Source organism: Vanacampus margaritifer, chromosome 7 (genome assembly GCF_051991255.1).
Source record: "Vanacampus margaritifer isolate UIUO_Vmar chromosome 7, RoL_Vmar_1.0, whole genome shotgun sequence".
Lineage (NCBI taxonomy): Eukaryota > Metazoa > Chordata > Actinopteri > Syngnathiformes > Syngnathidae > Vanacampus > Vanacampus margaritifer.
The window spans coordinates 15,682,093-15,826,271 of NC_135438.1; the positions used below are offsets into that span (position 1 = coordinate 15,682,093).

Below are 144,179 nucleotides of genomic sequence, written 5' to 3' on the forward strand. Positions count from 1 at the left end.
TAGCGTCTCTCTTACATAGTATCTTCTTGAAGGACCTGCGAAAGTCATTGTTGAAGATGGTGTAGATGATCGGATTCAGTGCGCTGTTGCAATACCCGAACCAGAAGAAGAACTTGAAGAGGGTGTCGGGGACGGGGCACGACTTGCACAGCGTCATTAGCATGTACGTAAAGAAGAAGGGGAACCAGCAGATGACGAAGACGCCGATGACCACCGCCAGGACGAAGGTGAAGCGTTTCTCTCGGTTCTGCCGGCCCTTCCAGCGGCTTCCTTTGGAGCTCTTCTTCTGCATCTCTCCATCTCCCGGCTTGATTTTACATCTGCCCTTGGCGGCTTTCTTCTTCATCGAGCAGGGGTTGTTGACTTTGTGGTCGGAAGAGGACGACTCCTCAATGTCCACACCGTTGACCTCGCCTTCTTTGCCCGCGACTCCTTCCTTCAGCTCGATGTCCTCGTGCTCCTTCAGCTTCTCGGCCTCGCCTGCGGCCGACCCGTTCTCCTTCTGGTTGGAGGTTGCCACGGCGTTGGACTTGTCTTTCCGCCTCCGGTCCCCAGGGGGCGCCCGTGTCCTCTTTTTGGCGATCTGGTAGATCCTGACGTAGACCAGCACCATGATGACGCAGGGGAGGAAGAAGGAGCCGATGCAGGAGGAGATGACGTACCACTTTTCGGTGTTGATCTTGCAAACGGGGTCCACCTCGCTGTTTTCCTTCTCCATGGTGATTAGCGGCGGGAAGGAGATAACGGCCGCGATGATCCAAACGATGAAAATGATGCACTTGATGCGGCGCGGCGTCCTCTTCAGGTTGTACTCGATGGCCTGCGTGATGGACCAGTAGCGGTCCAGACTGATGGCACACAGGTGTGCGATGGAGGCGGTGCAGAAAAGAACATCCAAAGCCAGATAGATCTCGCACCAAACCTCCCCAAAGTACCAATATCCCATGATCTCATTGGCCAAGGAGAAGGGCATCACCAGGGTGGCCACTAAAATGTCCGCCGACGCCAGAGACACCAGGAAGAGGTTCTGCGGTGCCCTCAGAGCTCGGCTTGTAAACACGGCGATGACCACCAGTACATTTCCAAACACGGTGAGCAGGATGATGACGCTCACCAGCGCCGACAGCGGCAGGGAGATGGGCAGGGTCAAGGGGCTCACCCCGGGGAGCGTCTGGTTGGTGTCGTTGTCGAACCCCATGGAGGCAGATTGTCCCGCTTCTGGTGCGATTAATGCCGGCTTGGCAAATATCATCCGCAAGGAAGCACGCAGCTAGACGCTCGACATGGGACCGACGGGAAATGAGTCAGTCCTTTGAGGACATGGTGCGCTGAGAAGGAGTTTTGTCCATCTGAAAATGTGAAACAAGGTGAACACGATCAGTTTTTATTGATATTAACTGGCATGTCATCATCATTAGATTTTGTTATGCACATGCTCGGAGAATTGTTGAGGCAAAGGCACCCCCCCCCCCCCCCCCTTCCTATTTCCAATAATGAAAAGAAGTGTGCCTAATTGAATTGTGAGGGAGTCAATGCCTTGGTCAAGGGAATCTCGACAGCACTCAGGAAGCAGCATTCAATTGTTTTTATAGTAACATTACTCTCTTGATTAATTAATACATTACATTAATGGTCTATTTAAAAAAAAAAAAAGAAGCTATTTATTGTCTCATGTCTTTGTTATAAAGCACTCTTCGATATTAGGTTCTGGAAATTTGCAATTTTGATTCACAATGTTCACTCTATATGACAGAAATGACAAATGAAAACTAGAAACTAAAAACATTTACATAAGGATAAAGACACACGGGGCAAAAAATATTTAAAAAAAAGAAGACGTCAGCGCCGAAACTGAAAAGCGCATACAAAGTGCAAACGATGTTACCTGAGGCAGCAGTGACCCTCCCGGTGGTCGAGTGACATTAACAACTGCCGGCGTGAAACTTCTTGAAGCGGATCATCAGGAAGCAAAGAAGATCCATCCACGAGGCGGATACCAAGTCCTCCCTGCCCGGACCGCTTTCCACGGGCGTGCGGCATGTACTCGTGCCCAGCATCGATCGAACTGATAAAGCGCTAATCATGTTCTCACTGAGCTGCCGCTGCCGAGTTGCGGTGTGCGTGCTGGGGTCTTGTTGTTCTCCAAGTGCGCTTAGCCCAGCGCCACTCCCTCGCTTTATAGCCCGCACGCTGTAAGAAGTGACCCGCTGACCGCCGTGCGCCACGCAGCTCCAAGCAACATGCGGGCGCGTCGACGCGTGCCAACGACAATAATAATCATCATTTTTATTATTATACTAATACTAATAATACTAATAATACTAATAATACTAATAATACTAATAATACTAATAATACTAATAATACTAATAATAAAGAGCAGCTGCGAATGTGGAGAGGTGTTTGTTGTTGTTGTTTAGTTTTTCCAGCGTGGCCACGAAGAAGAAAATAAGCGCAATTGGAAGTTTAATGGCGCCTCAACTAGTTGAGCGCAATCCAGCGGTGCTTTTCCCTATGGGCCACATTGTCGTTATGGTTTGAGTCAGAGTACTGTTATGACAGTGAAAACAAATACAGTCAAGGAATAAATGCATCATTATTTTTATTATTAGACCTTTTATAAACAAATTGATAGACGTAATCTATTGAAGTGAGCATTTGTGGTCATTTTGTTTAATTTAAGAACAGCCGGTTCCCAAATGTGATGTTGGGAACCAAATTTGGTCACGGCTGTAGTAAAATGTGGCGAGTTTTGGATTGATCATCTTGTTAGCAGGAATGTGTAGGGGTTATGGGTACAATATACTGTACACTCTAAAAACAGTTGGGTAAAAATAACCCAATTATTGGTCAAAATTGGACCGAACCTCTACTTGGGTCTATTTGACCAAACTTTGAGTCAAGAAATGGGTCTTTTTGTGTTTTAAAAAAAAAACAACTCATAAATATTGGTCATGCACACCTTTACGAGTCATTTTGTATAAAATTTGACCCATAAAATGGATCAGTCCATTTTTTATCCCTATTTGGGTTACTTTTGACCCAACTGTTATAGAATGTATGTATGAGCAGGGCTGGACTGGCACAAAAACATCAGAACTGGCATTTTGACTGAAACCCACCGGCCCGGCCGACTCCTGAAGACCCCTGCCTAACACATAGTTCTGCTACTGATATTGACTGATGTTCGTTCAGTTTGTTGTCTATATTTGAAATGGATTAATGGACTTGTCTCTCCAAATTGTGAGCCAGTCTCTTGATGTAAAATTGAGGAAAATAAGCATTTAGCAGTATCGTATGTGCAATATGGCACAGGGCGTCATTTATGGTGGGATGTTGTGGGTTGGACCACCCGGGTGCCCCGCCTTTCCCAGTCAATTATATATGTGCTTCACAACATGGCAATTGTGCTATTTCTAAATCACACTAAATAATGTAAATCTCAAAACCAAGTCTTCATAACATTTACTTGTGATATTATTGACCGACAGATAGATCCTAATGAATACTTTCCCATCATGTTAATTTAGACGGCATGCAAATATGCTCCTTCGGGGCTGTGAATAACACAGAGATGACACTGTAGTGATTTTCAGGAAATTGTGATGGTTGAGCAATGTCATTATATCTTCACATCATTGCATTTCTGTCAACGATTTTGGTCTTTGGATTCTCGTTGAGGAAGCAAATCAGGTGACATTTTGTTCTTTGTGTTCTGACATATAGCAAGGCTACAATATAACATTTGGCATATAGTGCCGTTTAATTGGCAATAAATAAGATTATTGTGAACAGCATGGGCAGTATTTAGTAAAGCAGATGACACAACAAAAAGTCAAACAATCAAATCAATAAGCCATTATGTTTGCCACAACTCAGGAAGTCCAAAGAAGCAATAAAAAGACAGATGTATTCTCATACAACATGAAGTGATAACATCATGCTTTCAAGTAATCCATTTAGAGCTGCAATAAACAGTGCAAGTTTCTGTGATTGTTGTAGAAATAGGCTGCATTGCGCATGATTTTCCGCACATTTTGTGAATGTGATGACTCAAGACGTCCGAGATAAACTCCAGCTCACCTGTGACCAAAAATAAAATGAATGGCTGGATGTAAGGACTTCTTAAAGTACGCTGCACAGCTCCTTGGTTTTGCCATTTTTTGCAGTGTGCAACTGGTTGCCTAGCAGCAGTTAGGGCCTGCTACACCATGTGCATGCGTGGATGCATCACCTCCAGCATTTTGTCATTAGACTTGAGAATTACACCTTCCATTTGTGACAAGTGTAACATAAACGCTGAGCTCATCTCACTGGTGTCATTTTGGAAGAAACTTGAGCGATACTCACTTCACCTGGCAAGTGTTACAAACACGCGGAAGCCGTCAATGTAAACAGGAATTGTGCTGCCTTGACACGAAAGACTTCTGCCCATCAGGTTTTTATTATCGCGGATCTTCTGGAGACGAGAGATACACTAAGCGAGCCGTGACGAGACAAATATTCAAACCTTAAAGTATTTGCCTTTGCCAGTCAACCTTATCACAATTTGTGTAATGTGTCAAAACCATAACCCCAAAAAAAGCAGCAAAATATACGAGCGACAATATTGACTTTTAGGGTTATAAAACATCCAATTAAAACTCTATTAAATCAAAAATGTATTGCTATAATATCAAAGACAGACATACAGACAACAAACATGAATATAAAATCAAGCATGAGCCTGATTGACGATCAATAACATTTTAGGCCAGGGATCACCAACATTTTTAAAACTGAGCTACTTCTTGATTATTGCTAATGCAAACATTTACCAGTTTCATACACACTCTTGAAATAGCAAATTTGCTGAAATTATTTGGGGGTAAATCTTCTTATCGTCATTAGCTAGCTAGCTAGCTAGCTAGCCAACAACAGTAAGATTTATATTCGAGGAGACAATTAATCTAGCTAGCTTAGCAGATAGCTTGTCGCTATGGTTTGGTTGTGTACTACAGTACTGACTATTTGAGCTTCACACTGCAGTTACAAAATATATCCATCTGTCCATTGTCCGTGTTGTTGTTTTTAAATGGCAACTATCAGTTGGATGCAGCTCAGATGTAAGAGCTATTATTTTATTTTTATTTTTTGTCCAGAATAGAAAAACAAGCTGTCCTTAGTCCTGTTTATTATTGGCCTGCAAATACAGTAAAAACTGATCTGTGAGGGATTTTGTGAGCGACACATCTTCCCTCCTCACCTAGCTGATATGACAGCCAGATGGAGACGACCATTATTTCCACAAGCTCCCACACATGGAAGTGGAGCGCTTATTGCCACCAAGTTCCACACTTAAAATCCCCCCAGGGTCATAAGATGGGAAATGAAACTTTTTGAAACACTGAGGGAGAACTACATTACTCATTAATGTGGTCAGCTTCTCTCCAACAGTTAACTCCTCTGCACTAAACTGCATCCAATATTTGACAGACGATAAAGTGAAGTTGGCTTTATGTGGCTGAGTCCAGACAGTGAAACGTGGAGGATCGAACACAATCATTTCACAGGTCTTGTGCTGGATATTATTTGGAAAGTGGGAGTGTTTATTTACAAAATTGCCACAGAACTGAAACATATTGCCATTGCAACATGTTCTTTCAGGACACATATAAATACTCACTAATACATCTTTAATATATTTCCAGTTAGTTTTCTCGTCCTTCATGATAGCCCGCTGTTATCTCTTTCAATGAGGAAATGTTTCATTCCAAATCCAGCCTTTATGCGCTCACTGAGAAAATTAAAGTCACATCATTTGACTTGGGTGGGGCAAATAGTCACACACTGTAGTGTGTGCATAAGTGTGTGCCCAAGATATACTGTACGCACCTGACCATGACAGTTCAGTGACAGGCGGCATGATGGGCTGTAAAGCACTCAATGACATGCAGGGAATATTGTTTTACATACTGTAGCTGTATTTAGTTAGTTTCGCATGGGTTCGTAATGCTTAGCATATCTGTCTCACAGGTTCAAATCTCATACCCAAAGACAGCTGCGATAGACAGCAGCAGCTGTGTGTTTGTGTGTGTGTATATATACAATTTATTCTATTCTGTTCTACACTTGCAGTTAATTTAGTGTGTGTGCTATTGACATTTGAGCTTAATTGCGGCGTCTTCGAACAGCTGAAGTGCACTCACTATATTTTGGGTTAAACATTGGTGTGCTGTGACGCTGCTCGATGCACGAAGGTACAGATGAAGTGATACAGTGACATCTGTCGTCTCCTCCAAGAGCCTTCCAGGCAGCGTCATTCTCCACCAGCAATCTGTGGGACATGTATTTTTATTTATTTTTTAATCATTTAATGAGTTCTAAAATTGACCAGCAGGGGGTAGCGTTGTACAGGGGCACGCAGAGCATGAATTCACCTCACAGGGCACGTGAATATATTGTATAAACCTTAGATTGTAAATTACCTAAATAATTGTAAATCATGTGTCATTTTTAAAAAACGTTTTAATTTATTTATTACTGAATATAGATATATAGGTGGTACACGTAATATTTATTTTTATAGCATTTCTGAGTATGATTCAACTTTGCAGCATGATTACCTCATTTACAATTATGTCTATGTGTAGTCTAAGTCTTTTCGATGAAATTTACGGATGAACCTTTTTTAAAGGTCTATTGTTGTAGTCAGGCATTCAAGGTTTGTTTTATTGATTGATTGATTGATTGTAGGTCTATGCTAAATATGCAATGGTTGTTTCTCTTTTCGTGTCCTGCGATTGGCTGGTGACCAGTTCAGGGTGTATCCCCGCCTACTGCCCGTTGACAACCGGGATAGGCTCCAGCATGCCCGCGACCCTCGTGAGGATAAGCAGTTCGGAAAACGGATGGATGGTTGTTTCTCTTTACGTGGCGTATGCCCAGATATTTTCCTTCAAGCATCAATACATCAATTTGCTGTCTTATATTATCTTCATGGTTAAAATATTGTATGATGTTTTGCGATTTCCACTAACTTAGCACATAATAATAATAATAATAATAATAATAATAATAATAATAATAATAATAATAATAATAATAATAATAATAATAATAATAATAATAATATCAGCTAAACAGCTTCCAACTTGTTTTTTATTTTTTTACTTTTACAGAAAACTGTCAATGTGTCAAATTGTTACTGAAAAAGGGCACTTTAACAAGACATGTCCTGTATGTGGTAATCTATAAAGCTCTAACCACACATTTTCAAATTAGGAGACACAGAGGGCCCATGCCGTGTTACCAACAGGCTTGGGATCATTATCATGTGGTACGAAACTGAAACTGGATTTTGTGGAGGAGTTATTTTCCCCTCTACTGACCTCTAGGCGTGTTGGAAAAAGTGCATCTGAGCACAAGACTTGTGAGGCCAGTATTTCTTCTTGTGCTTCTAAAATGCAATCAAACGGCAGTTTTGTCCCCACTCTGTAATGCCTGCTGACACATGCTGGTTATGAGCTAAGGCCTCGTAGTAAAGAACACTACGCTGCTCCCCTGCCATCTATAATGATAAATTACATATTGAGGAGGGACCATTGGTCAGTATAAAGAGGAGGGACAGTTTCAGCAAATTCATCATTACACATATGAGCGAGCCTCATCAAAGTCCTTTAAATGAATGCCACATAAAAAATAAAGTGCATTGGAAATTAAATTTGCCACTTTTTCCTCTCTGGGATTATGATCAAGTCTGAGCGAGTCACTCTAGTCACTTTCGACTTTTTGATTTAGTCTTAATTGTGGACTAGTGGTAAGCAAGTCTACCTCAACTGAGGTTCGGGTTCGAATCTTGGCTAGTCTTCCTGCGTGGAGTTTGTATGTTCTGCTCTCACGTGGGATTTCTCTGCATACTCACATTCTCATTCTCCTAAATTCCAAAAACATGCAGGTTCCTTTAACTCATCTACTGTCAATGACGGCTATAAACGTCAAAAACTTATTTAAACTATTTCTATTAGTTTAACATTTTTTTCCACTTTTGTTAACAACAATATAGAAACCTAGAATTTTTTTATTACACATTTAGAACAGATATGAAATTTGTGATTAATCGCGAGTTAACTAGTGAAGTCATGAGATTGATTACGCTTAAAAACTTTAGTCGCCTGATGCCCCAAATGTATAATATTGTCTTTCCTTTTTTTTTTTTTATTCATTCACTGCCGTTGACGGCTATAAACGTCCCAAATTAATTTGAACTATTTCTATTAGTTTAACATTTTCCCACTTTTGTTAACAAGAGTATGAAAACCTCGATTTTTTTTTATTGTACATTTAGAACAGATATAAAATTTGTGTTTAATCGTGAGTTAACTAGGGAAATCATACGATTAATTACAATGGGGGGGGGGGAAACGCCTCTTGCCCCTAATTTTTAATAATTATAAAAATAAAATGAATTTATGGTAGTGAATGAGTTAAGATTTTAGATTTCCCAAAGTGAGAATGTGAGTGTAAATTTCCGTGAGGCGAAGAATTTGGAACCAAACGCAAGATAAATCTTTACAAAAATACAAAGTAACAACAGAGAGCAAGGCTGGCTAAATCTTGAGCTGACAACTAAAATCATGAGCTGGCTCGATGCAGAGAAAACCTCGACTAATAGACCTGACAAAAGTGTCATACAGTAACCGTAGTTAGGCCAGTGCAATTCTATCTGGCATAACAAAGGCCTGTATGCTAAAGTTACAGTGGCTAGGCAAAATAAGAGTGACTCAACTGACAACCTCCATCAGAAGGTACATTTGCATATGATGAGACAAAACTAAGAACGGATGTCAATGTACGTATACACTGTAACAAGGATTAGCATTATGATTACACAATGCTTTGACATAGAAAAGTGGAACATTTGCAGACATATCAAATAGCCATTAAAACTAAAGTGATACATGTGCGAGAACCCTGCTTCATATGTACACACACAAAAAAAAAAAAAAAAATCTGTCAACTCTCCAGCATGCCTGCATTCTGAAATAGCAGGGCACGAACAAATCGTCTGCAATGCTCTCCGCTATTATTCATCATCCTCAACAGTGCAGTCCTCCAAGTGAATTATATAAACCACTAATTAGGAAATGTGATGAACACGCAGTGGTCCAAAAGTCCTTTTGTTTGTCTTCACACTTCACACATTCTCTCTGCACGTTCACACTCATCCAGCAACCAGAGATGGAATGTAAAATTGGTCCACGTACAAATCTAATAGCTGTCTCACTTTATACCACTTGAGGGCCTTTTTCACATTGTCTTCACATCAAGGATACACACTTGCATTCGAGCGCTCTGAATGTGGCCAAATTTGGAGTGTAACATCATTTTTTTCCTGGAAAAGTATGCCTCAAATGTGTGCTTATTTTCATAAACAATTCAAATGAAGCAGCATCATATGGGAACCTTTGGAAGAAACAAGACTACAGACTCTAAAACACATGAGGATGATTCTGCAGAAGGGAAAAATGTACAACCACACAATTCAATATACGGCTGCTATGGGAAATTTTGTGTCGTGCTAGAATGCAACACATGCACAAAATTATTAGGTTTGATTACCATTGTTGGCATTTTTTAATGTACAGTCACTTGAAATAATACTAAGTGAATACACATATTTAGAAAAAGAACATTCAATGATATAAAATAAACACGCTGAGCAGAACAAGTCATTTCACTTGCCATGAAGAAAGAAGCAGGATATGCAAACTTTTACTCCTTTTAACATTGACAGGATAAAACATCCTCCCCCCAAAATAAGTCAATTTTTACTATAAGCCTGCAAAACTCAATTCTTTCCAAGTGATGCAAACTTACAAGATCAACTTACAGATCAATTACATCTTAAGGAAAGAAAATGCCCCCATTGAAAAATAACCGATGAGAGGCTACTGCGTTTGTGTTAAACAGAGGGTGCCAATGTTTTTATTCCAAAAAAGTGCATAAGAGCAGCAGCATTACTGGGACAGTGTGGGACAAAATATCATAATAAAAACAAATTAAATTAGACGGGAACTTTTTCTTTTTTTAACGAGACAAATTAAAGATATTAATATAAAAGGTGTCAAGGGATTACCTTCCAATGTTTTATTATCAAACCTTTTTTTTTTGAGGCTCTGATACACTCGCCAAGTGAAGTCCTTGAAAAATGTTTGATATGTTGGTCAATGATCAAGTGGATGACAGCTATGCAGCCCAACACTGAAGAGAATATCAAACAAGTAAACAAAACTAAAATTGCACTCAAGGCAACAACCAGGATTTGTATACATTATATAAAAACATCGCCTTTCATTTATCCCATCACCTGTTTCTTTTTATCACACGACAACAGATGGCGGTGGAGTCACATGGCACCACCCACACTGAAAAAAAGTTCAACTTACTTTTTTTTTTTGATTGGTATTTCTCATATGTATACATTACTAGCCTTACATTTGACAACTACTGCTGCTATTTCTTAAAAAAAAAAAAAAACTCCAATTGCCCTATTTCATAAGTGATGATAGCACTGAAATTGATTCATTCAACAGCAACACCAAAGTGAAAACAGCAGTAATAAAAAGAAAAATTTGAAATAATTTATGTCTTTGTATTCTCACGGACAATAGTGTTTAGAAATGAACCACTGGATCACTCTAAACATAGGCACAGTTTAAAAAAAAAAAAAAAAGAATTTTAAAAATTGTTAAAAACAAAACCGAACAAAAAGAAAGTACAAAAAAAGTATAAACACACCATCATTAGACCTTTGTTCTCTGTGGTCAAAAAGAAATGAACACAAGTCATCATCTGAAGAGAGCGAGGTTGATGTCAAAAGAAAAAATGACACCTTTAAATTATGGCAGCAGCAGTAAATGTGACCATCCAAAGACTTTTGTTTGTTTTTGCATATAGCTGTATCCTTGCTCACATAGTAGATGCTTGTAATTACTGTAAATACATTGGCAATGGGCGCACGCTTTATAGGACTCAAAGACTTGCCACTTAGCTCACAGTTACTCAATATAGAAACTCATGTACTGTATCTTCACTTTTGGCAAAGAGACGGGAATATTTTCCTCCTGTACGATTCGGAATGCGAAGATGAGCGCGAGTGACCGGGGGTCCGAGAATGACCAAAATCAAGTGGCGCGATGCAGAGTCTCCGATGCGTCTCCTTTTGTCTACCCGAGGACGGTGTTGAGAAAGAGTCTCGTTTGCGTCCATCTCCTCCGTTTCGTCCCCGACGCTGGGGGGGGGGCTGACTTCTTTACAGTGTATGATACACGGAATGGGGCGGGCGGGCGGTCGTGAGGGGGTGGGCTGTGTCCTCAGACCATGGCGCGGTAAGGTCCCTGCATCTTGAGGAACTGGATGATGAAGGAGGGGCCGCCGGCCACAATCTGGGGCGGCAGGTGGCTGAGGGGACAGTTTTCGATGCTCATGATGGACAGCTTGCTGCACAGGGCCAGCTCAAAGGGCAGGCTGTGCAGGTTGGGGTTGTCGTTGAGGTACAATTCCTCCAGGTTCTCCAGTGTGCCTATGGAAGAAGGAGGAGCACAATGACCATGTGTGACTTACATTGTGTGCAACTGCAACATGATTAACATGTCGGCTCATCGAAGGAGACTTGTATACACCTCGCACCTTTGAAACAGCTTTACGGTGATGAGTCAAATAGGCTATATACGCTCCAGACAGCCCTCCAGGTTTCCCTGATTGACTGCCCGTGACATCACAGAATAAAGTTAGATGAAAAGCTCCATTTAGCAGACGCGCTCCTACATGTTTTAAGCATTTGTTAAAGATAGCTTTGCCATATAAATGAATTGCATGTTGCAACTAGTAATGTCTTCTTTTGTGTAGCCAGAATCTCACCTTATATCGTCACATTGTGTCAAATGTCCAAAAGTCTTGTTCTTTCATTTATAACCTAATGATACAAGATGTCATTGCTAGCCTGCACCTGACCTAACACTCAACATACAACAAATTGAACCAAAAATTGTTTCCACAAAAATTTGATATAAACTGGACCGTGGATTTTATGAATCATTACGCCCCCACTGATACGTACAAATAAATAAACCCCCCCCACCCTTTTTTTTTTTTTTGCATTGTCCAAGTTACACAAGCATAATCAGTGCCCTGTTTCTGGTTCCACAAGCACTTTCACTGTCCTCTGACTACTTAAGATCATGCCAGGTTCCGAACGAGACAGCAAAACATTATTATCATATGATACTAACATTTAGGAAAAATGTACACACACACAGTATACATTATTGTATTATACACTTGTCGCGAAATTATTTAGTGATGCTTTTTGTTGTTGTTGTAATTCCTAGTCAATCTCAAGCGCCACAACACAAAGAGAAAAAATACATCATATATGATGTAATTAAGAAGATCATATATGATCAGGTGATGTCATCAGGTGGTTTCACGTGATGCGTTGAGAAATTAACCGATTGGCTTTAATGGTTCTATGCCGCATGATTTTCAAAATTATTGGTGTGTTGTGTTCAGGCTGGCACGGCCATTCCAACCACACTAGGCATTTAGACATTTTCATTTTTAGAAAATCCAGTCACGTTGCTACTTACAGATTATGTACAAGCACATTTGAGTTCTTTTGTGATTCTGTTAAGACCACACACAAAAAAACAACATGTTCATTGTATTACAAAATAACAATTGAAAAATGATTTTGTCTGCTTTTCAATTTCCTTTAGAACTACAAGTTACATTCCCCTTAGAAGAGATGGCTTATAAAAAGTGTACACGATCCTTTAATAACAATCTTTTCTTTTGAGTGGTGGTACTCACAAAACTTGTAAACACATAAATTCACAACAACATCAAAACACAAGCCTGGTCTATGGAGGACCAAAACTGCCTAAATTAAAAAATAAATAAATGACTAAATAAATAAATGACTACAAGTGAAAATAAAAACGGATATAAAAATCATAATTCAAAAATTAAATACAAAAAAATAATATAAATGAAAATAAATACAACAAAATATAGATATATCCCTAAATAAATAAAATTTAAAAAGTAAAAATAAATACAAAAAATAAAAAACGAGAATAAAAAAATAAAAATAAATGTCAAAATAAATACAAAAATAATAAACGAGAATAAAAAAACAAAAATAAAAATAAATGTCAAAATAAATGTATAAATATAATGAAATATCAATAAATAAATAAATAAAAACGCTCTGCTCTCACATTTATTTCATGCTGCAGACGCTGGCTGTCTGGTTGAAATATTATTCAAATGAGGGGGCGGTCCCAATGTGTCTTGGGTTGGGCTCCGCCGTTGCAAACTGCCTTCCAATGGTCGGCGAACAAGGAAGTCTTGCCAACTTGCATGCAGAGCTCCAGCAATGGATGACTATCTTGTCCACTGTCACCATGACTTGTTGTCGCACCCTCATTTGAATAATAAGTTGGGTGGAGCGACAATGAGTAAACACCAGTAGGAAAACAAAGTATTTACCGATCTCCTCGGGGAGATGTTGCAGCAGGTTCTCTCCCAAACCCAGATGAGTCAAGTTGGTGAGGTGGCCAATGCCTCTGGGTAATGTTGTCAGCTGGTTATTTGTCAACACCAATTTCTAATGAATTTAGAGGGCAACACAAGTTACAAAACAGAAAATACTTCATTTGAATATCTAAAAAAAAGTTTTGATGCTACTCAAACAGAACCAACAACAACTTGCCTGTAAATCCTTGAGGTATGCTATTTCATTGGGGAGACATTCCAACTTGTTTTCCTCCAAGTCAAGCTCCCGAAGCTTTCTCAAACTGCCGATACCATGCGGTAACTTCTTCAGAAGATTATTGGACAAAATTAACACCTGCAAACAAAGACCCAAAAAATGAGGTGTCAAATGCAATGTACACGTGGAAGTTAAGAGCTGCGCAATTTACTGTTTGAGCATTGTGATGTACTGTACATGTGCAATGGTCACATCGCAGGAGGCAAATTAACTCAACATGATCTCATCTAATTTCAAAGGTATCTTGGTAGTGTGTCGAACTAACTAGTTTAAAAAAAAATACTAATGAATGTACTGTTGGCATGAAAATAAATAACTAACTTGAAGTCTGGCAGGAACCTTATCAATACTTTTAAATACAGGTAGACTTCACACAAATGACTCAGCATGCTGTCTCTGCGCTGCATTGAGAATAGTTTATTTTCTACTGAAGCCAATGTAAACCAATAAACCAGAGTGAGAACAAGTGTACTGGCTTTTACACCTCTATGTTTTTTGTTTTCCTGTATTTTTTCATACTTCGCAATATCTATCGTAGGGTTTAAAATATGGGTGTCAAAATTATCGCGTTAATTTCTCGTTAACTTAAAGTGCCTTTAACGGCACTAATTTTTTTAACGCTCGATTAACGACCGCCCCTTATTTGGAAAAGCCTCAACGAAGGGAATTCCAGTCACGACGCAGCAGAGACGGCCACGTCAAAACTACCCATGAAAAATGCACCAGAGCTCAAAAACACAATGTTTAAAGGGCAGAGTGTTAGCGTGGAGTCATTTAGGCTGTGCAGCACTTCCACCCGTTCCGTGCTTTGAAAGAACGCACTCGGTTAGCCGTTAGCAACGAGCTAACCGTTGCTCCAGTTCTCTCTCCAAGAGGTGTCCATGGGCTCTCACCTCTGTGAGAGCCAAGAGCCGAATGGACGCCGTCTTGTTACTTGGAGTGACCACAAGCCACTTGATCTTTAGATGTGAAGCATGTTTTACCCAGCAACTCCACAAATTAGCTTGTAGAGGTTCAAGTGAAAGTGTCAATGTGTTCGCTTGCAGTAGAGCAACATCACAGCGCATCTGAGAACTTAACAAAATAAAAGCAATCAACGTCACTATAACACAATTTAGCAATAACAAATTAAATTATACTGCAAACATTTGTGGGGACTGGCGTCAAGTTGTATTTTCCAATTATAAAATGTGCAGAAGTCCGCAAGTCACTTATTGTTTAAAACTAGATTGCTCTTAATAGGGAAAGAACACGTCGATCATTTCTGGTTCCTTTGTAGTAAAGTTGTGTCATTTATTTACAATGCGCATCCGTATTAAACTTAACAAAATAAAAGCATTCAACGTTGTGCAAAGGAATACACTGCAACACAATTTACCAGTAGTAAATTAAATAACAATGCATATATTTGTGGGGACTGGGGTCAGGTTGTATTTTACAGTTTTAAAAATGTGCATAATTTTACAAGTTACTTCATGTTAAAAATAAATCAACTCTTAATATGAAAAGAAAAATGCACTGAGCTGTCAACATTGTCTTATTAATGCAATTATGCCATGTAGTGACAGAAAAATGACCGACACAAACCAGTCACACTCGTTTTTTTACAGTACATATTTAAAAATAAATAATTGAATTGTTATTAAATTATTGTATCAATGACTAAAAAATGCAACCATATTTATAAAAAAAAGAAAAAAGAATTGTACATTTTATTGTGAATTTAGATATAAATTGAGATATTTTTTTTTAAAAAGGTACGATTAATCATCAGTTAATTATTGAAGTCATGCGATTAAATACGATTAAAAAAAATTATCGATTGACACCTCTAGTTTAAAATAATAAAATCAAATCACAATCTCATACAATATTGTGTGGCCTAGTGGAACTTACTACACAACTATTGGTCCAATCTTGCCTTTTCCTTCATACTTACCTGATATGTTTAACACATCTCATTCAAATCATTCAGTGTCCAATAGGCCACAAGCAGGTTTAAAGACATGGAGCCTTCTACCACTAGTTAATTGTAATGACCAGCTGCAGCTCTGGCTCACCTCTAGAGACACCAGGCCGCAGACATCCTCTGATATCTTCGTCAGTTGATTGGTGGCCAGGTTAAGCTCCACCATGCTGGCCCATGTGCCGAAGTCCAACGGTAGAGATGTTAACTGGTTGTCCTGAGGAAGACAATGGCATGCATTTACAAGTTAGGAGACAAGTCAGAGGGTCAATACAAGAATCATACTATTCAAGCTGCTGAGCACTTAAGGAACCGTGTTAGCGGGCGCCAGAATCATTTCTTACAGACTTCAATTCAAATAGCACCCGGTGCTGACGGGTCTGTACACAATGTCACCCCAAAATGCCAATTCAGATTTCAGTAGAATTACCGTTTACACAGGTTGGGAACAATGTGAGACAATTAGAAACTATTACAGAAAAAAACAACATTAAGACCCTGCATGTACATGTGTTACATTATGTTGATACAACATTTCACATGAGGATTAAATTAGGAACCTCTCACCCTTCTTAGAAGAATATTAGAGTCAAGAATACATTCAGTTAGTAGGCACATCTTTAGATGTAGTTGTGATTAATAAAGTGTTATTACATAAACTTTTTTGACGGGAGACAGAACAGTAACTCTGTTTTAACATGCAGTCAAATTGCACAAAATACTGAAAAAACAAGATGGGGGACTTTCCACTAGATTCACACAATTTATGAATTGAATATATCAAAATGATCTCTATGAGTGTGAGTTTTTTCTCTCTCTCTCTTTTTATTCAAGAACATCCAACTGAATATTTTATGTTTTACAACTTTCTAAAGCAGAATAACTTTGGAGCAGATATTAGCTATCTATTACATCTATAAAACAGAAAAAGACGTCAGGCACTATGGGCACATTAAAATAGACATGCTGAAGGTAATTGAAGGGAAAGAAAATGTCTCCCAGACAAAACATGTACCTTCATGTTAAGCTTGCTTAAAACTTTGGCCTTGATGAAGATTCCAAAGGGGATCTTGTTTATGCGGTTGTGCTCCATGTTGAGCGAGTAGATAGTTGAGAACTGGGATGGTCCACCCACAGGGTACGACTGGAAGCAGTTCCTTGCTAGTGTCAGGCTGGTCAGGTTGACCAAACTTGACAGGAGACCCTGACGAATCATAAACAGAGGAACAGCAGAAGCTTAATAGAATCAGAAAGAAACTGGAGGAAACAAAGGCAGCTTTCATTTCAACTGGACGTACTTTGAAACACTTCTTGCGTGTTTCAGCGAACGAATTACAGTATTGCCTTTTTATAGCGTCACTGTCCAACAGAAAGCATGCATGTCCAAATGTTGTGGCTTTAGTGATTTCTATCTAGGGATGGGCGACAATTTAATGAGATGATTAAATTAGTATAAATAAGTTTAAAGACCATAAATTATCAATATCAACTGATATGAAAAATTATATCATGACACATTTTTCAGCCGAAGACTAGCCAAATTTCTATCTGAAAATATTTTGAATACTTTTTTTTTTTTTACTCAACATTTGGAGCAACATGCATTTTTGTTGACCAAATTACAGTTTTTCCTTACCTCTGGTAACACTGAAATGTTATTGTTTTCAAGATTCAGCTCTTCCAATTCTCGACATTTGGCTAAAGATCTGGGGATGGCCGACAATCTATTATATCTCAGACCCAAGCGGTTTATACTGGCGAGATTTCCTGAAACGTAAGATTAGCACAATCATTTCCAATCAACAGTACACATGTTTTAATGCTGATTAAAAAGCAGAGTGGAAAGGGCATACCTATAGTCTCCGGGAGGTCTAAGAGCTCATTGTGCTGCAAATCTAGGTTGGTTATTTGTGTGCAATTCCCAATCTCCTTCGGTAAGTGCTCCAGCTGATTATGGGCAACATCCAGAGTAATGAGGATGCGAAGTTCCCCTGGAAAACCATATAAAGAACATCTGCCATGTTTTTTTTAAGACAAATTCAACAGCATTCTTAAAAAAAAAAAAAAGAGCTAAATGGTTAAAGCAACACTAAGGAACATTCAGTTTACGTTGATTATGGCATCATATGGACAAAAGCGGTAATGTTATTAGTGTTGTTCTGATACCGATACTGGTATCGGCAGAGGCCCCGATACTGCATTAAAACAGTGGTATCGGTGAGTACTAACAAGTAACATGCCGATACCATTCATTTTGATGCTAATATAGGACTTTGGATGCAGCATCTTGTGTCTTGCTCATGCACGACATTCACTGATGTGTAACATGTTCACTGCATGCCAAGCTACGATATCCTATTGGCCCTTGAATGCTCTAAACCAATGGCAAGACAGCTTTTTCATGTTGAGAAAAAAAACAACTTAGGTATCGGTACGTTATCGGCATCGGCCGATACTGCAAAGCTGGGTATTGGAATCGGTATTGGGGGCCCAAAAACTATCGGAAAAACATTAAATGTTATGCCAGAAGGAAGACCACATTTCCCATGAGGACAAGAGCATTGCGTCATTTTTTTTTAGCTCACGCCAGCGAGTGAAAGGCGGACCAAGGGTAGCTTCCCTTTTTCTTTTTTGCCTCCTAGGACAAAACCTTTCAATTGTTTCGCAGGTTCTGCCATGAAAGCAGTAATCGTGCGTCCACATTCAAATTGACTTCCGTCTTTGTAACAAATGGGGAAAGGGGAAACCCAAGAAAGTAACGTATGCCATAAAGCAGTTTGTAGTTTTTTGTGTGGCGGTGTTCCTACCATCCAAGTTGCTTAGTACCAGTAAAAATGATACAGACCTTCTCAGGCCATGGCAAAGGTACCATTCAAGTAGTTTTAAGTCAATGTTTTAATCAGAGTTCTGAAAGTATTTCATTAAAGTTGAAAAGTTCCTTAGTGCTACTTTAAACACAGCAGCAGTCCATAACAAGGTGAGTTGATCTAAAAAATATAGTAGGTGGTACACACACGTTTGACCCACCTATTTCTGCGGGAAGCTGCTTGATCTTGTTCTCCCGGATGCTGAGCATCGTGAGCTTGGAAAGGTTCCGGATGTCTTTCTCCACCGCGGTGATGCGGTTGAAGCGTAGGTAGAGCGTAGCCAGCGATGTCAGTCGGTAGACCACCGGCGGGATCTCCCTCAGCTTGTTGTGCCGGAGATCAAGCATGCGAAGCTTCTTAAGGGAGTCCAGTGAGTCGGGCAAGCTGGTCAAGGAGTTCTCGCTCAAGGCCAATGTGAGCAGGCCGGAGAGGCAACCCACTTCGGGTGGCAGGCTCTGCAGTTTGTTGCTGTATAGGTAGAGTTCAGCCAGCTGTGTCAGCTCCTTGATGGAGGTGGGCAACATGTGAATAGACCGTTTGGAGAGATCCAGTCTCATGGAATTTTCCTCCCGGCACTTGTTAAGCTCCTTAATCACTTCGGCGTTGCTAGACTTCTTGCGTGTACCTGCTGCTGGGTTTGGCCGCTTTATCGTATTGTCAACTGAGAAGGCAACACCCGGTGTTGAGCTGCTGGTGTCCTTCTTACCTTCTTTGGTTTCTTTCCCTTTGGTCTTGGCTTCTTTGCCCCCATCCTTACCTAGGCCTCCCAGAGCCTTGCCCTCCTTTTCCCTTTCTTTGCCTCCTGAACCGCTCTTAGGGTCCTTTTCTTTTGAATCTTTTTCTTTGCCTAAAGTACTACTCATGTCGACGTTATCGGGCGTCCCACAGAGTTGCTCATGAGTTTCTTGTCAGGTTACTTACTTAGGGAAAAAAGGGATGCGGACAGTTGAGCAGCCTTGTAAAGAAAACATCATTGCGCAGGACCACACACGTCTGATTCTCCTCAGGGAAAGAAGATTTTGCAACAAATGTTGTTCCTTTGTTAAAATGCCAGTGAGTAAAAAATCCGTTGAAGAATCTGGACTGCGGCATCCGTGGGCCACATGCTTAAGCGTTGAGGCTGCATACAATCGCAGGACTTTTAGGTCAAACTTGTGGAATTCTTTCAGGCTCAAAGGGTCATCAAGGTCTTGGTAATCCCTCTGTTGAGGAAAAAAACATTTTTACATGTTAACAGTTTTTAATATAACAATTTACAGTGATTTTGAGCTTTCTCTGGTCAACAGTTCAAGTTAAGGCATGAGACGGTTTATGGATTATTGACGGTTTATATTGTTCGAATTGTCTTTGAGAATACAGACTACAGTAGTAGTAGTACAAAAGTAGTAGTAAAAGTCTCCAAGCTGGTGTGCAGCGCAACAGAAAACTAAACCACGAAAGTTGTCTGACAGCAAAGAAAACAACAGAGTCAGACAAATTCATTATGGATACGCAGTACACATGCGGTGCAACAAAACATACAAACCCCCCAATTTCAATGAAGTTGGAACATTGCATTAAATGTAAATCAAAACAGAATACAATGATCTTCAAATCCTTTTCAACCTCAGCCCTTGTCTGTGGCCGGGGCATACTGGTGGTCGCTGTTTCCAGGGTTGCCAGATTGGTGATACGCATAATACCCAAAAAAAAAAATTTCATTAAAAAAAAAAGGCACACTAGCTATGATATAATTAACGATTAAAAACGACTTGTCAAGTCACAAAGTTTAAGTCAAATAGTCTCAAGTTTATGCCAAGTAAGTCCCAACTTCGCATGTCATAAATGTAGTGACTTAAGGTTGATTTCTGTATTTGGACATGAATTTGTTATTACATGTATGAATGAAACAAAAAAAGCCTTCAAAACAGGTTTGGTGAAGTACCTGTAAGTACCAATAAGTCAACAACTGGAAGTTACACCAGTCAAAGCAAATCTGTTGAATCAAATGCAACAAAACTCACACCAACTTTCTGCCACTAAATAAACACGGCCATAGTGTTGACATTACAGATGCCTCCAGCCCCACCTCCATTTATATTTTGCGATTTAGCTATTGCTAATTGTCAGTACCACAGAGAAACATGCGCTATTTATGACTTATGTCTTTAAATCTTTAACATAAAATGGCGGCGTTTGTCTGTTTAGTCTCACCGAATGTATAAAGCTGGTTGGGAACATGCTAAGTCACAGCAGAGAGAGACATGTTTGAGTGAACATCAGAACGGAGTGAAAAGGTTAGCACTGCTGAGACTCATCTTTAGAAGTGGCCTTCAAAGCATAACAGTAGAGCCCCCCCACAACAAGAGGTCATATGACCTTTCGGGAAAATCACAGCACTCCTTACAAAGTTTGACAGACCCTTCCTGAAATCAAACATGAAATCACAAATGCGCGCTGTGATCTGTTTACAGGCGTGTCTGTGTGTAAAAGAATTATGAACGTAAAATGAGAAATGCCAGATCCCCCCCCCCCCCCCATTGTCATCTAGTCCAAACTGAGCAAGAAACTTCCTTTTATGGTTGCACGTTCCGTGTCCCTGCATGAGAACATGATTTGACAATACACACCGCATACACGACTACACATTACTATTAGATTCATGCTTTTAATAAGTGAGACAAGTTGTGCAAATTACTAGGTTCTTTTTTAAATGTTCCTCTTGTTCTACCCAATGCCCTTTTTACTTGTGTGTGTGTGTGGGGGGGGCATCAACCAACCCTGGGCTGCATCCTTATAATAAAAAGCAGCTTTTAAGGAAAGAAATTGTAAAAAGGAAGTTCAGGTGACTAAATCAGATCAGATTTCTGAAGAAGGATGAAGAAATGAATGACAGCATGTTTGGAAAAATAAAATAGAAAAGCAATTTATAGATGTTAGTATTAAATGACATGGCTACATAATGCACTATATATATATATAAAGAATATATATATAATATAAAGCCTAAAACCGTCCCCCATTCCTAACTTTTGTTATTAAGATTTACTCTGCTTTGAATGACAAGTCCATAGTATGACCTTATCAGCAAATTTCATGAAGTATACAAGGTTATTGCATAGATGTTGTGTGCCAATAAAAAAAAAAAAAACATTCTGATTTGTTTACAACTGCTGTACTATTATGGTATTATGGTTAGAGTGTGTTTTAAAAACGAAGCATGTTTTGCGTATATATATATATATATATATATATATATATATATATATATAGGTGTTATTCTTATTGTTGTGTGTTTAGTTTTACAATTAACTCCAACTGGAATGTCATTAAACAGCTTAAAGGACACTCGGGGGAAAACAGAATAACCAGAGTAACATACGCTACACACTTGCTAGTTGCTAATCATGATACGCAAGCAAAATCGTGCATTCACTTTCACAGCGTCGGAAACTTCAGGTTTCTTCGATAACATTTATAATAACGCTTTAAGGGGAAAATAAAAGCCTTACTTTTTTGTGTCTGTTAATTGTTAAAACAGTATTTCAAGATTGTGCCTTTTTGTAAGACTATGTTTAACTAAGTATTGTTAATCAATGTAAATATATAATAAAAAATCCCTGACAACTTTAAATGTTTTTTAGAAAAACGTGGTGGGCTGCCAGTGGGCTTCTCTTAAACTAAGTTTTCTGGTGGAAATTAGGGTTGTTTAAAAAATCGATTTGGCAATATATCGCGATCTTGTAGTGCGCAATTCTCGAAACGATTCAATATGCGGCCGAATCGATTTTTAAACATACATTTTTGATGGAAATATTCAACAAAACGTCTTACTTAGGGTTAGGGTTCACACTTTAAGCATGGAAGAATGTTCTATTAATGGAACATTAAGCCTTAATATTTTATTTCAGGGATGTTCAAACATGAAACAGACTGCATCCTGTTTGTTAAATACAGTGGCTCAGTTATAAGCATAAAGTTTCAGATACATTTTCGTACAAATCTTACAGTGTACACGTACAAGTTTACTGATTAGTATTTTCTACATTTGAGTTTAAAAAAAATTGCAATAATCAATTTATAGATTTGTATCGAGATTAATCGGCATCGAATCGTGACCTATGAATCGTGATACGGATCAAATTGCCAGTTACTACGCAATTCACACCCCTAGTGGAAACACTGCCCTGATTAATATTAGTATTATGTGCAACTGCATTCTTGGCTATGACCGTGTATTAACCTCACTAAAATAAAGGCATCGTCATGGAATATCCAAATAAAAAGTACCCTGCTCACAAGAAGCTGGTCAATTCTGACTCCAGCTAAGAGTCCTATCAAGCAAAGGGGTAAGCAAGAAAACGGGCAGTAGAAGTCTACCCAAATAAAAGCAGTGGTGGCACTCAGAGGACCCAACACTTCTCAATTCACAGGGCTCAGGGCAATTATCTCCAAGTAGCAATAAGACAGAAATAACACTGGTCAAAAGAACTTGAACAGAGCCAGAGTGTGCTTACTTAGCTCTAACTTCTGGTGCAGACTCACATTACTCCTCACTTTGCAAAAAATAAATAAAGTGTTACTAAGGGAAAAAAGGCGAAAAACGCAAGTGTTATTTAATCCTTTTGATGCTGGTTGAAATCAGGTCTAGAACGAGGTGCACAAACACCTCACATAATATGCTGACATCACAATTTGACAGTCCAATGTCCAAAGTATGCACGTATTTCCAGTTTTTTTTTTTTTTTTTTTTACTAGACTGTCTTCTTTACCATCAGCACAGAACGTTGCATTTAAAAAAAACAGCGAGCTTTGTTTCAAGTTAGTTTCAAATGTGCACTTCCAAATCGGCGAAGCTTGCAGGACCTCGTTTAAAAAAAAGAAGAAGAAAACTTAAAGGGGACGGACACATTCTGTAGAAGTACTAGTAACAATGTGACAAGATTTCCCAGAAATGACTAGAGTAAGGGTGGTTGACTGACCGCTGCAACCAGAGTACAAAGCACCAAGAATTTTGAAACTCAGATGATGCATTCCTGAGAAATTTAGTTTTTTGGGGGGGGTCACAGAAAAATGACCACGTAAGGAAAATCTGGTCAAAAGAACATCTCGACATTCGAGTAAAACAGTACAACTTCTTTTGTTATTTCTCAACATATCTAATTGATCCTTCCATTTCATCTGATGCTTGGGGAACGCCTTCTCCAATTGGTTGACAAGTTTCAGTGAAAAATATCCAATAATAAGCCTGTACGCGATAAAATTCTGTGTTTATCCTCAAAGTCGACATGTCAAAACTAATGTGACGTTTCAAACCGTGTCTCTCACACGCTTAAAAAGAAGATTTCATGAGAAGAGCATTGTGGGCATCATAACTGATCATACACTTTAGTAATCAATAGTTTTTTTCTTCCAGAAATGTAATGTAAATGAATTTTACAGGGCTTGTGTTCATTCCATTGTATTGTATTTAATTTAGAAAATTCCACAAATGGCTGCTATATTAATCAGTGTTTCTTACCATTTAGACATTTATATAATTATGATGTTATTAGGTTTAAACCAGCCATTTATTTATGTTATTCTGTTTAACTTGAACATTTGCATTATTATGCTGCTGTTCTGTTTAACTTGGGTGCTAATGGCATTCTCAGTGAAACATTCAGTTAAATACATGAAATCTATAAAACAACAACATTAGGTCACTAATGTGTTTTAATGTATTTATCTACGATAACCTAACTTCATCACTTATAGATTTACTGTACAGTATTACGTGTTGATCAAATATGGCAGCATGCCATAAACTTACTGGATGGTTGGCGTTTTAGTCAAATAAAGCAAAAGTGTACTGGGTGAGAAAATTCAAATAATTCCATGCGTTGCTAATCAAGACAAACCATTTAACTAGTTGATTCGACGACAGTTCCAACTCTGGACGGCTGTTGTGCTAATGACAAATCCTGGGAATCAGATTAACGACACATCAATAACAAGTCATGCATGTCATGACACCTTTTGAGATTAGTTCTCGTGTATGCAATCCAATGTTCAGTGTACGTTGTCTCATGATTGACACAATTTGACGTCATTATTTGGGTTACGTGGGTTTGAGGTAACCTAACCGACTGTTGTGAAACATCCCGACAAACAGTTTTTTGACTGCTTGGATTGAGGAACGACGTGTTCATAAACAAAACATTTTTGAACCCCATACTGAGGAAAGCTACTGGGATGTGTGACTGACAAGAATACAGGAAATAAAAGCAAGAGAGCTAAACGTCAATAGCAAACGTCAGTGTTGCAGACTGCTAACTTGCTAACGTCAGCGAGCGAGCAGGTTAGCCTCTCGAGCTAACTGAATTCCAAGACATGTAACAAGTCCAAAACACGCCGCTGCAGTTCGATGCTTCTCAACAAGCTCGCGTTCTTCCATCTATTTGGTGAGGTGGCGAACGTCTTGCGTTTGCCGCTGCCTACGAGCCATAATCGTGCTCTCGAACGGAGCTAGCGTTACGCAGGCCCGAGCAAGCAGAGCGGGCTGGCTGACGCGAACCCGCTCGTCAGCCACGACTTGGACCGAGAAGCGAAGCCTCCGCTGAGGCCAGCTGAGGGCCATCGGTCGGTCGGTAGACACCCACCACGAAGAGCCACGGAAGCAAGCGACATCTTGGCGCAAGAGTCAATGACGACAAAGAGGGCGCGGACTCATCTTTACTACAGCATCCTAGCGGTGTTGAATGTTAGCCAAAGGTGGGGGGGGGGGGAGAAAAGAAAACACTCCTAAAACAGCGGCCATTCCGAAGCTGAACAAAAGAGTGCGTTTGTACTGGTTACAGTGAAATGACACTCGGGCGTAACGTGCTTTCTAGCAAAAGCCTATTCAGGGTACAACCTCTGGACTTGCGTGACATGGCGAAATGTGCGTGAAATGTCAGGTTTAAATCGGATAATATAACGTAAGTGTTTTACCTTCAGAGGTGTGACTCCGCCATCCTCGCTGCTTCCTCCTCTTTTCCAACCAACACTGGTGCTCGGCTCCCCCCGCCCCGCCCTCGCTGCCACCAAACTGCGTCATTCCCGAGCGGACCAATCGCGTCACTCGACACCAGCTGCGCCTCGCCTGCCTGCAAAGCGGACATGCGCAGTGCGCTCCAGCGGGCGACAACGGGCTGCAACCAAGTTCTCTGTCTGCAGCTTTCCAAGAACAGGAAATTTAGAGAAATTCTGTGTGTGTGTCCAATGTCCACGAAGACTCTAGTCTTTACAATTTGTAAAACAAAATATATGTTAATCTAATTTATTTTAAGTACTCAGTGGTAATCCAACTTTTAAATCACATTTGGTAGTTCAAGTGTTGATTAGATTTGGTTAAATAAACCCCTGAAAAACGTCTGCTCCTCTGAACCAAATTGAACAGACAGACTCAATTAGATGGGGCGGTCATAAAAGATGAGAAAAATTGCGATTAGACAAAAAAAAAAACGAATGATAAAAGTTTAAAATTTCAGATTCATATGATTTTATACTAAAGAGAAAAGTCCAAGAAACATGAAAACAACGACCAACAGAGGGAGACAGAACGGGAAGCCTGGTGGCTTGCCTTTCAGCACCCCAAGTTTAAGTTTAATGAAAAAAAAAAAAGGTAAAGGGGCAAGAACATTTTTTTTTTGTTATTTTTTCTGTGCTTTATATTTACCGGTAATTTTGTTTGTAATTATTTAATAGTAAAAATAATAATAATAAATGGTGAATTCATGTATTTCCTGTTCAAATACATGGGCGAGATTGATGTAAAGTGTGGCAGCAAGCACCCAGCCTCACTGAAGTTTGCGTAATCTGTCAATAAAAGCAGAAGTAGCACAACTAGCGTCACATCTTGTAACAATCCATAGTATAGCACCGCGCCACATGGTGACGCCTCTTTCTTTTGGCGTGCCAATGGGTCACTTTTTCGTTTTGCCTTTCAGAGTTTTTTTTTTTTTTTTGCCGTGGACTTAAACGGTCGTGTACCAAACTGTACACTTTATCGTGACGCGAGATAACCAAGAACTCCTTCTTCTATTTTTTTTGGTGTCCTTTTAATAAAGAAAGTACATGAGGACGCTCCCTGCTTACCTATCCAGTAGCGCCCGTCCATGGCTGTACTCGGCGCAAACCAATCACACCTTACAAGTTACAATCTCAAATATGTTTTCAGACACTTGCAATATGCACTCCAATTCTCCATAGTCAGTAGAGGTGGGAATCTTTGATTGTCTCACGATTTGATTCAGATTTTTGGGGCTGCGATTCGATTCAGAATCGATTTTCGATTAAGAACGCTTTTTTATTCAAAATGATTTGATTGACAATGATTTTACTTCAATCTATAGATGAGCAAGGAATCGTAATGATCTACTCCAGTCTGACTCCCTAATGCTAATTAGCGCGCTACTCGCGGCACTTTTATCACTCAAAAGAACGGCTCCACACTGCAAAAAAACAACTTTTATTGGAATAGCTTGATCGTGACTTTTTCCTTCTACTCTCTAATGTGGCTACAACTTAACAGGGTATTAGACCACGTGGAACCACACTGCCCCTAAGTGGCCAAATCGGGTACAACATGAACAGCGCTCCAAATAAAGGCACACACAGACAAAGGCAAGACAGTATAAAATAATTTAAATAAAATCGATTTGGGGACATTTAAAATCGATTTAGAATCGTACTAAATGAGAATCTCGATTCATATGAGAATCATTTTTTTGGCACTCCCCTAATAGTCAGGCTAATGTATTGAATATTTGTGTTACATATTTAGTTTTGAAGCGCAAAGTGTGGCAAAGAGTAGTTAAGCAAACACAGGAAATCAGATGAAGCCCCAAACGTCTATTAACAAAGTTTTCTTCAATGTAAAAGAATTATTACTGCTTTAGCCTTCATTCCGTGCTTATAAACACATCAAAACACTTAATCTCCGCAGTCGATTCAGTTGTTCCTTGTTCCATTCTGAACAATGGACTAGTCTATTTTCCTGCACATTTGCTGAAATGATTCAGGAACGCATACAAACTTGTTGCAGTTCTGTAGTCCCTGCATTTTCAAATTTAGCTTCAAATGCAAGCTAAATGTAAAAGATATTTATCAACTTCTAAAAAAATTCTCACTGCTCTACCAATCGAAGTGATATCTTATGGAGAATTAAAAAAAAAAAACGAATAAAAGATCTATTTAAAATAGCAGGTCAGAAAACAGTTTTTAATGTTGTGGTGCTAATATGCCACTCTGTTGGGCTTACAAATGTGAATTTGTAAATCTGACTGTCATCGCCTTACCGGCCATTAACCTCATCGCACGTCACTGAAAGAAATGAAAACTTTATTATCTACTCCTCATTTGTGATTATTTCCACGCTCCGACAGTATTTATACAGACTTTTTCACCATGACGTCACACGCAGCCTACTGTATTTCCCGGTGGCAAAAGGGAAGAAAAAAACAGCCTTTTTCAATTATAGACACTCACTTTTTGTCCCCTATTGTTTACATTATGAAAACATCTACAGATATGTTAATTTCTAAAGACATCATGGATACCCTGTACTTTTCTCGATGTTGATTGCTACAAATGTTTAACACATTAGTCATTTGAAACTGCAACACCCTCACACTTGTATTAGATGTTACATGTGAAGAATTGCGAGGGAAATAACATTTTGCAACTATACAAATGGTAATACAAAGGCTCAAACTGTGGCTACTTGAAGTGTCATGTTGTTGGCTCATCACATATGCAACCTTTGACCATAACGCTCAAATGACCTGAATGTTATCGGTAGACATTTGAAATACAGTTGGTTAAATACGAGCAACACACTTCATGAAAAAAAAAAAAACACATACACAAACAAGATTAAACCGTATGCGTTACAAAGGACCGCAGCTTGTCAACCATATTTATTTATATATATGCTTCTAATTGGCTGATTTACATAATATTCTGGAAAATTAAGAAACATTGAAAAACAAAAAAGATGTACAGTGTAAGACTATACGATGTTTTGAACTTGAAGATTTTTATTTTTACTTGTTTGAACATGCTCATTTAAACAAAGTGATGAAAAATAAAATACTCCAGCTATCCTTGATATCATTATTATTATTATTATTATTAGTAGTAGTAGTATTAGTAGTAGTAGTAGTAGTAGTAGTAGTAGTAGTAGTAGTAAGAAGAAAAAAACCGTGCATTTTATGCAATAGAAAATCAGGGGGGGAAATCGGCGAAAGCTTGTTTGTGTTCTTCTAAGTGTTGCCTGTAGATGTCAGTAGAGCACTCAGGATGTAAAAGGCGAAGAAGAAAGTGACGTCAATGAGCAGAAACGTTGTCTTGACAACAGCAATATTCCACAGTAACGGTGAGTTGTCAACGATCCCAAGCTATTATTTGGCAGTAATTGATGGAAGGAGTTGACGCTTTTAACTGCACGCCAAAACGTTGTGAGCAGAGCACGTTTCTTAAGATCGTGAGCGTCCGTGTTAACACAACCAGTGTTTATGCTAGTCTAGCTACATGCTAATCGTAGAGGTTTGCTCAAACAATGTTGCTTTCACAGCGCTCTCCACCGTAAAAACTATACTTCAACTGTCGTTTAAAACTAAATGCAAATCAGACTTGCAGACGCGTGAAAGCACGAACGAAAGCATTTCGTAGGACTGCGCTCAGTGCATGTACAATTAAAGGACATCGTGATTTTAGTTGTGCAGTAATTCAAGCATTAAATACATTTTTGAAACTGTCCTTTTGTCATTGAATTAATTACAGCTCATTTAACAATTTTTACAACAATGTTCACTTGATTGACTCGATTTAATAATTTAAACGTTATTATTGCAGTTTTGTTGCCGATTGTATCATACATAGCGCTGTTGACTGGCAAATTCATTGTTTTTCTTTTACAGTCTTCACTTGATAAATAAAACGGTTACCTGCTCATCAATAGGTCACACAAGAGGACACGATGCCAGAGGTGAAGTCAGTGTTCAGAGAAGTTTTGCCTAAGCAAGGTATGCTGCACCTTTGCACTTACACAAAATCTACAAAAACACATTTGGTTTACACTAATACGACTGTGATGAAAATGCATGTGCATTTTTTATTATACATGAATGGGTTCATTTGTGATATTGAAAATAGATGTATAGTCGTGAAACTATTGTAATGCAGTGCCTATCATTTTTCAGATTAAAGGTTAATAACTATGACACAAAAACACTATTTAGTTTTTTATCACTAAAAATGACTTTGTTGTTCATTTTGCCGGCAACATTTTTCTTGTCGCAGGGCAACTTTCTATGGAAGATGTCCCAACCATGATTCTTTGCAAACCCAAACTGCTTCCACTCAAGTCGGTCACACTTGAGAAGCTGGAGAAGATGCAGATGGAGGCTCAAGAAGCTGTCAAACAACAAGAACTTGCAATGAAGGAGCAGCCGCAGTAGAGACCTGCTGCCGATTCTCTCCATCACAGATGAGCATGAAAGAGGAACCACACTTGGTGGATACCAACCAGCCAGCAATGAAATCCATTTATAATGCTTTATTGAGCAGTGTAAGGATTGGAGGGAGGATGGAAAATGAAATGTTCATGACTAAAATCTATGTTTTTAGTGTCATTTATAACCTGAGTGTATCTTCAGATGCAAAATATTTATGTTGGCAAAAAAAAAAAGTCTTATTCTTTATAGTTGTTTTAATGAACAAACGGGGAGAAACATGGTAAATCACATGTACCAGTATGCGATTGATATAAAAATAAACATTCTTAACACCACTTCTTGAAACCTGAACTGACCTTCAATAATAAAAGAAAATGAGTCACACAGCATAGAAAGAGCAGCTAGTAAGGGAGGGGGGGCAGTATTGCATATAACACATTCTCCCCTTTATTTTCTGTACACTGTATTATAAAGCTCTTGACACAAAGCAGTCGTGTGTACAAACAGTTGCCTCCTAGAACACACAAAAGGTGTGGCAGTGAACTCAAGTTGAATACTGTACATCATAACATGGAATGACTGACACAAAGGTGTGGCACTTTCAGGGTTAGCTTATGTTATTGTTTATGTTGAAACACAGGAGGAAACCATCTAATGAGCTTCAGTTTCAAAAGTGCATTTTTTTTTTTCACGCCACTAGATTGGAAAAATATGCGAGTAAAAAAGTACTGGAGCTTTAAAAGCACTTCTCCTTAGCTTTCAGTTTTGATGACACCCCCGTCTCCCTCGCTGACGAATCTCTTGCGGCCCCTGACAGGAGAAAGAAACCGACGTTAAGAAGTTCTGTACATGTATGTTTTTAATCATTTGGCAAAGGAGAAGTGTGCACTCACCTACAGGGACAAACATCTCTTAACTTTACATCAATGATTCCCACGTTAAAGCTCTTTTCAACAAACTGCTCAAGGATGAAGTACGCACGAGGAACATCTATGTTAATTTCGGCTATATCCATATAAACTCTTTCATAGCCCTAAGGAAGAAAACAAATACTATTGAGTGACATGATATGCAATACATAAGCGAAACAGCAGGTGGCGTCCTACCCTTTTCATTTGTTCCACAGTGATAATGGAGGACACAGAGAGTGACTTGAGAAGCTGCAGAACCATTTTGAATGTCTTCTCTCCCTTGGACTCCAACACCATGACTATAGCCTTAAAGAAATAAGTCACAATACTGAGCCAGGTGTGTTGGTCGCCGACTGCGCATGCAGATTGACTTACCTCGTAGACAAACTCGTGATGAAAATGAGGAACCTCCAAATCTTTCAGGCACCTCTCAGCCTCCTCGCTGTCTCCGGATAAAACGTATTCCTTGAGCAGCAGGTTCATCTTACATAAATTTGAAAACAAACTGTCACTTCAAAATGTCAACAGCAAATGAATCAAAAAGTCTTAAAGAGGACTTTACCTCTTTGACGAGCTGTGTGACAGGTCTCTGGCCCCCGCCTGCGCCCCATTGGTTGTCTACACGAACGCCACCCTTACTCATCTTCAAAAGCACAGCCGCCCGGTCGAGGGCCGCCCTGCAAGATCAATGATCATGTGTACGCAAGTCACAACATTAGGTACACTTCGAAATGACACAAGAGCTCTATATGTCTTAAGGATAATAAAGCCCATTTTCGATATACGCAAAACACAAACATCTTGGTATGATGCAATGTACGTAGTTCAACACCACTGAAAAATACAAACATAAATATGTTATCTTAATTGGGAAGTCAATCCTTTTTTTTTTTTAACAATAATATGTTTTATATGCAGCCCCAAGCAGCTACCGCTTGCGAGGTCCCTCTGTTTTTTCGTTCGTACTCTTCTTCATTTTCGGGGAGCTAAACATTTACGAAAACTCACCAAACTTTGCACACTCCTCGAGCTCGGCCAAACATGTGATATTATGAAGTTGCCATAACAATGTAACATATAGCGCCCCCTAGCGTGGAAAAATATGCACCGATCCCGGCACGTTTGACCGAGGGCTACAAAAATTGGCGGGCACGTGAAGCGCCCCGAGACACACAAAAAAAGGAAAGCCCTATCCTAAAATGTACAGGAAGTGAGCTATGAATTTTTGAATGTCCAATTTCGGCCCATTTTTGCACATTGCCTGTGTTCATTCCTTTTGCCAACAGTTTTCATCCGATTTACTTCTAACTTGGCATGTATCAAAATTAAGGTATTTTGTCCCAAATTTGGATACTCTTTGTAAGTGTGATAACTGTCATTAATGATTTTTTTAAATTATTATTTTTTTTATACTTTCCACCACTCAAAAGTATTCAGTGACATCAGAACAATCCATACATATGTACTTTTATTTATGATGCCCTCTATGGACAATAAAAGCAAAATTGTGCATGGGGGAAACTCATTGCCCAAAAATAAAATAGGACACAGATTTTTGAGGGTCTTATCATTGACCAAAAAGCTTTACACAATCATCACACCTGGCAAAAAAAAGTGTAAAGGTTTATTATGCAGTTTTCTTTGTAATTCTGCTTCCAATGTGCCACTACCCCAACGTGACAGTACCCCAACCTGCAAGTACCCTAATGTGGCCCGGGCTGCGAGGGCCCTTTATAGCTGCCTGCAGCTCTAGTTTAAATGTGTTATTCTGTTTAATATTGCGTTAGTGGACTTAAGCAGCAAAATCCGGCCATTTTTATCCATCTCAGGGGACGGCTATTTTGCCACTTGCTGTCGACTGAAGATGTCATAAATGTTGCTCAGGTGTCAGGTGACAACCAATCGCAGCTCAGCTTCAAAAAACAGGTGAGCTATGATTGGTCGTTGCCTGAGCCCTGAGCAGCAAGTGGCAAAATTGCCGCCCCTGAGATGGATGAAAATGCTTCATAACTCATATTCCACAAATGTAATACAGACGCTCCCCTACTTACGAACATTCGAGTTACGAACAACGGTACATACGAACATTTCTGCGCGTACAGTATGTCGAAAAATGTTTGGAAAGAAATGCTGTAAGTTAGATTTTGTATTGCGCGTAGTGCTTCTTTCCGCCGCTAATACCGACGATTGGCGCTGTGAGAGCTCATTGGAGGCTGAGCAACGTGGCGAGGAGGAGGAGGAAGAAACGCCGGTCCCCATGAAGCAGGAAATAACTTTTGAAGCCGATTCCAGAAGAATCTCTCATGACATAAAATCCTCCTCTTCCTCCTCCTCCATCATCTCCTTAAGCATCGAGTACATCTTCCAAAAGTAAGTTAAACTTCATTTTATTTATCTTATTACGTACATGTACATACTGTGTGTGTCTCTCGCTCTCTCTCTCTAACATACGTAGTACAGTACAGTACTGTACGTATTCTCTCCATTTTATTAAAAGTTTTTTTCAGTACAAACCAATGCAGGTTACTTGTACAAGCCTTAAACATACTTATATAAACCTTCAATATACTTATATAGGCTTTAAACATAAATTATAATACAAAATATAGCACTGAAGCAACTTACGAACAAATTCACCTTACGAACGATCGTCCGGAACGTAACTCGTTCGTAAGGTGGGGAGCGTCTGTATTTTCCCTTTTATTGAAAATGGATATCAGCTCCAAATATCGGTTATTGGCCTCCTTGACTATTAATAATCAGAACTGGCCCTGAAAAAAACATATCGCTCTCTCTCCATTCTAAAGTAACAGTACTCTCAGTTGAGTTCCAATTTTGGCACATTTACCCACCTCCGACTAAACATAGAGCCTACATTTAATTCCATACCTTGTGTATTCACAGCCAACTCTTCCTTTGTAGCCCTCAATGTAGCTCTTTGACAATATTTGGTCACGGACAGCACGAGCGATGAACTGGCCCATTATCTAGGAAACAAGAAAAAGTTGTCTTTTAATTATCACATGCTTTTCCGAGACAGGGGTATTAATAAAATGAAGTGAAATGAAATAAAAAGTCAATGAAATGAAATGAACGTTCAGATAATGAAATGATGTTCCCGTAACTGCTGCTTGCTCAAAGTCGGCTGAGGTGGACTCCAGCTCATCCAAAACAGTAGAAAATGGACGGATGTCATAATGGCATGTCAATTGTGTATTCACTTTGAATGGGTGACAAAACCCCACCAAAACACGCGACATAAGAGTGTTATCATGTGCATATGCTTGTTTACAGTTAGGTAGGCGTGACTTTCGCTAATCGAAAGAGCTGGCTTTGTTGCCCTGGCATCCACAAAGCATGCACTCAGCACTCCGACTATTGTTCCTGTACAGGCGAGTCCGTTCACTGTCAATTTGATGCTGGCTTGACTGGCTGCCGCATGAAGAACAAAAGGCAATGTGTGTGTGTGTGTGTAAATGTATGAGAATCTGAGAAAACTAGAGGAGTGAGGGATAAAGAGGGGGGTTTATACTGTCTCTATAAACACACACAGATATGTGAGAAAGAGCCAGTGAGACCAACTGAGACCGAGTGGGAGGGGTCATGGGGAGAAGGCCACTAACAGGCCTTTCAGAGTGCTCTGCTGAGCTTGCATTTTCGCTGCACAGCCAGACAATGACCACAGATCTCAGGTCTGTGCTACAGAAACAGGGCACGAGCACACACACATGCACACATACTCCTCAACTATGTGCTTGAATAAAATGTTTGAAATACATAACAGGGTTTCCCCAAAGTGCTTTGTAAGCATCTAGCACAGGGGTTAACAACCTTTACTGTCCAAATAAATAACAAAAAAGGGTCTGGAGATGCAAATTATTTCAACATTGTGATGAAGGAAATAGTGTGTTAGTGTAATTTAACCGAAGAGCTAATTAGAGCTGCACCATAACAGAAAAATATGAAGCATCACATTCATTTTCTTCGACCTTTCGTCTTCCATTTTTGGATTATTTAATTTAATTTTTAATACTTTATTTTCATACATTTTTAGACTTTCTGCCTCAACTGTAAAATTGTTGACATTTTTGGCAACTTTATGGACATTAAGTTAAATTTCTGCCTCTCTTTTTTGGACATTTTTTGGCTTTTTGGGGGATTTCTTCTTTTTTAGACATTTTATAATTACTTTTTGAATGTTTTCTTTCCTGCTTTTTTCAAAAATATGTATATATTTTCTGACTGTTTTTGTTTTTGCAATTCCAAATACATTTTAAGGTAATTTTTTGTCTTCTTTTGTTTTTTGGACATTTTATGGTTGCTTTTTGAAAATTTATTTTCTTTTCATTCAATTCTCTGACATTTTTAGCAAACTCATGGAAATGTTATGGTCATTTTCTGCTTTTCCTCTTCCTTTTTGGACATTATGTGGTCACTTTATGGACCTTTTTAGGCAATTTTTAAAACTTTCATCTACCTTTCACCTCTCTTTTTCTGACAACTTGAAAATTTGGACTCTGATTTATTTATTTATTTATTTTTATTAATTTAAAGAATATTTCATCTAAAAAATAAAAATAAACCTGGAAAAAATAGTAATTTTCCCTTTTTTTTTAATTTTTTTTTTTTTTTTAAAGAGGACCTAGCACCAACTGTTTACTGGTTCCCAGGAAAGGTTCTTATTACAGTGACCTGTGGCAGTTGTATTGGTGACATGGCTCTAGTGTTGTGTCTCTGCCAGTGCGAAGCCAGAATGGCACAAATTGAACCAAACTGGCACCAGACTTAGTTTAAAGATGATAAGGAATAGAGTGAGAAGCTTGGTCATCCAGGTGGCCAGGGAACACCTTGGAATTTCAAGACAAAGTGGCTGGTGAGAGGAAAGTCTGCGCTTCAAACTTAAGCTGCAAGATAAGCGGAAGAAGATATTTAACTCATTTACTGCCATTGACGGCTATAGACGTCAAAAATTCATTTGAACTATTTCTATTAGTTTCCCATTTTTGTTAACAAGAGTATGAAAACCTAGAAAAAAGTATTGTACATTTAGAACAGATATAAAATTCATCATTAATCTTAAGTTAACTAGTGAAGTCATGTGATTAATTACAATTTAAAAAAAATTAATCGCCTGATGCCCCTAATAAAAAAATAAAAGGAAAGATTATTATAAAGTAGGGGCGTCAGACGATTACATTTTTTTATTGTAATTAATCGCATGACTTCAATCGTTAACTCACGATTAATCACAAATTTTATATCCGTTCTAAATGTACAATAAAAAAAAATCCAGGTTGTCACACTCCAAAAAAAACGTGAAACTAATAGAAACGGTTCAAATGAATTTTTGACGTCTATAGCCGTCAATGGCAGTGAATGAGTTAATAACATAAACACTCACCTGCGGGGCTCCAGGCGTGTCCAGCACCAGATCTGGTAGCTCTTGTAGGAGTTTGTCAAAGGACTTCTCCATATCACTGCGGAATAATACAGGCCCGCAGAGATCAGCCAGCAGCCTGGAGGTCAGCTCCCGCTGGCTGGCCTTGGCCTCAAGGGCCAACGACACCGCCAGCGAGGGCACTTCGCTCCGCATGGGCCCCAGGTTCAGATCTGCTAGCAGTTCCTACACGACCCGGGAGATGTTAACACAACTTGTAAGCTCAAGTCTTTATTTTTAGTTACAGACGGCACCCCTCATGCGTACCGCAACTTCATTTGTGTCTCCGTGTTCAAAGTATTCCTGCACGATAGGCGTGACCGTCTTCTCAAAGTCCCTCTCATCCAGCGGAGGGACCACCGTCTCATACACGCAGTTTTCCTGGGAAAAACATTCCAGACATTGGTCACAACAACAAAAATGGTGGCACTATTTGATGACAAGTCATTTGTTTTATTCTGCTGTCTGCATCTAAGTCAGCATTGCCAATGAGACTCTGTGGTCCATTGCTTGACCTGGATAAAGGTTAAACTATTATATTAAATATTTGTGTTAAAGAATAATATCACAACAAAAAATGTGTACATGTAAGGTACACATGTACCATATACAACTGTATCAAATAAAATATAAGAGCTATCTCAAAAATATATCAATAAATTATAAAGTGGTCAGTTGTTATCGACAAATAGTCATTCATGTATTAAGGATAAATAATTGGGATAGACCGATTATTATCAGCCCGGCTGATCAGTGCCGATATTTGTCAAAATGCCAAATATTAAAAAAAAAGGCCGATGCCGATATGCGGTGAATGCTTGCAAACGTAGCAATGGACCACAGAGTCTCATTTTAGATTGACACGAAGACATTTCGAACATATTCAGAAAATGTTTCACCATCTGTGAAGATCATTTGAAACCTTTTACAAACCCTGACAAAAACCCTAAATTAGCTACATTTGCATGCATTTGTTGCTTAGTGACATACAGAGAATTAATCATTTATGGATTTATTTCAATTTCTGCTTTATAAAAAAACATGCTGACACTGGGAACTCCTTACAGTTTTTATTTTTAAAAATAAAAAAAATAATAAATGAAGAAATTCAAATTATGTCGAAACTTTGGAAAACTACTTGCATTAGAAAACTAAGGAACTATTTACTTGCTTAGTTTTTAATTTAGCTTAACACATGCTGATGACCCAGGAAGCACCCTGCAATTAAATGTTTTGTTTATGTGTAATGTTTATTAACATTAACAGAATTATTTTTTATTTTGCCGCTAATATTTTCTCTTTTATTGCAAATGAATATTGGCTTGAAATATCGGTTTTCGTCTCCTTGACTACTAAAATCAGTATCGTTTATCGGCCTTGAAGAAACCATATTGGTCTAAACTATGTTTTTTTTTTGTAGCAGTTAACCAGGTAAAGCTAATGGTTTAACCAGATGCATCACTAGGTTTTACAAATTATTATCATTACCTTCTGTAGCTGGAGATGTGGTAATCATCGCTATTAAATTACAAATACCAAATGAATTATTTGAATGGAACGCAACCATTTGCTTTTGCATAGAAAATAACTTGCAGAGAATTTTTCTGAGTAACAACTCAAAATTACTTTTCTGCGTCATCTGCCTTCTCATTTTTCCTACCACCTTCTCGCACATACACCCGCGTGCACATCTATTGCTGCCAAAATCAGGTTGTCATTAAAGAGTGCTTTGTTGTTAGCTCTTAATGTTTGTTGTTTAGGTATTGACAAGATGCACACACATCTGCCATTGTGCATTTTTTTTTTTTTTAGTTCTTGACCAGTTATAATACAAATAATTAATTGGGAATTTATAATTTGGAAAAAAGTACTCAGGCGAGATCAAAACTGTGGTCAATACCTGAGCTTCGTCATAGTTTGGGTCTTTCACATCTACTTGCTCTGGTTCATACACCTCACCGGATCTTCCCCACACACCTTTGCCTCCTGCCCCACCTGCAGACACAGTTCAAGTCCAAAGTTCAAATTCAAAGCTGATGATGTAAACTAGCAAAATAAAATGATTTACATGCTCACGTATGGTGGTTTGCAGACACAAGATGTGTAATTGTAAAAGAAGAGGGAAAAGCCAAGCAGGAGAGGGTGACAGTAAATTAAGTGTCTGCAACACCATAAGCATACCTTATCAAGTGTTTTTAAAACAAACATAGAACTGTTATGGGGAATTATGCCAAGTAAAAAAAAACACGGTGACAAAGAAAGAGATTATGCTGATTTAAATCCGCACCATCTTTAAGCTCAAATAAGTTTTCCTTACTACTTAAGATGAAAAAGATTTGCTTCTTGTGAGGCTCAAGCACAAGACCAGTTCCAGACAAATCCCATTACCGTGGAGGGATCTACTTTGCCCCAGTTCTTTGGTCAATACCGAGTTGTGTTATGAAGAACTGGTCCGCGGAGCAACAGATTGCAGACACTTTGCAAAGATGTGTAGCAAAGCAGCTTGTGTGCCAAGCTTTAGCTGACATCTCGCTATATTTAGCCCTGCCGGTTATGTGAACACATTTGGCTCCCGTCCGTGCATGCGCGTGTGCGTGTTTCAGATGCTTTATTGCTTTTAAACTTTTAAAGCAGGGAAAATCAGACCTCAAAATTGCAAGTGTGGCTAGGCCAAGGGGTCGGCAACCTTTACTGTCAAAAGAGCCGTTTTAGGCCAAATAAATAACAAAAAATCTGTCTGGAGCAAGAGCCGCAGAATATTTGAACATTGTCATGAACAAAACAGTGTGTTAGTGTTAGTTTAATGTAATGAGGGCCCAAGAGTTAATTAGAAATGCACCATAACAAAAACAAAAAAATGCAGCATCCAATTTTATTTTCTTCTACATTTCGTCTTCTGTTTTTGGATTTTGTTGTAATTTTTCATACTTCATTTTCACACATTTTTAGACTTTTCTGTATTTCTGTCAAATTTCTGACATTCTTGGCAATTTTATGGACATTATGTTAATTTTCTGCCTCTGTTCTTACTTTTTTGGGACATTTTATGGCTATTTTTTGACATTTTTCCTGCCTTTTGTGCTATCAATTTCCTGACATTTTTGGCAATTTTGGGTACATTTTATAGTAATTGTCGGGATTCCTCCTTTTGTTTTTGGACATCTTATAATTACTTCTTGAACGTTTTCTTATCTGCCTAAAAACAACAACTATTTTCTGAGTTTTTTTGGCAATTCCAAAGACGTGTTAAGGTAATTTTGTGCCTTTCTTCTTTTGATTTTGGACATCTTATGGTTATTTTTTTAAAACATTTTCTTTTCTGCTGTAAAAAAAAAAAAAATTAAATTCTCTGACATTTTTGGCAATTTTATGGACGTTTTATGAAAATGTTCTGCTTTTCCTCTTCCTTTTTTGACATTATGTGGTCACTTTTTGGACATTTTTAAAAAATGTCTTCTAAATTTCGACTTTCTTTCTCTGACAAATGAATTTTTTTTTAGAATATTTATTCATTTTTTATTTTATAATTAATTCATTTAAAGAATATTTTATCTAAAAAATAAAAACAAACCTGTAAAAACAAACAAAAAAAAAACATTTTTTTTTTTTTTAGGGGGTCTACAGGCCTAAGGAGAGGGACTAAAGAGGGAATCCCCCCTCCAGAGCCGCAGGTTGCAGACCTCTGAGTTAGTTCACATTAGCAAAAACTACACAGCGAAAGACAAGGTAGTAAATTCAGTGGGGAGAGAAATTGCCTTACTCCAACTATAGACATTAATGAAATATAGAGTAATTAGTGTATACAGTCGCATGACAGGAAAGCTCTGAGTATTGTGCACTGATGTTTCCTGTTAAATTTGTGTGTGTGTGTGTGTTTTGGGGGGGGGGGGGTGTTCCCTGTAGCAGTTTTGTGTCTTTCTAGGATTTTTTGCAACCCTTATTCCAAATTCCAGGAGGAGGAGCAGCCTCAGCAAGAAGATTATAAGAGTAAGAGTAAGAATGTAAAGTAGTGGTTTGTGACTCGGATTTTGTTTTACTAACTTTGCTGATTAGGTGTTCATGTTTAAGATTGCCATTGATTTCCTATTGTGACGATTGTTGTATGTGTGTTGGCTTGCGTCATGAGTGAACCATTGTGTTGCATTTCATCCATCCACTTTCAGAACCGCTTATTCTCAACAGTTTTTTTTTTCTGTTTTTGTTTTATTGTAAATTCTCCAAACTTGAATATGTAAAGTGAAACTGACATCACTTATTATTTCACACATTGTCTTACCTTTCTTTGGCAGACCTCTGCCTTTGCCCAGTCTGGACCTCCTGTCCAGCAGCTTACTCTTGGGGCTGGTGGGGGCCACCGTTGTCCCCCTGACCAGATCGCCGTTATCACTAAGGGAATCCCCCCTGCCAGAATCCCTGGACGAGTTCTTCCTGAGCCTGCGCTTGGCTTTGGCCTTGAGACGTGCCTCTTGTATGCTGCTGCTCGACGACAACAACCAGTTGCCGTTGATCTCATTGTTGATGTTCTTATTGGCAATAAGCGTGCCACCATTGCTTTCGTCTTCAGACGCAAAGGAGTCGCTGACATTGTCGACCTCTGTTGGGTTAAAAAAAAGTGTTAATTAATCTGTACGCGAATCAATCAAGGAAGAAATTAAGTGTCCTCATTAGAATCAATGTGGAGACTCCTGATGAGACAAGCTGAAGACAAAACAAAATATATACCAAACATGAATGTTTTTAGAACGTGTGAAGAAGAAAGCGTACCCAGACTAGAGAAAACCTCAACAAGCAGAGACAAGATGCAAACTCTACACAGGAAGGTAGGATAGGCTGATGTGCTTTACACAAGCCCAAGTTACCCAACATGACATCAATCTTTTACGAAGCAATGTGTTACATAGAATTACATGTTTTAGTACGTAATGATTTAGATTACATCACACGATATCATCCACTTACGAGGAGTGACGTATTCCCCCCAATAAAAATAATTACAGTACACTGACATGTCTGCCTTAGTGTCCACTGCACGGCCACTTTAAAAATAATTAAAAAAATAAATAAATAAATGTATTATCATCATTCTATCGCTTGCACGATTGATTAAAGGAATGAAAAGTAAACCCACACACAGCCTCTTCTCCCCATCCAGCTGATGGTGCATTTAAAATAGCTCGGAATGGCTCACACTCACCGACGGGGTTCGAGTTTAGCCAGGCCTCGCAGTCAGCTGCCATGTCCGACAACAGGAAATAGATGTGGCAACGGCAAAAGAAGATTTAGTGTAAACCTGTAATGTCCAAGAGCAGAACGCAGACGTTGGACGACAAAACATGCCCAGACGCAAACCAACGCAACAGAGGCCCACCCCCACTGTTCCCTTCATTCAAAGTCCCACTGTGTTGATAAACAATGGCTAGCAGTAGCATATAGCATGACTGCTCACTGACAAGGGAGAAAATGTTTTGACCGACGATAATGCATTAATACGAATGCTAGATAAGCAAATGTGCAGTTTAACAGCTACGTCGTTTAAAAAGACAAGAGATATGTTCAGCCACTAAAATGACCAAATAACGCGTCAGTAAATGCAAATAATGTACCGATTTAAAAAAATTCCTGACATGCATTAAATATAGTTTGCCAACATGTTATGGCGTATAAATTGTGTCGATAACTCACAAATCAGTGGTTGTCTGCAGTGCTCAAGCTCCTAGTTCACTTGAACGACGTCGTTTTGTATTTGTCTACCCAGCAACTCCAACACGTAGGCGCTTTGTTTTGCTCTCTGATTGGCTGATGGAGGCGGGGTTTTAAAAACATCTCAGCCAATGAAAATGTATGAGGTTTCCTTATCGCATTTGCTACAACTTTAATCCAGTTGCCAGTAACGTTGAATGAAGTGCATTTGAATCCTAAAGTAATCAAGAACGAGTAATATAAACAAAAACATATATTTTGTATGTAAAGTTTAGCTACAGTACCATGTCGTTCTAAGTGATCTTGTAAATTTGACACACGAACAAGAGAGTTGTTAACGACTCTGGCAAATTTGAATAATTGAAAAAATTGCCAAGGTAAATTAGGCTTGGCGTGTCACCTGAACAGTGAACACTGAACTGCAAACACCACTGCCATTATGGAGGACCAAAACTGCCAAAATTCTAAATAAATAAATAACTAAAAGTTAAAATAAAAGCTGATATAAAAAATATAATTCGAAAATTAAATCCCCAAAAATAAATATAAATGAAAATAAAAAGGAAATAAAGCAACTACTATATATATATATATATATATATATATATATATATATATATATATATATATATATATATATATATATATATATATATTTTTTTTTTATTTTTTTTTTTTTATTTTTTTTTAAATTAATTTTTTTTATATCCGTTTTCATTTTCACTTTTAGTTATTTATTTAGTCATTTATTTATTTTGAATGTTGGCAGTTTTGGTCCTCCATATGGCTGCTATGATCTGGAAAAATGGATGCTACTTTTAGGTCCTGAGAATTACATTAAAGAAATTTTAGTTTTTCCTAAGCAAACATGGTGAAGCAGCATTTAGCGGCTATGCTGCACATAAATGGAATAAACTGCAAATAGAAGTGAAGTCAGCCCAAGTGTAAATGCCTTTAAATCCAGGTTTAAAACGATGCTCTTTTCCCATACACATGATTCAGTTTTTTCAAAAGCATTTTTAGAAATCATGTTCTCCAAGGTCTTTTGCTTGCTTTATATGGTCTTTTATTAATTTTAATAAGCTGCTTTTTATTTCTACACTTTGCTTTAAATGTCTTTAAATTTTGTTTGCAACTACTTTTATTGAGTTACCATATGTATGAAATGTACTATATAAAGAAAGGCACCTTGCCTTGCCTAGTATGTCTCTTATGCTGACGCATAACTACAGACGTGAAAATATAGCTGCTAAAAGCCACCGGTAGCTGGAATATATCACACTGGGTTATTGCGTGGTTCTTCTACGCCGCAACAATGAGGCGCTCACCATGCCAGCACAAAACCCCAGTCTTCAAACTGGCTGTCAAGTCAGACTTGTCCCCCCCCCCAGCAGTTATTTACAAACATCTAACTTATTTAAAAGCAAATCTCCAAATTCACTTTACAAGGTCTTTAAATAATTCATTTTCAGAATCATCACATTTCATTACATTTATTCACAATCATTACATTTTAGAATTGAAAGGCCACAGACAGGCTATCAGGCACGAGCACAAAGTGTGTGTGTGTGTTTTGTGAACTTGTGACAATCTTTTTTTCATTGCGAATAACATTTTTGATAACTTTAACTATTCTACCTCAACACGTGGGGGCGCTGTTTTACAACAATACCGTCTGGTCATGTGCAGGCAGCAAGCTTTAAAAATAGAAGACGCTGACAAATAGCGTCATGTACAGTATGTAACTCTGTCTCTTTATGACATTTGACATAAGGTATCCAAGCCAAATAATCAGTAAATAATGGTTTGTACGTTAATAAAATAATATTGAAATAAAAAGAAGAAAAACACCAACCAAGTATTTATTCACATGAAAATTATATTGGCAAAAACATCATTAACGTCAAGGATCAGGTTTCATAGTGTACAAAATAAATATGGCTTTAAAACTAGCAATGGTTATGTATTGTATGTTGGAAATTTAACGACTGTACATGGTCCAGTTTAACATACCATATTTAAAATGTTGAGGCAATAAATAAAGCCAATAAAGCTGGTACAGAGAAAGGTTGTCTTTTTAAGTGACGTGTATACACAGCAGACAAAGCCATTGCATCATTATTCTTACACATAAAGTGAATTTGATCTGAAAGACAACTGCAGTGCACACAAGACAGACTCCAAAAATATCAGTAAATTGCAAATAATACACACTGAGTTGAAAACTCAACAAATACAATTAACCTGAGAATTTGCCTCAGTTTTAACTGAGTAAAAACATTCATTGGCATCATTTAAGTCACTATGGACTTGTAACAATAGAATCTCTGTAAATAGAATTTAAAGTCAAATTTTGTCTTGAAAGCATATGAGCTTTTTGTAAAGTGTGTCAACATCAAAATTAAATAACACATAGCTTTTTTGTAAGTACAAAAAAAAACAAACTAATAAATACCCTTGCTATATAATAAATACCCTTGCTATACATTAGAGTATGTACAAAATGTAACGCAATTATCATTCGAATTCCAGATATCCAACCATTATTCCAGTAGCCCAAAACAAGTGCAAGTGTCCATATTTTTATGCCTCCATGAATTCCACTGGTGCTGCTTGCTGTCTAAGAAGTAAGAGGACAAGATGTCACGGTGTGCTTGGGAATTCAGCAAGGTTTAGGCTCTCGTGTGCCAGCCGGGACAGGTATTTCTGCATGAGCGGAAGAGAACGATAACCAAAAAGTTACAAATATTTTATATTTCCCCAAGACAACATTTTTCAATACATTAGGGGCAAATAGGGCAGATGGAATAGTAGTGAAAAAAAAACATATTCAAATTCATACAAATGCAGAATACTTGGATGATTATTTTTGATATACTAGACTTCTTAAATAACAGAATAATATAATAACCCTGCTATGAAAGCTCATTTCAACTCATGGGTAATAATATTTTAAGAAATGTAAACCATTAAATATCTATATACATAACACCAGTACCACATGCCGCTTTGACAGACAGCACAAGTGTGAGGAACATTTTTCTTCCCGGAATGTCGCACATTGAATGCTCGGGAATCATTTCTCCTCTGACTTGCGTCAGCTGCGCTGCCAGCCAGAAGAGAAATGTGACACGGCTTGCTGCTGAATGGACAATAATGTAACAGACAACGGTTACGGCTCAAGAGAACAAGAAATATTTGTGTTTCTGCGCACATGGGTGTATCTGTGCACATATTGTATCTCACCGAGTTGGCAAATCTAGAATTTTCCAACTCAGAAGCACAAAAGAAGTCGAATTTTAACTGTGACGCTGATGATGCTAAGACGAGCACACACAAACAGGACGATAACGTTTGTCGCACAAACATGGCTGTAACGCTATCACGGTATAATGGCATTCGTCTGGCTGATTTGACATTGACAGTACACACCTGGAGGTTCCTGTAGTGCACAGTGCTGCGACAGTGACTCAACTTTGCAGTTTCCTCGCTGGTGTAGAACAGCTCACAAAGTTTACAGTAGAAACCAGTCCTTGGCTCAATGAACTCCACTCCTGCAAAGCAATGAACAATATGTGCAGAAGGAACACGTCTGAAACACGTCTTGGTGTAAACTAGGCTGCTGAAAGATTCATTTTCAAAATGCAAACAAAGTAAATATGAGTACTACTTTACTCCATTACAGGCGTTTCTCAATAAATAATAATATTTTAGAAAAGTTTATTTATTTTTAGTTCAATTCAAAAAGCAAAACTACACACTCGTTCTACACATCGGAAAATATTTTTAAGAAGATCTTGACACTTTCTAATATTAAAAATAACATTAATTTAATTATGTACTTTAATTTAATAATGTATATTCTTATTTATTGAGGGTTGGGCTTCTTCTTAAAAAAACAGCCAACTAAAAATGCATCAAAATCTTTTTTTTTTTTTTAACAATCGTGAAATATTTCACTGTGGACAAAATCCAGGGAGTCCTCGAGTTACGTTGTACGCAAACTATGGCTTTCACTTTACGCCGCCCGTGCCTCGTCGTAGCACCTCCTGTTTCGTTAATTCCTCACAGTAATCACGCCGTTTTAAAGTTATTTAAAGTAACTTGTGTTGTTGTTACCTCCATCAGCAGCTCGGCTCGCCATCAGGTGCGTCACATTTCCGTGTTTAAGTTTAAATTAGCTCCGTTCTGCCGTCAGTCAGCAATGAATGTCCGTGCGGAAACACAAAATTGGTTCCGGCTCTTCCGAGTCGCACAAATATTTTTAAAATAGCTCTACAAAGTATTTTGATGTAAATATCAACTTTAACGGGAAAATCCGACTTAAGTCAAAATTCGGATTACATCGCCAGTGTAGGACCGGAAACTCCGCCGTAACTTGAGGACTTACGTTTCATTTTTTTGAACTGAACAAAAATAAATGTCATTTTCCAGGACATATTAATTCACTCAACAGGCACGTTTTGAGGTTAGACATTGTAACTTTGTACTGCTTATACATCCTGAACTGGCTGCCACTCAGCCACAGGGCACATTTAAACAAGAATTCACACTCATATTCACACCCAGGACAATTTAGAGTATTACAGTATTGTCCTTCTTATTTGGGATGTGAATGAGCTGAAGCCCGTGTCAGCTGACTTTGGGCAAGAAACAGGATGCAGGCCACATACAGACGAGCAACCATTCCAACTCACATTAACACCTATGGACAATTTGAAAAGGCTACCCTACGTTTTAAATACTGTATACATTAAGTCTGTGTGAGAATTATTAAAATACTGAACTCACATGTTGTAGATGAAAGAGGCTAATTATTTGTCCTCTTTTGCGTGTTCCAAAACATTTGAAGACAGATTTCTTGTAAGAAAAAACACCTTGCAAGGATGATTTATTAAACAGAGAATTCTCCGGTCACCGCAACAACACTGAACATCACGTATGAGGTGGAATTTTCAGAGTGCCCATGTGCCCCCTCCCTTTGCGGAATCCAGCTTTTAAAGAATCGAGTTTTGAAAGTAAACGCCCCTTCTCCTCCTACTAAGAATGAGTAGAACAGATTGGTTCTCACACAATATGTTCCATAATATTATTTTCGTACACAAACTGCACCTGTTTTCATTTTTAGACAAAATACTGTATACTCTCAGGGTACTTTTTCCCAAAACAAAATCTAGAGTGGCCGTGAGTGATGATGCGAACAGAGTCAGTGGTGTGTGTGTGGGTGTGTGCGCTCCCCCGAAGCAGAGTACGCTCCCACGAAGAGAATGTGTGTGCGTAAACACTGAGAGGGAATTTTAGACCAAACAAGGTGTACCAGCTTAGGTTAAGGTCAAATTATACTGAGTTTAACACTATTTTACCTACTTCACATCTATAAAACATTTCAACATGGTTAAATATGAAATAAAGAATTAAAAATGTTAATAATGTATAACAGAGACAAAAAAACAAACCTCCAACGGCGACATGTTAAGTTGCCTTTGCTTTGAACCCCCCGCTGATTTCAGTTATGCTGAGTTAGTTCTGGATAAAAACGCAGATTGCCGAGGCATCACGCAACCAAAATAAACCCATTACTCACGGCAGACAGCTCTCGTGTCTGTGATCTATTGTTGCCACGCAGCGGCGGCTTATGTAAGTCCCCCATGCAGCATGTGCTGGGCCGTGCCATTCCGGTGCTAATAATAATATAAATACTCATCTCTCGGGGGTGCAGTTCACAAGCAGATCACGGAAATAGGTCAGCAAGTGGCCAGCCAATTCTCGTCAATTAGAGTGCTAATGCAACAGGTTGTCGGTGCCGTTATTAGCAGTGTACACGATAACGCTTTAGCGTTCGCACTAAGGCAGCAGATGCTAATGTCTGAGATCTTAAGGCTGTGAGCATGATGAACTATAAAATGGATAAATGACCACGTTCTATTTTTGATTATTTCATTCCCATCTCACTGCAATTGAGGTGTAATAAAAAAAACGTGTCCGTCTTACCTAAAGGGATGATGTGTTCAATGACAACCTTCTCCTGCTCAATAGATGATGAAGGTGCTTCAATATCTGCAAATAAAAAATAAACAAATAAATACATTTGTTGTGATAACTTTTTCTTACTTTATGTGCAAATTTGTGTCTTTAGTCTGTTAGAAGACTATCTTTGTCTTCCGCGTGTTCGTTGTTGTTCGGGTAGAGAGAATGTTGATTTTCTGAATACAGACTGGAGATCGGTGAACAGGTCCTTCGAAGGATTTATTTTACAGAATATTCTGGACACAAGCAAGTTTACAGACAAATGGCTGCACTTCCTCTCGCAAGTGAGTCGTTACAGCGAACTCACAGCATTCTTATACTATCTTGAAAAACCCTCAGAAAACAGCCCCCAGCTCTGAGTTCAATACACATGACGACAGCCGGAAGTAGATAAGACTTTTTACACTTTTACAGCATATCATCCAATACACATTGACTTCATTCCCCAGACACTGGCCCATTGATGTGGAAACAGACGAGCTCCCCCCCGACCTCATTCAATACACTCACCAAGCTCTACTGAGGAAATTAAAACAGTTATGACTAAACTAAAACAGTTATACCTAAATCTGGGCAAAAGACCCTCAACAAGTCTTAGGCATTTTTATGATAGGCTGCAAAAAACTTTGAAAATATCTGTGGTGTAAAGTACCTTTTTTAAGAATGCTGTCCTTGTGCTGAGTCACATTAGAGCTGGCCTCGGTGACCTGTACCGCATCCTGGACCTTGCAGTCCTCTGATATTTGAATGTGATTCTTGACTGGCTCTTCTTCTGAGGGCCCACTGTCAGGAATTTCTTCTTCTTCTTTCTTATTCGTCTCATCCAGCGCCGCCTTAAATTCCTCATTGGGAAATTCACTTAGGTGCGTAACTGGCGGCTCAGAAGTTACGGGACTCTTTATTTGCTCATCCACACTTTTCTCAGTTAAAACCGCGTTCTCGGTTCCAGACGTTTCTGCTGAGACTTCGGCGTCCTCACATGCTTGTTCCTCCACGGGTTTGTTAACAGATGTCTCCGGCTTCTCCAAAGGGAGTGAAGGTGACGGTAAAGTCTCCTCCCTTGTTTGCGTTTGTTCCTCAGCAGGCTCTTGCGGACAAGTCGTGTCCTCCTCCAGCTCGGGAAGGTCCGGCTCGATAATGAAATCGTCTTCTCCCACTTCATCTACTGTAAGAAAATCCTCCATGTCCTTGGGATAACAACAGTCGTCATCAGTGTTTTCCCCACTTTCCTTCCCCTTCTCCTTGCAAATTAATCAAGAAAAAGTATTTTAATATACGTGTTTACAGATGTTGCCTTTGTGTTTGTCTTCTTGTTACTCACAATGTCCTTATGCTTCACACATTCGGTTGCATCTTTTGGTTTGTTGCCGCCCTGAGGTGAGACATCTTCTTTAGATTGGCCATCCTACAAAGGAAAGAGACTCAAACTTTATTTATACAGCACTTTTCATACAAAATATGCAACTCTGTTAATGATTTAAAAGCATGCATTAGCGTCTCCGTGTTGGCCCGCGAGAGAAAGCGGCGGACTCTGGCTAAAAACCTATTTTGTAAAATTTTTGATAAGCGGGATAAAAGTAGACACAGAGTCCAAAATAAGGCCCACCTGAGCTGTGGGATGTAGAAAAAGTGTTCACATTTTAGTTAAAAGTAGGGGTGTCAAAATTTAATTAATTAATTTTGAGTTGTTCCTTTAATGTCACTATTTTTTTTAATGCATGATTAATGTCCGCCCCTTACTTGAAAAGCTTGTACTGGGGGAATTCCAGTCGCAACGCCGCAGACACATCCACGTCAAAATTTAGCAGTAATAAATTTAATAATAATGCATATATTTGTGGATACTAGAGTCAAGTTGTATTTTACAATTTTTAAAATGTGCAGAATTTCACATGTTACTTCATGTTAAATATTAGATAGCTCTTAATATGAGAAGGAAAATGCACTGAGCTGTCTCCAACGTCTTACAAACACAATTATGCCATCTCGTGGCAGAAAAATGACAACACAAATCAATATCACACTTATTTTTTTACAGTACAGTACATCTTTTAAATTTTAACAAATTTTTAGGAATTATTATAACATCACTATATCAATGACTAAAAGATGTAGCCATATTTCTATTAGTTTAACATTTTTTCCACTTCTATGTTAACAAGAGTATGAAAACTTAGAAAAAAATTTTTATTGTACATTTCGAACAGATATAACATTTGCGATTAATCGTGAGTAAGCTGTTGAAGTCTTACGATTAATTACGATTCAAAATTTTAATCATCTGACACCCCTAGTTAAAAGTTCCTCCCTCTGGGCCTCAGGACTGATGATTACAATTTCAGTCTTGTCCTTGTTCTGCTGGAGAAAGTTCTCTGCCATCCGGGATTTGATGTCCAGAATCACCCATTGGACCGGCGTCATCAGGAGACACAGAGATGTACAACTATGTGTCATCAGCATAGCTGTGGAAATTCACTCTGTGCCTCCCTATGACACCGCCAAGCGGGAGCAGTAAATGAAACAATAAAGGGCCTAAAATTGAACCTTGTGGCACACCATATGCTACTTCATAGACCTCCGAGGGGGAGGTATCGATGAATCCTGGCTCAGTTTGCTGACAAAACCCAGAAAACAGGTAAGCCATGATTGGTCGTTACAGGTGATGTCATCTTCAGTCGACAGCAAGTGGAAAAAATTGTTTTTAAATGTATTAATTGTACATGAAAAATAATGACGTTATTAAATTAATTCTGAAAACATGTTTTTCTTTGATATGGGTTATTTAAACCACATATTTTCATTTATTGCAAGTCGGGAATTTATTGCCCAAGATAAACTGTGGTTCACAGTAATCTCGATGCATTTGTTACTCACAGTATTTCTAGTGGGGCTGTCATGTTTCTCTGTGGTGGTGCACCTCTTGTTTGCCTTCCTACTTCTCCCCCTGCTGGGTGAACGCATCTTCTTATCTTCTGGAGTTCTGCAAAGTGGCTCATCAATCATCCGGCTGTCCAAATGCCTGGAATGCCTGCTGTGGTCGCTGCCATTCCTCCTCCTTGACTTGCTGTCGTGTCTTTGGTACGGAGATCTGGCCGCCTTGTCCGACTTCATGTAGAAGCTTTCCTCCGTGCTCCGGTAGGAGTTGAAGGATTTGCCTTGAGGGCTGCTTCGAAGGAAGTCTCTGTTTCCCTTATCTAATCCTCGCTCGTCCGCAGACCTGGAGACGGCGTAATCCGAGGGTTTCCCGTAGGCTTTCCTCCGTTCGCTGGGGCGGTCGCCGTCGGTGCTGCAGCCGTTCCGCCTGGCGACTTCGTCCCTTTCTTTGTCATCCTCAGCTCGTCTGTAGTGCGAAGACCAGTCCCAAGAACTTCGGCGTGGCCCAAGGCCATTCGTCCCTCTCTCCGGCGGCCTGCAGGATGCCGTCTGAGGGCTGTGGGCTGAGCTACATGATGTGAAACTGGGACTGTGTGAGTGAGGGCTCAGGGAGCTTCTGACGGGGCTGCGGGATCGGGTTCTGTCTGGTGTGTAGCTGCAGGAAGGTGACAGGTAAGTTCAACGAATAAACCGTGTAAACTGTGTTGTGATATTCCAAAGATGTTCAGTTAAAGAATAATGTTTTGTTGTTGTTATATGTTGTATGGATAACTTTGCTACTGTCACGTACAAGTGAACTTTTAGCCAAATAGCGTAGCAAAGTGTTGCTGTTTGGGATGAAGTTACGTTTCAATAATCTGTGTTTTTTTAATCATTTTGCAGATGGATGAAACATTTCCTTACTGCTCAAGTTCTTTCGTTTCGTCTCTTTCCCAATGAGAAGCAATATCGTGGATGATTGCCTGAACATCTTTACCCGGTTTCTATAAAAATAAGAAATTTCATTTAAGTAATTGCCTTTTTATTTGGGGGTAACTGAACACAAGGCATCCACGAGTCTTACCTTTAGTTGCAGCTCCTGGTACCTTTTCGACATTCGAATCAGAAGTTTCTGATTGTTTATCATGGCTGGAGTCAGTTGGTAGTACTGAACCATGGCTTGAGCTGCCTCGATGTAGGCCATCTCCAGAAAGGCCTGATTGGAGAGAGCATGAAAACAAATCACTCAACAGTTGTATAATTTTTTTTAAATGTAATATTAAAACGCAAACATACAAAAAATGCACTTAACAGTTTTACTACTTTTTTTTTTTAAGTGCTGTTTAAACATGAAACCGACTGCAACCTGTTTGTTAAATGCAGTGGCTCAGTTATAAGCCTGAATTTTCAGATAAATAAATACATTTTCATACAAATCTTACAGTGTACATGTACAAGTTTACTGATTAGTATTTCCTAAATTTGAGTAAAAAAAAAAAAATCGCAATAATCAATTTCTAGATTCGCATCGGGATTAATCGGTATCGAATCGAATCGTGATATGAATCGAATCGCGAGGCACTAGGCAATTCACACCCCTAACCAGTGAACCAAATTTTGGTGCAGATGGATTTTTTTTAACATGGACCTCACAAAATGATCTTCTGGATGTACACTCACTGAAAAACTCCAATCTTGTAGAAAATCCGTTTATTAATAAACATTACTAAGCCTATACCAAAAAGCATCAGTGACAAAAATATTTTGTAGCACCTGATGGGTTGAGCGCATCAAGATGTAATTGGTAACTTTGCCAAAGGGCAGTCCCAGATTGATGACATCATTCTCAGTACAACTGCCTTCGGGGAGATTGCAGATGTGAACAACACGTCCCGTGGTGGCCTTTCTTGGTGGAAACGGCTGAAAATATAACAAGAAAAATATTAACATCAGAGAGAGAGGAAAAAAATGGCAGCAGTGGCTTCGTTTTTGACTTGGCAATTGGGACATGGTGCCCTTGAGCAAGGTCATGAAACCCCAACTGCTCGGGGGGTGTGACATAGTTGCCCAGCAGCCTGACTCTGACATTTCTCTTCAGAGTGTAATGAGAATTTCCCCAAGGGCCTCCAGAGAGTGTGAAGTTACCATAATTGGTAACTTAAGCAAGTGATCCAAACTGTCCTTACACGTACAACCATGTGATTAGTCCATGTCAATCACCCCCCCCCCCCCCCCAAAAAAAATGGGATAGGATTCATAATCATTACAACTGCATAATGGATTATATTATACAATGATATGTCAGCATAATATAGTCTAGTATGTCTGTGGTGGAGGTTGCCGCATTCCGCCCATCGTCAATGCAACACTATCACACGGCATGTCTTTGATCCAGCTGGCTCTATTAATACTAATGCCCAAATTGTAGCAGTACAATTAAAGTTTTCACATTCAGATTTACACACTTGTCAGCTTACTGCCAAGAAATGTTTCAACTATTTGATACTGCAAAGTATACCGGCCCAGATTTAATTGCATTTTCAACATCCCTTTTAATTCTGAGACACAGCTCATTCTTCCATAAACATACCAGCAGATGTAATATCTACCTGCTTTGGGGTGTTGTATATTTGGCACCATTTTTATTGCAGTCCTCAGCATGCTCACATTTCACAAATTGCTACTTAATGAAGTACCAAACAGAAATTCTCCTTTACCACAGTTGCAGAAAGCATTTGTGAATTCATCACCGAGTCGAATTTCTGCAAGCATTGTGCTGCAACTGCAATTTTTCAGGGGCGGACTGTTGCATGTGGATGACGGCTGAAAGTTTGAATTCCCCTTTCCACCAACAGTAAAACGGGTCATTTGATCAGGGAAAATCTAAACACAAACAATTATTCACAATCGGACTAAAAGCTATTTAAAAAAATGTCCAAAGGAGATTATCTTAATTTCATTAAATATCTGCATACGTCACACTTATCAATTGTATCATGATGACAATAAGCAAAAATAATTATTATTATTTTTTTTTAAAGCAGCTCACCTAAATGTTCAAACCTTGTTTAAAAATAACTGCAACATCTGCATTTTTTTCTTACTTTTAGTTTCAAGCAGTCTGCACTTAATGGTTTCAGACCAGCAAGTTGACTTTGGCAGTTTGAGCGGTACAAGAGCGATAATTCTATTAACAGCTCTCTGCCAGTACCACTGCCACCATCAGAGCACACAAAGGTCAATATACACTGGGCTCAATAAACAGATCCCATTATAGGCTGTTAATGTCCTCTGAATGTTGGAGAGAAGAAGAGTCTTGGGTGGTGCTCTCTGCACTTTACCGGTGTTTGACCTGCAAATGTCGTGTGCTTGTGAACGCTCAGGCGGTTTGACCGCAGCACCCACAGAGGGTGACTCAGGAGCTAGCTTATTTTAGGTAACTAAAACTAACGGAAAAAAATAAAATTCAAAAAACAAGTTCGTTAATGAAATAAAAATAAAAACAAAAACTACATTTTATTTTTACAAAACTAACAAACTAACTATAATTATAGCAAAAATGTCCTTCGTTTTAGTCTTTAGTAATAAATATAATGCATGAGCCTTTGGGGATGATTTTAAATGTGATTTTAAGTAGATTGATTTTGGTATTAACCGCAATAAGGACATTTGAAAGTGTGTCACACAAAAGTTACATCATCTAGCAGCAGCCAATAGAAAAGCACCTTCAGATGACGTTGCTCCCATGGTGTTTTTTTAAATATTGCGCACAAGTAATACACTCTTTAAAAAAAAAAAAACTAAAACTAATACTGAAACTAACTAAAACTAAGCATTTATGAAATAACTGAAAGTAATAAAAACTAACAGAACCACCTTGAAAACTAATTAAAACTAACTCAATTTAAAAATCAAAACTCAAAACGAAATAAAAACTAACTAAAATGAAAAATTCCAAAACTATAATACCCTGCTTAGGAGATGATCGTTAGCTGAGAACACAAACCAGCAGTAGTGATTCAAACTGTGAACAAAAACACTGTGGATCAAAACAACAACAAGAACAACAACGAGGACAGCCCAAAATAGCATCAACAGCATCAACAAAGGCATTTGTTACTTGTTATCAAGTTAAGGCATGACATCACAGTTGCTCAGGGTTCAGGTAACGACCAATCACGACCTGTTTTCTGAATCTGAGCCATGATTGGTCATTTGCACTGGACAGCAAATGGCAAAATGGCCGCCGCTCCCTGAGATGTGTGGATTTTGCTGCTTCAAGTGGAAGTCAACCTGGAACACTTAACACATAATAATATGTTATATGTGACATCACTAGTCTAAACATGACATTCTCATTAATATTACATGTGGAATATGAGTTATGCATAAAAATTCTGCCATTTTTATCTATCTCAGGGGGCGGCCATTTTGCCACTTGCTGTCAACTAAAGATGTCATCACAGTTGCTCAGGGCTGAGGCAACGACCAATCACAGCTCACCTGTTTTTTGAAGCTGAGCTGTGATTGGTTGTTACCTGACACCTGAGCAATTGTGATGCCATTAATTATTGTCATTAGTGGTAAAATGGCTGCCTTCTGATTTTGGTTAAATATTTGATAAAACTACTGGATTTTGCTTCTTAACTCATATTCCACTAACACAATATCAACCAGATTACCATATTTGGACTAGTGTGGTTGCATAGAACATATTATTGTAAAAAAAATAATAAATAAAAATGGGGGTTGACTTCCATTTTAACTCATATTCAACACACACAATATTAATCAGAATTATGTGGGCACTTACAACATATTATTGTAAATATTTTTTTTGTTTGACTCGCCCTCTAAAGTGTCAATTCTTGTACATTCCATTTTGTTCAAGTATTTTCCGACATGTTCTAGACCATGTTTTTATTTTATTTTATTTTTTTGCTCTATTTAATTCGATATGGGTGGTATTAATATAAAGAACACTTCTCAAGATATGTGTTGTACTGCATGTTATAGAGATTCCTCTGTAAGAAACAGAAAGAAAACAATTTTCACTTCATTTTTTTCTCGCCACACAAGTTAGCCTTCTGAATGCGCTCGGTCGTGTGCAGTGTTGCTGAACACCTTCAACGTATTCAACTCCGGCCATATACATGTATACAACTATCTAATATGGCGTTGATTGACCATAAAATATCCAGAGGACACATCTGTTTGTTTGACGTTCCAAGGAGTTGTACTTTCCGAGGTCCTCCCAACGTTCCACAGACCTTGCATGCCCTGGTATCAATTTACTCATCTCTACTTTATGTGTAGTTTGACACAGCTGCCTGCCTGGAGGTTGTTAGGCCTGTGCTGCTAACAGTAATTCTCTGTAATCCTGTGTTTATTGTTTTTGTGTTTGGTTTCTCATTCCTTGACGCTACCGTCTTAGTTGAAGGGGGGGGACACAGCATGAGACTGTAATTCATAATGTTTTATGATTATGTACTCCGGTTATGTATTTCTGGACTAAAGTCTTAGAAAAACTATTTTGGACTGTAGGATACCTTTTATCTCCAAACTTGTGTTTGCTAGGTGACCTAACAACAACTGACTTACCACATAAACAATTTCAATCTACACTTGTAGCCCTTACTATCGCTAAAAAAACAATTCTTGTTAACTGGAAAAATAAACAAACTCTGAATATCGACCAATGGTCTAACCTCCTCATAAATCACATTTTAATGGAAAAAATATCTGCCTCAAATAAAAACCAAATATCAAAATTTATAGAAACATGGTCTACGTATATAGAATTTTTTAACCTAATTCTGGTTACTTTATTCTGTCTGTTGGCGAGAGCCACTACATCGTGATAACTTACATTGATGTTTCTGCATTTGGCAATTTATTATTATATTATATTATTAGTATGGGATTTTTTTTAATGGGCTTTAGGTGAACTGTTGAATACACACACGCTCGCACGCACGCACGCACACACACACACACGCACATACACATACTCACCCACATACAAAAAAAAAAATAAAATATATATATATATATATATATATGTGTGTGTATATGTATATATATATGTATATATATTTAAAAAAAAACAAAAAAACATTTATTACATTTTTTTAATTTATCTGTTTTTTAAAAAAAAGGAGACCAATGATGATGTCAAATCGAATGAACAATACTGAGCTCTCCTGAGAAAAAGAGAAAAAAAAGAGACTGTAATTCAAAGAAACATAGCGTACGGTATATGCCAGTATGAAAATGGACTTGTCACATGCACATAGTATCTTCAAGTCCTTCATTCTGATTGGTCATTTTTTTTAATTATTTTATTCGATTGTTTGAAGAAATGTCGTGTTAATGGCTCTTTTGCCTTTCACTCTGGACTCATAAACACTGATGGTAAAATGGTAAAACTCCAGCTGTTCTACTCAGGCAGGTGTTTGTTTATAGAAACTAACTTTAGCCCATTTAGAATAGCCTATAAATATGTTCACACTCACACAATAAAAGCCTCTTCCAGCGAGCAACCTGTGAATCATGTGGATTTCCCATCACTGAGATTTGAACATGTGAATGCATGGAAAAGTCATTTTACAATGGAAGTGCTCGGTTTAGGTGAACGGTATGGGATTTTTTAAATAGTTTTTAGGTGAACTAATGAATACACACACACTCGCACATACAAAAAAAAAGAGAGCAATGATCATGACATGTCAAATCGGTAAAATTACCGAATGAACAATACTGAGCTCTACAGAAAAAAAATAAAAGAAAGAAAAGAAAAAAAAGAAACGTCATTTTACAGTGGAAGCAGTGGTATTCTCAGCACCCATTGTAGTTTATAAGGAAATGCAAGCAGACCTCCATTGTTAGATGATGAAAAGTTGGCCGCTGTGAAATGGACACTTCCATCCCGATCATTCGAGTTCACAGCATTACTTGTTTAACCCCAAAAAACTATTTCACAATTCTTTCATACAAGAATACCTCAATATCTCAATTTACCATAACCTGTATAGCAATTTGCGCTAATGTTGGTAATACCTTTCAGTGTTTACAGTACTTGTGACACAGTTTTCAAGTCACTCAACTGTTTTTTGAGGTCCAGTAATTATTATTTTTTTTTAATCATACATGTTAAAGTCCATCAAGTGGAAATTCAACTCATATTCCGATATACACTTATTTTTTCACACCACACATAGAACCAGAACCAGAACAAACACATACACTATAGGCATGCAATGAGAGCGTCTTAGTGAAAGTGCTTGATCTGAGCTGGTGGGGACGATGTGTTGCTCAAGGGCACGTCAACAGGAGCTCGAACTTGAAACATGGTCATCTGGCTCAAAAGCCCAAGTCCTTAACTTTATGCTGACAACACAATCAATGGTTTGATTAGTGGCTTTGTAATTGTCAGGATTTGTACATTAGTTTTGTTTTTATTATCCAGATGTAATTGATCATGTATAAAATGCACAAATTGATATAGATAGAAAATCTATCCAGTAGAGGGGCAATCAAATGGTTCCAACTTCCCGTCTTCCTCATTTCTCAAAATACATAGGTGGTATAATCATCCTTTTTTTCAAGGAGCAAGCTAAATTAGTACAATTTAACTGGCTTGTGGTTATGACTGTGTATAAATGTGGTCAGTTGTAAGATGATAGCTATATTTATTTCATATTTTTTTTATTGGGACACAATACATTAATGTGAGGGGTGAAAAAAAAGACACAATTTTGTCAAACCTTTGACTCTGGCTGGTGTGACGTAAATCCCGTGTTGGGCAAAGGGTAATTCTTCATAGCCGCAGCTGGCAAGTATGAGGTGTTGACTCCTGAGGAAACATCTGTGGAAACAATTTCCAATATGCAAAGTGGGTAATTGTAGCAAATACTCAGATTATACCATTGAATTATTGCCATTATTTTCATAGGTTAAACTAGTGCATCTTGATTTTTGTACCGGGGCAAGTCTAAGTTTACCGTGTTTGGTAATTTGGCAGACTGGGGCAGGGCATTCCGTCCAATTGAGGATGTTTTCTTTTACGTGCCCCCGGCGCTCTGGACAATTTTATGACAAAAAGTATGCTAGACTTTAGACCGGGTGAAATCAGGTCTAAGTTGTGGCGCAGGCGGTGTAATGTGATTTTGGTGAATTTTATCAAGGCACAGGCAGTTGGCGGATGTCGTATTTCATTCATAAATATGACAACAGTGTGCATCAAACCCTCTGAATAATTGTGGACCGACTATTTCTGCTTTCACAATGTTAAAGACTGTCTGCGTGACTTTCCTGTGCTTAATTTTAAGGGAATGAGGAGAGCTGCTTACATTTCCCGGGAAACAAGTCGGCTGTGTTCACTCTCACAACGGCGCAAATATCGCTTTACACCGACGCCCGTCTACCAAAATACCAAAAGAAAGAAAACTCCACCCGTGCGCACAGTTGGACTGCACTTTGCACTAGACGGGACCGGGGCAAGAAAATAGGGCCCAAAGTATAAAATAATTGCAATAAACTGTTATGTGGTGGTGTGGATTTAAAATTTTAAGCAGAGCGTAGTTTCCTCCACAATAATACGCAACAATAAAATTAATATGTCTGCCTTAAGTACGGCATGCTATGCTGTTAACATCAGTGTGGTGGGACAATACAACAGATTTTGCCACTTGATGTCGACTGAAATGGACATCAGGTGTGAACAGCAGGCTCAGGTAACGACCAATCATGGCTTAGTTTGCTCAGAAAACTGGTGAGCGATGATCCAGAGCTCTGAGCACCTGTGATGTCATTTTGATTTTCAGTCCACAGCAAGTGGCAAAATGTTAATTATCAAATTAATTATTATCTTCTTAGTGTTGAAAATTGAATTAAGTATCCTTTTAACTCATTCACTGCCATAAATTCATTTTTAAAAAAGATTATTAAAAATTAGGGGCAAGAGGCGATTACAATTTTTAATTGTAATTAATCGCACGACTTCACTAGTTAACTCACGATTAATCACAAATTTTATATCGGTTCTAAATTTACAATTAAAAAAATTCTAGGTTTTCATACTCTTGTTAACAAAAGTGGGGAAAAATGTTAAACTAATAGAAATAGTTAAAATGAAATGTGGATGTTTATAGCCGTCAAAGGCAGTGAATGAATAAATTTAAAAAAAAAAGATAAAATATTAGGGGCAAGAGTCGATTACAATTTTTTATTGTAATTAATCGCATGACTTCACTAGTTAACTCCCAATTAATCACAATTTTCATATCTGTTCTAAATGTACAATAAAAAAATTCTAGGTTTTCATACTTTTGTTAACAAAAGTGGAACAAAAAATTGTTAAACTAATAGAAATAGTTCAAATGAATTGTTGACGTTTATAGCCGTCACAGGCAATGAATGAGTTAATATCAATTACTTTTTAAATCAATGTTGCTTTTACAGTATGCTGGTCTTACCACACTGAGTAATAATAACCTATCATATATAAGGCATGTAACGGGAGGCGATTGGACCTTTTAATTCTAGACACGGCAATGCCCTGTATCTATTTATAATAACGTGTTACCTCACTCTGTCAGCTCCATCAATTACTGCCATTTACATATTGCCATCATTTGAAAAACTGCACACTGACAAGCCAACTTTTGTGAAGCATGTTATTGAATAACTTACCTTGACCGGCGGCAGTGTAGCTCATTGAATCCCCTCCATTGAGAGCGCCATCAGTGGGCCTACTGAGTGTGTAGTGAGCAGCTCCAGCCGCCGCTACTGCCGAGCTAGAACAATTAAGCACACGGTTCATTTGAGCTGTCTTATGACAGTGCGCATATTCATGGAAACACCAATATGTCTTTTGCAAACAAAATGAAATATTTGAAAAGACAACCAGGTACATCTCTTCTGACCAGACCCAATGACAAGGTAGCCCAGAGTAAGCCACTATATGCTGTATGTTATTATTTAAAAAGCAACACTGATTTGAGCACCCACACTCACTCACCCTTTATTGTACGCCATTCGGTTCTGCAGGTGTAGCTTTCCCTTTACGTGCTGGTCCCAGTCCTGAAAATACACACACAAGTTGACACGCATGAACTCTTGACGTCTAACACTAAGTAGCTTTCCCTCTTGTGTACAAACTCAAAGCACTTAAAAAAATCTTAGAGAGTATGGTGTGGTTTTCAGTTAAAATAGCATGAAACAAAAACGTAACTTAATCGATCGTGTGGAATTGATTTGTGATTGTGGCTTAAATTGGAAGTTGGTAGTCTTCGCTAGCAAGATTTGAATGCAGCCTCACTTCACCCCACAGCCCTCACGAGTCACGACCGAAGCCACGTCCCTCACTCATGTTAGCGTGCACGTGACGTGCACTGCGCGAGCATGCACATACTGTAAACAAGACGTTCTTAGACATGGCGGCTATATTGCTAGCATGACTCATTCCAGATAAAGTGTTGTGTTGTTACTCTTATTTTGTTTCGAGAGCTGTCCACTTCCTTCTTTTCAACTTCCATTGCTAAATAATATGGCTAAGAAAACCGAGGTTGCTCGGTGTCCCGGATGAGGTTTTGAGCCAAGACCTCTCGGTCACAACTTCTGTCTCTACCATCTGTGGAAGCGACAAGTTTTAACATAACAATTACAATTTAAATTGGAGTCAGAGGGTTTGTTTTTTCTTCCAAAGATCACTTTAATAATACTCTTCTGCCAGGTCACACAGAAAGTATTAAAATGCTTCTATATGGCACATGTGATTTAATATTGATCTTTTTTTTTTTATAAAGGCAAATGAATCATGAATTATTGTGAAAGACTGTTGACTAAAAATTTTGACTTGCAGTGTTTTAAGCGTTCACTGTGACAACTTCACAAAATTCTACAAGTTTGTATAAACTCGGAAACCGTCAGAATGCCTGTAATGTGGACTGCAGCACATGAAGCAAGTTTCAACGAGGAGCTCCAAAGATTAATTTATTACATTTGGATTAAAGGATCATGCTTTTGATAAAATTTGGGAAAGGGGACATGACGTGAAAGGTAAGATAAGAGATGTTGTAGAGGCAGATCTTTTCCTCCGCGTGTTCGTTTTCTTTCGGGTAGTGAGAATGTTGGTTATCCGAATACAGGCTGGAGATCGATGAACAGTTACTTCAAAGCTTTTATTTCTACAGAATATTCCGGGCACAAGTGAGTTACAGACAATGGCTGCAGCCTCTCACAAGTGCAAAGATTACAGAGGACTTACAACATTCTTATACTATCTTGAAGGGCGGTACCACAAAGCCCACAGCAAACAGCCCACCCGGAGTTCACCGGACATGAGAGAGACTTCAAAGCCATCATTCAAACACATTGACCTCAAAGCCATCATTCAAACACATTGACTTCAAACACAGACAATGGCCCATTGTTGTGGAATAGAGGAGGTTTTTCAGTCACGACGGCACCTGGCAGATGTTGCGATAACACTCACAAAGATACATAAAAAACTCTACTGAGGAAATAAGGAAATTAAAACAGTTATGACTAAATCTGGGCAGAAGACCCTCTTCAAAGACAACAACATCTAACTTAATCGGTCACTTTTAAACCCACAAAACCAGGTAGGCTATGCTAAGCTAACAGATAGCTGAACAAACTTAACCTTAGCTTCATGTCTGTGAAAATGAAGTAATAGATAACTCAAATACTAGTTTGGCACTATTTTTATGAATTGATGTACGATTTGCTTACAACCCTCTTGACTCGACTTGATACTATGTATGACTTGCTATACGTATCACAAAAAAAAGTGTGTCTAGTTCAATTAATCAATTTACTTTCTTAAATCCAATTGCATTTTCATGACTTTTTACCAAACAACGGACTCACCTTGAGGTTGTAGACTTTCTTGTCACAGATGCTGCACTGGTGTGGCAGTTGAGTGGGCGTGACAGCGTGGTAGTCATTAACTTGGTAAGGCTGAAGCGTCTTGGTACCTGAACATACCATTTCCTCGCCTCCATGTAGGGGTTGGTAAGTCCCAAAGCCCTGCAAGCCGTCAATAAGAAAAGACGAAGCCCCACTCGTGGCCTTGAACTTGAGCTCAGAAGTGGGCTCCTCCGGATTGTACAGTTCATTTCTGGACCGCACTGCCTGCCCAGCTGCGGTCCAAACAGTGGCGACGTCAGAGACCAGCGGTGCATTCACAGTATGACTCGTGTTCGTCGGACCATTCCATTTGTCTGTCTGTCCAGTGCAGTTATACAGATTCACGTTCTGATCGCCAACACTGAATCCAGCTTGTTGGCTGGAGATATCTTGACCAAAGAAGTCTTGTTTGAACCCAACATTGTTCAGTTGTTTTGCTTGAGCGCTGACCACGGAATAATGTCCATCAGCTGCAGGGGCTGATGCTGAAGATGTCCCTCCCAAGTTGTACTGAAGACGCCTGTCGATATCAGATGGATACGTAGGCCCGGACTCCACACCCTGTTGGCCCACTCTGGGCCCTCCACCATGATGGTTCAGCCTCACATTCCCTGGGCTTTGGTTGAATCCGCCTGCCCCCAAGGCTGCATTTGAAGTGGGAAAACCGAGCACTCCTGTGGGCAAGCCAACTTGGGGGTTCCGCAGTTGATTGAAGAGAGGCTGGGCCATGGCAACATTGGAAAGGACCTGATTGAGAACGGTGGCTGCGGTGGCTGTATTGCCGCCCTGAGCCAGCTTGAGGCGATGGAGGGTAAGCTGGGCCTGCAGCTGAGCAAGCTGGAGACTGGCTGGAGTCAGGAGGACCTGCTGGTTCGGCTGCTGGACTCCCAATTGCAAACTGCCAGGCAGCTGCCCCCCTGCCTTAAGGCCCTTCTTGTCTGCGCTGACCAGTGGCACCGCACTGATGGCAAAGGGAACACAAATAGAGTAAGTCTACATTAATCTAAATAAAACTCACGTTAAAAAGTAATGTTTTTGATATCTGAATAATAAGCAGGATAAACACGTCAGCTGCTCAAGGAAATTTGCTGGTAATCTGTTCCATCCATGTATTGACCACAACAATATTAGGTACACACCCCCACAATAAAAATACAAAAACTCTGCCTTTACAAAGATAATAATCCTCAGTTTTGACTGACACTGTCAGCGAGGTATTAACTCATTCACTGCCATTGACGGCTGTAAACGTCAAAAATTTATTTGAACTATTTCTGTTAGTTTAACATTTTTTCCCACTTTTGTTAACAAGAGTATGAAAACCTAGACTTTTTTTTTTTTTTAAAGAAAAGATTATTAGAAATGAGGGGCGTTAGGCGATTAAATGATTAAAAATTAGGGGCGTCAGGCGATTAAAATTAGTAATTATAATTAATCGCATGACTTCAATAGTTGACTCACGATTAATCACAAATTTTATATCTGTTTTAAATTTACAAAAAAAGAATTCTGTCAGCGAGGTATTAACTCATTCACTGCCATTGACGGCTGTAAACGTCAAAAATTTATTTGAACTATTTCTATTAGTTTAAAATTTTTTTCCCACTTGTTAACAACAGTATGAAAATCTAGACTTTTTTTTTTTTAAAGAAAAGATTATTAGAAATGAGAGGCGTCAGGCGATTAAATTATTAAAAATTAGGGGCGTCAGGCGATTAAAATTTGTAATTATAATTAATCGCATGACTTCAATAGTTAACTCACCATTAATCACAAATTTTATATCTGTTTTAAATTTACAAAAAAAGAATTCTAGGTTTTCCTACACTTGTTAACAAAAGTGAAAAAAAAGTTAAACTAATAGAAATATTTCAAATGAATTTTTGACGTCTATAGCCGTCAATGGCAGTGAATTAGTTAATAACGAACATGTAAATTGGCAAAAGTTGGAAACTGTGTTAAATTAACATCTGCCAATTAAAATTGAACAAATTTTTCAGAATGCTACTGAATTTGATTGGATTCTGCATATCTACCCACAGTTGTGGCCAGTAAGTGTATAAAATTAATTCAAACAAAAATCATTTTCATTGGCTGGACATATTAACACCTGGCTTTCTGAAAATTCATCAGATTGCAAATAAATTAGGGTGACCATATTTTAAGCTTCAAAAAAGTGGACACTCGGCCTGGCCTCGAGATATTTAAATGATACTCAAAGTTTACTCAACATATGCCTCCTCTGGGTAGAAAATAAAACAAAACATAACTCTCTTTTGAAGTCTTACTTGAAGAAATAATGACGCAATGTTCTAATTCTAACTTTTTTTGAGCCTGCAATCAAGAAGGTGGGGATCAAAGCCTCTAATTGGGAGCACAGAGCACTACCAGTAAGCTAAATTTCTGGGCCGCCAACACAGCTCAGGAACTTATTTGAACATTCAGGAAGTGAGATAAATTTTTCCTACACCCCTCATGATCGACTCGGGAGCAGTCCGCCGTCTACCAGTCACGATAACAACAAAGCGCACTCTGCCTCCCATTTGTCGCACAATGACAACTGGTCATTTTTGTAATTAAAAACAAACAAACAAACACCCGGACAGGATGTAAAAAAGTAGACTGTATGGACAAAAGAGGACGTTTGGTCACCCTAAAATAAAAATAATTAGTAAATGGGGCATTAAACTTTTTAAAAAAAATTTTTTTTTAAAGGAAAATAATTATCCCCCCTCCCCCCTCCCCCACATTTCAGTCAATGTGGTGGCATGTAGTCCAATCCAAGCTTTATGTCATATAGGATGTATGGAACAGCAGCCCCAAACAACACATGCGCTGTGAAAGAAGCGCTTAGAAACAAATCGTCTACGTTTGCCTTGACCCACTTTGACTGGTTTGTCATTTCGTTTTCAGACAAATGCTCTCGCATACAATCTAAACTTAGTCATCTCAACTATTCATCACATCATCTGTTAAGTTTTGGACAACACTATCTTGACCCCACTGTTACAAATCTTATTAAATTGTTTTTAGGCAAATAGCATAAAAAAAAAAAGATTAAATAAATCTACCATCATCATGTGTCATTACAAACTTAAACATAAACACCTTGACACAAACTCTCATTCAAAGACAAATAACATTTTCCAGTTTAGCGCTACCTGAAGATGATTTTGAGATGTCAAATATCACACAAACAAAATTATGACAATTGATTTTGCTTGTGGACTATAAACACTCGTAAGTGAACGTGCGTGCTGATGGAGAGAGATACCCTTACATCCCCCCCAGCCTATGACTCTGAAGCTATAAATACAAGAGTTGCCCTCTTCCATCACAACAGTGTCCTTAATAGACCAGTATGAACCCTTTGGAACACTGAAAAAGTCACTTTACAACAATTTATTGAGAGCAAGTTAGCAATCTCATGCAAGCAGGTTTACATTTTTGAAAGAATACTCACTACTCTACTAATTTGCATATGGATACACTGAAAGCTATAGTGTAGCAAAAAATCTGAAAGCCCTTAACAAGAATAATTTGGAGTTTAACCAAATTTGAAAAGAATAATATACTTTTAAAGTCTCAGAAAATGTTACATCACACAAGAAATCAGGATATGCAAGAGCTCAATTTGTGAGACTCAAACAAACCCAAACACCAGGACGGACCGGTCCCATGGTGAGCCGCACAGTTGAAAGAATAATAATAATAAAAAATAAAAAATTACAGTACTTCCTGTTTCCTATTTTCAAAAGTGACCAGATTCTCTCTGTTTCAATGAATGGACTCTTGACAAATGTCAACATCCTAATTCTAATCCACAAGATAGAAAATGAGTAAAGAAAAGACGGAAATGGCCTATGACCAAGAAGAAAAAGAAAAGTGCATTCTGTGTGCAAGAGACCTACTTGAAATTTGGATTCATGGCGGCAGGTGATTCTCATGCACGAGGCCTGCTCAACACAATACGCAGCGAGTGGCTCTTGACTTACTGTTATGGTGAGTTATTCATGGACTTTGTGTGTGTTGTGTGGTGCCTTTTTGTCACATTTTAGGACACTGCTAATATTGTTAAATGAAAATGTGGCTTTACATTTATTGTTCTATGAAAATAATGGTAGCATTCATGATAAAAGCATTACCATAGTGACCATAGTAAAGCGGTGTTGTCCCTTGTTGGTGTTTGTGCTGCTAATACAGCTATATAAAAATACACCGTGGATTTGCATTTGTTGTTGATGCAATTTCACCCCAGAACGTGTTCTAATCTGTACAAACAAGTTCCAGGTTCACCGGCATTCTGAAACACACACAGTTCTATTTGAGTTTCCATTACATTATCCACCAAGCTTAGGTAAAAACAATATCATTATTATGTTGAAGCGTTACCTTCGCTGTTATTAGTTTGAAATGTTCACACCTACAAAATATGACCGACAGTGATGTCAGAGCAGTGTCTCTACACTAACAAACTTGCTTGTTTGGTAACAGGATTACATAAAAATACTAGACCTAATGACATGTCAAATCGATAAAATTACCGAATGAACAATACTGAGCTCTCCAGAAGAAAAGAAAAAACTAAACAAAAGATTATATAAAAAATTGAGAAATTAAGCACCATTATTATAAGAAGAAAAACAACTTTTTCTTCCCAAGACATGCCATTTAAGATGCACTGCAAAACAAAGGCACACATCACAAACACAGACATGTTAAAATGGTATCCCCAAAGTTACTATTTTGCCATAACTTCAAAGCAGAGCAATTTTAATGACCCCACCCACCCCCCACCCAGCAACCAAAATATGTAGTTTGGATTTTACAAAATGTAACTAAAATTCAACTAAATTCACATTAAAGTAGTTGATAGGATTCATAATTACATTATATGGAATTTAATAATAATAAGAATCCAAACACTTGTCGAACTGAGCATCAAAAGTTCAAAAACTCACCTTCCAATTTCCCGTCACATTTTTCTATTTAGTGGAAATGTTATTTCTTTCAACAAATGTAGTTAAAACCATACAGGTTAGTCTCGGTCAGACAATGGTCTCCTAATAAAAACATCTCTCCCCAAAACAACTAACGTTAATCAAAAACTAATTAAATTAACTATATTACCCATTCTTTTCACATATACAGCATGTCATACGTTTATTACGTTTATTTTCAGATCCATTTTGCGCCTTTGATATAATCCACTAGGATTACTGCAGAATATAGTGGTCTTGTTTAAAGTATCTGCAATGTATTTTACATCAATTGTGATGCCCAGTCATGTCAACAAATTATCAATCACAAAATATAACTTGTAGGCATAAGCCACTGATATCAGGCGTATCATCATTTTCCAGGTGACCAAAAAAAGGCAAGTTTGTTCAACCATTAACATTTTGTCATCAGAGAGAACGCCATTTTCAACACTTGGTTGAGGTTTCGGCCGGATGTCAGCAATATCTTATAAGGATTCACAATATAAAACAAATTCCTACTAAAACAATTAGACACACTACCACCATTAAAAACAACTAAAAGGTTAATATTTAATAGACACAAAAATCCTATTTTAGGATATTGAAGTATGAGGATCTGTGAGAACACTTCCTTCCTTAGGACAGCTGCGTAATCACAACAAAATACCACATGGACCTAATCAGCCCACACAGCTTCACTGGAGGAAGTAACAAATTAGAGTCAGAATTCCAGTCCAAACCCAGAAAAGCCCTCCAGTCAGTGAGCCCAAGGAAACATGTTCCAAACACACCCCGACATTCAAACACGATGTAGCTTCGCAGACAGCTGCGTGTCCCGCTGACTTCGGTTCTCCAGCATAGACAGCTCAGCAGGCAACATTGAAATCCGCCACAAGTCTATGGAACAAGCAGACAAACCTTTAAGAGGTGCAGCAAGGCTCCAAATTAACGCTGTGACATAAGGCGGCACACTGCCTTTCTGCCCACAGTCGACCTCTGCTCACAAGCCGAGATTGACGCATGACTGGCTCGGACCTGCGATAAGACATGGACACCAGTTGAACATCACCGCAAGTGCTCGGCAGCCTATGCGAGTGACGCGGAGAGCCTCCGTTATTAACCGCCAGACAGGCAAAGGGGGCCCATGTGATGAAAAGTCACAAGTGGTCAGCTTGTGCGGGGACGGGGGGGGGATTTCGAGCGACACGCATTGTGACGAAAGTATTTTCAGAGGAGGCCTGTGGGGGTCATTCTGTGCCAGCTACATTATGAGCTGCTGCTGTTGGCACACGTGTGGAGATCGAGGAACACTGCAGCCAACTTTTGTGAAAGTGAAAATATACAGCGTTGCGATCGATGCTTTCATTTCAAACCATTGTGTTGAATATTTTGGAAATGCTTTTGAGATACTGTGATAAAAGATTTTTGGGGGGAGTCGTCTTCATCTTAGATGGGTTTAATCTGAGACGTAGGTCTACTATTTATTTGGTCAGCCTACTTACATGTACAGGATTACTAGCACTTCCCAGTATAACCCAGGAGATTTTTATATAGCAACTGAAGATTCATGTAGGCACAGACAGACAAATTCTCCAGTACTTAAAAAAAGCACACATAAAATTCAAAGGTAAGAATTAGAAAAGATGCAACATGGCATGTAAAAATAAAGAACTGATTTATGTGTATGTTGGGTACAACGGTGTATTAGGGCCACATATAAATATACAGGTATATATATATATATATACTTTTTTTTTGAGAGATTGGTGGGTATTATTCAGAGAAAAAACATATTTATTTATTTATTATTATAAAGAAATTTATGAGAAAAAAGTTGAATATGTGCAACATTAAAATAACTCACAAATATAAGAGAAATATATACTTATAAAGAGAGAGAGAGAGAGAGAGAGAGGTGGTTCATATTCTAAGAAAAAAAATCACAAATTTATAAGAAAAAAAGATGGATATTTGCGACATTATAAAGTGGCAAACTTGTGAGAAACAACTCACAAATTTAGGAGAAAAAAAATGAATATTTGTGACATTTTAAAGTGGCAAATTTGCGGGGAAAAAAAACACAAATTTGCGACTATAATTTAGCAAATATTCAAAGATATTTATACGTGGCCCTAACACGGCATTGTAGTGAGATGAGGGTGGGTTGTCCCACAAAAATATTCCCACATTTAATGACGTTATGATATCTAAACCAATTCAAATATATTGATAGAGTCCATATTATTGTCAAACTGTATAAATATTTGGTGGTGCTTAATACCTTAAAACCCCCTAGGCGGTATTGTAAACCGTTTTAGGCTTTTTGATGGTTCAAGCCGTTTCAAAATAAAAATACTGCCCATAATTAAAAGGGAAGTCAAAAAATATATATAAAAAAAAAATGTGGCCATTTTGCCTTGCACTCTCACTTGCAGTCGACTTAAATGACATCACAGTGCCTAAGGGCCCAAGTAAGACTGTCACGGCTCACTTGTGAGTGTAAAAAGGATTTACGTCGCCTAATGTCAGAGTACTGCGATCAATAATCACCAAAATTATTGTGAACATCTCTACTTATGCGCACTTCAACCTGAAAATATAAAAACAATCACCCAATATTTCCATAACATTTTAATTTTAATTGTATTTTATATTATATATATATTATATTATATATAATATACTATATATTATATTATATTATCAAATAATATGCCATGGTTGCATTTTGATAGAATAAATACAATATGCGGTTTGTTAAAATAAAAAACAAAAAGTGTTGACGGTGCAGGGAAAGAGATGATTTAGTTCAACTTGAAAGATATTTACTGTATTACTTCCTCACCAAGCCACTAGATGGTGCCACATTTTGCCATAAGCGACATTGGCAGAAATAACAGAAGCATGTGTATCACCAAATGAGGGCACTTTTCTCGTTCTTTGACCAGTTGAATTGTTAGATTATTGCTGTGTAAAGTGAATTATTACTACCATGTACACTGAATTAACTATAATATAATTTGGTGGTTGGAAAGTTTGCCTAATTTTCATGAATTCATTCCTAATTAATTTGATTGTGGAGATGCTGCAAATAATAGGTCTAGTATGTCTCTTTTACTTTCCACAGACCACAATAAAACAGTTTTCACTCACTAACTTTCAACCCTTATCAGACTCTCCCTTTGAACCAATAAATATTTATGACTCCTTCCCCTCCCATAAATGTAAATCTCTGGTGAATGTATCTCCCTTGTGGGCCACCACAAGAGTCTTAAGAGGAGGTCTGTCAGAGCCGTATTTCTCTGTACAAATCCAGTTTTATGGCTATCTAGAAGGAAGGCTTGTGACAGAGAAGAAAAGAGAAAAGAAAGAGAGCATGAAGTCATCTATCTCAAGCACAGAGCAACGTCAAGGTTATATTATGCAGTTAAAGCAAGGTACAGTATCTTTTGTTTTTCAAAAGTGTGTCCTGCTGCTCTTAACTGCAACATGTCTAATGTAGTACTCACAGTGACCTGTGAGAGGCAGCATGGTGCCACGTGGCACGGAACCTGCTGGAAAATAGAAAGAATAAGCTAAGATAACGTTGAGCTTGTCTGGCAACTGCACTGCAGTTGCAAACCCTTGACTTTGTCATTTTGATTGTAGCGAATGACACATTTCACAAACATTCAACACAACACAGTTGCTCCTCCATTTGTGTCGGGCTTCTAACTAGCTATTGATTTCGTTTCGCGTCACAATCACAAAGTCCTTGGCTCGGTTGATTCAGTGTTGACTGCACACATATGGATTCGCGAAAATATTGAACAGGTTTTCCAAGCAGATCGGGAAGAGGGGGAAAAAATACACAACATATATTGCCATCAATTAATTTAATAGCAACAATTACAGAACAGCTTTGCGTTCAATTAAACAGGCTCAAATTTTATGATTACATTTTTGAGTGAATTGCAATTTTATTTGGTTGTGTGTCATGAGATTTTTTTTAGCTGTTTAATATGTGTCTTGACTCGATATAGGTTGGGAAACTGTTTTTGAAGCGTCTGTTGATTAGGGTTTGCTAACCTCGATTGCGAGGAGTGGGGCAGGGTTTGCCAGTATGTGTGTACCCCCAGTGCCGAGATAGCTGCATGGAGCGTGGTATGAGTGATGCAGAGCCGGGTCAGCTTCCCTCGCACCACATTTGGCATTGTCACACTTGAGGGAGGGACAGGTAGTCCTGATTTATAGTACCCTTACTATGAGTTTGGCCCCAGATGCAAGATGTCTGTTAACATTTTAGACAGTACGACTATTACCTGACTTAAAACATGGAGAGAGAAAAAACACGAGAAATAGCTTCAAAAACCAAATCAACTAGATTATTTTATTAGGTATTTAACTTGCATGTACACAATGGAATTGTCAAATGTTCAGAGCTGTAAATTTCTCAATTTCTCTGCTTGTTATGGTATTTATTTTACCATCTTTTGAGATTATGCAATAACACAAGCTCACACCACCCATTGCTTAACAAGCGAAATAAATCATATTGCTCTGAGTGCAGTAGAGGTTGGCTAAAATGTACTCCCATGACAAATAAAGAGAAAAAGGAGAGATGTCTGATAAAATATTTACTAAATTAATGTAGAAATAACCTACCGCTAATAAAATCTTGTTTGGAGATCTTAACATGCATGTCCTCTGTTTTTACAGACTACTCGTTTTTGCCATTGGGGATGCTGTTGCCATTTCATGTAAAAAAAACAAACAAACAAAAAAACAGTAGCATATTGCAAAATTTAGCTTCAAACAAAGTGTAAAAAAAAAAAAAAAAGAAAGAAAGAAAAAAAACTGGGGTGAATTTATTTAAGTATTTTTTATTTTTTTTTCTTCTTTTTTTTTTTAATAGAAAATGCTTGATTTCAGTTGTTGCTGCTCAGTGTGACCCAACCAGTTATTTAATTTAGGGTACAATTTATTTTTCTTGTTGTTTTTTTTTTTGATGATCTTAAACATTAAAGTGGGGATGACCCTCTTATCCCCAACCCTCCCACAATTTCCCACAATTTTTCATGGAAGACACATTTAAAAAAAAAAGAAAAGAAAAAAAAGAAGAAGAAGTATTTTTAGGGTTAATCTCCACCCCATGCATTTCAATTGATGTCAATTACATGTGAATTTTGGCTATTCCGACCAGGTCTCGAAACCCCAACAGACTTAATTCCAGCACGTGTAAAGCTTAGTCTACTTCCAGTCAATTGTCAGGTGCACCAGCATGTAAAAGACAACACCCGCGGTCGGCCGGAATGCCCAGCATGGCACAGAGACATCTGCCAAATTCCCAAAGATGTTAAATGAGGCTTGCACCAGCACAACAATCAAGATGCGGCCGATTTTAGGCTCGAGCACATTAACTCTACACAGCCCAAAAACAGACAACACTTCATGCACACATGCAGTACGCATGGTTGCTAAGGCAGGGTGATATTGTTTCTGCCGTTGTGGTGGTATCACATGAGATACTGGGGGTCACTGAGAAATATGCAGGTCAAAAGAAAACGTTCTGCCTTGACAGCTGACATCCAACTGTGAAACCTAAAGAGCATTCCAACAAATACATCCCCTCGCCGTACATGTGCAATTAGTTTTAGACGTCTGCTGACACTGTTCCCACTCGTATACATCAGAGTGGCACCTGTCTGATGGATTTGCTGCAGAAATTAAATATCAGCGGCTAGATGCTTTTCATGCTGAGCTTTTTGTGGCAGTTTATCAACACTTAGCCTCTTTTCAGCGCTATCAAGTTTGCTTTAGTGTCGAAAGTGATGACAAGTGCTAAGAAAAACAGCCCAATTTACCACTAATCTGTTGAGTGTCAAATGAAGTGCTGAGAGCAAGTTGAGGGAATCTCCAAACATGCTAATTGGACAAAATGACATCACTCCAATCAAAAGTGAGTCATCAGATTGTTTTTGTTTTCGTGTCAAACCCGATCAAATATTTAATTATTTAGCAGTTAATTGGTGACAAATTGGACTTGAGAAATAGCTAAGAGGTGTGTTTTTAAGATAAAAGTGAGAGGTGAAGTAATGTGAGGAGTGGGAGGGGGTGGGGGGGCTCGCTTGGCAGTGACAAGTGAGGCCGACCAACTACTTTTTTTCTGCTGCTCTGAAACTGTTATTTATAGCCTGTCGCCTGACTGTATACACAGTCCATTTCACTCCAGTGAAACTTGAAATTTCCTTGCTCAGGACGTCATTTACGTATTCACAAGACTTGCTGTAACGGGTGTTACAGGTTACAACAACAGGTGCGGGACGCACCCGGCTGGAGTCTTCGCTGACTGTGGTCAGCAACGTCAGCGCTAAACTGGTCGACAAGCCGCCAGGTGATGTAGTTATGAATATCATAAACCTTCTCTTACCCCCTCCTTCTATATCGGCACCATCTCATTTTCATCCTTACATCGCTGCCATTCTATTCCAGTGCCTTCAAAATCAAAAGCAACCGTTTAAGGACAGCCTACCAGGCTCAAACAGTTTGGGAATAGCTTTAGTTTAGCTGTTCTGTAAGAATTAATGCTGATTTTCAAACAACTTAAAAAAAAAATTGTTTTTTAATCATTCGTAATCAAAGGAAAATGTTGTTTTGTTGGTGACAATAGGCAGACAGACAGATATATATTGTCACCAACCTCTGTGTTTCCCAACCTTTATTGAGCATGTGCTGAAAAAAATAAAATTATAGTCCAGGTAATTGTTGTGTCTATCACAGTAGGTTGGTGACATATATATTTATATAAAATATTTGCCACTTAAGTACTGCAGCACACTGGTTGGGAGTCACAGCTCTAATTATTTGTCAGAATAACTCAAATTTGGCCCTACCATTTCTAATTAAATCCCCACTCTGTGCATATTGTATAATATATATTTGTGTGTGTGTGTGGGGGGGGGGGGTAGTTTGGTGGGAGCTTACCCAACCTTCCCATCATGCAGTGGCCGGCCACTCTTTGTGATAGTTTTCATAAGAGCTAATGTAAAGTAATGAAGTTGATATTGCCATTGGTTAAACGTATATTTCCACATTTCTAAAACATTTTAGACTAGAAGATCTTTATTATATATGATATGAAACCATTCACAGTTTCTAATTTGTATCACAGAGAGAATAGGGAATTTAAAGAGCCACTGACATAACTAACTAAATGCTTCAGTATCTAAGTATCTGCAGTTTAGAGTCGCATCTTTAGACCATTGGGGAGACCGCGGCTTGTTGTATCATGGGTAAATTGTCACATTGCAATTTTCTTCTCCACCAGAGGGCGCAACAAAAAAGTGGAATACTAGTTTTCTTTGTATAAATGGTCAGGGGTTGTGTAGTGTCTGAGAAGAGAATAGCACATTGTGAGCTGAGATGAGTGCCAGTTATCTGTTTTGCACAACCCAAAGTAAATATTTTCAACTTCATATATTTTGCGACAGGCGTCGTACTTAGACAAATTGTAGCAGCAAATCAGGTGGACACGTTAGAGGAGAGATTCAAGCATCTTGTCATGCCTCAGTCACTGCTCTGTTTTAAGCTAACTTTAAACTAGAGCAAGTATTAGCCAACATGGTAGTTTGGGGCAACTTGTCTCAGTCAATTTGGGGTTGTTGTCACATATGCAAAGAATGGGCCAATGAAAAATGCACCTCTGGCAACTCTGTTTACAAATGCCAGAATTGTTCTTCAGATGAGTCTAAAGAGTGAGGAAATTAATTTTCCAGGTTTAGTTTCATTGTTTAAAAATGGATTTTCCAGTTGTTGGAACTACATTATACCCACATGTTAGGACTGGTTTAAGTTTCTTGATGAACCATCCATCCATTAACCAAAATTTGCTTTATTTTTTAAAATTCAATTTAATCTCAAATTTCCAGTTTAAGGGTAGCAAAACAGACATTTGAGGCTGAGAGCTATGACCTACATGCCAGCAGTTCCTAAGTACTTTAATCTATTTCATAATATTTTATGTTAAAACTTGCTCAATGACTATGGTAATTTTTCAAGATCAATGATAAACAATTTCTCTGGCAACACAAACAAACAAACAAAAACAGGAGAACAAGGATAATTTTGTCCTTGTTTAATTTGTTGCAAAATTCAATGTGACATCTTACCCTATATAGTGTGACAACTTACCCATTGTTGGGGCAACATGTCACATGCTCACTCCCTCTATTTGATGGCTTATAATTCTGCACTGAGGCAAAATATGAAAAAGACATGAATACAAAAATTTCATTTGGTATATATTTTGTTTATATACAGTGTATTGATTCCAAGCAATATATATATATATATATATATATATATATATATATATATATATAAGTATAAAAAGTGATACAACTAGCCCCGATCTGCCCTACATGCTTTAAAATGTCTCAACTTATGTAATTGGAGCTTATTTACAATTCTGCTGTGGAGTCTTTTCCAACATCAGTCAACATCACTATTCACGACATCAGTTAAATTAAGCACTAATGAGAGTGCTACACTTTCCTCAACTTCTTAAAGCATCCAGATCATTCAGGTCCTCTGGGACGGATATTACCCAGTGCTCCTAAGATAACAACTAATTGAGGTTACGTACCATGGTCTTAATTTTCAACATTTTTTGGGGATACAGCATGTGTTTTTCTTTAGGTTAAAAAAGGCAAAAGAAATACATTGGAGTTACTCTAACACACAAATGGCTTCCATGCTTGATGTCTCCCTCCTCGAACACAGCTGAGAGGCTCCTGCAGAACGTAATTATGACCTGATGATTTGAAACACCTGGGTTGGAGGCAGGAGACACCGAAAACATGCAGGACTGCGGCTCTAGGACCGAACTTGCCTATCCCTGCTCTAACATCTGCATCTATGTACATTAGCAGTTTCAATGGAAAATTAATATGCGACAAGGCGCGTACAATACAATATGTTAGCCTTAAGTTACCTATCATTCTCTTTGATGTGCCAGAAAACCTGAAGTGGGAGTGAGAAACCGCTTGAAGCAAGCCCACTGCGCTTCTTATTTGGAGAACTGCAAGAGTGACAAAGTGCGAACAGGCGCTAGGGAACATTTTAAAAGGTGCCCTTTATATAAGTTTAAGTGTTAATAAGTTCAAACATATTTGAAGAGTGTGCGAAGGGTGAATATATTTTTAAAATAGTTTTTATTGTTTGTCTGTATTGCAGATTTTCACCTGTGGCAGGTGGGCCTGATATGCATCGCATGCAATAAATGGCCGTTTGCAGTAACTGTATTTTCATCATGCGGGAAATAAATCCATTGGAATAACAGGCCGCGATAGTTTGAGTTCTGCAGTTCGGAGCCATTAGAGCCAACCGCTGCAGGCATGCAGGTGGGAGGGATTGTCGCTGCCCCTCTATCTTCATTCTGATGACTTACTGACAAGTGTGTGTCTGAGCAGATCCAGACACACAAACAAACATGATCCCACTTTAATTCATGCCATGCAATCCTTCACTACGTGTAGGAGACGGGAATAGAAGAGATTCAGCGAGTAGTGACCAACAATAACATTGTCCTGACAATCTCAAACTAAAGAACCAAAGCCTGCACATAGTGTAGCAGGACATGTCTAATCTGCGGCGCGTGTCATTGGCAAATAGGGTCAATCAACAGGAAGTTGACTGGTCTGGATTTGTCCTAGTGTTGATAAAAGGAAACCTCCTCACCCCCTCTTCTTATCACCTTCTGTAATTTAGGTGAGTCAGCAACGTAAAGTAAATGTAAAATACTGTGCCTGAAAAGACAACTTTAATCACTCTGATTATGAGTTTCAAGCATTTCCCGCAAGCAAGTTGTGTCGCTTTGATTATGAAGTGGCAGTGGCAGTGTTATCTTATGTAAGGTTTATAACCAGAGACTGTGCTGACTCTCTAAAACAGCTTCCATGCTCATTAAATTCCCTGATAAATGGCTAAAATTTGATATCATCCGCAAATAAGTAAATACTCTCTAAATCTTCAATCTGACATACCCAGTGCATATATATGAATGATTTTAATTAGGGCTACATTACTGCCGCAAAGCCGAATTAAGCACACACAAAAAGAAGGGGAAAAAAGTATTGTACAAATGTGCAATGGCTATTTGAAGTCCACAAGCACTAATTGTATGCTCTCTAGCAAAGAATAAGTAGGAAAATGCAGCTGTGGTGTGTCCAAATGATTAACATCACCCAGGAGACAAAAGACATTAGAGCAAAGCTATTCTCTCACCACAGCAGTACACAGACACTGGACAAATGACTGCACATTTCGTCACAATATAATATGCAATATTGTGGTTGTCACACACTGCAAAAATTGGTCTTAAAAAATATTTGCCAATTAAACAGAAAGGGTTTATGTTTGCTCATAACCAGCAATGACATATCAATAACAAGTTGCAATACCTTCTTACAGTGTTTAAGCAAGAAAACAAGACCGCTTTAAGAAAAAATGCATAGTAAGAAGAAACTCTTGATTTAAGATGCTTAATCTTTGTTAGATTTTAGTTTTGCAGTGCAGCACTGACATTTGCACTAATGTTGGAACGTCAGGTTTTAATCATCATAATCACTATAATAATAATAATTATTATTATTATTATTATTATTATTATTATATAAGTTCATAGTTAGGAATTACGGGTTAGGTTCAGCAACAGGTAATTTTTTCCCAAAATGTCAAACATATAAATTACAAAAAATATATATATATAATAATAATAATAATAATAATAATAATAATAATTTGCCTTGATTTAAGATGCTTAATCTTTGTTAGATTTTAGTTTTGCAGTGCAGCACTGACATTTGCACTAATGTTGGAACGTCAGGTTTTAATCATCATAATCATTATAATTATTATAATTATTATTATCATTATATAAGTTCATAGTTAGGAATTACGGGTTAGGTTCAGCAACAGGTAATTTTTTCCCAAAATGTCAAACATATAAATTACAAAAAATATATATATATAATATTAATAATAATAATAATAATAATAATTTGCCTTGATTTAAGATGCTTAATCTTTGTTAGATTTTAGTTTTGCAGTGCAGTGCTGACATTTGCACTAATGTTGGAACATCAGGTTTTAATAACCATCATTATTATTATTATTATTATTATATAAGTTAATAGTTAGGAATTACGGGTTAGGTTCAGCAACAGGTAATTTTTTTCCCAAAATGTCAAAAATTACATAAAAAATTACTAAAAATGTTTTAAATAAAAAAAAATTTATAATAATAAAATAAAAAATAAAAAGTTGAGCAGTGTAATTATTGTGAGAACTCATTAACATGATCAGTGTCTCAATATAGATGAATAACATTAATTAGCAATAAAGTAAATGAACACGGCGGGTAACTAAGCAGTCAAATGTTCAAATGCAACATAATGAAAGAAGCTTGCACAGTATTCACAGGACAAGATTGTTGTTTAGAAGTGTTCTATAAAAAAAGTTAAGTAAAACATCATCGAGATAAGATACGAACAGTACAGTATTTTGGTCCACCCCTAATACCATAGAAAGTGCATGTTGAATATACACTTTATATGAAAATAGAAGAAGAAAACCACAAGTGCACCGCTTTTACAAAGCTTACAAGCAAGGACACAAGGTGATCGTTCTCAGCTGTCGTCAAGTTTGCAAAATGCCAGTGGTCGTGTTCACCTGCTGCATCTAGTGGCAGAGGCCAGTCACATGATCTACACAGTGGATACCTGACATTTTTATTCATTAGCATCGGTCCACATCGTGGTGACATTGACATTTGTGGACTGTTGAGGTTACCGTAGTTCAATCCCTGCCGCTATCAAACAAGTACTGGGAATGCAGCGCGCCCAATCGTTTGCACACTCCACACCTCGTGACCCTATTCATAATATTCCACACAGAACCTGACAGCTTAACGCACCAACGTCCCACCGTGCCTTTAGACAGGTGAAAAACAAAACAGTAACATGATCCAGAGTCAACCATTTGACATGTCTAAATGTATCATATTGCCAACGCCAATCACAGCGCTTTCATGACTGTCCACAACTGGACAGAAGTGCGAACAATTTCACTCCATGAAAAATAGCCGCAAACATGGTTGTGGAGCAACACATGTAACTTTAAACACTATGAGCAACAACTACGGTAAGTCCATGCTGCAATGCTTTCATGTGTCATGAACCACTAAAACCACATACGAGATTAATATCTATGATGTCTTTCACGAGTCTAGAGAGAGAAAGGCATGAGAAAAAACAAAATCGGACCATTATGAAATAGTGCAGCTGTTGCAAGGCAATCTGCCAAACCATCTTTCTGTCAGGGATCACAGTGTACACGTTCAAATACATGGACTGTGGTCGACAGTGAATTGTGCACATAACACAGTAGGGCACAGGTGTAAGCTAGAACAATGGCGTCGTTAAACAGTCGGGTACAGGATCAACACGGCAACAGCAGCTATCCATCGTCGCTGTTGGACAAGTAAATGTAGATGTTGACGTGATTTTCTCATATGATGTTAAGTTCAGTATTACCGTCCATGGAATGTCAGGAAAGCACATCTAGACCAACACTGGCCACAGGTCCCCAAAAAATATTTACAAAAATATTCTTATATGAGCCCCCACAATTTTATTTAAATTTTTTTTTTTTGATTTTTTTTTTTTTTTAATGTATTTATTTATTTTAGAGAGAACTCAGTATTGTTCCTTCGGTAATCTTACCGATTCGACATGTCATCATCATTGCGCTCTCTCTTTTTTCCTCTTTTTTTTTCTGTATGTGCGTGAGTATGTGCACGTGCGGGTGTGTGTGTGTGTGTGCATGTGTGCGTGCGTGTGAGTGTCTACTTATTAATTCACCTAAAACCTATTAAAAATCCCATACCTTTCACCTAAACCGAATACTTCAGAATCCAGCTAGAGTCGTGAGGTTGTCAGGAGACCCGAGGAAGGATCAAAGAAAGGAAAGGAAAGTGAAATCCAGCACCGACCAGACATCACCTACTACCCACCGGGTTAGCAACCAGGATCTTTCACCAACCCCAGAAACATTTAAATTCCAAATAATTAGGGAGACCTCAAGAGACCAAAGGAAAGACTGAGGAAAGGAAGGAAGGATAGATGAAGCAGAGTGAGATCCACAGACATCAGCCTCCACCGCTTCAACGAAGCCCCCACTAATTAAAACACAGTATTCGGATCAATATTGCGTTTGTGAAATATGAATTAAGCATCTGGAGGCAGCCATTTTACCACTTGTTGGCTGAAAATGACATATTTTACAAGTGGCAAAAAGGCTGTCCTCGTGAAATGGTTAAAAACAGGTGGATTTGACTGTTCAGATGGTTAAATAATTAGTTTCCCTAGTGAGAGAAAAAAAAAACACATATGGGAGTTGCTCCACATTATTTACCAAGTCGCTATTTAGGGAGCTTGACTGTGTCAAAATGGTCTCCATACAATATGATGAGTTGAGTCAAAAGAAGGACTATGGCGCAGTAAAATAGTTCTCATGCAAGAGACCACACCATCATGGATTCAAAAGTTTGATGATAATGAAAGAGGGGCACCTTTGTTACATGTAACTTGATTGGCAAAGATGTTTGCAAAGCTTAAAACCAATTTTAAAAAAATTGGAACCCAATTTTTGGGTAATTTTGCATCAGTGGTGGTTTTGTTCCAAATATATATATAAAAAATATATATTATATCATCAAAACTGTCAGGGTTGCACAGAAGAGGTGTATATTTGCATAAAGCATAACTTATTTTGCTGGGTGAAAAAAAAGAGTCAATTACACCAGTCTGAAACTAACAATCTGAGCTAAAATGTAAAGCTAGCCTAAAACAGGGGCCAGAATTTTGTTGTCAAATTGTGCTTTTATTTCCCCTCAAAATATGGCTTGGAAATCTTTGACTGCAGTTCCCACGTTGTTGGTCAGGAAATGGTTAAACACAAGCTAAACTGTAAAACAGGTGTCAAATGCCAGTGTTTTATCACCGTTAACCTTGACTGTCACATAAAAACCTCAAATCTAAACACAACAAAGACAAAGATGAGATGCATGAAATAGTGGCAACATTTCATTTGGTCTAGTTTGCCATACTACATGTAGAACATTTCTATCATCATTATCCTGCTGAAGTCATTTCTGTTGGTTGATAAGAACAAATCCAAGAAACAATGATATGAAGCCAAGCTTTTAATAAGTATCAAGGGCAGCGAATCATCACATACATCCTAACATTTTAACACTTAACGAAGTTATGAGTAGGCTTGACATCAAATTAACCGTTTAATCCCACTAAAGACCACGCCAGATGACTTTTTGAAAGCTTAGTGGCAAGACAAACACACGGCTCAAAAGCTGTTAGAGGAAAGTATCGGAGACCCCTCTACCTAATTACATCATTTAGATGGAGTCACATCTCACTCGCAGGCCATTTATCTAGTGATTATGAAGAATTACGTGACGGTAATTATCACTCCTCACCTCTTTCCAGCACGCTCGGTGTTTGATTTAATATTTGAGTAGCCAATCTCGTTCTAGTCTGAGAGGCTGGCGCCGCTATCTCTGTTTTTCCGGACCTAAACATAGCCAGACCTCCACTCATCATCGCAATGGCAGCGACAGAATTCAAGCCTTAATTCAATAATCGTTCACAGACCAGCTAAATTAGAGTAAATCCTTTATCTATAACAAAACGTATGTCGCCGCCTCTGTCTGTCTCTAATGTACTCACAAATTCTTATGTGGGATCTGCCATTCCAAAAAAAAAGAAGGGATTTCATAGATTACCACTCAAATTCATCAAATATAATCACAAGCATTTTGAAAGTGCCAAGAACAGCTAAACTCAAGCTACTCATTGCCTTTATGTTTAACGCTGGGGGTTATATAGTCACATAATATATATAAAAAAATAATTCAAACTATATTTCAATATATTTTTACAAGGACCATAAAACTGATTCTGACAAACAACAGTGTTTCCTTAGCAACCTCTCACACTTTTGTTCTCGAACATGTATGTGCGCTCATGCGTTTTGCACCTGTGTGCACAATAAATTGTATTTCCTGTTTTCTTGCCCCCCAACATTGTGAAAGGCACGGTACCATTAGGGAGAGCACATGTGTTTTAAGTGTTCCCCGCGTCAGCTGTTGGCCGTGGTTCCAAACAACATTGACTGTATGGGACATAAAACAGGAGGTTGGTGTATGTGCCACTTCAACAACCCCCGCATTTCCTCTCGTAAGCCTGGGAGGTAGCATGAACACGGTCAATTCTCTAAATTCATATCAGAAATGATTCTCAGAGCTATGAGTGACTTTGCACCGATGGCTAATATAGCGGGCAGCAAAATACTGATTACAGTCGACTTGATTTGTGTCCTTGTGGCAAGCGGCCATGCAACTGTCACACATTTAAAGGTTCAGATTAGCCTTAGAAGCGGCCATTTGTCAACGCAGCAGTGAACACGTGCTTAAATTTGTGGCGGCGAAAGGAGGAGGTCGTATGACCGCTATAGCCGTGTTATGATAATATCAAATGATGATTTGTTGAGTAAAATAGAAAGCATAGTTATGCTTTTTTTTCAGACTTTATAAATGCTCACTTACATACATGTTTGTTTACAAACATCCTCACGCGGAATCGTTCCCTCTCATGTGAGTGACCTTGCTCGTAACTTATTCATTAATAAGGCGCAGCAGTGTACAATAGCGCTAATGGTAGCCGAGCGGTGCTAATGCTAGCCAGCGCAACCATCCACTTCGGCTAACAGCTATCATATTCGGTGCTTTTTGGGTACTATTTCATTGCTTGTTTATGTTTTGCGAACATTCACTATGCCCTCCCGGGACTGACTGGCGGACAATGAAAGATCTGAAATTTACACTCACTGCGGAACGGCCGCGGTGCGTTTTCCGTACGGCCGCCGCACGGACTGCAACTTACACTGACTGCGTTGCGTTAGCTGTCCGTGTCCGGAAATCTGCAACCGCCAGACCACAAGATCACGGGAGTTCACGCTGGAGATTTGAGTTCACGCGATAACAACCGTGTATATAGAGTCCTATTGGTAAACAATAAGTACACTTGCCTGTTGTCACATCGATATGCGTTTGGACATTATTTCTGGGACTTCTACCATTGCTCTTCTACCATGGGTAAGTACGGTTTCTGTTTAAATAGTGTTATTTTGTCATGTTTAATTTAATTTAAGCCTGTTTTTTTCATGTCAAACCATGTAGTTAGCTAGCTTCCCTCCCCCCAAAAAAATGAGTTCGAAAACGGTTTTATTTTGAAATATACCGGACTACCTTGATGTCGACGCTCGACTTTCTGTGCGGCTCGTGTAATTTCTTCAGCTTCATGAAAATCCGTAAGCGTTCCGCATGCGGCGACTGGGAGATAAATAGAACGCTTGCGGAACCCTTCCGCAGCACCGCATCCCTTCCGCACCGCATACGCAACGCATACGCAACGCACTGCAGCTGGTGTGGATCGACACGCAAACTCGAATGCTTTCTATTCCTTGCGGCGGCCGTACGGAAAACGCACCGCGTCCGTTTAGCAGTCACTTTGAATTGGGCGTTAATTGGGCGTTAGTGTGAAATGTGAGCTTGTTAAATTGAACACAAAGCTTATACTGTATATCTGCAGCAAGCCATGACTTATTCTGTTGGATGCATGGCAACAGTTGGATACACAAGCTGGTTGTACCTTTTGCTATCCAACATAAGAACATCGGATTTTTCTGCCTGTCAGTATACACTGCTGGAAAAAAACAAAAATATATTTCTGATGAATATAACTCATTCACTGCCATAAATTCATAAAAAAATCATAAAAATAAAAAGATTATTAAAATTTGGGGCAAGAGGCGATTACAATTTTTAATTGTAATTAATCGCATTACTTCACTAGTTCACTCACGATTAATCACACATTTTATATCGGTTCTAAATGTACAATTAAAAAATTCTAGGTTTTCATACTCTTGTTAACAAAAGTGGGGAAAAATGTTAAACTAATAGAAATATTTAAAATGAAATTTTGACGTTTACAGCCGTCAAAGGCAGTGAATGAATAAATGAATAAAAAAAGATTCAAAATTCGGGGCGTCAGGCGATTAAAGTTTTTAATCGTAATTAATCGCATGACTTCACTAGTTAACTCGCGATTAATCACAAATTTCATATCTGTTCTAAATGTACAATTAAAAAATTCTAGGTTTTCATAATCTTGTTAACAAAAGTGGAAAACAAATTTAAACTAATAGAAAAAGTTCAAATGAATTGTTGACGTTTATAGCCGTCAATGGCAGTGAATGAGTTAATTATTCAAAAAGTTACACACAACCAACATAACAATGCCACATGAGGAAGTTTCATCTTTCCGCATGTGGCATTGCCATACATCGGTTCTGAAAAGCGGCAGAGTCAAAGTCACCAGGAAAAATCTGTTTAGAGGTTAGGGGTCAAATTCAACGTGTGCAATAAGGATTGGGGGGCTCTTTTAGGACCATCAAAGGCCTTTGAGTGGCCACAGGCAACTTAACCTTTTGTGACACCGTGATTTAGAGTTGGCAAGTGGGGTTCAGGGCAAAGGTGGAAAAAGTGAAATGGGAGGGTATGAATTGAAATCAGCAGCTAAAAAAAAAAGCACATTTATTTATTTATTTATTTATTTTTACTTGAATCATACATCAAAGTACAGTCCAGTCAAACAGCTCCTATTTTTATTTTAAATGTTTTTTTGCATTTGAACACAAAGATACTTAAAAAGAGGCACTAATTGCCACGTCACCATAACTTGTAATAGGACAACTGCTACTAAAAAGACATCACAACACGAAGCACTGAAACTGAATAACCATGAAAGACTTTGTCATGTTTGAGACCTGTTACATGCAAATGCTGGCCTACATCAAGACGTAATTATACATTATGTTTTACAGTCATATTTTAAAAAATATATATATACTATTTATGACAAATCTCCTTTGAAACAAAATGTTCTAAAATAAGCAACTGAACTCCATTTACAAGCTCCCTTTTACACCCCCACTTATAAGGCAACTTAGTGAACCGTCATTGCCAAGTGGTTGTAAATTATGAGACGTATGCAGGAGTCCCAAAGCCACACAGGTCACAGTTATCTAGTACTTCACATGTACCGAAAAACAGCACTTGTACTGAAACACGCCATAACAGAAAGGGAAAATGCGAGAAACAACATTCTTCTTATTTACAATTGGCACACACCCAAAAAAAAAAAAGTGTAAAATTGTGAAAACATATAAATATCTAATACTTCATTAAAACAAGCCATAATAAAAATAAAAAAACATATTCACTTTTATGTGTTAACAAAACATGTTAAATGCCTGAAGAAATTAATTTAATTGCATTTAGTGTTTGTGTGTAGATTTTTTAAAAAAAAAAGTATTTTTTAGAGCTGTCAAACAGTACAATTTTTAAATCAGATTAATCACATCTTCGAATTTTGATTAATCACGATTAATCGCTTCATTAAGGAGTCTTTTTTTGTCAACATTTTTTGCCTGCCAAATTTTAAGATCACCGATGTGTTAATTTTTTCAACATTCAATGTTATGAGGACGTCTTCAAAAAAATGTATTCACTGCACACACTCATCCTCCTCTTTTTCTAATCAGTTAATTACTTGCATAATTTAAAATGAAAAAAAATCCCCCAGATAGTTTGACATGAAACAAATATTCTGAATGTCATACGCAGACATTTATAAAATACTTTAATTTAATGCATGCAGTTATGTTTATTGCTCAAACACAACCTGTGCTACTTTTAACGTAACCATCTGCAGTTAGCTAAAAGATCATCTGCAGTCAAAATTAATAGTGCGATTAATCTGTGTTAATACCTGATTAATGCGAAACATTTTTGTGATTAATTAACGCTTTAACTTTGACAGACAGCATTGGTAAAAAAAAAAAATTACATTAACAGTTATGTTTTCTATTGTGTATGCATTACCCATCATAATAAATATTTTAACCCTTGCTAAAGCATTTTTGATGTTGTCATAAACCTGCTAAAATATCATTTGCAATGATTTATGTATGCGTTGAAATTATGCATCGTGTTAATTTTATCTGCCATTTTTTAATTTAGTCTCAGTTTTAGTCCAATTTCAGTCACGCTTGTTAGTTTTTATCAGTTAGTCAACCTCATCCCGTTTTTTTGTTTACTCCATTTTTAGTCGACTATAAATCTAGCATTTTAGTCTTTATTTTAATCCAAGAAAGCATCATTTTATTCATCTAGTCTTAGTCAACACAAATTGTCAACGTTTTAGTTTCGTTTTAGTCAGGACAGTCATTTTAACCCTGCATATATTTTTTGTTAGCAGATTATGTTGAACATTTCAGATCTAAAAATATTTCACATGAACTTTTCTCTCATCTTTTTGATGAAAAACAACTTTACACAGTGGCTTCTATGGCTCTATGCTTTGAGCTAGTAAGTTAGCCAGCATTAGTTATTTACATTATTGTTGGAAGGTTATAGCCGTTGGATTAATGTTAAATTATAACCATAATTTACTTTTTTTTTTTTTTTTTTTACCTTCTCCGTGAATCCACCTCCTCTCTGTCCCATGTGTTTGTGCTTGTTGCACTTGCTACTGCAGATTTGGGTGGATGACGGACTGTGTGTTACATGACACAAAATTTTACAAAATCATATAATATTCCTCTCGTTTTTGTTCATGAACTAAAATGTCTATAGATTTTCAGTTTGTATTAAGTGAAATACATTTTGACGTGTTTTCATCAGTCGACAAAAAATGCACACTGATTTAGTCCCAGTTATTGTTTATTAATGAGGCTTTTAGTCTAGTGTCGTCTAGTGAAAAATGTGTGTTGATGAAATTATTTTTGTTTTGTTTTCGTTGGTGAAATTAATATTAATTATGCACAGTATTTTTTATATAAATTATACAGTATTATTTAAGTATGAGCACTGTAATCGCAAAATGTTTCAAATTTCGTCTGTGGACTTTACATTTTCAAATAAGTGCAGATAGCGTATAGTAAATATTGCAATAATAATGTTTATAATAATAGAGTTGTCAAGTAGGATTTATATGCCAATATTGATCAACAATATTTAACATTGTATAAACATTGTTCATATTCTTGATTAATTATGCCTCCACAAACCTCTGGCAACTATTATTACAATATTTGTAAAAATAAATAAATAAATAAATAATGTATTTTCACATGCCAGAGCAAATTGCTAATAAATTAATCTTTCAAATCACACCAGTACGTCTCCAGACAGAAATGTTCAATTGACATGAATGCCAATAATATGTCAATTTTTTTGCAGTTAATCATTTCATTCATATGGCTGGGCGGGGTCTACTTGGACTTTGTCTTACCTTTGTAAAACTTCTCCAGTTGTCTCTGAGGAGTATCCACCGTTTTGTCCTTTCCCAAGCATTTTTTAGTTGGCCTTCCTAAACGCTTTGACCACGAGCAACGGCAACTTTCTCTTGGCAGCTCACTTGTTCTTTAGCTGCCAGGTGGGAAGAGAAAAAAAAAATCCTGATCAACATCAGACAAAGCGGCCACTCGCCTGTTTCCTTTCGGTTCCCCCCGAAAGATGGGGAGATGAGAGAAGTTCTCTTCCAATGAACACGGAAGGTTGCGTGAATGGGCCTTTAGAGGGGGTGGGCTCAAGGGTCGGCACGGGTGGGGAGGGGGATGGGGGGGCTTGTAACAGGCCAAATGGGAGTCCCTGACAGCAACAACATGGCCACTACTTATTAGCACCTCTACACTTGTTATTTTAGGTTAGATAATGATCACAACAAGATTGTTTTGTGTAGTCAATACATTTTATGGGGCGTCATTTGACCAAATAGAGTAACAAAAATAAACGAGCAATTGAGAGCTGTCATGTTTGGGTTCTGTTTTTCCTTGTGTGTCTCCCTTGGTCTTGTTAAGTGTAATCCCGCCCTTCCTCGTGTCAACCAATCAGTGCCCTCAGCCACTTGTGTCTTGCCCCAAGTGTGTCTTGTTGTGTCATTAGCGTGTGTGTTTTTAGTCTCCTGTCTCCCCTATGTCTGTGTCGCTTCATTGTCATTTCCTTCCCGTCATGCTACCAGTTTTTGCCTTGTTGTCCTCCCCACGTTTTGTTTTCTCTTGCCATTTGGAGTTTGCTTTTGTTTCGTAGTAATTAAAGTCCTTTTTTTGTACATCACCTTCGCCTCCTGGCCCTGCTTCCCTGCGACTGGGTCCTCCACCAAACTTTGTCTTCTTGACAGCCAAGTTGTGTGCTTTCTCAAATGAAGTCACTGTGTCCAATCTCAAACGCTGCGGCCGTTTCTCTCTAAAGTGTCAAACCACGCGCCACTGAAAAGAATCTCAATTTTATTTCTTATGAATACACATTCCTACATGTTTGAGCCATGAAAATATTGGAAGCACTTGGAAGAAAGCAAAATAAAGAACTGAAAAAAATAAAATAAAAATAAAAGTCATTCAAGGGTTGAGGAAAAAACTCATGATCTACTCCCTGAGCAAGCAGCTGCTGCTGTGTGTTAGTATATAACTTGTGTCTGCTGGAACTTTTCATAACACTTTGGTCTCTTGGATAGAAGCAAACGGTAGGAGGGGCATAGCTCAGGTGGTCGTGTGGCAGTCTCCCAATGTGAAGGTCATGAGTTTGCTCCTCAACCCTTGAGTGACTTTTTCCCCCACTTCTTTATTTTAATCTCTTCTAAGTGTAAATATTACTCTAAAACTGAGTCTATTTGGTCCCACTCTGCTAGCTCGAATTGGGCCTAACAATAATTAGCCCGTAATAGCACTGGATAACCACTGACACGTGTTCTCAATTGTCATGGTCCTATACAGGGTGATTAACTCATTCACTGCCATTGACGGCTATAGACGTAAAAAAAAAAAATTGCTTTAACTATTTCTATTAGTTGAACTTTTTATTTTTTTTTATTTTTTTTACTTTTGCTAACAAGAGTATGAAAACCTAGGGAAAAAATCATTGTACATTTCGAACAGATATAAAATTTGTGATTAAACATGAGTTAACTAGTGAAGACATGCGATTAATTACGATTACTAATATTAATTTCCTGACGCCCCTCATTTTTTATAATCTTTTGTTCTTAAAAAAAAAGATTAAGAAAAAGAAAAGATGAGGTGATTAAAATGTTTAATTGTAATTGACTTCACTAGCTAACTCACATTTAATCACAAATGTTATATCCGTTCTGAATTAAAAAAATTCTAGGTTCTCTTACTCTTGTTAACAGAAGTAGCAAAAAACTCATAGAAATAGTTCAAATGAATTTATGGCAGTGAATGAGTTAAAAAAAAGAATAAGACGTAATCATCACACTATATATATCACAAGAAAAAAAATAGTATCATGGGAAAGGAGCCAATCTTAGCCATGTCCATAATGTCTGTTTCAGTGACAAAGGGCAGACTTTGGTTGACATCCGTCTGTGCTGACAAGCATCCGGAAAAGCTAACTCCCAAGCATTCTGTTATACAAATATTCATGTGACAACGCTACACAACAATCCATCCATCTATTTTCGGCTCAGTGAGAAAGCAGATACCACTGTAGCATCAACTGGTGTTGACAATAAAGGCCAGCCAGAATGACGGAGAGTCTAGTGATATGATAATAGTCAAGTGATAAAGCCTTCTAAAGAACACCAACACGCCACTATTTCCCACAACAGTATTTAAGGATACATAATCACTGTTAAGTACTACTGTACTATACACATTAACTGGATATCGCAACCTAATATGAAGTCAACAAAATACTTGTTTTGGATGATAGCCAATGATGCTAATTCACACGACATGATCTGCTAGGACAAGAGGAATTGTGAAAACTTGATGGCCATTTAGGGTAAATAAATTGGAATCATCATTCCGCTATCATCAACGCTCACTTTGCGTTAGCCCACAATGCCGTCAGTTCAGAACGAAAAGTGGCATGAAACAAAACATACTCAGGCTTTGTTGATGACTCACTCAGCAGCAAATCATGTGTACTCGTTAGAGGAGAGATTCAGGCATCTTGTCATGCCTCAGTCACTGCTCTGTTATAAGCTAACTTTAAACTAGAGTAAGTATTAGCCAACATGGTAATTTGGGGGCAACTTGTCTCAGTCATTTCGGGGTATGTTGTCACATATGCAAAGAAAAGGGCAATGAAAAATGCACCTCTGGCAACTCTGTTTATATATGCCAGAATTGCCCTTTGGATGATGAGTCCTAGGAATGAGGAAACTAATTTGATGGCCATTTAAGGTAAATAAATTGGAATCATCATTCCGCTATCATCACTGCTCACTTTGCGTTAGCCTACAATGCCGTCAGTTCAGAACGAAAAGTGGCATGAAACAAAACATACTCAAACTCAGGCTTTGTTGATGACTCACTCATCGTCAAATCATTTGGCAATTATCTTATGCAAAACACTACACTACTCAGCAGGGAGGCCGGGGCTAGTTGTATCACGGGTAAGTTGTTACATGGCAATTTTCTTCTCCACCAGAGGGCGCAACTAAAAAGTGGAATTCTAGTTTTCTTCGTATAAAAGATCAGGGGGGGTGTCCTGTCCGAGAAGAGAATAGCAAATTGATTGTGAGCTGAGATGAGTGCCAGTTATCGGTTTTGCACAAACCAAAGTAAAAATGTTCAACTTCATATACAGTATTTTGAAACAGGTGTCGTGCAAAGACAAATTCTAGCAGCAAATCATGTGTACTCGTTAGAGGAGAGATTCAGGCATCTTGTCATGCCTCAGTCGCTGCTCTGTTTTAAGCTAACTTTAAACTAGAGCAAGTATTAGCCAACATGGTAATTTGGGGCAACTTGTCACATATGCAAAGAATGGGCCAATGAAAAATGCACCTCTGGCAACTCGGTTTATGTATGCCAGAATTGCCCTTTGGATGATGAGTCCTATGAATGAGGAAATTAATTTGCCTGGTTTTGTTTCATTGTTCAAAAATTGATGTTGGAACTACAGTATGTCCATGATGAACCATTCATCCATCTATTAACCAAAATACTACATGCCAGCAGTTCCTGAATACTTTAATCCAGTGCATGTTTCATCATATTTTGTTAACCTTTGCTCAATGACTATGGCAAATCTTCAAGAACAATGATAAGTAATTTCTCTGGCTTTAAAACAAAACAGGAGAACAAGCATAATTTTGGTTGCAAAATGTGACATCTTACCCCATAAAGTGTGACAACTTACTCATTGGTGCACTCATTATATTTGATGGCTTGTAACTCTGCCCTGATACAAAATATGAAGATGACATGAATACAAAAAATATACCCAAGTCATTGGTCTTTCATCTGGTACAAATTTTGTTTAGATATGATGTATTGATTACAATAAATATATAAAAGTAAACTAGCCCCGGTCTCCCTTACTCATTACCCTTTGCCTTAGCACACAATATTGTCAGATCTGAAAGCATCCCAGGCTCTGTGGATTGATTGCATTATTATACTATCAAGAGTTATTAGCTAAACACACAATCTGACCAACTAAAGCCCAAAAGAACACACGTGACAATTACACACATATGCAGGTGTGCAAGCTCACATAAACAAGGTGAGTCAGAAAAGTTCCAGGACTGGTATCACAGAAGACACACGTCAAATTATGTACTACAAGTTGCCTGCTGCCTGGAACCTAACACACATTCCCAGTCATCAATGCATCGGCTAAGGAGAGCTGAGATCACAGTGATGTTGTACATTGATAACATTGAAAGGGAACGTTGTGATTTGAAATATGTTTTGTGGTAACAGTCCGGGAACGTTTTTGACATACCTTTGTACTGCATATACACTGACCAAACACATTATGACCATTAGCACAATGTATTTACCTCAAATACAAAGGCTTTAATAAATTTTACTTGTAGGGGTGGGAATCTTTGAATGTCTCACGATTCGATTCGATTCAGAATCGATTTTCGATTAAGAGCGATTTTTTGATTCAAAATGATTTGATTGACACTGATTTTTGCTTCAATCTATAGATGTTCAAGGAATTGTAATGATCTACTCCAGTCTGACTCGCTAATGCTAATTAGCGCGCTACTCGCGGCACTTTTATCACTCAAAAGAACGGCTCCACGCTGCAAAAAAACAACTTTTATTGGAATAACTTGATCGTAACTTTTTCCTTCTACTCTCTAATGTGGCTACAACTTAACAGTGTATTAGACCGCGTGGAACTACACTGCCCCTCAGTGGCCAAACCGGGTACAACATGAACAATGCTCCAAATAAAGGCACACACAGACAAAGGCAAGACAGTATAAAATAATTTAAACAAAATCAGTTTTGGGACATTTAAAATCGATTCTGAATTGTACTAAATGAGAATCGCGATTCTTAAGAGAATCGATTTTTGGGCACAAAACTATTTACTTGTATCATATTACAAAGGTAATAAATAATGTTCAGGTATGACTGACAGTGTCAGACATGTGTTCATTTAACAGTATGTTTTACTAAAAGCGGTTTCTAATGAGGCTACCATGCTGAGGTTACCAACATATTAGAAACAGCAGCACTATGAAGTACAGCTCTACACTACAGAAAACGACAACTAGAATAATAATAAACATACTGTTCAATTAATACATATTCGACAGTGTCAGTCAAAACTAAACATGATGAGGCAAAATATTTGAAACAGTTCTTATACTGAATTACAATGATGTAGCTTTGGTGTGTGTAATAAGCTAAGGCAGGGGTCTGCAACCTGCAGCTCTGGAGCCACATGTGGCTCTTTGGTCCCTCTCTTATGGCTCCCTTTGGATCACTAAATATATATATTTTTTTAAATGTAGATTTTTTTTTGTTTGGACATGTTTATTTTTCTATTTTAGATAATATATTCTTTAAATCCCTGGATTGACTGGCAGCAGGTTCGGGGTGTACCCCACCTACTGCCCGAAGCCAGCTGGGATGGACTCCATCACCCCTGCGACACTTGCGTGCAATAGGCGGTTCAGGAAATGGATAAATATTCTTTAAATGAATTAATGTTTTACATAAAAAAAAAAAGAAAAGAATAATTAAATGCTCAAAAAATGTCAGAAATCTCGAAAATTGCCATGGAATGTACACAAAATTCCTAAAATAAAATAAAATAGAAGAAAAGAAGGCAGAGCATTTATTTTAAGAGAAAAAGGCAGTAAAGAAAATGTTTAAAAAGTAACTATAACATTTCCAAACACAAAAGAAGAAATCCCCAAAATTACACACACAAAAATGGCCACAAAACTGCCAAAAGTCAGAAAATTTATTTAAGAACATGAAAGGTCCCAAAAAACTAAAGAATAAATCTCAAAATTTACCATAAAATGTCCATAAAATTGACGAAAATGTCAGAAATTTGGCAGAAAGGTCTACAAATGCATGAAAAACGAAGTATGAAAAGTTACAAAAAACAAAACGGAAGACAGAAGGTAGAAGAAAATAAACGCATATTCTTCTCTTATGGTGCAGCTCTAATTCGCTCTTAGGCACTTTTGTTTCATTCATCACAATGTTCAAATGTTTTGTGGCTCCAGACTAATTTTCTGTTATTTATTTGCCGTAAAATGTCTCTTTTGACAGTAAAGGTTGCTGCCCCTTGGGCTAAGCGGTTTTATCTCTACTGCAATAATGGGTATGGAAATAGATGACATACACTTCTAGCAAATTCCATAAAAGATATGAAAGCATGAAAGAACCTATTGCAGGCTTATGACGGTGCTGTTTATTGTCTGTGTTTGCTGTTTCCATTATAGTACAATAATTACTGATATTATGATTAGCAATACTAAAAAAAAATCCCCTCCCAACAATATTATGCAATATATTTCCATACATATAGCAAACACGATTCTGATAATGTCACCGTGAAGATGAACATACACATGAAGGTTAGAATGTTTATTCTGCTGTGGACATGTGTGAAGTCATTAGGCGGGATTAGTCTGCTTATTAAATCCTTCTAATTTTCTACCTCTGACCTCATCAGAGGCGGCCCTTTATGTTGAGAGCCCAGCGGGCGACACTAACTGATCAACTAAAGCCGACTAGAACATGTGATGTGTCACAAGCACATACGCACGTTGCGCTGAAGGTCAAATATCTTTACATTGAGGAGAAGATATCGCATTTCAGTGTGCTCCTTTTGTGCTTATAAGAGCGTTTAGCTGGTCAACCTCATTAACGTATATATACAAAATAACCACAACTTTACAATTGCTAGAAGAATAAAGTACACAGTACGTATTAACTAATTTACTGCCATTGACGGCTATAGATGTCAAAAATTCATTTGAACTATTTCTATTAGTTTAACATTTTCCCCCCTTTTGTTAACAAGAGTATAAAAAGCTAGATTTTTTTTTATTGTATTAGAACAGGTATAACATTTGTGATTAATCGGGAGTTAACTAGTGAAATCATGCGATTAATTACGATTAAAAATGGTAATCGCCTGACGTCCCTAATTTTTAATAATCTTTTCTTAAAAAAAATAAAAAAAAGATTATTAAAAATTGGAAAAAAAATTATTATAATTATTTAAATTTCATTTATTTTTTTTTAAAGAAAAGATTATTAAAAATTAGGGGTGTCAGGTGATAATTTTTTTTAATACGATACGATACGATATACTTTCATTTTCCCCGTGGGGAACTTTTTCCTGGACTCCGTCCAGCTGCAGTTTACAGTAAGAGAAAACAACAGAATAGAAAGAGATGAAATTAAAATTAAATAAATAAGAAGTGCAGCAATAAGTAGAAGACTTCCCAGAAGTCTTCACAGGAGTATACATGAGAAGTACATTGCACACACCCATATACACACTTCTATATATATATATATATATATATATATACACACACATAATCGTAGTTAATCGCATGACTTCACTAGTTAACTCACGATTAATCACAAATTTTATATCTGTTCTAAATTTACAAAAAAAAAAGTTCTAGGTTTTCATACTCTTGTTAACAAAAGTGGGAAAAAAATGTTAAACTAATAGAAATAGTTCAAATAAATTGATGACGTCTATAGCCGTCAATGGCAGTGAATGAGTTAATATCCCGTTCTAAATTTACAAAAAAAAAAGTTCTAGGTTTTCATACTCTTGTTAACAAAAGTGGGAAAAAAATGTTAAACTAATAGAAATAGTTCAAATAAATTGATGACGTCTATAGCCGTCAATGGCAGTGAATGAGTTAATATCCCATACAATATCAAGGTAATTTCTTCTTTAATCCGGCTTTGGGACCAATGAAGCCAGGATGCATTTACCGACGATATGTCTACAAAACAACCACTTACAGAATCATACAACTAAATCACAGCAGATACAGCAAGAAGGGGTGGAAAATGATACTCGCTCTGGCATTTGGAAAATGATCCAGTCTTTATGAGGTCATAAAGCCAACTTAAGCGCATGCAATCACTGACAACACTCTGCAAATTCCATTTTTCATAAGATAACATTTGTTACTGTAGAACAAAAAAAATAATCTACACCGCCAAATGCCACCGCATCGTCCGGCCATGTTACCAAAGTTATGGGCTGGAAACAGAGCAGGCCGTTTTCAAAACAGCCCAAAATAGAAGCAAAAGTCATAAACAGTTAACATAAAACTGAACGACAGTGACACCAGTACGGTGTCCTTGTAAATGATGTCGCCCACTTACAGAGCTTTGAACAGCAAAGCCTTTGCTTACATGTTACATTTTATTGACTCGGCCCTACCAGCCATTACATTGTAAACACGTGTTGTAATTGCATTCGATAGTCAACATTTGGCACTTTTGCGAAGCTTGTGACTGAAGCTCTGTAACTCAACAGTATAAGGTTCTTGAAGTATCTTTCAAACTATCAGTGAGTAATGACAGCTGTGATTTTTACAACTTCAAACAAACTCAACAACTTCCTCAATGAATTCTGTATGTACTTTGATGGATAAAATGGGAAATGTAGGAATATTATAGAATGTGGTGGACAACCAATCGAATTGCTGAATCAACAAGCTATTGATTTGCGGGGTGTTAATTGAAAATGCATTTTGAATAATAATAATAATAATAATAATAATAATAAACGGTGGCTGGCCGTGAGATCGAGTCCGGGCTTCGGCCTTCCTGGGTGGAGTTTGGGTGTTCTCCCCGTGCTTGCGTGGGTTTTCTCCGGGTACTCCGGTTTCCTCCCGCATTCTAAAGACATGCGTGGCAGGTTAATTGAACACTCCAAATTGTCCACAAGTGTGATTGTGAGTGTGGGTGGTTGTTCGTTTCTGTGTGCCCTGCAATTGGCTGGCAACCAGTTCAGGGTGTACCCCGCCTACTGCCCGAAGCGTACCTTGTGAGGATAAGTGGTTAAGAAAATGGATGGATGGATGGAAAATGAAGAAAATTTTTCATCTACGAAATGATCACTGCTAGAGACTGTCCCACAATTTCGATGGGCTAGTCCATTCATCCATTTTTGAATATAGAGAGCAAATTCAACCATTATTATTATTATTCAATGTCATTATTTTACACACCACCTAAAGTTACGGTTTGTTTTGAAAAAATACAAATAAAATCATAGACTGACATAAACGTGTTAAATACAACACAAATTCAATTACTGGTAACATAAACACATATGACAAGGATTAACGTCCTTATAACTTCATTAACTGTGCCACACAATGCATTCTGGGAACAAGATATATGCAAATCGGGTAACTACAACATGTTCGGAACTCGTACAGGCAAAGTGTTGCTGCATTTGTGTAACAATATAATTACAGTTGTACAGTACTTTCATGTCTATCACCTGAAGAAATATTGAAAGGCTACATGCTTTTTAGCTCCCTAGTTTCAATAGTGGTCATCTGACAGAATGATAAATCAGACGACATGGAGAAGGCATGACGAGACCACCACGAAGTGTAAGGAGTCCGGACACAACAAGTCTTTACAGGACTCGGCACTGCCAGCTGTTAGACGACTTCATTTGTTGACTGTGACGACTAGCAGAACTTTTTTATTTTTTTTTATTTCACGAAGCAGGGAGGAAAAGGACAGCTTTGGACACATTTGGAAGACAAGTTTGAGAAGGTGCTGTGGCCAGGCAGACGTCGACAAGAAGATCTTCCCGATGGCGTCCATCTGTCATGTGAATTGGCGACAGATACAGTAGTTCGCAGGCTTGTGAATATTTGGCAAGCAAAGGCGAAGCGGCACATTGACGTGAGGTGTTCTGTCAATATCACACCCAGCTCAATGACATGCGGGCATCTGCTTTCCAACCAACTGCCTCTGAGGTCATGATGGTTCAGTGCAGTCCAAAGACATCCACCAGAGCAGTGACACCATTCCAGCACAAATGTGTAATGGCATTCAAACGTATTTGTGGATTGTACATAGTCAGGCCCATCAACGCAATTCTCATTTTGGGGGGGGGGTACACCATCACACTGGATTTGAAATGAAACAAGATAGAAGACTTTCACCTTTAATTTGAAGGTATTTATATCCAAATCTAAAATAATTAGAATCAGTTTGTAATATACGCCTCCCACTTTTTAAGGGACATAAGGGAAAATAACCATGGTTTAATATGTCCTCATGTAACCTCTTATATAAGGATATGTTGTTGTCCTGAACTGTTGTACGAATCCAGGTGCCCAACAATTTGTGAATAAAGGGCGGAATCAACCTGGGAACTCTTCCTTGTTTATACTATAGTCCTTCCTGCTTCGGAAACATGTTTTCGAGGGTGCCTGGGAGAGGGCTTGGCCAGGCCGGTTTCTCACGCTCACAATCTTTTGTTAACGAATAAAAGACGGAGCGGCACACGGTGTGGGTAGAGTCAGCTGTGGGATACGTACGATCGCTCAGCCGTTTTGCAGCTCGTTCTACCCGGTCCGTCGGCTCTCCGGTCTAGTGTCAAGGTAAGCGCTGATGATGATCATATTATGCTGCTTAGCGTTGAAGTGTGTTGATTGCTGTTTGCGGGGAATAAAAGGCACATTTGTTCTAGCACAGTATATCAGTCTCTATGTATTCATTGTTACCGTCACTCACGATCCTGCATAAAAATATAAAAGTGAAGTAGTGTTTTCCACAAAACGGACCAAATGTAACGGGACAAATTAACAATCATAAATCAAACTTTCACTTTTTACTACTTGGTTGCAAATCAAAATCAAAATTATAGCCTGAAGTTTGAAATAGATGCAGGTACTGGATTTCATCCCTGATAATGTTCTGCCAGGCCATTAATAAGGCGGCTGTCTTCAGTTCCTGCTTTTTTTCTCTCTCCAGACCTGTCTTCGGCAAGCATGCTCAGTCGGATTCACGTCAGGTCCTTATTCTGCGCTTCATCTGATCGACTTGGCCATAGCATAACATTCCGCTTCTTGTCTTCTTTGGTTGCGACAAGCTCATACAGCGAACCCCGTATCGGCGCGCATAGCGTTTCGAGAAAGTCACGTGCCTGTAGGGATTTTTAAGGTGCAGCATGTGTCAGCATTCAGAGCATTAACACAGTATTGTAATACATCGAAACGCTTCATAAAGTCTCCTCGACCCATCGCTACTTTCGCAGTATGCTCCGGGTCATTGACCAGAATCGTTTGGCTGAACATGAACAGAAATGTAAACTTCTGACATTGAAAATTTTTATTTAAAAAACAAATAAACTACTACTATTCCAGCATTTGAAAAAAAACTGTGCGCCTTTTTATAGTGTGTGCGTAAATCTTTGGTTGTAAATGTGTGTATTCTACATTATTAGGCATTTGTTTCTCAGTTACAGTAACAAATAGTGTAGAGCTTGTTTTGAAATGAGGTCAGTGAGAATAAATAAAATAGGGTCAAGCAATCACAACTATTGTACAATTGATAACACTTTCTGTGTGTGCATATTTTACATATAAAAATAATGTGATAAAAGAGAAAAGTTGTTTTCTGTTCTCTTCAGGATGAAAGACGAGAACGTAGACATGTCCTAAAGGAAGTCTCAAAAGATTTTCAACTTCCTTTAGTAGACTAGACTAGATTGAGTTTGCCATCATGCATGATGATGGTTTGAACTCCAAATCGTACCACTTTTGGAGCACTAAAAGTTGCAATGCATCTGAACTGCGATCTGAAGTGTGAATGATGATTGTACCAACAATACTGTAACTAGAAAACAAATTGAAATGTATCCGCTCACGTGGGTTTTGGAAATTTGAAATGTCGAACTGCTGTCAAAAGGGTGTTATAAAAAAACATGCTGGCGTGCAGCATGCGGCTACGACAAGCACAGCATAATCTGGATGGGGGGGGTGGGGGTGGGAGCACGCCTGTAACGTCGGGTTCCCACCTACAACGCAACGCCACAGGAGCAGTGACAGCGCATCACTGCAACTGTGAGTCACTATACAAAACATACTGAAACAGTTGCTCCAAATTAAAAGGTGACATTTGGAAATGTGGACATTTTATGCAATTAATTCTGAATCTTTGCAAATAGTTGACCCAAAAAAGGGGTTCATGTGCTCAGTAAATTTAGTCCAACTATTCCAGTGATGTGATACATTTTTTTTTCATTTTTATCAGAGTTGACATTTACTATTTGGAACTGTGTAAAAGCAACCACGTGCTACAATAGAACCGCGCCATCTAATGGTAGAAGCAGGAGGCGCATGTTGAAAAAAAGAAATAAAAAATAATCGAGGCTTTTTGCTTCTTTTTTTTCCAATTTATTACAAACAAAAGGAGCATAAAACATTGCAAATTCAATCTAACAGGAGGATTCCAAGTTCAAATTCAATGAGGACATTTAAAAAATGGTATCATTGGTATGGTTTTGCATGAATTCAATTCATCACATGTATATAAATACTGTATACTAAAACAGAAAATTACACAAGGTATCAACTATAGAAAAGAGCCACTAATTTCAAACATATAATAACGAACAGTAGGTGGGACAAGTAGTTTAAAAGGCTGGAACGGGTTGAAGTTATAGAAACATTTGTAAAGCATTCCTGCATTACTTAACTCCAAACGTTTTAGTCATACAAATTCAGTCCAATCCGATTAAGAATCGCGGTGAACAGCTAAGAAGGTAACAGTGAACTTTGAACCTTACGAACACAGAAGAAGCAGAGTAGGAGTCGACCATTAACCATGGGTGGTGTCATCCTCCACAAAGTCTTTGGCCTGCTCTGCTGTAATCACGTCAATGTGACTCACCTAGAGAAAAGAAAAACAAAACAATTCACACCCATTAGGGACTGTTTGACAGACTCCGACAAAGATATTTCTTTTATAGTCCCAAACAAAGCAGTTTTGATTGTGGGGCACAAAATCTATTGACAGGGAACAAAGATTATGAGGGATGTGTGCAGCGGTCATCAAAATCTGAAATAATCGATGAGAAAGCGTGACAGTGATTACTCTTGTTTGCTTTCACAACAGCATGATGATGCTTGGCTCAACTGAATGTTGAATAATTCAGTGTGTAATAAGGACATAGATGTGACACATATCGTTAAAAAGTCAATGAATATGAGAGGCCTTGACTGATTACAATCATCTTCATTACAAAACAAATTTAAAATGATGTAATATCATATAATCCCCATTCCTGTACTGTTTATCTAGTGGTGGCTCTCAGACAAAGTGTTACAATCACTCCTGGCAGCAGAGGGCGCTGTTGCTATTGCTCAGAAGAAGCAATCGTTTTTTTAATGAGAGAAAGAAGCTCACCGGGGATCTGCAAGTTAAGCACACCAAACCAAACATTTTTAAGGTCACTCCTATCAAATCTGTTCATCTCCTTCACCAAAAGGGACTCTAATAATATAGCCTGAATGGTATGTACTGTACAGAGCAGAAACATTTCCCCCCAATAGGTCTAAGTGCAGAAATTCGAACCCCAAACCTCCAAACTGAGACAGATGTGCTAACCACTAACTCACAAAAACAAGTCTACTTTGAGACTTTTTAAGGATCCACGGACACCCGCCCCAGCTCACCTTGTTTCTGAATTTGACTCCATAAAACTTGTCCGCAGACTCCAGCAGCTCAGGCCTGAAGGTTGTAGTGATGAACTGAGCATGGCCGGCCAACTCAACAATCATGTCTTCGTTGAATATGCAACAGAAATATGTTAACGTTACTATGTCATCCATGTTAACTCTTTTACTGCCAAAGACGTTAAATGACGTTCTGCAAAAACCTACGGAGGAGCGTCAAAGACGTTAAAAGACGTCCTCCCATTTTTTTAAATTTTTTTTTTTTTGAAACGGGTGCTGGGAAGGCTTGCGGAGCTGTCCTGAAAGTTTCAAGCAGGTCTCGTGAGCCTAATGACTATTTTTGGCCCCTAGAGGGCAGCGATGACTCTCTTTTGAAAAGATCGGGTGGGCGTCAGTAGAGGCAGAGCTAGAGCGTCGAGCAGGAGATCAGAATGGAAAACAAAGGAAAAATGGCGGCCGGTCGCGAGGAGCTCACGCCCGAGCCGTTTTTTTCAAAGACCAAAAGCGTTACAAAAAGAAAAACTGTATTTGAAACATCCACATAATTGTAAGTAGTACCACAGTTGCACACATTTGTAAATGGTTTGCGAAATTGTTTTGTCAAATTGTTACACTGTTGAATGGAAATAAACGTATTTTGCAATCAAAAAACACTTTTTCATTGTTGGTGAAAGCGTTTTACAGAAGTAAAGCACTATTTAGGTGTTTGTGGCATCATTCATGGACAAAAAGAAGTGTACAATTCACTAGAGTGCATGAAATAACATCGTTTCACAAAAAGCTCTTTTTCTCCGTTTTTTGTTTCAAAACTTTCGGTGAAAGTAACCATTTTCTATTGTTGATTACTGAAGAACGGAATAAGGTAGAAACAAACTTTGATGAGAGTCCAATCTTTCATTTGGTAGTATGTGTGTTTCCATAGTCCAAACACAACATTTTCTGTGGACCTTGAAAGATCACTCAAAATGCTTAAATCGGCTGGCACTGGGGACAACCCGTTTTTGAAAACGTCTGGCAGTCAAAGAGTTAATGGCACGTTCCCCCAATGTTTGTGTGAAATCGCCGCTTGTGTACCTGAGACAGCCTTCCTGTGCTGGGCGTCGAGGGCTTGGTCGATCTCGTCAAAAAGGTAGAAAGGGGCGGGGTCACACTTTTGGATGGCAAAGATCAGAGCCAGAGCCACCAGAGACTTCTGACCTCCAGATAACTGCTGCATTTCTCTCATCTCGCCCTGCTTGCCTGTGAAAGACACCTGCACGCCGCAACACAGAAGCACAATACAAGACGGGATTACTCAAGTCAATAACCAATAGGGTCATTGATTCTAAAATGATTTGCTTGTGACAGCCCTATTTATCACTGCAAGTACATTTTGACATTGGCTTTAGCTAACATACAACACTGGCCAACTCTTGATATATTGTACATAATGGGGGAAAAAAAGCTTGTCATAATCTTTAAAAAAAAATATATATATATATATTTCACAACTATTACAAAAAAAAAAGACCCATTATTTGAGGTCAATCTGGAGAGAATGGATTACAAGAAGAGGAAGATCATACCCTGATCCCCACTCCGGTAAATTGATCCACAGAGGGGACGCTGCTCTGTGACCCGGAGCCCCTTTCGCTGTCCGCGCCACCTTCTTCATCCTGGGACTGACTGCCTTCAGCGTCTCCCTTCTTCATCACCAGCGTAGCTTTGCCGCCAGGCACCAGCTTCTGGAACACTTCGCTGAAGTTCTTTGACACCTGCAAGGGGCGAGATAAGACGAGGGTCAGATAACCAACTGCGATGTTGAACTTATTTGAGGAGAACAGTACCTGTTTGAACGTGAGCTGGATGGCTTCGTACTTGCGCAGCTCCAAGACATTCATGAGCTCCATGATGGATTTGTAACCCCGGTCCAGTTCATCCTGACGCTTGATCAGTTTCTCCTTTTGCTCAGAGAAATTGACAAACTGATCCAAGGCCTTCTTGTTGACGTGACTGTACTTCTTCAGCTCCGTGTTGCACTGCTCCAGTTTACGGAACAACTGGTCAATGAAAAGAATAGAATGATCAGTTATCCCAAATTATCATGACACATTTTTACACCGTGAGCTACCCGAATTTTTACAGAGGAGTAAAAAAAAAGAAAAATAAATATACGCTGTCTTTTCATTGGTAGCAGTTTTAACATGTAGCAAGTAATTTAGCACATTTGTGGGCTATCAACAAACAATAGCGTGTTTATGAACTGAGGACATTACAGTCAGCGCACAGTTGAGGAAATACTACCACTAAACCTAAATACCACTAATCCATGCTAAAGCAGTAGTAAAGTCATAATTATAGTAAATATAAGACATAATTATGAAACAATTAAATGGCGGTATCCGAGTGTGCCTTCTTGTGTTACTTAATGAAAAATGACTTATTCAGCGAACTAGTTTATCGTGCATGGTTCGAAACCTCGAAACCATGTATGTTAAGACCTTAACGCAACACGCCAACTCTGTAGTAAAAGTAGTTACACTCACAAATGACTTGGATTATGCATGGGAGCAAATGTGGTATGTTGTAATGAGTTAAGATGGCATGGTCAGATTCTATCATCTTCTGAAAACAAGTTTAGCTGCCTTAGTAAGATACTTGAGCTAAAAACACTCCTTAAACCCCGTGGACTATAAATTAATTGGAGGAGAATTGTCCATCATATCTCTGATCAACTTTACAATCAATGGCCTTGCTTCCACGGAGAAAGAGTTATTATGTGGGCTGTTTGATGAAGTGTGAGGCTATTCTCAGCATTGTCAAGGAAGGAAAACAGCACACACACACACAAGAGTACATGCTTAGACATTAATGAAGTTGCAGCCAAGTGCACTCAGTCACAGTCTGAGCCCCCAGAGGTTACGAGCTGAGCACTGACTCGTATCTGAGTCACTGCTGAGTGGGTGGGTGGGCGAAGGCATCAGGCCTCGTTCCCGAGGGGAGCTTCTGCTGTCTTTGCCGCATTAGACTTCAGCAGTTGTTCATTTTTTAATTGCCCGGTCACTCAATTGGAGCAGAAAAATCGACTTGGTCAAAGACCATTTTGAAAGGTTTGTTTGGCGTCTTACGGTGCTAATGAATACAAAGAAAGCAAACAAGAACGCAAAATTCGGTGTGAGCCTATTAACAAATAAGGCTTCTTGTAAATATTGGAATCCAGTGCAGGACTAACAGAGTGGTAAAAATAACCACAGTGAAACTCACAAGTTAAACTACCCATGCAACTTTAACAGTTTTGGATCAGAAGCTTTAAACTTCAGTACTGTATATGCTATCTCTCTCTGTTAGGGGTCAACAAGGTCTGTGGGCCTGTTCTAAAAATAGCTCACAAGTGATGTGTCGTTGGGACTTCATAGCAATATTGCATAAGTGATCATTTGAAAAGGCAAACAGACATTTACAGAAACAAAGTGTTCAAAGTGCATATTGATATTAATCACTTTCCTACCTTGTTAAATCATCGACAGTTATTGTGAGGAATCATTAGCATGGTCAGTGTCTTCAAAGAAGAATCCACTTAATTATTAATAAGATAATTAAAGGTAATTTGACCAATTTTTGAGTGTGTATTAAACTAGTAGACTGCATTCAATCAGTACCGAAGAAGTCCGTCTCAGTTTCAAAAAGGACAAGACTTTTCCCCCCAATCAGGGAAAGGCATATATGTCCGAAGTGAGATCAGTTAGAATTTTCAAAAGTACTAGTAATATAAACCTCTAGCCCAGGAAAAAGATAAAATTACTTAAGAAATTAGAGGCTAGCGGGTGAAGGCAATAAGTTGTTGGGGCTTACCCTGTTTTTGATCAGCTGTTGGGCTCTTAAAATTTATATTTATATTTTGGGCTATTTGTAGAGATGTGGTACTGTGGCACCAAAATGAAAATGCTTGGCCGAAACCCAAAATAAAAAATGCTTGGCCGAAAACAGAAACGCCGGAAAAAAAAAATTCTATCATTGCATTTATTATAATTAATTACAATTATAATATTATTATAAAAGATCTATTTAACACTGGCATTTTAACAAAGCACAATATAAATTGAAATGTGCCCACACTGCTGACATGTTGGCTAATGGTACATTAAACACCAAACAAGGGTTGAGCATTTTCTGGCGGTGCGATTGCACTTTATAGTTAATGTCGTTCGCACAGGCGGGCACGGATGCATGCGGCGGGACAAGGTTTTCCATATATTATATTCACCAACGTTTAAAAATAAATAAATACATTTGTTCGCAACAGCTTATCGGCTTCGGGAACGGACTGCAAAGTCACGCACAGCGTCCTGTACAGGTCTGTCGCCACCCGGAGATAGCGGTAAGTGTTACCGTGTTATAAATTGTTGACAGCAATAGTGCTAGCTAAAGTATTTAGCCGGGATGCCGGTGAAAAAGTGGAAGCGTTCGATGGGCTCTTATAAAAAAAAAGGGGGGGAAGGCACTGCAGGAAACAGCATCCTATTTCGGCCATATTCTTTCGGCTTTAATTTTATTTCGACCGAAAATTTGCGGTGACCGAATATTCGGTGCATCACTGATAATAAGCAATCAATAAGCAATGTTTTTTTTTTTTAATTGGTTAGGAAGACATTTCCTTGACACGTTTTGAGCAAGTGAAGGCGCGACGCTAATACCTGCTTAAGTGTGAGAGTCTGGTACTTTTCAAAAGCCTCTTGAGGTAGCGAGCCCAACTCCCGGATCTTCTTCATGCACTCTTCCTTCTTCTTGAGCAGCATGCTCTGCCGGTTGGTCATCTTCTCCAGCTCCTTGGTGTCATGGTTGATTGCATCGTTTTGTTCCTTCTCTATGTTCTTCCAACGATCCATGCTCTTAATGTGGTCCTTGATCTCTGACTCCGTCTTGTCAACCAAGGTGTCCAGATCTAGGGGATGACATATTCGTAGGGATGTAACGATAACGGCAATATTGTGATATTGCGATATTAAAACTGCCACAGTACATCGTTGCCGTCATATCATGATATGATATTAAAAGCAGCAAGTCTGTTAAAAAAAGTCAGATTGATTTCAATTTGTGCAGTTCCAGCATCCTCTGGTGGCTAGTTTTTTAGTGCAGTTTAATTTTAACAAGACATTATTTGGCCCTTCTATGTTTAAAATCCACGCTAATGGTCTGATGAAGGGGCAGGTTATATGCTTGTGAACCAAGTCAATATGTGGACGAACTCAATGTGTATAAATATATTCTATTTTAAATGTGCCAAAGACATATTTATACGTTTATTATCCTGGGGGGGGTTAGACTAGAGCATACAGAAGGCTTAGATGCAGCCTCTCAACTGCAAAGAACGGTTAAAGAAATTGTAGTTATTACACAAACAGCCAGTAGGTGGCAGCAGAGCATAGGAAAAAGGATCATGTTGAAAAAACCCTGATTTACTCAGAATTCTAAATAGATTTGTGAATAATGATGAAACTTAGCTATATTCTAATGCTAATTGCTGCGAAAAGGGAAACAGATAGAAATCTACTTTTTTTTTCCTGATGGTAGGTTTCATGTTTTTATAGCAATAGAACACAATATTCTGTGGGCCTGGCAAAATCTGTCAAAATCCAGTAAAACAGCCGGGAGTGAAGGGGATTGTTTTAGTGAAAATGGCTGGGAGTGAATTAGTTAAATGTTATTAGAGATTGTAGGTTGTTCACATCGATTGCCGTCATTTACAAAAGCACAATATTGTATGTTTTTTTTTAGTATGAGCTCATCTTTTTATAATATTGTGACTTTTTTGTATCACCAACCTCCCTACAATATTGAGATTATTATCGCATTGTGACATTCATATCATGATATCGTATCATGATGTTTGAATTAGGACTGGGCGATATAAAAATGATATTGATATATTTTAAAACGAGATATGGAATTAGACTATTTTGTCTATATCGATATAGTTTAAACTTGCCCTCTGATCCTTGCTATGCTGCACTTCTGCTGTGCTCTGTCAGTGTCTCACTGCACTGTATGGCCCCCACCCCTTCTCTTTCGTACATGGGGGGGGGCTTAGTAGTTGTGAAGCACTTGTCTCGAAGAAAAATAAAAAGAAGAAGAGAGCAGCCTGATAACGAGGAGTTGATGAGCATGAATGTGGCTAGCGACCGGCTAGCAAGAACTCACCCCACTCGCTACACTGAGAGGAGTGCGATAGACAAGTTCTAGCGAGGGGTGGAAGCAATACAAATACTTTTCATCGTCTAAACAGTGCCACAAACTTAAGTATAAAGTGTGTGAAGCTGCGCGCTACAGGAGCCCCAATCGTAAAACCGTCCACTAGTTAGGGTTTGTCATATTTTGTTCTTTTGTAATGATCCTTATTTGCATCTGTAGATTTGTCAGAAAGGAGAAGACATTCTATAGTTTTATTTCAGTAAACCATTTATATTTTATTTTTATCGTGAATAGATTTCAGAAAAAAGATTGGCTGATTATAGTTTATAGGCTATTTTTATTTAAGATATTTTTATTTAACTGTGCACCTTGCAGAGATTTAGTTGAAAAATAGTTATGCAGCATTTATAATTTACATTTTATTATTTGAACAACTAAGCATTTTCATGAACCAGGTGAAGAAACCCGTTTACTATTCATTCATTTGATTTAGCCACTATTTACTGAAATATCCCGTTTCAATAAAACTACTTGTGACATGTCATATTTGGCTTTGACTGAAAATTTTCTTGCGGGGAAAAAATATATCGGGTTATATATCGTATATAGATATTAAGCCAAAATAAATCGAGATATGAGTTTTGGTCCATATCGCCCAGCCCTAGTTTGAATATCGTTACATTCCTACATATGAGTAGGTCTCAGTTTTGAGTATGAAATGTATATCATTCTATTCTAGATTTAAGGTTTAATGATTACTGTTTGGTTGGTTTTCTTAGTTTACAGAGTAAGACTAAGACAACAGTCACACTACTATGCACCTATCAACTGCATGTCGAATGCAGTTTTATGTACTGTAGCGTGACCATACCTTCTGATCGGGCCAGTGTCTCCTTGACACGTTTGTTGATGCCATCGAGCTCAGATGTTGTGGCTGTGAGTACAGTGCCTCCCTCGGTCTCTCGCAGCTCATTTAGCTCCTGTGTTTACAAATCAAAATAAGAGTCTTTGTCATACAAGTCCCTATTGTGCATTACATGAACATGCAAATGTATTCAAGTCCTTGCCCAGAACACATATACATGTATTTGGGTTGTTCTGATCAAAAGTTATGAACACACAGGTTTAACACCTGGCATTTAAATGCACCTCTAGTGGCCACTTGAGACTGTGATCTGAATTACATGCAAATAAACAAAGTGGAGTGGGCCAAAATCCCTCCTGAGTCTGATGACAAGAAAAGTATGGAACATTTTAACTTGTCTTTTGTTAGGGGATTGAAATGCATATTTTACTCAATGAAATGTGAGCAAGCTCATAGAATTTAGCAGGGGATTAAATAATCCCCCCCACCCCCTCCCCACCCTCACACAGGACATTGAACGCACACCATACCTGCTCCACTTGATCAAGACGCTTCCTCAAATTCTCATTAAGATACGTCTCCACTCGGGTCATGATGCCCTCCAACTTGATTCTCTCATTCAGCAGTTGTCTGTTGTCCTGTGGGTGGCACAAAAAAACGGAATGCTATTTGTGCTGCTGGTCTTGATTTGATAACTGTGAAAGCAGCAACCCCATTTATTCACCCTAAATTAATAACATGGTAACATTCATTTTAATAAAATGTACATTATGTTACACAGAAGAAGTGCAAACACTGCAGAAACAGCATGAAAGGCTCTGGGTTGTGTGGGTGAAGTTGTGTAACTCAAGAGGGGACAATTTGAGTTTATTCAGGTGAGAGCTGAAAGAGGATGACAGAGAAAAAAAAAGAGATCACAGCAGCCTCCCACACACAGCTGCTGTCTGCTCCTTTTAAATGCACTAGCAACAGCGGGAATATGAAGAAGATGGCAAAATTAAGGCAACAACGGTGTTGCAATTTATTTATTTTAGTCAGAAACAATTAAATTCTAGTAATGTTGCAAGCAGTCGACTATCTGTCTGGTAACAATAAACTGATCAGTCAGTTTAATTCCAGAATAGGAATTGCCATGGACACCTTTTTACCAGAGTTTTATTTTATTTATTTATTTTTAGAACTGCATGGTGGTATATGGCCTCCCAAAACATGCCCACCTTCAATTTATTTGGTATAGATAATCACATAAGCAACTAGCTATAAATAGCATATGTGAGTAAATGAAAAAATTCACCTTGATATACATGCTTGCATAACAAACTTCAAGGTCTGACAGCTACAGCTCTGCCAAACCTGGATCTGTTACTAACTGGCATGCAGCACGCAAGTGGATAGTGATAAAAATCCACAAAATCAACCATCATCAGTTAAAATATTGCCCCCCTTCAAACTCTTGTATATAAAAAAAAAGAAGAAATAAGGAGGCAAGAATAAATCTTTCATAAAAATGAACTCCAGCACTCAACCTCATTTTCCCCTCACCTGTTGAAGCTGTCGGATCTCATCATTAAGGTCGTCCACACGCCTCTGGTCCTCCAGGCTGAGCTGGGAGAGCAAATCTGTGCCCAACTCATCCTTCAGTGACTCCCTGGTGGACTCCATGGCATGAAGGCTGGCCTCCAGACTCTGAAGACTTCGTTGCTGTCAACAAAACATGAAATGAATTAATTAACAAATGACCTTACAGTTTTTACCGTGACAATGAAGCCTTGACTTTGGTATAAATGACCACAACTCCTGGTGATATACTATACATGGAATTTTAAGGTAATTTTGGTCACCTTTGGCATGAAAGTCTTCTCTGACTGCTGCCTCTTCTCTTTCAGCATTTTCATCTCTGACAGAATACTGTCACGAGAGGCCTTAAACTTCCTCTGCTGTGTCTCAATCTGCTGCATCTGGTTCATCAGCTGGTCGATCTCATTGTTGATACGTGAAAGCACAAGTTAAGGAAGTCTCAATAGTAATATTGTGCAACATTGTGAAAAACATTGGAGAATTGATTGCCCTAAGGAAAAATTGTAAATGCCGGGAGGGACATAACACCCAATAAAGCTTGTAAACTGGGTTTTCACACTCTCTGCCATCAAAGATAACATTTTAGGGTAACTGAACATCCTCATCCAGGGTTCTAAAGTTGCTAGTACATAAATGACGTACATCTATCTACTTAAAAGAGTCCCCACTAAAATCACATCAGTTTGGTTGGTTCTGCTATTGTGATTATGAAGTTATTTTGAGACAATTTACCATGTGTTTACGTCTTTTAAGACATTTCAAAGATTCATTTGATTGGCATTTTACTGCCAATTAAGGCCTTGCTTTTAAATGTATGGATTCAATGCTTCTTAAGGCTTTTTAAGGGTCCACAGGAACCCTGCCACCTTAAAGCTAAATTAATGAACAGACAGCACTATTGATTGTCCATGACTTCTACACTCAACAGCTTCAGTGAACTCTATTAATGCACGAAGATCAATAAGATGGTGGCTTAATTGATTTAATTATGTTCCAGGCTATGTAGGTTTGGTCCTTCAGTGAAAACGAAAGGTATGAAATGAATGTTGAACATGTGATTCTCACATGACATGATGCTCACATGACATGTGATATTGAACAAATTCAAGACTAAAAATTGTGAAAGTGCTGAACCGACTGAGCATGACTTCTTTTACTTGTCTGTCTCAGCAAAATGAAGACAGACTGGACACTTAAATATAAGTGACGGGTGGAGTGAATCAATGTAATCTCACAGTTAGACAAGGCAGAGGCGGAAAGACAAGAAACAGCAATGGGCTTTTAAATAATTGATGTCAACTGTGACTCACCACTGCGGCAGAGAGATGAGGTCACATGACTTGGTCAATGGTCCACTGCCTGCCTTCTCGCATATAGTTAACCAGTTTATAGTTAACTATGCACACTCATGCATTACCTGATTCACGACAGATATGCCAATGCGTGAAAAAATGACCATGGCATGAAAAAGTACTGCACAAGCAACACAAATCCTCTCTTTATTTTATCCTGACATGCATTCCAGCTCTGACAGCAGTGAGTCATTGTGGCTCGGTCCAATATGACCTACTATTTCCTAATCCTTCTTTACCTACCTCAGGCATCTTGCGACATCCCAGCTTTGTGATTCAGTACATAATCCAAATGTTAAACCATTCTTAAAATATAAAGTCCGATATATGTACGAGTCAGGGTAGAATTTACGTGCACACAGAAAAAACCTACAAGGCTTTTCGGACATAAAGCATTGTTCCTCTATATAGTGCACCAATCAATATTAAAACACAGTTGCCCATTTAATTTACAATCCAGGTTATTTTCCCATGGATGCAGTATTCTTAGATAACTTTATACTCTGCCTTCCGCAACCCATTGATATTAGCTTTATATTTAAAGAACACATTTACAAATAACCCAAATACAAACTCTAAATCTGTCTTTAGAAAAGATCATTTGGCACTAGTGTTAATTTTATCTTCCATTTCTAAATGTAGTCTCAGTTTTAGTCCCGCTTCTTAGTTTTTAATTATAGTCAACCTCGTATAAAAACCCCATTTTTATTTAGTCAATTTTTAGTCGACTATAAATCTAGCAATTTTAGTTTTTATTTTAGTCCAAGAAAACAGAATTTTATTCGTCTAATTTTAGTCAACAAAAGCTGTCAACGTTTTAGTCAGGACTAACTGTATTTTTTTTTTGTCAGCAGATTATGTGGAACATTTCGGATCTAAACTATTTCACATAAAAATTATTCACATACCATTACAATATATCAACATGTGGCTACTATGGCTCTATGCTATGAACTAGTAAATTAACCAGCATTAGATAGCGGTCTGATTAACATTATTGTTCGGACGTTATAGCTATTGGATTAATGTTACATTATAACTATAATTTACTTTTTATTTTTTCAACTTTTCACCGTGAATGCTGTCGGTACACATCATTCAAAAATAAAATTAATCAACGGTCTTCTCAAAGACTCGGACAAAGTAAGCAACCACTTGTTCCTGACAGTTGTTTCTCCATTTTTCTCCACGGAGCATATGAGCAGCTAGCTACTCGAATTTCTGTGGCCGTGACAAACCTTTACTAGAGGCATTGCCACTAACACGAGGGGGCGGGGTCGAGTGCACTTTCGTGACTTAGTGACATCAAACGGTTACGGAAGTTTAATCTGACTGTTTGAAGCACACAATTTAGATAGGAGGAGAAAGCTAAAAAAATAAAATAAAATAAAGTAGCAGACGGACTTTTTTCATACGTGGTTGGATTGAAGACAGTCCGGGGATGCATATTATTGATGGAAAACCCCACTAAAGTGCATTTTCGTACTATGAGGCCTTTAACAAAATCAATTAATATAGATGTTAGTCCAGTTTTTATTAAAGCGATGCAAGACTTATAACTCATTTTCCGGTAATGGATTAGTCATTGTGTACAAAGAGTAAAAGTGCAAATATCTCTGGCATCTTATTCCCTGAAATCTCTTTTAAACCGATTAAGTATCAAAATAAGAACATGTCGTGGTGAACCCCATTATCCTGGTCACGTGATTGTGATGACGTATCCCGTGCGTAAACGACAGCCACCTTCGCTCATTTCAATGGGAGTTTGCTGACGTAATGGGCACGTAAAAGGCCGTCTTCTATTCCAATTACTGCGCCAATTCTGATCAGAATAAAATCTTCAGAACGTCAGGTTTCATGTTATTCCGTGTGGGGGTGGCCTCTCCTAATGTGGGCAAAAGCTTGTAACTTGGCCTAGCAGAATAAAAGTCACCCGGATATTTACAGTCCAGGTAAGGGACCATCAACAAATTACATTTACAGGGTGAACAATGTAAATTTGAGCCTCTGTAACATGCAACTAGTAGACGGTCCCCAACTTCAACTCGCTATGAGCTGGCCGGCTGAATGAGTCGGCCACTTTCATCCGTCTTTCCACTGGATACAAATCTTTTGCCGAGTCCTCCATGGCTGTGCTTCTTTGCTATAAGGCATAATTCCACCTTTGATGTCTGCAATAATAACTCGTGACTGGCTTTGTTGCCATTAGCGACAATATCATATATGCGTGTTTACGCACGCAACACGTCACGATGATCACGTGACTGTCCAAAATGGCAGATACTGTACTTAATGCAAAAATATTCATAAAAAGTGCTATAAAATTATAATCACTCAACATAAATTGAATTTTTTTTCAGGGAAGATTTGAAATTAACCATTTCACAGAATAGCTGGTTAGTTTTTCATAAGTGAAGATCATTTTCTTCATTAGTTGACTAAAATGCATACTGATTTAGTCCCAGTTATTGTTTCTTAATGAGGGTTTTAGTCTAGTTTAGTTTTAGTCCGGTGAAAAATGTGTGAAGGTTTTTGTTTAGTTTTCGTTTTCGCGAAATTAACACTATTTGGCACACTTCTTATTCCACAGACAGCTTCAAAATGCATTTTCAGAGCACTGCAAATCAAAAAGGATATGTTCAATGTTCCTGCGCAGATTCTCATTAAGCTTGGCCTCCAGCTCACCCAGCTCCTCCTCAGCCTTCCTCATGTCCTTCTGCAGCTCCAGCCGAGACTTTCTGGTATCATAATAGCCTCCAGTCAGAGCTCCACGGTGGCTCACCTGGTCACCTACCAGGTCGAACAGATGTTAAAACTCTTGACATGTTCAACTGATTTGCTTCTTTGGAACTGACCTCGTGGTTTCTATGACTGTGGAGTGTTTTTGACCGTACCTTCCAGAGTGATACAATCCATGGTGAAAGCTCTGGCCAGCTGTGTAGAAACCTCCATGCTACGACAAATCAAGGTCTTCCCAAATACGTGCTTAAACGCCTTGTCAAAGGTGTGGCTGTAGCGCAGCTTGCTGATCATCGGAATGGCATCCTGATGCAAGGTTGATACAAGGTTGTATGAACGCAGGGAAGATACTACACATAGGCAGTCAAACACTATTTTATGGCAGGATACTTATGAAAATAGAAAGATGAATTGATTTAAGAATGTTTTTATTTAAGAATGTTTTTTGGACAGGAATAGGTTTCTATGGTTATAAACCATCCATCCAGCTATTATCTGAACCGCTTATCTGGAATGGTTGCTCGCCTACGTGTGCCCTGCGATTGGCTGGCAACCAGTTTGGGGTGTAACTACTGCCCGAAGACAGCTGGGACAGGCTCCAACAACCAGCTTCATAAAATTAGCTAATATTATGGCTGGGTTGAAATTCTACCTCTTATGAAGCAAATGCAATGAAATTAAATTAGAAGGAATCAAGACAGTGCCCTCAGCAACATCCAGCAAAAACATTTGAAATGTCATAGTTTTGCTTAGCATCAAATGGTGAATTTTTTTTTATGCCACTTTTGTGATGCCCCTTAAGGCCCCAGCACCAATCGTATTTGCCTATAATTGTTTAATGGGCGAACCGACTGTGTGAAACTAAACTATATGAGCGCAAGTGCTTACGTTGGTCTCTGGGTAGGCGGTGTCCCTGACATCCAGCTTGCTGAGGGGCAGGAATGTGACTTCTCCAGGGAGATTCATCTTGTTGAACTCAGATAGTATTTTGGTGCTGACCTCATCGGTCTCCACAATGTGGTAGAACAGTCTGAAAATGAGAAAACAACAAACAAAAAGAACAAAAACAAACAATTAATTTTTTTTTTTTTTTAAAAGACTGAAAACAAAACTGAACAAAAATCCATAGGTGCCTAACTGCAAGTATGGTCCACTGTAATGCTATCTCGTTCTAGCTATTATTTGTGTCATTGTGTCATAATTTACTTCTTAGTAAAGGAAAGAATGCTTCTTGAGATGGGGACTTTTATTCTCTCCAAATGTTTCACTTTTAACCTCCAAATTGAGTGCCAGTGTTTGTTTGTTTGTTTTATAATGTAAGGAAATAGTTAAATTAATGAGGAAATGGTTAAATAAAACAACACGACACACCTGGTACCAGCAGTCACCTCCACACAGGTGTAAAAGGCAGGCTCACACTCAAAGTTATTCATAACGATGCCATGGTAACCATTGATCACATGCTGGTTAATGCCTTTGCGGCGGAAATGCTCAAGGACTTTGTTGATGCTGTCAATGCCATTCAGGATAGCCTGGAGGGAAGAAAACACAATGTTAAATTAGGGCTGGGCGATATGGCTTTTTACAGACATTCAGGACAATTACGATTTTAATCTAATAAACCCAACAAACATTTATTTAAAGGTTTAATTTATTAAGAAATAATTCCTGTGCAAAATGTTCAGACAACAATAATGTATGATTCTAAATTAGTTTTGACATAAACTTAACATTCATAGTTTTTTCTTAAATGCCAAAATTAAATAGTCTTGTAAACATGTCTTGTAAAGCACCCATCCAGCACTCTGCCACAAAAACATTTGAAGGTAACACAACGTAAGAACAGCTTTCAATAATCCAAAAGACAAAATTCTATTTCACGATTTAGAAATGTTTTAACCATTCGATTTTTTAAATGACGATGTATCGAATTCATTTGATTTATTGCCCAGCTCTATGTTAAATACATTATTCATTATTGTTTTTTTTTGTTTTTGTTTTTTTTAAAGGCCAAGAGCCCATCAAATGCTGAGGAAAGATGAGTCAGGAGTGTATTCTTATGGCCTGATAAGATCACTTTCATGGTGCACAGGTGCAGTATTACTCCTGAGCTGCGATTAATTTGCATGACTTGGTTAGCAGGACAAGTCTCTAACCAGTGAAGTCCAGAGTCACGAGGCTGATAAATGATACTGCGGCAAGCAGGGTTATAATAGCTTTGGGTTTATAGTTAGCTTTTAATTTATATCGGCTGTAACGGACGATCCCTCGCCCCTAATAGTCAGTTAAATCAAAGTTCTACTGTATAACAAACGTCACTGTCAAGCTTACACCGCGAGTGACAGACCTTGCCAGTGGCGGCTCTGAGGAGCTGCTGCTTCTTCTCCAGGTCCTCACGTTTGGCCGCCAATGCCTGCTGCTCTGCATTCTCCTCGCGCCACAGGTAGCTAGACACGTGCACAAGGACACACAAACACACACATTTACACTTATGTCCCCAGAGACAAAATCATTGACCTTTTTTGGGGGACATTTAAGTTGTATTGATTGTCTGTATGAGTTTCCAGTTAAGTTCATATTGAAGTGTTTTTGCTAATGCAGTCATTATGATACCTTTGACCCACTGAACTAAAATGCATTACAGCAAAAGACATCACCTGGTTGAATCAATCTTGAAAACCAATGTGCATTTTACTTCATTAGAAAAGCTTTGTTTTGTCGTTTCATGTTTTTAAGTTGACTTTTTCATTATGTTTTGCCTTGAGTGAGCAATATTAAATCCTCACTTTGTGATTTAGACTTTTAAGTGCCACAAGTCCAACATGAATCTTACTTTCTTTCACTCTGCAGCTCATCTTTCCTGTTCTTCACTTCATAGTATTTTTTGTCCAACTCCTCAACACGGGTCTTCACCTCATTTAGATCTTGGTCCAGTTTCTAAAGAAAAAAAAAGAAAGGTCAACTCAATTCAACTTTATAGAGCACAACCAACCATAAAAAAACAAACATAGCTGCATAAAAAGTGCTGGACATGAACAAAGCATTCTGCTACAAAGCAGAGGAAAAAGAGAAACTTCCTTTTTCAGCATGACAATGACCCAAAACATGCATAAAAATAATATTGTAATTGAAAAAAACAATGGCTTGACCATCGCATAATTTGGAGGATTTTTTGCAAAGAAAATTGGGCAAATATTGCCACATATAAAAATAAAAAAACCTACCCCAAAACTATTTTGAGGGTGTGCAAACTTATGCAATCTCCCACAGCAAAAGATTTGTTAGTTTTTTCAATTGAGTTGGATGGGTCTTAGGTCAAATTAAAGGTGGAAAACATTATTTATATTGATCTCTTCTTTTACAACAACAATAAATTGCACAAGGGTGTCTAGACTTTTTATATCATCCACTGTATGTGTATGAAAAATAGAAAATAGAAACACACACTATTATATATTAAAAATGATTCCTTACATTATACTGCTCTAGGTTCTTCTCTTTGTTGGTCTCAGTGTCCTCCAGATCTTTATTAATGGCAGCAATTTGCCTCTTCTTATCATTGATGGCCTGGTCCAGGGATTTCAGCTCTTTCTTGATCCATTTGTCCCTCTCCTCTTTGGAGGTGAACTGACTGCCACGGCCCTGCTTGGCGTACAGATCCGTCCTCTCCTGTGTAGCCTGTGCAAGTCTAAATGGAGATGAAAATGTTTCCATCATCTGTTATTTATGCTGATATATTTCTATAAGTATTCAGAGATAATTTCCAGCATTTTAGATATGGATTTATAGTTCTGTTTAGAGTTTAACTATAACAATATATGCGATAAAGGTTAGACCGGGTTTCATTTATAATGGTCCATAACCTTGGAAATTAAGTCCAGTAAGCATTCACACATTTTTACAGTCCTTCGTGGAAGCAGACTGATTATCTTTTGTGTTGAATCAAAAAACAAAAGCAAAAACCACTTTTTACTTTTTTTTCTGACATTTTACTGACCAAACTAGTAACCGAATCAAGCTATGTTTGTGCATTTCCTGCACTGAAAATTTGAAACACAATCTGCTTCTTCCTCTGGTCTATCTTTCCTTTCCTCAGTCTCTCCTTTGGTCTCTTGAGGCCTCCCTAATTGGTTGGAATGTAGATGTTTCTGGGGTTGGTGAAAGACTCATGCTGGATTTCACTTTCCTTTGATCCTTCCTCGGGTCTCCTGACAACCTCACGACTCTAGCTGGATTCTGAAGTATTCGGTTTAGGTGAACGGTATGGGATTTTTAATAGGTTTTAGGTGAACTAATGAGTACACAATCACACACACTCACACACAAAATACAAATTAATATATATATTTTTTTTTTAAAAGAGCAATGTTGATGACGTGTCAAATCGGTCAAATTACAGAATGAACAATACTGAGCTCTCCATGAAAATAAATAAATAAATAAATAAATAAAAATGAGCCGTCTGCGTGGCTAAATTACTAATATCACTTCCACAAATGTCATCTTTATAATTCATGTTTCAAGTGGGATTAAATGAAAGTCAAATATAATTTGACACACACACACACACATATATATATATATATATATATATATATATATATATATATATATATATATATATATATATATATATATATATATATATATATATATATATATATATATATATATATATATATATATATATATATATATATATGCAAAATAAATATACTTTGCCAATTCACGTACGTCTCCCAAGCCGTGCGGGCCGTTCAGACTGCGGTCGCATTGCAAAAATTCGGATACGTATCCGATCTAGGACCACATATGAAAGTGAGCCAGGTCAGATATGAAAAAATCGGAATTGAGCCGTTCAGACTGACATTAAAAAAAAGTTAGATACAGGTCGCATTTGAGCAAAAAAATCCGATATGGGTCACATTTGCCTGCAGTGTGAACGCATCTTTAGAATCAGAAGACTGACTCATGAAATGAGGCCTGTTCCCCAGTTGCTCAGGGAACTTGCGGTGTGGTGAATGAGTCATCCCTACCTGGAGATGCCTCGCTCCTCCTTTTCTTTCACCATATTGAATTTGGGCTCTGTCTCCTGCAGCTCCTTTTGTTTCTCCTCAATTTTCTCCAGCAACTTCTGACGCTCTTTCAGTAGACGTTTCTTTAATGGATAAAACAGGTTTTTTTAATTCCCCAAGCTTGCTTCTTCATATTTAAAGATTTATAACAAAAATATCTACTGTGCTTGGTTGGATTTCTTTAGCCAAAACAAACTAGGCTTAATTTACATAATAAAAAGAAAAACACACACACACAAAAAAAAACTATTTGTAACTATGCCAACAAATAGCTGCCTACTGGCTATCTGTAAGTATAGGAAGCACTGTGTATCACTGTGTTAACAGTACCTAATGATTATGTATTAGAGATATAGGACAAGCAACTCACAACAAGGCTGCTACAATGCACTGTGATTGCAAATACATTGCCAATAGGTTTTGTATATTGTATGTGCTATAGTGCATATTATACAGTATGAGCAGACAGAGTTGGTTATTCATACACAAAGCTGAAAACAACACAATAGTGGATCTATAAAAAAAATACAAATAAATTACTGATATACGTGTCCAGTTGGCCAACGCTACAGCCGCATTGCCAGCAGCCAGAAGGCGTTACTTTTTTATTTTGCGCCAGTAACATTTGGCTGGTGCTGAGCCACCACCAACCAGCATTCTGCCTGGGACCCATCATGGCTGTCACAAAGACTGAGCCAATAAAGCTGTTATTTATGATGATCTTCATACACACACGTGCCCACAAATACGAGGCCATACTGAGAATGAGTCATACCAGCCCTGCACACAAACCCATGCCAGTAAAGATTTGCAGTGGGATTTATGCATGCTGCTGCTTCTTCTTCTTCAATCACAAGCTTAGTTATTAGGAAATAAAACTCAATAGTTCATTATTACCATACAGGGTTCAAAGTTAGATTAAATTACACCTTTGCTACATAGGCTATGCGACTTATTTTAAAAGAATAATTGTGCACGTGATAGCAGGGGGGATACATGCAGTGATACAGAGGAAGGCAAAGTGTCGCTGGTAAGCAGAGTGACGCAGATGGGAGGCTTCCATACCCTCTGTTCACTGTTGCCTGCCAGCTCATCCTGCAGGTCCTTGGTTTTCAGCTCTAGTTTGGTCCTCTGCTTAATCTGTTCCTGGCGCTCGGCCGACAGTTGCTCCCTCTCCTCCTTCATGGCAGAGATCTTGGATTTCAATTCTCGCACAACTCGCTCCGTCTCCTATATGAAGGCAGGAAAAAAAAAAGGCGATTTGATTAATTTACGAGAGTAACTTCTGTTTATTTCTCCTGAAAGGATTAAATTACTTTATTGATATTTGGCATACAAACTGAACTGCGTAGGTTCTTTGATCTCCTCTTGTGTGTTTATTGCTAGGGCAACCAGTAAAAATTTTTTTAGTCTACTACTTAGGACCAATGTAACAGCGATCACAATAAAGCCTTTGTTATCAGTGCATCACCAGCCGGTTGTAGGAGTGTGAATATTAGCGGCTACAGCCAAGTTTCCAACAAACACTCAAATTTGGTGTAAAAAGTTGCATGTATCAAAATAACCTTTTGTTACTTTTCCGTTTTAGTAACCACTGCTGTGGTATTACAGATGGCACCTAAACATCAAATGAAGCTTTTCTTAAAAAGTACTTGTCTACGTTTTACTTCCTGTGTTTTATTTTTTATTATAATATCTTACTCATTTCTAGGTAGTTTATTTTGATGTTCTTACCTCAACTTTGTCTCTGGCATCTTGCTGAGCGTCACGTAACTGTCGGGATTTGTCTCCACATGTTTCTCTCTTGGAAGAAAGCTGAAAAAATAGACACCCAAAAATAAGTGACTAATCGACACAAGAGAATCTGTGACATAAATACCACCGTTTTATATTTCAATGGCTACTACACCTATTACTACTTACACAATTAGTTGCACAATGGTGTGACGTATTTTAGCAAACACACCTTTACAAACAAAGCCATTAAGTGAGCTTTGGGCACATTACCTCATCCAATCTGGCACGCGTTTCATTGAGCTCCTGGTTGTAGATTGTGTACTCAAGAGCTCTTCTCATCTTGTCCCATTTCTGGTACTGAGCCAGCTCCTCTTTCTCATCCTCCAGAGTGTGCAGACGCTCCTCAATATACTTCAACAGCTCATTGATCTTCTCCCTTTTCCCCTCTAATGAACACATGCATCATTATTAATTATTATCATTGTTATTATATTACTTGGCTATAATACACACTAAATGAATAGTATTGTTTAATATCCAGGTTAAAGCTCAATAGAACATCAAGCCAACCCAAAATAAATTATTGAAATTAGGGATGCTATTTTCAACCGATACCGATAAACCAATAATTTATAAAGTGCCAGTGTCGATAACCGATAAGAAAGACGATAATTGTTTGCAAAATTAACTTAAATACAAATATACTTTTGAATCCCACTATAAGTCTAAGATGTACAAATACTTTGAAACATTGTGAAGCTAAATTTTATTGATATCTCTGATTTAAAGACAACCAGTAACTCATTTTGAGTTTGCCAAAACAGAACTGTTGTGTTTTAAAAAAATAAACAAAAAACTGCGAGGGAAGAATTTTCACAATAAATAAAGCGCGCATTATGACATCACAAATATGCAACACTACCATAGGAGAGAGGAATGGTTGAGAAGTTGGGCACAACTTGAGCCACAACCACAACAGATGGACCACAAGGCATGTCTATTATTATCGGCTGATTTCTTTATTATCCGGTTTATCTGAATGATTGCAAATTGGTCGATAATTGACGATAATTATCGTCCAATTTCTTCATTATACGGCTTATCTGTATGACGTCAAATTGGTCGGTAATTGCCGCTAATTATTGGCCACCAATATTGTCGTGCATCCCTAATTGCAATATTCTATTATGCAGCTGGTGGCAGCTTGTTTCGCAACATTGAGAGATCTGATGATGGTCTGCTTTACTTTCTGTGGACTAGTCTGATCGTAAATGTAAAGCATTTCAGCAAAATTTGACCGGCAGCTAAGTTTCTGCAACTGACTGAAAAAGACAGCCATGCAGCCTGCCCCAATTTGACAGCCAATCAGTGTGGTTAAGTAGCGCACTCAATCATGATAAAATCGAAATCGTGATTTTATCATTTAAAAATCGTGACATTCAATTTTTGCAAGATCGCCTAGCTCCATAAGATGGAGCCCATCCCAGCTGACTTTGGGTTACAGCAGGGTTTTTCCTGACTCAAATTGAGAGGTGGTATCAACCTGACAATGATGGGTGACTCCCGATATCAGGTATCGGTGCCAATATCAGTCTTATTTTAAGGTATCGGTACTCACGGCGGTGACCGATACCATTATCGGCCGCCCTCCCGTGGCTGTTTTACGATTAGGGACAAGAAATTATATGGATATAAAGTTGCCATTAACTTCATGCAATTTTAAGGAGAAATAATATATTGGGATATATAGGTCTTTCTTTAAAATCATCGGTCTTTTGGTGGAGAATTGTGTTTACTAGTGGTATCGATATTTGGTATTAGTAGCATATCGGTCGGGAAAAAAGTGGCATCGAACGTCCATCATCCTGACCATGCGCCATGACTTGTATGTATTCTGTAAATTCAACTGACTCGCTTTCATTTTTTACAGGCAACATATAATAATTCCATGTTACAATAATAAGAACAATAGTTCCACTAAGAATATGACTTTTATCATGTTAAAGCATTCATTCATTCATTCATTATCAGTCACTCAAGCTGGAGGTAGTAAGCAAATACGGTAGAGGTGGCCGGGACTGGTCATCAGTCAATAGCAGGGCACAAAGAGATAATCAACCATTCACACTCATATTTACACCTATGGAATTTAGCATCCTTAACCTATAGTGCATGTTTTTTGGAATGTGGGAAGAATTCTAGAGCAGTAGGCAGGTAGCCATCAAGAACCCACATAAGGATGAAGACAACATGCAAATCGACACAGGGAGAAACCAAATATGTGACTCAAAAACCTCAAACTCAGAACTGAGATGCAGACATTCTAACCACTAGATGTGTCTGTTGCCTATATTAGGGGAAATTAATTATAAAATAAAATGACTTAGAACACACCTGTTTCCTTCATGAGCGAAATACTCTCTTCTTTACGTTCATCATACACTCTTGTTCCTGCCACCTCCCTCAGCAGCTTCAGACGCTGAGAGTCAGGTGCTGTGGCCATTTGGTTGATCTGCATCAAACATTGAAATAATTACGCATTCCCTATCCTTACAATATAATAGCTCACTATAATGACAAATCAATGTAGCTTCAACATGATATTGGAAAGCATTTAGGACGTTTTGAGCAAGTTGGAGATCAAACCATCGCTTCTTTTTCACCTTGCCCTGCTTGACAATATAGTACGGGTTACAGCGGGAGAAGCCGGCACTTTCCAGAAGATTCATGACGTCATTCTTACTGCACCAATCACAAACACCACCAAACATGTGATCACATGAATTCAGTGTGGCCAACATTTGCTGTGATAACAGGGACACAAACACTTACGTCACCATCTTCTTGTCCAAGAAATACTGGTCCTTCTTTGCACCGATGACTCGACGAAGGGAGACTTCCTCTTTGTCAATCTGGAGGGAGACACAATCACAATTAGCTGTTCATCTCACCTTTGATATCCATTCGTTAGCAAAAGCACATTCATGCCAATATGATTTTACAATGTAGTGCTTTCGTGGTCTAATATGCAGTAGGCAGAAAACTTTTTTTTTTTTTTACATGTTTGTTGCTATGTACAGGGTTACGCTTATGTGTGTCATGTTATTCAATATGTTTATATGAGTTAGTATAAATGCACTTTTACAATAAAATAGGTAATCTTTTTCTGTTAAAGCTACTTTGAGTGAGTAGTACAGTATGTGTGAAGCCTGACTTATTATGTACAGTACTGTATTTAGCCCAGAAATATTAATAAACAGAGACAATACAGTAAAGAACAGTACAACCTAAACTAAAGATTGACCGATTATCGGCCGGGCCAATTATTGGTGCCGATATTCGACATTTTGATGAACACTGGGTGCCATTTAAAAAAAATTTGACCGATGATGAAACATCAATTTAAAACTGCGGTACCCTCAGGGAATTATTTATTTCGATTTCCAATTCACTTTATAAGAGATGCGATGAACCTAGGAACTCTCTTTTCTTTTCGGTATCGACTTGTTTTAAGTTTTCATTTAACTTTTTAAGACATGCTGATGACCTTGGGAACTCCCTGAACTTTTTGTTAGAATTTTTAAAACAAAGATAACTATTGGCTAATATAAAAAAACATTTTACTGTAATTCTCAATGTTAATCAATTAAAAACTTGCAAATTCACTAATGAAGTAAAAATGTTTTACTAATTTCTAACTTGGGTAATGACCTTGTTCATGAAAACTTTGCCTCCAACAGCGTGCAGTACATTTCAAGGTTGCAATACAGGAAATATATGTACTGTACGGGCAAAAGTAAGAAAATCATCAACAACAGTATTTATCTAGGCGATAACTACACATGTGACCTCAGTCTTACCGGCAGCCGGTTATCAGAGTTGTCAAATATAATTTCCACAAATGCAGAAATGACTCGAGGACCAGTTCCTTCCTAGAAAAAAAACAGGAGAGGAAAATTTATGTTTGCATGACTACTAAAGTTAATCTTACTTGCAGGTAATGCCATTTTATTTATTTATTTATTTTACTTCAAGAGACCATCCCACAATTTAGAGGGAGCAGCCCATTAATCCATTTTCAATATAGACGGCAAACTGGAACGATCATCAGTGGCAGAGCTATATGGTAGACAGTGGTGGTCAAGCGTTGAGACAGCCTGGCGGGCCTACTTCAGAATGCCAGGGCCGTTTTTTTTTGTGTGTGCCAGTCCAGCCCTGCTTGTGTAGATACGTACATGGAGCAAGGCCAGGCGCTGCTCAGGTCGGAGGTGGCTGAACTCATCACTGAGCACGAACTGAATGGCTGGGCGGGAGAGAAATAAACAATGAACCCCAGCTCTAACAAGATCATGGATGGAAGCTGTTATTCTAAGTGGCCCACTTACCATAGAAAAAGTTACTTTTTCCTGATCCATTTCGCCCAACTGTGAACGAAAGGGGGGAAAAAAATCAAATAAACCCGTATTTGCCATTAGCACATCAGTGTGTCATGAGATCATCGGGTGTGCCGCGGGAAATTATCCACATTCAATTCATTGGTCTAAAACCGTTATCTTCTACAATTTTTTTTAAAATCTTTGTTCATCTAGCTAGGTCAGTGATTTATAGTGCCAGGGACAATAATTAATACATCAATATATGTTTATTCAATTGTTCCGATTTTAAATATGTGCCGTGACGTCAACGATCAAAACCATCGAGAATTATTATTAATAGTTGACGAGTGGTTTATTTAGGTATTTATTTATTTGGCGCTCTGTTTTTGTCAAAAACTGCCTCCGCTCTCACTTCTGCCGGGGCTGGATGTCATGTCTGTGACGCACGTGCAGCAGTGTTCATCCGGGTCATCCGCGATGGAAAGAAAAGCAGTATGGGTAGTGTAGTGTCATGGCTAATCCGTGTTAGCAACAGAACCTGACACTTCAGGCGCATCTCAACCGCACAACGGCAGTGATAAAGCAGCATTTAAAAAGGAAGCATGTTGTGGCTGGTGCCCAATGATATTTCTGGATATTTTCCTAATTTTACTTATCTGATTTCATTACCTTTTAGACCTACTTTAAAATAGACTTAGTCCCCAAGAAGAAGGAAATATTATAGTTTCATGTTATTAGTGCTACTCTGCATATTTTTTGGTTTAATTTTAATATACACTAAAGATTCACAGCAAAAAATTCTAAAGCCACAATATCACCATAAATTTATGTCAGAAATTATAATACAACCTGGAAAATCTAATCAGAGTTCAATGTACTATAATCTTAATTGTCTTCATTATTAATTTAATACATACTTTTAAAGAATTCAAAATGTAAAGTAATGATGGTTTTAAAAAGAGAAGCCGTTTTTCGGTGCAATATGCTGCTATATACATATTGTCGCTGTCCTGTGTCCATTTTTGTTATTTTACAAAAAAAATACGTTTATGGGATGAAACTGAATACAGAGATCCCAAAAATTTAAAATAATAATAAGGACATTAATGTTTTTCACAGGACAGCGAAGATATGTTCTGATTAGTCGACTAATCGCGACTACTGTTGGTGATTTGTCAACTAGCAAAATAATCGTTTGTGGCAGCCCTAGCCTTGACTAAATAAATGTTGGGAAAGACTGTTCCCCTATGTGGAATCGTGAATATCATCATCCAAATAACAACCCAAGTGTCTGTCCAAAATATAATACTGTATAATAAAGGTCAATGATCCAATACCCACCGATGACATTGTGCTTGGGACTAAACGGGTCTACCACAGTCTGGTCCCGGTAACTTCGGAACCCCTGGATGATAACCTGCAAAGAATCATGGACGGTCAATGCATCTACATGAGAAGGCACCAAATAGTCTAAATGAACTGCTTTCATAACAATATAAATGGGCCAGATAACAAATATCGTGGCCACGTAGAAAGCTGTAATCGAAAAGTAGGCTTTTATTTAAGGTTTGAATATTCAGCTAGCTTACACCTAGCGTCCTCAAAAGGGGGCGGGCAATTCAAGGCAGGACCTTCTATGCCGTTCTGGTTAACCTCAGCGTGGTGGCCATTTATTTAACTTTCTATCTGAACTTTGTTACCGAAATGAAACAACTAGGTTTTGCACTAAAACTGCGTATTTGTATCACCGTTCATTCAACAAAGTACCAGTGCTAATCCATTCGGCCCAGTAAAAGCAAGCAACAGTGACACACTCGTGTCGCTAGCTTACCTGTTTGATGTACATGTTCGTCTATTTCGGGCGTCTCCTTGTCTGAATCAGGAGTTAACTGATTAGCTCCACGTAAATGGAGATGGAATGAAAGTAAAAGCCCACACTTGTTCAAAAATTATAGTTTCTGCATTTAAAATTGGTGAGCTACTCCGCAGTGGAGGAAAACATGGAAAATGGCGGCGGGGGCGGGATAAAATGGATCATACTAAGATGTAAAAACAGGGCGATAACGATAGGCATCCACATGGGAACGCGGAATAACAATCCGTATTATATCAATTCTGGCAATAATTCCAAGTTTTAATTTACTAAGTAACACATTTAATATGTTATTACTGCGTTCGTGCAAATAAAGAACAATTTCGAAAGTTTGGTCGTTTCCTTGTGTCCCCACCGGTAACTTTGGTACAGACCAGCTGGCTGTCTCTGGGCGCGAAAGGCGGGGGAGAGAGAAAATTAGTTACGAAAAGGGCCTGAAAAGCAGGAAAAAAATTGCACAAATGTTAAACTATAACTAACGTTTAAATATCCAAATTCTGTATGTTTGTTTTGGGAACATAATCATTGAATCCCTTGTACATGTGTGTTCGTGTCAAGTTTTCAAAGACTGCAGGAAAAACACCAACGTCTGTATTTTAATTTCATATAAACCTGATTTGCCAACTCAACTCAGAGCCACTGCAGGTGTCACTGTTGCCTCTTAATGTAAAGAGGTTGGAGAAGACGTGTTTGGTTTACTGTGAGTAATTTAGCCACATGATGGGTTACATCAATAAAGCCGTCCTCTTTATTGATATTTTATCAGTGGTGAGAAGTAACGAAGTACAAAAACCTTGTTACTTTTTAAGGTAAGTGTACTTTCCTTGAGTATTTATTTTTTAATAACGGTTCAGGGGTTTGTTTATTTACCCATTTGGGGGGCCTAAGGCAAACCCAGTCTTGGGGCCCTCCACATACATATAGTGCAGAGATTTTTAATACTGATGTTAAATTTGCTTCTTCTTTTTTTTTGCTAGTTAACAAACTTAGCAAAGCAATGGCAACTGTGCACTATCCAAGTCTTTGGTGGGAAATTCTTTTGTTATTAAAACCAGTATTGTAGCCTTTATGACTGACAGTAAAAATATTGTTTTGGACTTGATTACATTTCAGATTCTGTATTGTTTTACTTTAACTTAAAGGAGATGAATCTTCTTCCCCCCAAGTCTTATTTAATCAATACTTCTACTAAAGAACAGACTTTGAATAGCCTACTTACGCCATCTTTGATATTTCTTCAATGATTGCATTACAACAACTTTATTTTTCAACTTTTATTAAACACATTAACATCAACATTATTGGAAAAAAAATCACAAAGATTGCAATTTTAAATAAATTAGATTCAAATGCCTGACTGTATTTGTGACTGAACCTAGAAATCACAATATCAACAACCTAAGGCATGTATATTGCAGGTTTATCACGGTGCAGCGGCACCAGTGTCATCCTATGAAATGTGTACTACTACCAATTACTTGCTGGTCTCCAGTCTGGTCTGCTGGTTTCAACACCAGGCACACCGGGAGCTTTTACATTTGATTAATTTTCAAGTACACTACAAGCAGTCACAGTTCATTTTAAGGCAGTGCAGTTATTGGGCTCAGCTTGAACTGATGATGGACCGGAGACTTCAGGCAAGAGGTAGGAAGGGTGAATACAGATGGCTCAAAGTTTTTGGTGGTAAAGGAGGTGGTAATGTCATTGGCAAAAAAGGAAGCAGACTCCGGGACGCTGGGAGTGGCGGGTTCAGGTGTGGCTGCATGAGCGGGCGCTGTCGAAAGGACCTCAGACTCAAACTGCAGCAGCTGACCCATGAAACTAAAGTTGGGGGAGATAACAGCCCGGCGCTGCTTGATGATATCGAATGCTGCTTCCAGTCTCAGCTGCTGGGTTCTCATGATGTAGGCCATGCAGATGGTGGGGGAACGAGAGATGCCCGCTTCACAGTGGACGAGGACCTTTCCCCCAGATTGCTTTACATGATCTGGACACAGGACAAAAGACACAAGGGTCAATCGTTGGACATGGATGTGCGATTTTTTTCAAACAGGTTACATAACATTTAAAAAAAAAAAATACATATATATATAATGTGAATTCGCAATGGAAAATAATAAATCACATTTCAAAGAATCACATTTCAAGGAACTTTGAAGAAATACCCTGCTATTTACTCCTACTCACTAATTATATAGTATACCAAAGCTATATAAGCATCACTTGCAGAGAACCTTTGCAGGGGCCCCGATTTGTATATTTTTATTATCTTAAATCAGTGTCATTTGCACCCACTTGTGGAGGTCCTGTAACACAGCTGCATTGTGGGGGCGATGGGTGCTACTTACTGCACTTTGACTAACGTCATAATTCTTGCTCATTCCCAGAACGGGTACTCTTTTGGGCAATTTCACCGGAGCCAACACAATGAAAAGACATTTTGGCCACAAGATACTAGGGCTGGGTATCGATTCTTATTTCCTCAATCGATTCAATTCCAATTCACAAGAGTTCAGTTTGATTTTCGATTCCAAATAAAATTTTGCGGAGGCAGTAACTGGTTTAAATGATTTTGTTTTTTAATGAAAGTAACACGTGTTATAACCACTTAAGTGTTACACAAACATTGACATTAGCAAAGATGAAATAAAAATATTTTCATAATTGTAATTCAATAATTGTAAATATAAATAAAAAAAAATTCTGAATTGTCTTAACCTGCAATGAGTCAGGTCTTTCATAAATGTTAAGAAAATACTTGAACAATACATTTCAAAACAGTAAGATACAAAAAAATGCAACCTTTAAAATTATATTTTCTTATGAATTTATGGGGAAAAAAGAGATTGATTAAAATAATCGATTCATGGTTTTCTAAAAGATCGAAAAGGAAAATCGATTCGATATCGATTATTCAATTTTTTAAAACCTAGCCCTATTAAGACACCCACATGTTTGCAACTAACCAAATAGAGGGCTTTCCATTTTCCATATAACATTTATGAGAACAGCGGCCATATCAACACAAAGGTTATTTACATGTTGAATATTTTTTAAATTAAGACTAACAAGAAAACGGTAAGTAGAAAATCACAGGTATTTCTGAAATTCATTTCCAAACTAAATTATGTCACAAACTTTTTAAGGACATTAAAAATGATAAATAAATTTTAAAAAAAACTGTGGCATGGAACCATTGACGGAATTCCTTAAATTAAAGGTAATTTCAATCAGCTCCAGTGGGCCACTTGCCTTGATGGATGTTTTAATGACCATTCTGGTGGTGTAGTGATGGGCTTTGCCTACTATTTTGGGTCAGAGGGTCAATAATGTTTATTTTTAGCCCCTCAACTATGGCTGGGGAGCTTCCGGCTTCAAGCACATTTGATCACGTCTGCCAAACCACATTTAACATATAATAAGCATTTATTGTTCCATATAAAAAAAAGTTATCAATCCCAGCCCTAAACTGTCAATCATTTCCGCTTAATTGAAATAACCCTGGAGTTTAGTAGATTAATTTTAGAGCTTTGGCAGGCTAAAAAATGTAGGTTAAACCTGCTCCTGGTACAAATAGCTGTTTTATGTAATGAGGACTAATTGTAGGCTGCATCCTCAAACAATACACAATAGCAACAATTGGAGCCAAACAATACTGGTCAGTCCAGTAGCACCTGGCTGAGCTTTGTCCTTGCCTATCTATAAATAACCACCAACACATTGTGTGTGTCGTTTTTCTGCTGCTCTTATAATCTCTCCCACTCATGCTCTTCTCCACAGTCTGCTGCCTCAGGCCCACCTGTGAGTAACCAACCGCTGTTGAGGTGTGTCACCCCTCATTCAACCTCCCCCGCCTGCACATTAGCGCTCAGCGCACTGGTCACATTGACTGCACGGCCACACCCACCGGAGATTAGGCCGAGGAGGCGATGACAGCCTGCGAATGGCTTTTTCAAATCGCCAAATCCTGAATGGAAGGGACTAGTTGGATGCGGAGGCTTGAGGGCAGGCGATCAAGCTAAACTGATTAGCACTGGTTTTCTTAAAGCCCTCTATTTGTGAATGGCAGCAGGCGAGCACAATGAGGGTTTATTTGAGGCTGACGAAGACGCCTTTTAAAAATAAACACCTATGCATAGGAGTCGGTTAATCTACATCTACATCTATATATATACAGACGCAGAAGGTGGTGTTATTCTGGGTAAAGATCTAGCCGTGGGAGGGTGCGTGTATCTCCCTTGCCAAATAGTCTGGCTGAGCGCACTATTTTGAGCAGGGATTCAGGACAAAAAATAAACATGTGGTATTACGATTCAGAAATAAACCTTCAGGTGGAAGACTCACCAATAAATTCTATTGCCTCTTGGAAGTGGGAGCTGATGTCCGCCATGTGGCTGTCTTCCACCGGGATCCACTTGTAGTTGAAGTGACCCTTGGCGGGCTGCATGTCTCTGCGTGACACGTTGAGCAAGGCAGTGATGTGAAGGTCAGTGAGATAGTCCTGCCTGGAGGCGTGGTAGGCACTACCGAGGTAGAGGAAAGGCAGGATCTCCACAGGTTTACCCTGAAAGTGAGAAATTAGGGGGGAGGGGGGCAAGATTTGTGTCAAGATAAGTGGGCCCAATATACAACAAGGTGTGATGCCGGCCCCTATGGGACAGCCACATCGGATTAAAAACGTGTCAACCTGGAGGAAATCAATATGCTTATATCTGCCATCTAATTGATTGTACTGCTGCTATGTGGGACTTGACATTTCACTTTCCATTCATATTCATGTGATTGCTGTCACTGAGTCAAAAATATTTAAAAAAAAAAAAAAAAGAGAAAGAAATTAGTTAATTATTTCCCAGTGTAGGGACAGTATCAGACTAACCTTATTGTATGAGTTAAGTTGGTAAAATTTCAATCAAAGTTGATGGCGGTAGCCATGACGTCATAGCAGCGGGAGAGCATAATGATTTAAAGCACTGTGCCGTTAATTCAGTAAGCAACGCGATGACATCATGAGCCTGTTTTAGCAACTGATGCGACTGTAGGTTTTTGCCGAGCGATACATGATGACGTCATAAAATTGTTTGGAGCAACGTAACTGGAATGAACAGTCATTCGTGCTTTTTTTTATTGGATTTTAATTAGATGAGCAATGATACTGCTATTTAAAAAACAACAACAACAACAACAAAAAACATTAGGCCTAAATCCATCCACTAATTTTCTGTAGCGCTTGTCATTATGTTGCTGGTGAGCTGTGCCCATCAAATGACTTTAGGCAAACGGCAGGTTACACCCACGACTGCAAATTACAACATATAATTAAAATAATGCTTAAAAAAAATAGTCATCCGTTCTATTGGTATCACACAATTGATATGTTTGTGTACAGACACCTGTACTGTTTAAACAGTATCCCAATTATAAACAATGCTGCTGGATGTATGTACTGCTCTCACCTGATCATAATCTGGTTTGTGGTGACCAAGCTTCTCACTGCTGGCTCTTTTCTCGCTTTCAGTTCCGTTCTGCTCGATGCTTTTCACTTCAGTGCAAAATTCAGGGTATTGCGAGTGGAAGTTCTCATATCCTCCTGTGAGAATGTAGAGAAGGGGGGCATGAAAACCTGTATTGCGTTTAGAACAATCAACACACGAATACACACCTTGTGAAACCGCAGAGTTTATGAAACAGATTTAGCGCCGGATTATAAACTGATTATAAGAGCCCCATTAATTACTGGAGTCCGCTAATCCTTTTCACTTCCACAGGATGTAAAGGCGACGGACGGAAGTTGAGGTATTTTAACACATGTTCACAAACCCGGCCAATTATTTAGATTACATTCTGCTTTGCCCTTCATTTGTTTCTAGCCGCACAAAGTCTGTTTCACAATTTGTTCATATTTGTCAGCACTGACTCATCGGCGTCGTTGACTCACATTTTTTTGTAGTCTATAACAGACATGTCAGATAACGAGTTGAAATCAAGCTACAATTGTTTTAAAATACCACAATCTAATAAAACAATTTAAAAAAAAAAAAAAGGCAAAAATTGATAAAACAGATTGTGACGATACGTTGTCATTACGAAGACTATTTATATAAATTTTAATTTTGTTTTACTTTTTTTCCAAAGGAAATGAGTCGTTATCAAAAGAAAAAGAACTTATTGTGAGTCAAGATATTGGCATCAACAACATGACTGCTTGAGTGCTTTTTTCTATACAATAGCCTACCCACCCGTCAGTGTTCTTCTTTTTAAATTTTGTTACCTTTTAAGAAGCAGATGTTGGTTCCGCTGGCCACATGCGTCAGGGTGTTTATTACTATTTGTGCTACGCTGTCCTTCTTGAGTTTCTGCCAGTGGGACGTCCGGTCGTCCAAGGCTACCACTGCCGATATGCTCCCCTCCCGGAGCCGAAGGAGGGCTCTCTCGTCCGGGATAACAAACTGCAGAGGCACCGGTCCTCCCCGCGACCTCCGGACCACCACGGAGTTGAGATTGACGTTGACGGAGCCTTTGATGCTGGAGTTCGTAAATGACAAATAAGGTCGACAGTCCACGATAAGGCAGCTCCCGCATTCCTTCCTGATGATCTTCCGCAAGTGGCGACAGTCGATGCTGGAGACTTTCATTTTGTTGTTGTTTATTATTGCCCAAAGAATGCGTGTGGATTCCTGAATGAGAGTGGCTGCGGGCGAACGATGAGCCCAGCGCGCCTCAGTGCCTACATTGCCTCCAAGGGGATTCCGGCTGAGTCTTTTTCTACTGAATGGGACTTTGGCGTATGTGACGTCACGAGCCATATTTGGACAGCGGTTAGGCGTGGCCGCAGCCAAAGACCCACCCGCGAGAATGACGGCAGCTGCGTAATCCCGCCCCCTATGTGACGTGCCACAGCGATTGATTAACTCTTACTCATCTCACGTCCTTTTATCATCAGTTTCAAGTATCACTTTCGAGAAACATTGCTGTGATATTAACTCATCAAAACAAACCATGTTGAAAGAAATACATATAAGCACAAAACCGTGGGAATTCACAGTGAATCATATTTTTAAGCAAAGAATGGAACACACATGGAACTTTTTGTTTCCAGATGATGGTGTCACCTGAGCACGTAATGCAGTATATGTTCAAATTTATAAGGACATGACATTTAAGCCACACATTATAAGACAGTGTGCTTAAAAAAAAGGCTGATTTAATGTCCTTTTTACAGCAGTCGTTTTACACACACACACATTTTCTGTGATGACATAGTGATGATGAATCTGTTAGGTGGTCTGTCATAAATGCCAATGTACAACCGTGGTACAATACCCTTCAACACACATTTCGACCAATCATGGCTCCCCTGTTCTCTGGGTTTGGTCATGTGACGCTCACAAACTGAGCTCTGATTGGTTGCTACCTGAGCACATGTGATGCCAGCCGACAGCAAGTGGCAAAATGCATATTTAAAGATATTAATTGTACATGGAAAATAATGAAGGTATCAAATTAATTATAGAATTATTTTTTTTAATTTTTATTGCTGGAAATTGCTATATAAGTAAAATATCCCTTTTTAATACCACTAAAATTGACCATATTCTTGATGAAGCAAAATATTTGATACTGCTCTGGCCAACTAGTGAATATTCAGCCTCGAGGGGTAGTATCAGAGTTGGCACTGCCATAATCATGCATCTAATCATCTAATTGATGTCATATTGCTGTGTGCGGCAATATACTAATGAATAAAATGGGGGGGGGGGGGACTGCCCGCAAGAGATGAGTATGATTAGGTATATTTTTTATACACGTGACTGATATTATTGACTAATCACACAGCTCAGTTCTTCAACAGAACAAAAGAAAATAGAACTTGACTGGGGATTCCTTACTTTGGAAAACGTATTTTTCAGTCAAGACTAAATCGGCTCTACAGGAGACTCTGTCGCTGACAGAGGGAAACACCAACTTCCGCTCGAGCCCATGTATAGCTGAATGAACCTGCCTTATATCCTTTGGCATGTAAGCCTAAGCCGTCAAATGAATTAACAGGTTTAAATGCGTGGACTCACATGACATGCAATCAATCCCGGGGGCTCAGGGGTTGCCTGTGTTTGGGTCATGTATAGATGCTGTGTGTTTGGCTTTAAACACTGAATGGAACTAATGCTGAATTTTTTTTAGCTTAGGTCACACTCTTTTTCTTTTCTTTTCTATTCTTTTTTCCTTTTCTTTTTATTGTATTGCTTGTTTCGTGTCACTATTTGATAGGTACACATCTGCTCCTATGTGAAAAACACTTATGTCAAATTTTTTTCATTTTTAATTTCTTCGTTGTTGTGATGTCTGCATTCAGTTTCAACCCAAAACATGTCAAAATAAAAAAAACAAGAGAGAAAAAGGACATACATTTTTATCACATAGCAGCGACGATATGTTGGTTGAGTAGCACCTTCAAAGTTGAATATAATTTATTTGCGACAGTTTGTAACTATCATAAAGAGAAGCTAAACATAGTATAATACATCAAAGCAAAGCCCTTTTAATTAATCAATATGGTCACTGCCAGATGGAATCCTGGAATCTCTAAACTACTATTTTTCATGAGTCATGCAACAAAAACAATGAGATGACTAGGCAGTGTAATAGGCAGAAATGAATCTGCATGCAAATTTATCTAGAGTGACGGGATTCCTTTTGCAATGTAGCAAGGCTATTTTATTTATTTATTTTTACAAAACAGGCCTAGTCAAATTGATCTAACCTAAGAATGATTTATCTAACCTTCCACTCATTTTGTCTTAAAAAAAACCCCATATAGACTTTCAATCATCAAGTCACATAATGCCACAAGGTTCCCACTGAGTCAAGAAGCTGCGGCATTGTATAACTCTCGTGAGACAGTTGAAATGTCCGAGGGAGATAATAGATTTGCTGTCAAGCTTTTGGCTCATGATTAAAAAGAAGAAAAAAAAATAAAAAACACATGGAGACAGACTATTAATATCTATTTGTGAAGAAATATGAAATTGACCATATTTGGACTACTATATTACAATAGGTTCCATATCTGGTTCTGTGGTTATCATTATACTTTTAGGTCTCTGTTTTCATAGACAGTTTGCCTGTGCTGTGGCACAAATGCCCGTGTATCCTGACTACCGTATCAGCGTAAGCCAATCACAGATGGGTCTCTGCCAAGGTTGGGGTTACAGTGCAGTGAGCGTCTGTTCTTGGAGAGTCGGTCTAAAGTGCTGCTCAGATCACATCTAAATATTGGCGCAGCTCGTCTAACGTTATTTTGGTGAATTTGATTGAAGTAAAGGTAGATCGATTCTGAGCTCCGCAGACATGTGTGGTAGATGTCAAACACATTTTATTCATAAGTATGTGAAGAGTGGGCATCAAGGTGTGCACAAGAATGATGGGAATGGGGGCCATTCTCCAGGTTGCCAACTTCATGGCTGTTATTCCACCATGTTGAGTGCGTGACTAGTACGCCACATTTAAAGGAAATGAAAGGATACAGGTTTCAGAAAATGGATGGAAAGGAGCTGCTTTGATTATTTGTGATTAAAGTTGGCTGTGACCACTGTCACAGAGGTACATCCCTCCCACTCCCAGATCCGCCTGCCTGTCCTCGTCTGGGGAATTACCAGCATTGGGTCTAATCCACCTCCATGCAGATATATGCCATACGCTGTGGTGGATTTACACCGGTCGTGAAAATAAAGCACTTCATTTCCTTCAGAGGTATACGCACAAAAATCTATAGAAAAAGCTACTGGTAAACATCCTTTTGATGCTACCTGAGTTAAATTCTCATGAGATTTAGTGATGTCTTGCATGACGATTGTTTGGAGTTTTTGTTTATTCAAACACCATACAGCGGTACAAAATTGAAACACACTAGAAATTTTGCTTATACAGTGGTACCTCGGAGTTTGAACATAATTCGTTCCTGCTAAGTGTTTAAAGTCCGAATTGCTCAACTTCCGAAATATTTTTCCCTTAGGAAATAATGTAAATGTAATTAATCCGTTCCCAAGCTTCCAAAAATAGAAATTTCCTATTTTAATTTCTATATATATATATATATATATATATTTGTTTTTTACATTTACATTTACAGTACAGTACCGTATTGAAACAATAAAAATACCTTACCTTTTTTGTTGCGTGATGGCATCAGTGGATGAGAAATGCTATGTTAATGCTAGCTTTAGTTCAGTGCTGAGTTTGTGTATTTTACATTGGGCATATTGTTAGACTACTCAGCGGTCCTTGCGTGCATTGTTTAACGCCAGGCACGTTGTTGGGGGGTCCTCGTGTCAGTATTTACAGAAGTAGTCACGGTAGTTACAACGGCGCGATAATCTCCTTCCTAATTCCACTGTGGTTCGTAGCACTGTATGTTTTTCTTTGCTGCCACTGGCACTGTTGTCTTTCTTTGGGCCCATGGCAAAGCAAATTGTCGTGGAAAAATCAAAATGCACTCGCGAGTATGGAGCACCTCCGGGAGTATTCACGATCTGACTGGAAATGAGCAGTACATCGTCTCAACTACGGCAACGTGAGCATTCGGCTTCACTCGGCTACCCGTTTTCAATGTACGTTCGGCTTAGCTTGCTTTGCTTGGGTGTTCAAACGGCGAAAATGAGTTTAAACTCCGAGACATTTTTTACTCATATTTTTTGGTTGTAGTCCGATTTGTACGAGTTCCGAGACGTTCAAACTCTGAGGTTCCACTGTATAGAAAAATAGATCAGTGTACTGTTAAACACATTCTAAAAATTAATGAATGGTAAAGATTTCATAATTAATGTGCCGGGAAATACAAATAAATGAAACTAGTTGGCATTAGTATGGAGTGTAGTGAAAGAACTGTATACATAACAGGAAGAAACCGGACCATTAGACAAATGAATTTTAGCATATACAGTAATGAGTGTGGGATGTTGTGTTGTGTGTGTCTGTCATGTTACTCGTCTACACACAGTGGCGTTGTGACAGACACCAGGCGACAATCCTGGTCATCATGGCATCACAAAGTAGTGAGTGGATGAGTGAATGAATGTGGGCTGGCTGGATGGAGGGGAAGATGTCTAGAAGGCCGAGGCTAAGCGGGCCAGCAGGCAGCGTGCCATATGATCCTGTCTAATCTGGGCTTGTGACATCACGGCTGATGAGAGCGCCGAGGCCCACCATCCGTTTCCGAGCCCTCATTTCATTACGGGGTTTGCTAGTGTCAGCTGTAAATAACAACAGTGGACTCGTGTTAGCCAGACAAATACACAATGTCTTCTGTTTGCCTTTATGGAAGCCGCATCAGCAGTGTGAGCTCCAACACATGAACAGGGCTTCATTCAGCATATTATTTTTCTTCTCAGATAATTTCCTCCATATTTCATGACTTTCCTGTAATTGTACAGTGACGTAAGAAGTAATTAGACAGCAATGGAACACACTGCATATTTAGTTATACCCATACAAACAGAGAGCTATTGAGAAGATTTAAAAGATTTTCTCAGGTGTCTCACTGTGCCTTAATTGGTCCCATACTGACGATACACAAAGGTATCTTGAGATATGAGTTTAGTTCGTTCCTTGACCACTCTTGTAATTCAAACACAATTCAGCTTTCTAATGGACATGTCAATAATCCACTTCAGCCTACCCACCAAAAAAACTGTCAAATAAATCTTTGCTAAAAAACAGAAAACTCCAAATAGCTGGTTGGGAGATGACACTCACTGTTTGCTCTGCCCCCTCTCCTCTCCCTTCTCCTGCCCCCGGTGATGATTTAAAGTTCTCGAGTTAACATACGACAAGATCAAAGTTAGTTAACGTGTGTCTCACTAATGTGTACATAGGGTTGGGAGGGTTACTTTTAAAATGTAATCCATTACAGTTACAAGTTACCTGCTAAAAAATGTAGTTAGTAACGTAATCTAAGTACCATAATATTAAAGTAATGTAACTTAATTACTTTTGGATTACACCAATATTGAGTATGCCCATGCTAGATAGATAGAATATGTTATATGTTGTGTATGATGTTTTAATAGTGAATTGGTGGTAGGAAGATTTGTTTGGAAGGTGTAACTCACATTATGGTTGTAGGCTAGCGGGCTACCTAGCAAGAAGCTACAGCGTGTAGCATGCCGCTGGACTCTCAGCTCAAACTTTCGCTCCGAGTAAGTTCCAGTGAATACCGGTCGCCATTTCCTCCTCCCTTTCGTGAATCTTTTTCAAACTGCCTGCATGTGGAGGACACGACCAGTCAGTTCGTTCGTTTTCACCTCCACGACATGTAGCAACGGTCCCACTCGCGCAGGCGTGCACGCGCTCTCTCTCACTCTGTCCTTCTCAAGGGTAAAGTGGGAAATCCTACTTGAATTGTGTCAGTTCCGACTTCAAAGCGTTCAAGGCAAATGTAACTACAAGTCATATGTTCACGTGGCACGACGTGATTTGGAATGACTGCGTTAACCAGAACAAAGGGAATCAGCCATCTTTGTTGTTTACATTTGCTTCAAATGGCGCTTTGAGGCATCTCCGAGTGGCATAAATCAGACTTCCAACCCTCCTCGAATGCAGCCTAAGAACGCCATTTTGACTTTTTGTAGCGTAATCTTGGAATTGGCAATATGCATAACAATTGCCAAGGAATTTCAGAAAAAACAAATCAACACAGAATTTCAGTTATTAGAAATAATATCTTCTTTTGACCTGTTTAAAGACACAGAGGAGTTTATTGTTAAGGAGAAATCCATAAGCATTGGTTTTCGACCTTCTATAATGTCTGAGTTGTGACCCACAGAAGTGGTCAACAATAAAAGAACATGTACAGTATTGTTCAACCGTACTGGTTGAAAACATATGCATAACAAATTTGAAACGTAACTACTCATGCTTACAAGCCTTTCAGTGCACCTAATCTTAAAGTGAAGATGAACATAACCATGCAAAAAAAAGAAAAAAGAAAAGAGGTTTAATTTATAGTACCATTTATTGGCCTGACCATTTTTGTTTTGAAATTTCATTTATTTAGGTATTCTTGTAAACCCAAGTACCTTGTTTGCCTTTTTATTAAATTAAATTACTTTTTTTGACTCCATCCCTGCCTTGGCTCTCCTGCGTTTGGGTCATCAACCTTGTACTGAAACTTGACTATTTATATCAACAGTACCAATAATTAAAAAATAAGAATTGTACTGTATGAAAATGCCGTAAAGATTCATGTGTTTCTGCCCCCTTCTCAAGTCCAGTATGAAAACACCTGAGTAGGGCTGTTTTTGCTGGAGCGGTACAACGTGTTCTAGCCAAATGTTCTTCATACAAATGTTGTCAGACTTTTCCTTTTCATAACTGACAATAATGCAGGTTGGAGAACCTAGTGGTGTGGTATGGTATGTGAGTGCGTCATGTCACTTCCTGTCCAGATAGCCCCTTTTTCCATGCGACTTATAAAAAGCACCCAAACACAATAGGCCCACCCCCTCCTCAGTGGCACAGGTGTTTCCTGGTTTGCAGCCATGTCCCAATAAGGCCTTGTGACTCATTTCAATCACATGACTTCACCGCAGTTTGCACTCAAAACAGGAGTTTCAAAATATGATGGTTTCAAAACTTTCATTAGACACAGCTAACGGCAGATATTTGGCTACTGTTGCTGGTTACTCCACTGCAGTGCATGATAAAATATCACCAAAATGAATGATATGCAATAATAGACTTGCTCATCTAAAGACTACATATTAATTTGTACTTAACTGTACTTAACACAATTTTCTACAGAGCAGAAAGATGTTACAACAAAAAAAAAAGAATATTCAGTGTAATATAATGTCAGTGTGATGCTAACTTGCCATATTCAGAATACAACAGGAATGTTTGGAATTCATGAGTTCAAGTCATGATCTGAAGGCACATATGACACATGCTCCCACAAACACACTCAGCCACATATGCACATGCTTCAAAGGCTTGAGTCACTCCTCGGTCCCACCCACTCTGGTCCTTTTTATGACTCCTCGAGACAAAGCCAATCCTTTGAAAAGACAGGCGAGGGCATGGAAATAAAATAAATACAATTAAATGCAAAAGAAGTAAGCTCACCCTCTGGCTGAACTTCATTATTGTCTCCCAAAAAGTCAGTGAAATTTCAGGAGATAAAAATAGTTCAGGCCTCGGGATGTGACACATTTTGGTTGTTTGTGCTCCAGAGTGTTGTGGGATTTCACTGAGGAATTTCAAGCACTGTTGTTGTATTATCCCACTTGGTAACAGTTTTATATATATTGTTAGTGTTCAGTGTAAGAATTATACAGTATTATTATTATTATTATTATTATCATTTAACATATCAGACAGGTACATATCGCTGGCATCAGGCCAGACCCTCCTTTGCAACAATTTGGTAAGTTTGATATTTTTTCCACAAAACTATACTATTAGTCAGTCCACAGGTGTGGGTGTTATTATTCCCAAATTATTGACAAATCTTAGATGCTGAAAATGCCCTGCTGTATTTAATGTTGAACAAACATGACGTTTTTGGTGTCTCCAGTCCCGAGAAGTATACAAATTGGAGGTACGAGGATTCCGTGTCACGACCGCCCATAAATCAGTTGTGGCTTTATTCCTGTTGCTTGCATAGGGGAGACACTTTTCCCCCTCACATCTATTTTCAAAAGGTGCTTAAAAAATAATGCATACAGCAAAATTATAAATTTAGATTTAATTGTTTAAAGTCAGTTTAAAAAAACAAGATGTAGCCTTAACATTCATTTACGCCTACTGACTGGGATCACAATTGACCGTCTATTTTGTCCATTGATAGATTCAGTCAGCATATGGGGGGTCTACAGAAAGGCAGGACTTAAGTAGAAACCCAATAGTCACAATGAGAAGAGTAATACATGCCCATGGAGTGACAGGAACCATTATCAGGAAGTGCATTAAAGGTTGCAAAAGCGAACATGACCGGAGGAAATGATTGGTCTGGTCCCTCACCACAGGACTATCATACATTGTAGTCATACTAGTAAAATTGTTCTTGTTTTTTTTAAATTATTCTCCAAATATTTAATTAGTACTGCATCGCTTTTATCTAAAACTGATTGTGTTACTTTAAACCCATCCTTATGGCACCCTTCCCTTGGGGTAGAAACCACAATGGATAGCACATGCTCTGCACTTTTATTCGTTGGTGGTTACAAGCTGTTGCGCTAGTATGATTTTACACTGTTTACATAGCTGACACAGCTATCGTCATCCTGCCTACACACCCAATGGTGGAAACAAGTCTGATCAAGATTTATTGTACGGAACTGTAAAGCTCAGTAGTAATTTAGGTTAAGGACTTGGCTTGGGGACAAGAAAGTAGAAATAAAGAGAGAAATTTATGAGAAGAAAAAATTGGCTTTCCGGAGAGATGGCACTTTTTTATTATTAGATTATATTATATAAAAAAGGTAAACAATATATTGTCGCTGCTATGTGAAAAACACGTTAATTTTTTTTTACACTTTTATGTGTTTGGGATGAATGCAGACATCCCCAAATCGTAAAAATAAAAAAAATAAAAATAAATAAAAATGGACATAAGTGTTTTTCACATATCAGCGACGATGTACTGTATAAGGGGAGTCTTTAATACATGGATATAGATTGTCATACATACAAGGAAAATTACAGTAAGATTTTTTTTTTATTCAAAAGGACCTCTGCTCCGTATTTCTCAACACCACAGACATCATGGCACCTCTTGCACTAAATCCGTTCGCAGAGCCCCTTCCTGTTCCGACAGGATGTTGGATTAGAACATTAGAAGGTGAGAGGATCCCTGACAAATATCACATGAACACTGCACGTTCAATCTAGACAATACGTTGACATTTCCAAGACAAAATAAATTGCAACTCTTTTGCAAAGCTAAAACCCTTTAACAATGCACTTGTAAACTATGTCACTACAGTGGTTCACAGCAAAGAATGAGGAAGGAAGTTAGCGACTACAGTAAACACAAAAGAAACCGGGCAAGAATGATGCTTTAAGAATAGAATTTCACCAATAAAAGCGGCCCCATGAAGACAGCATGGATTGTGTTCTCCCTTGGAGCGACTGCACTTTATCCCCAAGCTGCTAAATTACAATTGTCAATTTGTGCAGATCCTGCGCATGCAGCGGACGGTTCCAAGTCATGGACAGAGAAACTGGCTGTTTGGGCAGTTTTGTTAATTAGAAATTCAGAATGGCTTTCTCATGAGTACACTTTTTGAAAATAGGCATCTCCAAAATTACAC

General features: G+C 38.3%; 6 protein-coding genes across 7 annotated transcripts in view; all 6 read right to left on the minus strand.

Annotated features, from left to right (window-relative positions):
• adra2a (adrenoceptor alpha 2A) overlaps positions 1-2,133 on the minus strand; it is a 3,559-nt gene extending 1,426 nt beyond the window's left edge. The window contains exons 1-2 of the mRNA XM_077571909.1: positions 1,886-2,133; positions 1-1,349 (exon numbers count right to left, since the gene is read on the minus strand). The exon at positions 1-1,349 is cut by the window's left edge and continues 1,426 nt beyond it. Of these exons, the coding sequence (XP_077428035.1) occupies positions 1-1,252 (1,252 nt within the window). The 5' untranslated portion in view covers positions 1,253-1,349; positions 1,886-2,133. The remainder of the gene's footprint in view (positions 1,350-1,885) is intronic.
• Positions 2,134-9,583: 7,450 nt separating this feature from the next.
• On the minus strand, positions 9,584-25,669 carry shoc2 (SHOC2 leucine rich repeat scaffold protein). Its single transcript, XM_077571152.1, has 9 exons — positions 25,601-25,669; positions 18,810-19,851; positions 17,636-17,773; positions 17,419-17,549; positions 16,798-16,986; positions 15,877-15,999; positions 13,757-13,894; positions 13,534-13,651; positions 9,584-11,563 (listed from the first exon to the last, which is right to left on the minus strand). The coding sequence occupies exons 2-9, from the start codon at positions 19,510-19,512 to the stop codon at positions 11,355-11,357; spliced, it is 1,749 nt and encodes a 582-aa protein (XP_077427278.1). The 5' UTR covers positions 19,513-19,851; positions 25,601-25,669; the 3' UTR covers positions 9,584-11,354.
• Positions 25,670-30,194: 4,525 nt separating this feature from the next.
• pdcd4b (programmed cell death 4b) lies at positions 30,195-42,234 on the minus strand. The gene is made up of 12 exons (XM_077571529.1): positions 42,139-42,234; positions 41,651-41,746; positions 40,733-41,050; positions 38,357-38,451; positions 36,724-36,837; positions 36,421-36,642; positions 33,909-34,006; positions 31,582-31,696; positions 31,395-31,502; positions 31,215-31,325; positions 31,002-31,141; positions 30,195-30,918 (listed from the first exon to the last, which is right to left on the minus strand). Exons 2-12 carry the CDS (start codon positions 41,691-41,693, stop codon positions 30,861-30,863), a joined length of 1,422 nt encoding a protein of 473 aa, XP_077427655.1. The 5' UTR covers positions 41,694-41,746; positions 42,139-42,234; the 3' UTR covers positions 30,195-30,860.
• Positions 42,235-43,946: 1,712 nt separating this feature from the next.
• On the minus strand, positions 43,947-89,988 carry rbm20 (RNA binding motif protein 20). Of its 2 annotated transcripts, XM_077570973.1 has the most exons (15): positions 89,252-89,988; positions 88,427-88,563; positions 62,932-63,931; positions 61,058-61,119; positions 60,730-60,833; positions 58,803-58,903; positions 52,810-52,956; positions 52,121-52,252; positions 51,961-52,040; positions 51,058-51,712; positions 49,505-49,588; positions 48,836-49,424; positions 48,148-48,213; positions 45,589-45,710; positions 43,947-44,862 (listed from the first exon to the last, which is right to left on the minus strand). In XM_077570973.1, the coding sequence occupies exons 2-15, from the start codon at positions 88,486-88,488 to the stop codon at positions 44,800-44,802; spliced, it is 3,267 nt and encodes a 1,088-aa protein (XP_077427099.1). In that variant the 5' UTR covers positions 88,489-88,563; positions 89,252-89,988; the 3' UTR covers positions 43,947-44,799. The 2 variants fall into 2 exon arrangements, with proteins under 2 accessions (XP_077427099.1, XP_077427100.1); XM_077570974.1 differs by lacking the exon at positions 89,252-89,988 and having other exon boundaries at positions 88,427-88,657.
• Positions 89,989-100,807: 10,819 nt separating this feature from the next.
• smc3 (structural maintenance of chromosomes 3) lies at positions 100,808-128,018 on the minus strand. Its single transcript, XM_077571300.1, has 29 exons — positions 127,834-128,018; positions 127,344-127,419; positions 126,012-126,050; positions 125,862-125,929; positions 125,487-125,558; positions 124,459-124,538; positions 124,290-124,368; positions 124,021-124,138; positions 121,897-122,072; positions 121,624-121,704; positions 120,955-121,119; positions 119,851-119,972; positions 118,289-118,502; positions 117,648-117,751; positions 117,162-117,261; positions 116,186-116,346; positions 115,703-115,844; positions 114,970-115,120; positions 114,713-114,865; positions 110,987-111,138; positions 110,688-110,846; positions 109,676-109,783; positions 109,152-109,260; positions 106,786-107,033; positions 103,939-104,151; positions 103,678-103,866; positions 103,187-103,364; positions 102,113-102,219; positions 100,808-101,327 (listed from the first exon to the last, which is right to left on the minus strand). The coding sequence occupies exons 1-29, from the start codon at positions 127,846-127,848 to the stop codon at positions 101,256-101,258; spliced, it is 3,651 nt and encodes a 1,216-aa protein (XP_077427426.1). The 5' UTR covers positions 127,849-128,018; the 3' UTR covers positions 100,808-101,255.
• Positions 128,019-129,134: 1,116 nt separating this feature from the next.
• Positions 129,135-135,046, minus strand: dusp5 (dual specificity phosphatase 5). Its single transcript, XM_077571524.1, has 4 exons — positions 134,144-135,046; positions 133,329-133,462; positions 132,220-132,439; positions 129,135-129,862 (listed from the first exon to the last, which is right to left on the minus strand). The coding sequence occupies exons 1-4, from the start codon at positions 134,676-134,678 to the stop codon at positions 129,456-129,458; spliced, it is 1,296 nt and encodes a 431-aa protein (XP_077427650.1). The 5' UTR covers positions 134,679-135,046; the 3' UTR covers positions 129,135-129,455.
• Positions 135,047-144,179: the final 9,133 nt, after the last annotated feature.

Excerpts from the sequence above, each read along its gene's own strand:
- rbm20 (XM_077570973.1), bottom strand. The coding sequence starts at position 88,488 with ATGCTTGGGAAAGGACAAAACGGTGGATACTCCTCAGAGACAACTGGA. Across the intron at positions 52,957-58,802 it reads CACACCAGCCAGAGTCAAAG|CCGTTTCCACCAAGAAAGGC; the intron begins GTTTGACAAAAT and ends TTATATTTTCAG. Across the intron at positions 52,041-52,120 it reads ACCAGGAGCTGCAACTAAAG|AAACCGGGTAAAGATGTTCA; the intron begins GTAAGACTCGTG and ends TTATTTTTATAG.
- shoc2 (XM_077571152.1), bottom strand. The coding sequence starts at position 19,512 with ATGAGTAGTACTTTAGGCAAAGAAAAAGATTCAAAAGAAAAGGACCCT. Across the intron at positions 17,550-17,635 it reads AGACCTCCCGGAGACTATAG|GAAATCTCGCCAGTATAAAC; the intron begins GTATGCCCTTTC and ends CTTACGTTTCAG. Across the intron at positions 11,564-13,533 it reads ACATCTCCCCGAGGAGATCG|GCACACTGGAGAACCTGGAG; the intron begins GTAAATACTTTG and ends CTTCTTCCATAG.
- smc3 (XM_077571300.1), bottom strand. Across the intron at positions 125,559-125,861 it reads AGCGCCTGGCCTTGCTCCAT|GAAGGAACTGGTCCTCGAGT; the intron begins GTACGTATCTAC and ends TTTTTTTTCTAG. Across the intron at positions 110,847-110,986 it reads AGAAGACTTTCATGCCAAAG|CAACGAAGTCTTCAGAGTCT; the intron begins GTGACCAAAATT and ends TTTTGTTGACAG.
- dusp5 (XM_077571524.1), bottom strand. The coding sequence starts at position 134,678 with ATGGCTCGTGACGTCACATACGCCAAAGTCCCATTCAGTAGAAAAAGA. Across the intron at positions 133,463-134,143 it reads CAACATCTGCTTCTTAAAAG|GAGGATATGAGAACTTCCAC; the intron begins GTAACAAAATTT and ends ACATTCTCACAG. Across the intron at positions 129,863-132,219 it reads AGAGGCAATAGAATTTATTG|ATCATGTAAAGCAATCTGGG; the intron begins GTGAGTCTTCCA and ends TCCTGTGTCCAG.
- pdcd4b (XM_077571529.1), bottom strand. The coding sequence starts at position 41,693 with ATGGCAGCTGACTGCGAGGCCTGGCTAAACTCGAACCCCGTCG. Across the intron at positions 36,838-38,356 it reads CAAACTATGACGAAGCTCAG|GAAAACTGCGTGTATGAGAC; the intron begins GTATTGACCACA and ends TGTTTTTCCCAG. Across the intron at positions 31,697-33,908 it reads GTTGGCTGTGAATACACAAG|GGCGGCCCTCGACCGGGCGG; the intron begins GTATGGAATTAA and ends TTGATCTTGCAG.